Genomic DNA, 121896 nt, shown 5'->3' on the forward strand with positions numbered 1-121896 from the left:
CTCAAGGGATGCCTGAATCTAGGTGCCATATCAGATGCTAGCAGATATATATATATACTCTACATGCCCATGGCAAAGTTATTTGTACGTTAGAGACATAGACCAGCAGCATTAGCCCACTGATCATTGGAGCGGTCTTGACTATATGCTGCAATACAAGTCAGGTAAGTGCGGTCTCTCTCCTGCTTTTTCGAAGTATCTTCGGTATTTTCTGATCGTGGTTGACCACTGGTGACTGCTACTGGACAAGTTCCATAAGGAGATGACATGCTCCTGGCGCCGTGTGAGTCTGTGCCAACATGAACACTTCCTCTAGCAGATATTTGCGGCTCTTGTGGCGTGCTAGAGGCCAGTGAGGAAACCGGTTCTATGTGCAGTTTGCATGGTGGATTCCAGGGGACACAGGCTAGGCATCAAACCCTGATGCCTTGGTATCCTCAGGACTGCCCCCTGGCACCAAAGGGAGACATCCATCTAACCAGGCATCTCCCCCATCCTGTGAGTGCAGTCCGTGGCCCCTCTAGCTCAGATAATTGCTGCACACCGAAAGACCCTCTTGTGTGACACAAATTCAGGGCTATGTGAGCCTGTGCCCTGCTCACATGTAAGAGTCAGGTGTCAGGGAGGCTCAGGTACATACAGCCCGAGGCTCTAGAGTTGTGACTGAGATGCTGTGAGGATGCTCTCTCCACCTCTGCCTTTCAGGTCCCTAGGGATGGCTCAGGGGTAATGTCATTCCGGACTCATTTGGGAATAGCCTTTTCACCCTGAGATCTTGCAAAGGGCATGAGTCTTGTCTTCGTCAAGGTTACCATTGCTGCAATGCAACACCATGGCCGAAGCAACTTGGGGAGAACAGGCTTTACTTGGCTTACATTTCTATATCAGTGCTCATCACTGAAAGAAGTCAGGGCAGGAGGCTGGAGGCAGGAGCTAACCCAGGGCCATAGAGGGGTGCTGCTTACTAGCTTGCTCCCCATGCTTGCTCAAGCTGCTTGTTTATAGAACCCAGGGCCTTCAGCCCAGGGATGGGGCCACCACAATGAGCTGGGTCCTCCCCTGTCCATCACTAGTTAGGAAAATGCCTTAGGGACTTGCCTACAAGCTGATATTACGGATGCGTTCCCTCCTCTCAGATAGTTTTAGTGTGTGTCAAATTGACATTAAAACTATCCAACACCACTCCACAGACAGAACAGCAAACCTTCACATTAAGCCTCAGCACCTTGGGCGTGGTCCCTCTCTGCAATGCAACAATGCCTGTCTCTGCCTGACAGCACTGGATGAACCAAACCGCACCGTCAGTCACCCAGGATGTTGTGTGTGTGTGCCTTGGTGTGGAGTGAACTGTATCCAGTTAGGGGTCATGGCTATTTTATATTCATTGTCATGAAGTCTGGTCTCCAGAAACCTGCAGGTCGGTGAGGTCCCTCTCCACAGTGAAAGGCAGAGATGCAGAGACTAGTCGGGGAGCCCCTAGCTATGTGGTGGCCCTTGCTGGTGACCTGCTGGAGCCAGTACTTGTTTTTTCATGAGTAATCCTTGATTTGACCAGCCAGCATGGTGTTCCTGTTGACGGTCCACCTCTGCATGCTGCAATGGCCTAAACCTTTCTCCTTGCCCCAGGCACACACAGCAGCACTGAAAGCTCCCACCAAACATTTCTGAATGGAAGGAGGGGGGAGTCACACAGGCTCACTGGTCTCTGGGGTGTCACCAGCAGTACCACCCACTTTGATGCATCTGAAGACAGTGACAAATGCCTGTGGTTGCCCGTGGGCGCCCTCTAGTGGTCATTGGAGCTACACACTGTGTGGAGCAGATCTGTCCTAGAAGAGAACAGGGAGTGGATTAGGGTTAGGGTTAAGGAGGTGGGGTCACAAATTTAAAAGGCTGCAGCAGCTAGGCCAGTGGGGACAAGGACAGCTGCATGGAAAAGCGTCTAGCAATCTATGAGCCAGGAAGAAGGTTAGAAGTACAACAGGGTCATCCTGGAAAGGGGACACGCCATTTCAGAAGCAATGGACAGGACCAAGGTCTATGTCCCCGGCAACCTCAAATCTCAGACTCTGCCTTTGAGGGGAATTAACAGAGAGGTGGGGTAGGTGTGTGTGTGTGTGTGTGTGTGTGTGTGTGAGAGAGAGAGAGAGAGAGAGAGAGAGAGAGAGAGAGAGAGAGAGAGAGAGAGGACCCCCTCCTCCCTGCATCACACTATAGCCAAGTCTGCACACAAACTTTTGAAAAATGTATACATTCCTACTAAGTGTGATGGGATAAACTATCTAATGCAATGTGTTGGCATGTCCACACCCCAGAGGATGTAATGAGGGACCAGGTCTGTCACAATCACCAAAAACAGGCCACCTATAAGGAGGTCAGGAGCCCCAGCTGGCAAGCTGAGTGGGCAGCCGTATAGTGTGGGCATCACCCTGCCTTGCCATGAAGCTCCATGCTAGGAAAATGCAGGCAGGGTAGACCAGAAAACTAAAGCAACATGCCCTGGGCTGGGAAGAGTCAGGCTGACATAAGGTTGAATCGTCTGGGAAGAGGGGACCTCAATTGAAAATGTGCCTCCCGTGGATTGCCCTGTGGGCAAACCAGAAAAGTGCTTTATTGATTATTGATGGATGTGGCAGATGCCCAGCCCAGTGTGGTGGTGCCACCCCTAGGCAAGTGGCCCTGGGTTGTATAAGAAAGCAAGTTAAGCCTTGGGGAGCAAGCCAGTCAGTGGCGTTTCTCTGTGGCCTCTGTTTCTGTGTTCCCTCAGTGATACACTGTAACAAACCAAATCAACCATTCCTTGCCCCTGCAGTTTTAGTCATGGTGTTTATCACAGCCACAGAGAGACAAACCAGGACATAACCCAGGTCAGAATGAAACACGGGACAGGGCCTGGGTTCAAATCATGACAACAGATTTGAACCCCACCCCCACCCCGAGCAGACAGAACTCTGGACAGTCCCAGGCAGAGACAGGAGTCTATGGGTGGGTGACACTTGGCCCTTCACAGACTCTTTCCTCCTCTGACTTTGTATCTGCTCAAAGCCAGCCTTAGTCCCACATTCATATGACCCCGAGAGATGCACCCCAAGTTTCTGAACACCCACAGAGAAATCCAGCTAGACTATGTCCACCCCAAGCCTTAGACAGGGACCAGCACAAAAATGGACTTAGATGGGAGATGAGTCCCATGTCTCTCGATGGAGACTGTTGGATACTACAGGGTGATGGTGGCCTGTCACCGCTGGGAGGGTCTCATCACTCAGCCCTGACTCCAGTGACAGTGTCAGAAAGAAGGAACAACTGGAGGACACCACACAGGCCAGGCCCTGCTCCGAATTGGATGTTGTTGGGAGCCGGGAAACTGAAGTTAGGTAGTAGACTAGAATGTGAGGTGAGGAGTAGCCGCCGTTCCAGGCTGCCAGCAGAGGGTGGTGTGACGCCACCTGAGTTTGATTCCAGGTTCCGATTGCGTCCTGGTGGGCTCACAGCTGGCTTGCTTCTCTTAGGCCTGGAAGATGATCTCAGAAATTCTAGGGTGAGTTCCACGGCTCCTCTGGCATGTCCCCAGATTGCTTTCAGCTAAGTCCACCTCTCCACCCTACCCAAGACCCCTGAGGAAGAAGGGTAGCGTCCTGAGTTTTCACGGTCAAGGAAGGCCAGGCAGAGCTAGGCGGATGAATGGGTTCTGTGAGCAAAAAGAGATGAGGGCCAGGCCTGATGCACTGCCTCAGAGAGACGGTGACCCCGTGGCTTGACTAAGGACCAGAAAGTGGCAAGATCCAGTTTTCTTCTAGAAGCTTCAGATGGGGAGGTAGACAGTGCCGACGACCAGTGTGAGATTAACACAGCTGCGGTTATCAGAGCTGAGCTCTGATCAAGAAATCCAGATCCTACAGGCCTTTACAAAGAGCCCCTCTGGAATTGGGTTTGCATTTACTGTCCTGGTCCCCCACTCAGAGGCTCAGCCTCGGTCCCTCCTTTACCAAGCAGAGCAGGGACTAGGGCAAAGGAAGCCAGCCACTTACCCTACATGACAGTGTGGTGCGGGCACCAGAGAGCTCAGTAATCCAGCAAATACCTCCAGATCTCACTCACAATGGGCTAGGGGTAGGGCTTGGTAGTTAAGATGGAGGTAAACTCAAGTTTTCCTCCTGATATTAGCAGGTGGACAGGTTGAAGGACCCCTTTGTTTAAAAAATCAAGGACATTGTGACAGCTTCCCTCTAAGTCAGGGCTTTGGGAACACAGTGCTTAGAGCTACATAGGGAATCAGCCATGCAACATGAGAAGGCACCTCTACCCCCAAACCTTCCCATAGTAAATGCAGAAACAAGCCACACCAGGAAATGAGAAGGGAACCAATTGACCGAGAGAATGTATACATGGTAAGGATGTGATATATAGACCGATGTTCAGTATCCATCAAAAAAAAAAAAAAGCCACCTGCAGTATGGCCGATATTAAATAGGGCCATAGATAAATATAAACCAGGCCAGAATGTAAGATGGCTTGGTTTCTTTGTGAGAAAGACAAAGATTTCTAAATGTTGCAGGAGAGATGGTTTTGGGTCTTTGCTTGTTTGCTTGCTTGTTTTACATCTTATGGAGAAGTGTGCTGTGAACGGTTCTGTCTGCCTGTTGCCCTAGGAAGTTCTAACTCAGTTTGACACATCGTAAAATCACCTGAGAAGGCATCCTCAATTGAGGATCGGCCCAAATCAGATTGGCCTGTTGGAATGCCTGGGAGTGAGGGTGGTGATGGTGGTGGGATTGTCTTGATTGTTAATTGATATAGAAGGGTCCAGCCTACTGTGGGCGGCGCCATCCCTTTAAAAGCAAGTCCACTGAGCATGAACCCTAGACTGTGCCACCAAGGGTCACCCTCCACGGTTTCTGCTTTAAGCTCAGGCTCGAGTTCCCGCTGTGACTTCCCTCAACGATGGAACTGTGCCCAGGAAGTCTGAGCCCAATAAACCCGTCCTCCTCTTAGTTGGTTTTGGTTAGAGTGTTTCATTACAGCAAGAGAAGGGAACTAGAATATTTGCCTCAAGGGATCCTGGCTTGAAGCTGTTTTCAGTGTATTGCAGCAGCTCAGATTCAGTTTCTCACAGGCCTGGGACATCCTCTCCCTCTGGAAGTGTGACCCTTCACCCTCCACACCCTGAGAACGACACACACCGAAAGAAACACGAGAGTGGAGGTCTCCACAATCAGAGCAGCCCTGTGCTGACTGTGAAGTGTTTATTCTTCAGGATTCCCGGATCTTACATTGGCCAGCATCAGGAAGCAGATCAGGGATGAGTGCCCTCGGCCAGCACCATCAGCAAGAGTCCAGGGTGCAGAGCTCCCTTCTTGGAGCCTGGACAGCTTCAAAATGTACATTCTGGGAAGGAAGGCAAGGGTCAAGGTGAGAGGAGTCATTCCTAGGCAGCTTCCCAAGGTCAAGACAGGCTCTGAGGACAGCACCCGTCTGCCTTCTTCACCTGAGTCACAGTGGATATGCAAGCCCCCATACCCCAAAAGCCTGAGAGAGAAATTGTGCATCCTCCCTGATGTTACCAAGCCAGATAACTGGATCCTTCCCATTGATCCTGGCGTGTGTGTGTGTGTGTGTGTGTGTGTGTGTGTGTGTGTGTGTGAGAGAGAGAGAGAGAGAGAGAGAGAGAGAGAGAGAGAGAGAGAGAGAGATGGTATCCAGAAAGAAGCCAGAGGCAAGTGACCTGCCAATTGTGGGGCAGTGGCTAGCTCCTGTCGCTGTTCCTGACTATCCTTATTCCTCTTTCCTGGCTTGGCTGAAGGAGGGGGGCCTGCATGTGTAATGCCTCCATTCAGCTGAGACCCGGCCTTCTTAAAAGGTGAGCCAGCATTTGGACATGACAGATGGCTCACGGTGGGTGATTACCCTAAGATGTGATCGATTGGGGCCTGGGTAAAACAGGATCGAGAAGCTACCCATGTGCCTGGCCATCTGCTGTTTGCACAAGGCCCCACCCAGGGATTCTCAGAGTACCTGCCCTGAAACTCACTCCTCCCAGGTAAGGGGTAAGAGGTAGGAGGTGGGGGCGCAGAGGGGCACAAGCACAGTCATCTGGCTACAGGTCTGCTGTGAGCACTGCACAGTCACAGGTAACAAGGGAGTATGGATGGCTAGTTTGCTTAAAAAACAAAACAAACAGGCTCAAAATCAGCTACACAGCTGCACAGTCTCAGTCTCTCTGTCTGTCTCTGTCTCTCTGTGTCTCTGTCTCACTGTCTCTCTCTGTCTCTCTCTGTCTCTGTCTTTGTCTCTCTGTCTGTCTGTCTGTCTGTCTGTCTCTGTCTCTCTGTCTCTCTCTCTCTTTCTCTCTCTCTCTGTGTGTGTGTATTTCAGATCAGGTCCCACCATGTAGCACCTTATCACTGTGTCTGTCTGTCTGCCTGCCTGCCTGACCGTCTGTCTCTGTTTCTTTGTCTGTGTGCGTTCATGCATGTGCTGAGTTACTCTGAGTGCATATGTGAAGGGGACATGCCTATGGCAGTCAGAAGGCAACCTGGTGGAGTCAGTTCTCTTCTGCCACCCCGTGGGTTTCAGGAATGGAATTTCCATCATCAGGATGGGCAACAGGCGCCTTATCTGTTGAACTGTCTCACTGGCTTACTCAGTGAGGGTGTTGCTTACGCTGACAGGATTTCCCACCGGTCGGTCAGGAACTTGCCAATTAGGCTAGGCTAGCTGGTCAGCAAACCCCAGGGACCTACCTGTCCCTACCTCCCCAGCAATTAACGTCCAAACATGACCACCACTCCTGGCTTTTTGACCTGGTTTTGTGAACCAAACTCATGTCCCCAGGCTTATGTGGGACATTTCACTGGCCCTGTGTCATCTCCCTGGCCCTCGGAACACATTTATGTATTTTATAGAAAGGGCCAGCCACTGCCACCAGCTGCCCTGGGCATATGAGCTCTCACTAAGGAATACCGGTTGTTCTTCTGAGGCTCAGCCACATAGAAGGACAGGGTCACCCTGGGCACCACCTGCTGGCCTTACCTGTCTCTTGCAGAGGTTTGAAGCACCAGGGCACATTTGGGATGCTGGAGTCAAAGCAGCAACCACGGTTGTTACACTGCTGTGGTGTGACAGTGGGGTAGCCACAGTCCACCCTGACATCGGCTGGGACCAGACATTGGCTTGGAGCTGTCCAAACGAAACAAAGTCAGCTGCCAGACTACTAGTTTGGGGTGACTTTTTCGCTTCCTGTGGCACCCCCTTAACCATTCCCCCTGAGTTCAGAGAAAACGACACTCTTACCCTATGGGGCATGTCTAGAGGAAAGCAGTGTATTGGGGAATCTTCCTGGAGATCTCCCAGACAGTGGGAGGTGGGAATATGGAACCCAAATTATGCTGGACCGTCCTTAGCTCCCAGCATACCTGTCACTACATCTGACTAACACTCCTATCAGGTGAAACCTTTGGAACATGCTGCCTTAACAGACCCTTAGCTGTCACCATCTCCAAAGCTAAGAATGCCACTAGAGACATCCAACTCATGTAGCAGAACCCACCCTCTGCCCTGACACCCCCATCAGAGAACTTGGGAAATGCCTTAACTGATGACCATCTTTTATTGTGTCTAAAACCTTCTTGCAACCACTTCTATGGTGGAAGGGGCAGTTTCATAGACACTCAAACTTGGCTCAGGATATAAAAAAAATTTGAGACCTCGATGTTCATTCATCAATTTGGAAGGATAGCTGTGGTTTGTGTCCTTAGAGATTTGGTCTTTTACCATCAATTGTAATGCTAAATATAGAACCCTCAAGACCTGGTTGCCCCAGAGACGAGAGAGTCCACATGTACACCTTGGCCCCAAGTTAACTTTGGTAAATAAAGATGCTGACAGCCAATAGCTAGGCAGAAAGAGACATAGGCGGGGTTTAGGTTTCCTGGACTTGGGGGTCGGATTGGGGCCACAATGAAGAAGAATGTACAGGAGGAGAAAGAGAAGCTGTCCTGGGTTAGGTGAGTCATAAAAATGTGACCCAATTATAGTTAAGAGCAGTCTAGATGAAACACAGTAAGTAGTAAGTAATAATTTGGGGTTATCGATAGAAAAGTAGATTCTAATAGCATAGAGGGTGGGTATCTGCCAAGACCTTATGCTGTTCAAGGCTTACTGTAAATATAAAGGTTGAGTGTGTTTTTTATCCGGGAACTAAATGGTCAAGGTGGGATAGAAACTCCAGGTCGAGATTAAATAATTTCTACAACATGCATCCACTGATGAATGCTAACTCAAGGAATTTGGCCTCTAGCCTAGCATCCCTCACTTGGTCAGGAGGTTAAACAGGTCTAGCTATCCTATGGCTAGAGGATCCCTGAGAATCCAGGGCCTAGGAAAGCATTAAACAAAGTTCCCTTGCTTGTTTGATCTGTAAGAACCTCCTCCTTGGTGAAAAGTGTCCCGGGAGATACCAAGCCACGAGAAAAGTCGCCGCTATTCAGTGTCTATTGAACTATTTCAATGCCTCAGCTGCAGCACCCGGTGGTTAACTTGCCCGGTCCTAGCTGTGAGCTTCCTCCCCCACCCAAATTCCTGGTTCAGGAAGATTGCCTGCCTCTCCATATGCCTTCCTGGACCCATCGGAGAGGAATGGTGGGGAGTCAGGGAGCTAAGGGACCTTTTAAAACTTTAACCAGTTCCAGCTCCCAGATGCTCTTATGTAGCTGATGTACCCTGGGACAGCAGGGTTTCAAAGGACTCCAGTGGACCTACTGTCTCCACCCTGGTCAGAGGTCACCTGGTGAAGGTCATACTCAATGTCTCCGCCTACTTCTCTCTCTCTCTCTTTTTTTTTAAGATTTATTTATTTTACTTAAATGAGGACACTGTAGCTGTCTTTGTCTTCAGACACACCAAAAGAAGAAGACATCAGATCTCATTACAGATGGTTGTGAGCCACTATGTGGTTGCTGGGATTTGAACTCAGGACCTCTGGAAGGCCAGTCAGAGTTCTTAACCACTAAGCCATCTCTCCAGCTCCATCTACTTCTCATTTAACACTGTCACCCAGTGCTCAAGGGAAACAGGTTTCTATAAACTGTCTGGAGCTATTCCTTTCTCAACTGTTACTTCTGTCTTTGTTTTTCTGGTAACTTGCCAGGATGCTCAGTGTGTGTTCAGAAATCTCTGACATTCCTCCCACCCCAGCCTTGGTTCCAACCCCGCTGCAGATTCTGAGGAGAGCTGTCCTGAATCTGTTCACTTTCTCTGAGCATCCACTAACTTGTCACTGAACTAGGTCAGAAAGAGCCTGTCTGTAACACTGCAGCCAGAAACCGTGTACCTGTTAAGTGCTAATTAATTATTAAGTCAATGTAGAAGGCAGGCAGTTTCCCCTGCTTTCAAGCTCTCAGAACACTGTTAGCCTGGGTCTTCTGTGTCCCTCCTTGTTGAGGTCCCAGCCTACTACAGAGGGAACCAGATAGGTACTTACACAGGCCAATGTACTCCGCGGCTACCCCAGAGGACCCAGCAACCAGGACCAGCAGCAGTGTTAGCCAGAAGGCTCTGGTCTCCATGGCAGCAGGCAAGCTTCAGTATCACCACAGAGGATGTGCAGGGTCCCAGGAAAAGCTCTTTTATAGCTATGTGTTTGCTGGGTTCTGTGGACTCTGGACTTTCTCCTCTGAAATCCCAGAAGACTCCTCCCCAATTCTAAATCAGGGTGGGGGAGGGGAGCTCAGGAGGGGGGGTGTTAGGGAGAAAAACAGGGACCAGGAAGAGGTGGGGACAGCTATGGCTGATCAATCTGAAAGGGGAGTGAGTCTGTCAATCAATGTATGAACATAGTCTAGAAGAAGACTCTGAGGCTGTGAGGCAAGGTCACTGGCTGGACAGAGCCACAGGCTAGACAGGGACACTGAGTCTCAACCACCTCACCAAGAATAGTGAAGATGACCCTAGGCTACTTTGTCCACAGCATCACCAACCTTCTCTGTCACTTGTGGAGGTGGAAACTCTAGCTCTGAACTTTCCCCAGAAAAAGCCACTTTTTTATCATTAGCTATACTTTAATAGCTGAAATACTTATTCAATGTATTTTAATAAAATATATTTAATAAATATACCCATGTATTTATTAATATGTAAATATAGATATATATTAACATGATACATTATATTTTAATAAAATATATAACATAAATTATATATTTAAGTATACATAATTTAAATATATATTAAATATTAAATATATAAAAACACTAATATGTTTAGTTGTTTTTTTAATAAAGGTTTATTTACTTATTATGCATAAGTACATTGTAGCTGTCTTCAGACACACCAGAAGAGGACATCAGATCTCATTACAGATGGTTGTGAGCCACTATGTGGTTACTGGGATTTGAACTCAGGACCTCTGGAAGAGCAGTCAGTGCTCCTAACCGTTCTTCAGCCCACATTTAGTTTTTAAAATCAAGGAATACAAATTCCTCCTCCCATCCAGAGACATCTATTTTCAGTACCTCTGATTCCTAGACTTGAGCAGATTTTTTAAATTTACTTCCTTAATTGTGTGTGTGTGTGTGTGTGTGTGTGTGTGTGTGTGTGTGTCCCTTCATGTACATTTGTGTGCCACATGTATGCAGAAGCTTGCAGAGTCAGAAAATACATCTGATCCTCTAGAACTGGAGTTGTGGACGGTTGTGAGCCACTGTGTGGGTGCTGGGAATTGAACCCGGATCCTCTTGGAGAGTAGCCAATGCTTTTAACCCCCAAGATGCCTCTCTAGCCCCTCCCACGCAGATTTTAACCCAAGCAGATAAAGACTCTTCATCTTTACGGAGTCTGCCTTGCCTTACTCATGATAAATGCTCTACACTGGAGACCAGCCTTCAGCGGCTTGTGTGCATGAGGCTGGGGTGAACAGACCTGGCTTCTGAAGGAAGAAACTGTAGGCTGACTGCGTGCATGTTAGCTATGCTTCAGCAACAGGGACTATTAGCCATGAATTTAGTGTGCCCCGCTTCCCATAAGATGGCTGGTACGGAGCAGTGACTAGTCTGCCTTACCTGGTCCCTACTGCCCGGTATTGTGACACACACAGGCTTTTTACAGAGACCACCTGAGAACCCACTGGTGCATTTTGTATCTCAACCCACAAAATGGCTGCACCTCACTGCTCAAAGTTGGCTTCCACGTTGAGTAACCATGAGAGCAGGTACCCAAAGGGATGTCCAGGAACGGTCCTTCACTGATGGCCAGTGGAGGTCAGGTCTGTGTGCAGGGTCTGACAGATATGTCCAAGCCTGTAGGCTGGTCCTGGCATCAGAGATTCAGTCTGGGGAGGGCATTGCCAGAGTAAGCATAGCCTGAATCATAGACCAGTCAGCCTGCAGATACTGGGATCTCATGACACCCAGCGGACCCCTAAACTGCAGAGATCACAGTCTGGAGAGGAGTAAAGAGCCATGAGGCAGGAACTATGACATCTGCTGTAAGAGTTGTCAGCATGAAGTGGATTCTGAGTGGGTCGTGAGGCACGGCCATGAATGCTGTAGATGAGTGGGGGGGGGGGGGTCACAAAGACATGGGAGCTGCACTCACGAGCATCCCATAGAAACGGAGTCCTTGAGGCAGGTGAAGGCCAGACATGGTTTCCCTTTTCTCAAGTTACCACTCTCTGTTTGTCTGAGCCAGCAGTAAGGTGGAGGAAGAAGGCAAAAGCCAAGCTGTGTCGCAAGGAATTCCTGCTGGCCACCTGGCACCCGTTCTGCAGCTGTGCTAGGCGTGGTCCTTCCTCCCTGTGAATTCTTCTCTTGCCTTCCCAGGCCCTTCTGAGTCATCAGGACTTAGAGGTGGACGTTTGGAGGAAGCAGACACCATGGCTGGTTCAGGGATGCCTCTGCCTTTCGGGGACAAAAGTAAACGTGCCATATTATTAACCGCAGACGGTGATTCCTGAATAGGGCTGAGTCTCCGGTCTTGACTAGCCACCTGCCACAGTCAAGGGGATATAGGACAGGCCCTGGTGTTCTGGGGAAATAGTCTCAAGCTTAAAAGAGCTAAGGTTGCAGCTTTGGCTGCCCCAGAGGAATCACCAGAGCGTTCTCTAGCTCCAGACTGTCTGGAGGTGGGCGGTACCACGGCGAGGGATCGTCTCCCAGGAACGCCTCATGGGACAGAGATAAGCCCGAAACAGCAGGTGACAGCCGTGCAGCAGGGCACCCCACCACACATACAACCCCGCCTTTCCCCTGCAGGTTCATGGCTCTTATCACACAACGACAGCCACCAGCTCAGAAGAGCCAATCTGTCCCCCCGAAGTGACCTCGAATCTTCAAAGAAGCCAAGGGCCCATTCCAACCAGACCTGGAGGCCCATAACTTTTCTCAGATGTTCACAAAAGCAAAGCTGCAGCCGTAGGATTTAGGATCAGAGCCCTGGACAGATGGAATCGGAAACCCCTAGTGGCCAGGGCTGCCCACCAGCAACCCAGATGAAGGAACGACTGACTGTCTCTCTAGGACTCCAGGTTTCTCCTCCATGAACCAAGATGGTGTCATGGGGATTTCCAAACGTTCTGTATAGATCAATGTCTGCAGCATTTGACCTTGTATAGAAATAGGGTCCCTGTGGATGTAACTCAATAAGCAGGGATAGAAGCAAACAGGAGTAAGGGTGGCCCTATGTCCAACTGGTAGGCATCCTTAAGAGGAGGAAAAGGGACATCGAGACAGGAGAGAGGATACTGTGAGTGGAGCCATGGGGGAAGATGACCACATAAGAGTGTGACAGATCCAGAAGGGACAGGTTCACAAACCAAGTCACCACGAGTGAAGAGCTGCAAAACAGTCTCTTGCCCTTGAGCTGGGTATGGTGTCCTGTGCCTTTTATCCCAGCACTTGAGAGGCAGAGGCAGTCAGAGCTCCGTGAGTTCAAGGCCAGCTTAGTCTACAGAGTGAGTTCCAGGACAGCCAGAGCTGTATAGTTGAGACTCCATCTCAACAAAACAAAACCTGTTCTTATGCCCGGAGTCCATGCTGGGAGCTGTGTCCTGCCAATACTTTGATCTTGGACACATGGGCTTCCAAGATGGAGCGCCAAGGCTCTCTCAGGTGAGACACCTCTCATGGTCCTTCCTATAGTAGCCGGGAAGGAGTGACCACAGCCAGGAGCTCTGAGTCCACTCTGCGTTAGGCAGAAGGCCAAGAGCATCTGGTGCCTTCTGAAGCTCCTCTCTGGTGCGGAGGTTCACCCCGTCGAAGTCTATTTTTGTCTCTCATTCCTTGGTGACTGGGCTGACTTTTCAGAATGTTCTCTAATGATGTAAACAGAGCTGGGCTTCAGGAGCTGTCCCCTTCCAGGTAACTGACTTTTTACAGAAGATACCTGAAGGGTAGATCATTGATCAAGAATTCATAAAGAACCTACGTTTAAATGAGGGAATACAACATGAATTTTAAGAGACAAGGGCGGGGGATACACTAGAAATACAACTACACAAGAGGCCCAGCTTTGCTGTACAGTTCAGAATCACAGGGCTAGAGCTGGCACACCCTTGCCTGCATGCAGGCCCTGGTGCTCTGAGCGTGTGCTAGACTTAGACTGTGTCAGGCACCTTGACAACAATCTACACTGAGAAGAACCTGTGCTCCAACAGGAAGAAGTCAAAAACACACTGGTCAGTGGAGAATCAGTTCCATGGTCACATGAATGTGTCAGATCTACTTTTATTGATATAAGGGACCTTGAAAAATTGAAAAGACTGCACAGCATTTCTGGCCATTAGAAAACAAAAAACCAAATCAACTCAGCAAGCATTACCAACTGATGCTTATAAACATGGGTGGGAATAAGACCCAGTGTCTTCAGAGCAGCAGCTGCTGGGGAAGGAAGAGGATAGTTGTCATCATTAGCATCAGTTGTCAATCTGATAGGCCTGGGAGGAAGGAATCTCAACTGCAAAATTGCCTCCAGCTCATTCTGGTAAGCCTGTGAGGTATTCTCTTAACTGAAAGTTGATGTGGAATGGCCCAGCCCACTGTGGGTGGTACTATTCCCTAGGCAGGTGGGCCTGAACCATATGAATGCAGCAAGTCAGTAAGCCTCCATTCCTTTGTGCTCTCTCCTGCCTGCAAGTTCCTATCTTGAGTTCAACCTGCATAGGCCTGACAAGCTGAAAATTAGTATATAACACTGTCAATCAAGCCAACAGTAGAGAGGCTGCCAGAGATGCTCTTGTCCTTCCTGCCTGAATCAGAGGCTAAAGTGGACTCAGAGCCACTGCCTGTGGCCACTCCTTCCCGGCTAACGTAGGAGAGACGATGAGAGGTGGTTCAACTGATGGAGATTTGGCACTCCATCCTTGAGTCCCATGAGTCCAAGATCAAGGTGTTGGCAGAATGTGGAGGCTGTGGAGGCCTTGTGCTCACAGGTAAGTATCATGGAAACCAGGAAAGTTAAACACAAAGGCTTGTCTCTTCAAAGGAAAGAGACGTTTACCTGTTTTCAACCAAACTACCTGTGAAGGGTTGTAGTTTGACACCCAGTGACTGTGCCACCCGGAGGGCCGGGCTTCACTCGGTTCCTCTAACCTTTTATGTTTGTCTATCCCAAACTCTTTCCTCTAGATCTTGAGCAAAGCTTCTCAGTGAGTTCGTATGAGGGATGTCGCTTGTGCTCTGTGACAGCATAGGTACCTTCCGTATCCTGACTCCTCTATAAGTTTATACATTACCTCAGTCACTTTTCTTAGACCAGCATCTTTAGCATTGTTTCTCAGTCAACAGACACCATTTTTATAAATGATGCCATACATACTTGTAAAGACTTTTGGATCCTGTCCACAGGATTGAGTTCATTGTCAGGAAACATTTTTCCAAACTTGTGCTGTGCTTACATATGCTTATAAGAAACTGGTGTCAGACGATAGAAGTTTGAACCAGCACCAGCTAAGCAAGTCAGACTGGATGAGATTTTTCTCTTTTCAGCTTCTGTGAACCGTTTCTCTGTGGGTCATAAGCTCACGTGGAAGGGGCTCTCTCCACAGCAGGCACCCAACACAAAAGGCTCAAGGAGGAAAGACAAGTTTTATTTAAATAGAAGCCGTGTGCAGGAATCCGGGCCTTCTGCTCAAGGGGTAACAGCTGTGCATGAGCGAGTAAAATTAACACTGACCCTTTTCAGTCTTTTGAGACAAAGTGTTTTGTACATTTATCGAGCTATTTGTTAAAATCCAGAGGAACCAAACATTCAGAGCAACAGCTTCTGTAACTTTATACTCACAGGAGCTAACGTCAAGGGAGGCCAAGAGAGGGGAGAAAAAAATCTGCCAGTTATTGTTGCAAGATGGAGTACTGCAATGTCTTGCTTGGAAACCTTTAGGAGGAGGGACAGATAGACAGATGGACAGACAGACAAATGGACAGACGGACGGACAGGACGGATGGGTGGATGGGTGCTCAATTGACCTGGCCCCAAAATTTCTTGTAAGTAACTGAGAGCACATTGGAGACTTTTAAGTTGAGAGGATGAAGTCAAATTTGTACTTAGGTAAATAATGCCTATAACAGCTAAGGTCTCTGGTTCCAGTCTCGATGTTGCTTTCTGGAGACTCTCATTAAATCTGTAAGAAATGTATCAGAGCGGAGGCTGCTTCTGGGGAGGGAGAAGGAAATCGGCTGTCAGCCTGACAGACCTGGGAAGAGGGACCCTCAACTGAAGAATTGCTTCCTTGGGGCCTGTCTGTGAGGCATTCTTTTGCTAGTTGATGGAGGGCCCAGTCCACTGTGGGTGGTACTACTCCCTAGGCAGTTGAACCTGGACCGTATGAGTGCAGTGAGACAGTAAGCCTCCATTCCTTTGTGTTCTCTTCTGCCTTCAAGTTCCTGTCTTGAGTTCCTCCTGCCTTGGTTCCCCCCATAGTGGACAGTAATGTATACGATGACATAATTTCTTCCCCAAGTCTCTTTTAGCCAGTGTTTTATCCCAGCCACAGAGATGCAAAAGGCCACTCACTGTGTTTCACATTTGAGGAAACACATTTGAAAGACTTAAAGTGTACATCCCAACAACAGTGGGGGGGGGATGGGGAATCAGGGATTCCCATCCCTCCTCTCCCCTCCCCATGATCAGAGGAAGCCAGATTTAGGCTTGGGTTGGAAGCTGGGGCCCTGGTTTGGAGTTATTTTTACATTCCAGCCTGGAGAATTGGTCAACACCATAGTCCCCATGGTTGGGAGTGAGGGTCCCACACCGAATCCCACCCAGCACCAAGCTTCAAAGAGAACAGAGTCATCTCAGATTTGACTTTATCCCTTGATTCCTGGGCCTCCAGAGGGCAACACCACAGCAGCTTTCTCTCTCTCCATACATTGGGAAAGACACGTTCATCTACAGCAGAAGATAGTAACATGGCCACAAGAGATGCTGGTGGCATTGAAAATGTCCTGGTGTCATATGTCATCCATGTGTTTATGATAACCTCGGCAAGAAGAAGCCTAAACTTCTTTCCTTGGCCTCTGTGCACTGGATGTCTGACTTGGAGATTCAGCTAATTCCTGACCAAGAAATAGAAGAGTGTTCCATCTTTCCAATGGATTCTGATGGGGAAAAAGGGGGGGTAGGGTGGTAAAATGCAGGTACAACTCTAAGACCCTGGAGGAGACCCAAGCAGGGTCCGGAAGGATCACTCACCGTGGTATGGTGAATGTTTATGCTGAATCTCATGGTTATCCACCCATTCTACCAGATGAAGCTGGTTTAAGAAAAGAAACTCTACAGATTTACCTGGTTATGTTTAAATTGGGGATTGGATTTGCTTTCTATCTGCTCCGCGTGAGCAACTTAGTTGTGTCAGTAATAACATATATAGCAACACCCCCCGTCCCCCAAAATGCCAACTTGGCTCTCAGTCATTAGAGAACACAGCACTACAGGTATGTACTATAAATGGCATTTCTTCTTTGTAAAATTTCTTTAAGTTTAGTTGCTTAATGTGTGTTTGTGTTCACGTGTGGATATGTGTACACGGGACACACGGGTGGGCAGCACACAACTTGGGGGAGTTGGTTCTTTGGCCATATGGGCCCTGCACATTGACCATGGGCTTGGCAGCAAGCCCCACTTGCCACACCATAGCATCAAGGTCCAGCACAGATTAGCCACATGCCCAGAGCCCTTGTGGCCAACTTGTTTTTAAAACGTCTTGGGGAGTTTTACCGGAGAGTAAATATTTGCTGAGTTCCCTCCCACAGGCAGAAATACTGTTGAACAAAGAACAAACAGCCAATATTTATTAGCCATCACCATGTGCACAGCCTTCAACCAAGGTACCTCGGAAGATAGGAAGAGGACCTGGTGGCCACTGGTGATAAAAATGGTAGCTCTGGAGGGGCATGTTGAATTCCAATTCCAGGCAGCAATTACCCCAGCCCCACCCGTCAATGCCCTCTGGCAGCTCGATATATTGGGGAGGATTGAGCGGGTGACGTGTTTATTTCTCTCATGCACAGTAGGTTGTAAAGGGGATGAACAGCGCTCCACCGCCTTGGGACTAGCATATCACTTCATCTGGCAGAGACAGAGGTGGCTTTGAGCAGAGGTTTCGTGGTGGATGAGAAAAGAAAAGTGACAAGAAATGGCACTAAAGCCAGGGGGCATGGGACGATCCAGGGTGCTAAAACGCAGAGCTAGGTGCTAGAAGAGACCTAGGCTGGAGGAATCCAGCTCAAGGATCATCTGCAGACAGCAGTTAGGGCCTGGGTGTCTCACTGGTGTTTAGAGGGGAGGGGACCGTTCTTGTATGCCACCTTGTGCTGCCCCTGGGTTGATGAATGGAACTGGCCAAGCCGGCTTTCTTTTCCATTGACCACCAGTGTGAACAGGAATTAGATGTGACTAGTCGCCGAATGCATTTGCCATAATGCATTTAAAATATATATATATATATATATATATATATATATATATATATATATATATATAGTAGTTTTATAACCAGAAAAATTCCCTTTTTCCTTCTCTTTAAAAACCATACCAAGTTATTCTCTTACAATGTCACTTTATAGGTAAATTGTATTGCTATATATAAGGTATGTTTTGGGAGAAGGAAGAGGAAGAAGACGGAGGAAGATGATGATGACCATGATTGACAGGTGAAAGGCAGGACAGATCTCGCTGGATGCTAATATCTTAACTTCACGTTCACTAACAACACCATAGAGAAAACTCAGAGAGGGAAGAGGGAGGTTGGGTTTACATGAAGGGTTTCCTCCCAAGGGGAGACTTAAGTCCTGTTTGGAGAGAGGTGGAGAAACAAAATAACTCTACTTAGCTACTTGGTCATTGCTGAGGCAAAAATACTTGAAACAATGTGTAAGATGAAGGACTTACTGGGCTCCAAGTTTCAGAAAGTAACTAGATTCCATCTGCTCAGGCAAAACATTACGGTGACAGGGTGTGTGGTAGAACCAGGATGGACAGGAGGCTAGTGTGCCACTGCTTTCCTTAAGGTTATGTCTATCTTGTGCAGAAATTCCACAGGCTCTTAACACTGGGGCCAGATGGATTTGCCCCACTGTGCTGGTCAAAGCCCACACGGAGACATAGTGACTTCCTTCCCCGGGTAGAGCTTTGGCCCGGGGTTGTCCTTGAGTTTCTCTCTCCATTGAGCCTCTTCTCCTGGGGGAGATATAGGAGGGCGGAAGAAATAAGCTTCAGTAATAAACATTGACCCCCTGGTCCAAAGCACATGCATCAGAAGCGTGTGCCCCAGCTCTGTGCTGTAAGGGTAGACGTTAGTTATCGGTGATTGCCAGTCATGGGGCTCCTATGGGGATTAGAAAATTGTCTCCAAGGCCATGCAGTCACTGGCTAATCTGTCTGGACAGACCTGGGTAACACAGTAGGGAGGCAGTGTCCTGGGCCAGCCCCCTCTGTTACTATGAGAGCTATTTAGATTATGATCAATACTCTTGTGTGCCCATGTACAGGGCAAACAATGCAGCCATAAAGCAGAAGGGCTGCTAAGCAGTTCATGGGCCATTAGGAAGCTTCTGAGTGATAAGGACGGGAGAGCGTGAGGAGCCAGGGGTGCCCACCTTTTCTGACCTGGCACGCCTTCGCAGCAACCAACACAAAAGATCGTCAAGCCATTGTAGAAATTACCTAGAGTCACTGACAGGGACTCGCAGCATAGCATAAAGTGGAACCAGAAGGGTACTGAGGTGTCTCATCCAAAATATAACGTATAGCCAGGCAGTGGTGGTGTGTGTCTCTAATCCCAGCACTCAGGAGGCAGGGGCAGGTGGATCTCTGTGGGTTTGAGGCCAGCCTGGTCTACAGAGTGAGTTCCAGAGCATCCAGGACTGTTACACAGAGAAACCCTGTCTTGAAAAACATATATAAATGTATATATATATATACATACATATATATACATATATATACATATATATATATGTATTCATGTATATGTGTATGATGCATATGTGTATGGTCCAAAATATCCACTGGCATAGAAAACATCACTAAGATAAGAGAAGCTAAGTGAACAAAAATAATAAGGTAACAGATTTGCAGAGGCAGTCAGTAGGCCATATCTGTGCTAATGTGTATTAGACGCTAATCCTACAGCAACACAACTGCTTATGTTCCCAGAATTTCACAGTGTGTTTGCTCATGAGGAAAAGAGTAAACACCATAAAGTGGAAATGTTACAGTCATTATCAGGCTACACACACACACACACACACACCCCAAGAAATGATGACATTTCGGAAAAGCAATGGGTCAGCAGGATGGCTCAGGGGGTAAAGGAGCTTGACATGCTGTCGAGGCAATCTGAGTTCAATTCCCGGAATCTATGTTCAAGGTGGAAGGAGAGACCAGGCTCCACAGGTTTGCCTTCAGACCGCCACACGCATGCCACGGCACATACATGTTGAGCACATACATGTTCAACAGGAGTCAATAAATATGAGAAATAGATACGAAAAGACGGGCGAGACAGACAATTCCTCAGATGGTAACCGCACAACAGGATTGTCCCGGCAGCGGCGTAGGCTGGAGGACGGTGAAGTTCTGAAGAGCAGGTCCTTCGGGTCTTTATCCTCAGTCTCTTGGCATCCTGAAAGAGCTTCACACGGAAAGCGATCTTCACCCTGCACTGGCTGCTCTGGAGGAAATGACAGAAGAGCCCGCAGGTCTCCCTGAGAGGTTTAAATCCCCACAGGAGATTAAAGTCACGGCTCTCCTAGAAGAAAGTGTTTGTGTTTGTGCCTCGGGTTAAAGCAGATGGTTTCAGGCAGGACGCAGAGCGTTTTCAGACACACACACACACACACACACACACACACACACACACACACACACACACCAGTTAGGAGGATTTGCTCTTTGCCAGATGCTGCCAAAGTGTGCTAAAGGCTGAGTCATAGAGACCAGAAGGAAATATCCACACAGCACACATCCATAAAGGGCTTGTTTGTTTGTTGTGTGTAAGCCTGGCCTGGCCTGGAACTCACTCTGCAGCCAAGGCTAGCTTCAACCTCACAGACAGCTCCCTAGCTCAGCCTCTCAGGTACAGGAAACATAGCGTCGACCTGTAATAGGCCCTGAGACCTTAGCACGGCTGACTCTGTTCAGGCTGTAAAACTCAGCACAGAGACAGCACCACCTGCCAAAAACAAAACCAAAAAACCCCGAAAGCAAATACCTGATCCATCAAAGATATTTGTTCTGGGAAAGTCCCTAAATGCACTAAACTTACCTTTTTGGCCATTTTGGCTTCCGTATTTCTGCTTCTGGCTAACTGTTCTTGTTAACCAAGGAATGTCAACCCAGGATGTGGGTTTGTGTGTGTGTGTGTGTGTGTGTGTGTGTGTGTGTGTGTGTGTGTGTCTGTCTGTCTGTCTGTCTGTGTGCGCGCGCGCATGCACTTAAAAACTTATGCTGAGAAAGGCTCAGGGCTACACTGGGATCCTGAACACAGAGACTGGTTATTGGTTGGCTAATACTTTTTATTGGCTTAAACCCTGGTCAAAACAGTCTTCTCTGCTGACAGAGAATAGAACCACCCACAATAAACTACCACACTCAGCTCTCATACAGAAATTGAATTAGGGATGTAAGGATATGAACAGAAAAACAAATCAACCAGTCGACAAAAGAAACCCCATCTGATTTTTAAAAAATTACAATCTGGGGCTGGCAAGATGGCTCAGTGGAAAAAGGTGTCAAGCCTGAGGACCTGAGTTTAATCCCTGGGACTCACATGGTGGATGGTGTTGGGATTCTGTAAACCCCACCCCTCAGATACCTGGCAACAGCCAGGTGTGCTTCACCCCAGTGACCTGATACTATAATAGGGGCTGCTTGTCCCTCCTCTCTCTTGCCTCTCTTGCTCTTGGCTCTCTTGGCCTCTTTCAGCCTTGCTCCCCCCCCCCACTCCTTCTCTTCCCCTTCCCTTTTCCCCCTCTCCCTCCACATGCTCAAGGCCAGCCTCTTCTACTCCTCCTCCTCCTCCTCCTCCTCCTCCTCCTTCTTCTCTCTCTCTCTCTCTCTCTCTCTCTCTCTCTCTCTCTCTCTCTCTCTCTCTCCTACCCTCTTAACTCTCCCATGACCTGAATAAACTCTATTCTGTACTATACTGTCGTGTGGCTGGTCCCTCAGGGGGAAGGGATTCCCAACATGGGCCCCTCAGAGGCATCTCTCTTGCCCCCAGGCCCGCCGCACCTCCACGGGCCATATGCCCCCCCCCACTCTATTCATCCTTTTCCTAACGTTGGTGCTGAAACCCGGGACGTCATCTTTTAACAACATTGGTGCCCCATGACTTTTCCTTTCATTGGTGCCCTGTGTGAGGTTAGATTTCCTCGAGACAAGATATCTCTTTTTCCTTTCATTCCGTGCCTTTTAACAACAGACAGTAAGAACAAACACCCATAATTTGTCCCCTGAACTCCACGTACCTGCTCTGGTATGTGTGTGATCAAATAAAAATATTTTAAATGTTAAAAAAAGTATAAACAAACTAGCCAGAAGGCTTTGCCAGAGAATACTATTTAAACACACACATGCCCATGAGATGATCAATGCCGTTTGCTAATCGATAAAAGTAAGTTAAGATTAATAGGGGCTGGACTCAGGAAGCATCCGGGCACCTCGCCCGTTGCTGGCGGGCAGGAAAAATGGGGTGATTGCAATTATTTGGACTCTACAAAGTTCAATGCTGTCCGAGAAATTATAGGTGTTTATCCTAGAGATAGTCACCAGGATGTGTATGGATAGTGTGTCCGAAAACGTGTGCCTGAGGGCTCCTGGTAACTTCATTTGTAAGTAAACTCGGGAAACAATTCAAAAGTCCAAGCAAATACCCCACCACGGAACACTGCTCAGCAATGGTAAAGAACAAGGCTTCCTTCCTGGCAACAGCGTGGCAAGAAAAACAGTCATGTTGTACTGCAGGCTACACATACAGAAAGCTCTAAGCGAGTCGGAGCCAGGGGAAGAAAGTTGATCTTTGTGGTCTTGGAGGGGCAGGCGGTAGGGCAGTAGCCACAGAGAAGCTTGGAGGCAGGCTTCTCCCCACATCAGCCAGTAGAGGGCGCCAGAGAACAATGATGACCAGGTAGGACCAAGCAGGCAGGACTCCATGTGTATCAAATTACTGAATGTGGAGGCAAAAATAAATATGGGGGCTACAGGTCGTGGGCCGTTTGGTAAAAGCTGGCAGTTGTGGCTAAGGGCTGTGTCCTGTCTGAGCCTCCAGGAGACCCAGTAGGGTTGAGGTGGGTCCCTTCCAGCAGGGCTGTGGAGCAAAGTAAGTCTCTTCGCAATCCGTATGACTAACTTGGAAGCCGAGGATGTCCCGTGGACAGCCTGGGCTGCTTCCCGAGCTCTTTCCACAGGCACGGGGGTCTGGGGAAGCGGGAGAGGCTAGAAATGGCGACGACAGCATACATTACCGAAGGACAGAAGGTGGTGTGACCAGGGAGATATGGACAAGTCGGAGACCCACGGAGCCAGTGCAGGTGTATTGGGGTTTCCCCCAAACTCCCCTATTCATCTGCAAGACCCTCCCGCCAGGCCCTGCCTTTTTTACCTCTCAGAGTGTCCTCATACGGTGGTACCCACCATGGGTGCCTATGACAGCAGATGGCATTGAAGAACAGGGAGAGAAAGCAGAAGCCACCGAGGGGTCTTGGGGGTGGGGGGGACGAGATGAGAACACTTGAGGAAGTGGTTAAAGGAAAAAGAAAGCCCGTGTTTCTGGTTGGAATCAGAGACTGCTTGTGCCCCCCCCCCGCCCAGGGGGGTGCAGAGGGAGGCAGGGGATGGCACAATCTGAAGATGCCACTCGGTGGCTAAGTCAGTGTGGGGCAAGCAAGAGTTAAAGTATCTGAGAACCCAAGCAGGCTCCAAGCCTTTGACCGGCATTGCCCAGAGAGATAAAGACAGGCCAGGGCAATTTTGAGAATGGAACAGCAACAGGCAAGATGTCTCTATTCGATTAGCCTGCCGGCAAACCTCTGAAGCATTTTCTTGATGTGGGAGCTCAGTGTGGGTGCTGCCACCCCTGGCAGATGGTCATGGGTGTATAAGAAAGCAGGCCGGGAAAGCCAGGAGAAACAAGCCAGTAAGCAGCATCCCCTTATGACCTCTGCATCAGCTCCTGTCTCCGGGTTTCTGTTTGAGTTCCTGCCATGGCTTCCTGTCATGGGGACTTAGGATAGGGAAGTGTAAGCCAAAGAAACCTCTCCCTTCTGGGTTGTTTTTTGGTCGGTGTTTTCTCGTAGAAAAGCAAGCCGTGGCCCTGTTGTTGGATGACCCCACAGAAAATGAAGCAATCCCTTGCTGAAAACTTTCCCAAGAAGGAAGTGACACTGGTGTGGAGCAAACGTGGGGGGGAGCATACCCTAGTCCTGGAACTCGGGATTTCCCCCAGGCACCAGGAGTAGGCCAGTAGGTGATGCTAACCAGACAGCTTAGGCTGGAAAAGGGGAAAGGGATGGAAACTGTATTGGAAGCCAGCCTATGCCCTCACCACACCTTCCTGGCCTCTAACTGGAAGCCATTAATGTCTCTCAGATCAGTGGTTCTCAACCTTCTTAATGTCGGGACCCTTCAATACAGTTCCTCATGTTGTGGTGACCCCCCCCCAATCATAAAATTATCTTCCTTGCTGCTCTATAACTGTAATTTGGCTACTGTTATGAACCATAATGTAGATATTTTGGGACGTACAGGTTTGTCAACAGGGTCACCGCCCACGGGTGAACCGCCATCTCAGACAGTGCAGTGAAGAATGGTCCCTGCTGGAGCCTCCTTACCCACGACTGCCTCATTGAAACAAAACTTCCTCCTTCAGCAACTTCCCTTCAAATGTGTTATTAAGGAAGCTCTCAGGCCAAGAGACACAGCTCAGGGTGACCTCCCAAGGCCTAGACCCTCACCGCTCCTGTTCACGCCGAGAAGAGAGGGCAATCATTGGTCAGGGACCCGTGCCAAAAGTGGGTAGACTGCAGAGCAGTTGATAAAAAGGAGAGACCACAGGAAATGTAATCAGCGGTCATGTGTTACCTCTGACCTATAGAGTCTGAGGTCAGAGTTCATTGCGCTCTTTAAAGAGAACTGAGTGCGTGATCTCACGGAGATGGTAGATTCTGAAGTCCAAATAAGCAGGAGCACGGTTGTCACTGGAGTGACCTAGAAGTAACCAGTGGCTTGAGGCTCTCAGAGGGATGAAAGGGTGTTATATGCACTGTTGCTCACATATGTACAGGGGCACACAGGTGTGTTCACACATGCACACACATATTCACACACTTGTACTCACACACATGCACATGCATGCATTAACATACTTGTATATATACCTGTGTATGCTTCATGTATTTACACACACACACACACACACACACACACACACTCCTGCACATATGCACACATTCGTGTACACACCACCATGGTACGTCTGCCTCAGTGAAACCAAAAATAAAACCTGCCATGTTTTTCAAAGGTTTTCTTTACTTGGAAAAATGCTGCGTCTTGCCACTGCTGAGGCTCAAGATCGCTTAAGAAACCCCGGGGATCAGTGAAGTCTGGTTGAGGCTTCCTTCTTCCGGCTTGCAGCTCCCGGTAACCGGTGGCTCGGCAGCAATGTCCCTCAGTAGTGACAATCTGGAGATGCAAAAGCAGGGTGGTGGGTAAGCATGCCAAGGGGCCGTGAGTGTCCGCACTCAGAAGTGTGGCTGGCTCGTCACAGACAGGTTCTGAGCAAGGACAAAGTGGAACGGGAATGATGGGGCCTGTTCTCCCCAAACCGTTAGAAATTCCCCCAAAGGAGCCTGTTGACCGGTGTGGGTGGCCATAAAACAAACTGCTGGAGGCAGAGGGGAGTATGGGGGGTGACTCGGTCACCTGTCACACGAACCTGAGGGACCTAGCTTGGATGCCCAGAACCCATATAAAAAGACAGGTATTGTGGGCATGGCCGAAGTAGTGTTGGGAGCAGGTTGGAGCGGAGCTCACCAGCCAGCCAGCCTGTGAACTCTCCATTCAGTGAGAGACCCTGTCTCAAAAACTATGGTGGGGAAGGACTCAGAGAAACACCTGATGTCAAACTGGCCTCCACACACAGGTACACGCACATACATTCACACAGAGATACACACACACACAGAGTCTACATGCCCACACAAAGCACAGATACATACACATAGGTACACACACACACACACACGCACAGAATACACATACACAGATACATACAGGCAGACACACAAAGTTCACACACACATATACAGGCACACATACAGATGCCGACAACCCAGGTACACAACACACAAAGGAGAGACCCTGAGCAGGTGGGAGTGGGTGGGAATGGCTCCTGCCAGGCCCGGGGCACGTCCCACAGGCAACCATTACCTTCCACAGACTGTGGGAAGAAACACCAGGGCACTTCAAAGGTCAGGTCGGAAAAGCAGCACTGTCGTTGGGCACATTCTTTTGAGCTGATGCCCGGGTACCCACAATTCTTGCGGGCTGACACTTCCATGACACACTGTTCCGATTCTGGTTGTGGGGAAGAGCAACATACAACACTCTTGTCAGGCTGGACACTCACTAAGGGCCACCAGTTCTGCCTTCTTAGGGACATTGAATCTGCAGGCTCTGTGTGTCCCCGGGAGCTCCTCAAGATAGCCTGGGGACTGGTTGTCCTCCCCATAGGAGGGCACTAATGTAGAGAGGTGATCACAGGAGAGACTATATGCAGAACTGGGACCTCGGGAAAACCATGTCACCCTCTGGACTCAGTACTGAGCTCTGTGAAACATGGGCAGCCCCACTATACCGAGCCCAGAAGCTTGAAGACATCGATACCGAAAGGAACCATGGACACAGGTACCAGCCTACCTGGTTTTCCTTCAGAGCACGCTGAACGCTACAGAGGATATTCCCTACCATGAGTGTGCTCTGATGGCAAAGTCCATGCTTAGCTTTCATGTGCATACTGGATTTACAGTTTGCCCTGGCTTGAAATCCATTCCAATAAAAGCTACCAGTAGCCTCAGTGCCCTTCTGAATGTCTGAAGTCTGTTTGCAGGGGTAGCAATACCATCTTATCTAATGCTTTTCCTTCCTTTCCCAAGATGCTTTGGAAGTTACATTTTTAAGTACAGGCCAGTGTAGATCCAGGATGCGGGATGGGGTGTGGGGGGAATAGAAGAGGCGTTTAAGGCTTCCTTTTTGTTAACCTGGGCTAGCTCTAGACAACAGCCAGCTTGTAGTACCTGCTGTAGACCTTGCCTAAGCCGACAGCTGGCAGAGGAACCTGGCTCTTCCCAAAGTTTACCTTGGTTTGGAAGTGGGTAGAAACACCAGGGGACCCCACCGAAGTTAGAGTCAAAGCAGCATCCGAGGTCAAAGCACTGGTCGCTGGTGATGCCCGGGAAGCCACAGTTCTTTCTGTTGCTGGGTGTCATTCGGGAACACTGACAGGGGGCTGTGAACAGACCCATCACAGTCAACCCTACTCAAGGTGCCAGATGCTTGTCCCGACCTGCCCTAGGTGCATAGGGACCTTCCAAAATCTCATTGCCCAAGGAGTGACATGAGATCTTATTTTGCCCATGATAGAGATACCTGCCTTCCTCTTGGGGAAACCAGGGGGGGGGGAAGGGGGTATTGAAACCTTTTTATTTGTTAAAAGGGAAGGAAAGAAACAAAGAGACAAAGAGAAACAAATAAGAAACAAAGGGGAGAAAGAAGGCAACACAAACCTTCTGTAAAGAAGTCGAGGTCACATAATAGACCCAAAGGCAGCAGGCCCCCCCATCCTCCTAACCAGGGGGACACCTGGAGACACAGCCCTTCTAAATAAGAGATTCTGGGTGAGCTTTCACATAGCAGCACCCAGGCTGCCGGCTGCTGTCTAGCTCCTTGCAACTGTCACCCTGCCTTTGTCCTTTGAGAGATCAGAGGGGAAAAAAAAAAACCCACCTAGCACCAGCTCATAGGGACTCACATAGATCCTGCCTTCCACTGCAGGGTCTCCCATGGACTTTTACTTACAAGGTTTCTCGCCCTCCACCAGAGCATGCAGCCCCAAGACAAGGACCACTGCCAAGAGAGGGGCGCCTCGAGGTTCCATATCTGCTCCACCGGACCTAGGCAGCCTGCAGAATGCCCAGTTCCCACCGGCTGCTGTTTTATTGGCTCCTGTTTGTTTGCTCAATGGCCCTGATAACTAGCCCCTACCAGTGGCCCCAAGCCTCCTGGATTCTTTGTCCAGAAAAGCTGACATGGCTCCAAGTGGAGGCTCAGAGGAGTCCAGTCACGGGCTGGGTCAAGCTGAGTTCCCTAAACAGGAAGCAGGGTTGTGCCAGGTTACAGACTGAGGAATGGGCCACGTGTGCGGCTGGAGCTGGGAACCCACAGGGTCACACCCATGTGGTGTTACTCTGGATAAGGTTTATGGTTACTATGGAGACTTCTGGTTTTGGGGGTTTTGTTTTTAAATATTTGGGGTGAGGCTACAGGAGAACAAAGGTCACAGAGAAGGTCATTCCATCCTGGAGCCTCCCTGGGGTGAGGAGAAGCATCTCATTAGTGTATGTATCTTCTTCAGGGTTGAAGGAATCTGCCAAGCTGTTGGTGACGGGCTACAGAGTTTCATGATTCAGATACAGAATCTAAAAGCCTTGGCTACATCCCAGGTTCTAGAGAGCAGACCTAGACTGAAATGCCTCACCTGGATCCTTGCAAAACCAGCAGGAGTCTATTTCTCTATGTAACACATCCCTGTGGTTCTTCATCATTGTGATTATTAGGTATTTTCTTGCTGCTGGTGCTGTTTTGGTATCAGCTTGATACAAGCCAGGATCATCTGGCAAGAGATGGTTCTGGGTTGTATAAGAAAGCCGGCTGAGCAACACATAGCAGAAAAGCCACTAAGCAGCACCTCTCCATGGTCTCTGCTTCAGTTCCTGCCTCCAGGTTCCTGCTTGGTGGTCCTGTCTGACTTCCCTCCATGACTGACTGATAGGGATGTGCTGGATCCCTACTCTGTCCAAGTTCATAGCAAGGGGCCGCAAACTAGGATCTCCATCAAGAGGACAAGCTTGCCAATAACCCATTATTTTGAACATTCTCATTCCTCTCCCCTCTCTGGCCCATAACCTAACACAACTTTCCCTGCCCTGCCAGAGCCACCTGTCCCCTGAAGGGACATTTATCTTACTCTACTGTTCCCTTTGAGCATTACCCCCCTCCCCCTGTAGAATCCTGTGCCTTACGTATACCAGGTTTGACGAACAGGCTATCCATAGTATGAGTAGCCCCCTGCTTCATACGAAGCCCAGGGGACTACACAACAAGTGACAGCCGTCATCTGTGGCACCAGACCGTGGGCCCATCGTAGAGGCTCAGGGAGAACCTCAAAGCTCCTGTTTCCACGTTTTGCAAAACTCTGGGTGCTATAGAATGCAGGCTCTGTACTGGCCCACATCTATTGTGCCTGCCTCACTGGGGTCCACGGACCTGTCTCTGGTATCAAGGACTCAGTCCCAAAGTCATTGGCCCAAATTGTGGTACCATCATAAATGACTTCTGCACCCCTGGCATGTCACATCCAGACTCATGGCTGCCCAGTTCTGTATTTTCTGTATCTTCTCTTGAACTCTAGGAACTTCCCCTTTCTCCTCTGGCTTAGAACCTGAACTCTTCGAGGACAAAACACTGGCATCTTTTTGGTTCAGTATCCTCGTTCTTCCAGCACTTTCTCTGTGGCTACCACAGAGGCTGTTCCCTAAATCCTAACTCTCAAGTCCACAGCAGCTCAGCTCTCCCTTGTCTGTGCCTCTTCTCCCCCAACTCGACTTCCACGGGGCTCACATCACACCCATTACAACACCAGGAGCACGTGGCAGCATCCTACCTCAGGGCTCACAACAGCTCCAGGGTTTGCATGTACGAGGCTCACGCTGCTGCTTCTGCGCATGCTCTCAGACCAGTCGTAACTTCGTGATGTGACTTTTCTCATGTCTACTCCCCCACACCCCTTACACACCTTGGGGAGATGATGTTTATCTATTGAGGCAAACAGGAGTTCCTCAGGTACTAGCCAGACATCTTTTTCTGAGCACACAGAAAGGGGTCCAGACCACCCTCTCCTACAGGGGACTCTAAAGCCCTGTCAGATGACAGGAATCCAGAGGAGAGAAACAAGGCACCCCTCCTCACCACTGTTGGGTTTGTTTGTTTGTTTGATTGGTGGGTTGGTTGGTTGGTTGGTTGGTTTCGTTGGCACAGTTCTCCAGTTAAGCTGTAGAGATTTGTGAGAACGAGGAGCTACCACACTTAGAACCCGAGTAGCTGGGTGGGAGAAGGAAGAAAAGAAAGCCACAGATCATAAGCGTGAGTCCCCTGAGTTCTTAGTCAAATCCTTAACTGCCTTGACTGGAAGGCCATACAAATCTCATACTGAGAAAGGGATGGTTGCCATGGTTCTGAGTATGCGCAGAAGCAGCAGCATCAGGCTTATCGGGCCAAGCTCTGGAGACGGTGTGAATCCTGAGGTAGGAGGCAGCCAGCCGGGTGCTCCTGGTTTTATGCTGTTCCTTAGAGGCAGGAAATCTTGTGGATTCTACCCTGCCTGAGGAAGGAGGCTATGAGGGACCCAAGGACGGTTACAGACACAGAGTCACACTTTCGGAACAGGCTGACTGATCCCAGAGCGGAGGTGCCCCAGGCCCAATCTAGCAGAACTTCAGAGCAGGTCTTAAAAGAATTAAGTCGTTCTGCAAGTAAATTAGCTGTTCCGAGTTACCTTGCTGTGGTTGCCAGGACAAAGGACCACAGACCCCACTTCAATAGCAAGTGTGTCTTTTCCGGCTTCGGGAGGCTGAGAGTTTAGTCTGAGTAGAGACGGGTTTCTCCTAAGGCCCCTCATCAGCAGAAGAAGGCATCTTCTTCCTGTGACCTCACAGGGCTGTCCCTCTGGATTCCTAGCATCTCTTATAAGGGCACCATCAGACAGGATAACATAGCTTTAACTTAGTTACCTCCCCCCATAATATTCTATCTCTACACATAATCACGTTCTGCGATCTTACAGGTGAGGGGAACCGAGTTCGGCCCGACTGAGCAAAGCTCAAAGCTTTTCTCTAAGGCAGATAACAAAGATGCAGGTTTGTAACAGGGTGACTGGGTAATGTGTGTGTTGGTTGTTTTTCCATGACGGTGACAAAATGCCTGATAAAAGCAATAGAAGAGGGAGGGAAGGTTTATTCTTTTAGGTGCATCCTTGATGCATTTTTTTTTCAAATTAATATTTTTTAAGTGGGAAGTTTCTTTAGGCTCAGAGCTTCAGAAATATTTCACTCTATCACAAGGTGGGATCGGAAACCTGGTTCCGTCATGGTGGAAATGTGGGCGGAACTCCTCAGAAGGCGATCTGAGAACTTCAGACAGAATTAGAAATGGGCTTAATTGTCAAGGCCTGCTCTCTGAAAGCCCACTTCTGCCAGCTAGGTCACATGTCCCAAAAGATCTGGCACCTCCCCCTGCAAAGCAATGATATGAACTTGGGACCAAACGTTCAAACACATGAGCCCATGAAGGAATTCCAGACTTAAGCCATAGCATTCCACTTGTGGCCTTGAATACGCCCATGGTCACCACATGATGCAAAATGCATTCAGTCTAACTCCAAATGTCCCCAGACTCTTAGGGGCCCCAACACTGTCCAAACGTGCAAAGCATCCACTGAAACTCGAGGTCAGTCTGTAGTTTGAGCCTCTGAAGACTTAGAACGTTACGTACTTCCAATCTGCGAGGCTACGGTCAGCGTTTCTGTTCTACAGTACAGAAAGTGACATAGTAAAGAAACTGGTCCCCCCACCTCAAAAACCCCTTTAACACTAGCATGGCTAACACTAAATCCCACAACTCTGCACCTAGCACCAAGGGCACACGGTGTCATCAGTGGGGTCCCAACAGGCTTGGGCAGTCCTATTCAGTAGCCTTACCACTTACAGCACATCTCTCGGCCAGCTCCGCTCACTGCCTGCCATGCTCCTTGGCAGACATTCCATAGCACTAACATATCCACAGCAACATACGATTTTCTTTTACCAGTTCACTCATGAGCCCCTTGGGGGCCTCATTTCAAGGACTCTTGCCCAGTCTCACTGGCTTTTCTCTGGAAACGTGGCCCGAGCGTCCACGGTCCCGTGACTCTTACATACTGCCCTTTATAAAAGCAGACACCAACGGACTGATCTGCTGCCAGAGAGCATGTCCCTCGGACCACTGCTACCATGATCCCACCCACTACGCCCCAGTGCCTGCACAGCTAAACCCGATGACTATTTCCTACATGGCTCTGTTAGAGCAGCAAGCCCTGCTAAGTCTCTTCTGTCTTGTCTCCTCTCTTTACAATGACTCTTCTTTCTAATGAGAATCTTTCAAATGAGTTTGCAATTTTATACCTTGTAGCATTTGAAGGGTGGGATTCTGCCTGGGCTTCCTCAGCTTTTTTATTGCTCCGTTACTAAATGCCCCCAGCCTTACTTCAGGTACCACTTTAAATAATTGCCACATCCCTTTCCTTACCAAACTTCACATCGTTCTTTATGCTTTGCTTTTTGCTCTGGATTCTCACCAAAGATTTGGGTGATGTTTTGGGTAAAAGCATCAAGCAACAGCCATACCACAGCCTAGAATATTGTCCTGTCTTGAAATTTCCCCCACCAAAGGAAATTAGCTCACACTTTTGTATTCGTACTTGTGAGATTGTTTGGGATGTGGGTGGAATGTGTCCAAATTCTTTAGCAGAACTGAACACAAATGGCCTCTAGCTCGGCTCCAAATACAGTTTCTTTTCATCTCAACTCTTATTTATTTATTTATTTATTTATTTATTTATTTATTATAGATAAGTACGCTGTAGCTGTCTTCAGACACACCAGAAGAGGGCTCCAGTTTTATTACAGATGGTTGTGAGTCACCATGTGGTTGCTGGGAATTGAACTCAGGACCTCTGGAGGAGCAGTCAGTGCTCTTAACCACTGACCCATCTCTCCAGCCCCTCATCTCAACTCTTAGGAGCATGTCTTTGCTGCTGGCATTTCTATCTATACTCTAGAGTTCCTGAACTTCAGTCAGAACATCCTGTTAACTTCTGCCTATGGTATTCTAGGATTTGTCTATCTTCATCTATAAATTCCTCTACATTGTTGCCAGACCAAGGCTAGAACCCACAGGGTCAGGCTTAATCACAACACATCTCTCCATACTAAGCCTTTGCATTAGTTAATTTTCTTCTTGCATTGATAAAATATTGACAGAAGCAACTCTGAGAGAGTAAATAAATTCATTTTAGCTCACAATTTGAGGAAGACTTCACAGTCCATGATAACAAAGAAGGCAGGCATGGCAGAGTGGCTCCCTAGATGTGACTGTGTCACAGAATTCTTCATATGGCATCCAGACTAGGATTCAGAGGGATTGTAAGACTTGAAGTGAGTCTTAACTACTGGGAGACCCCTCCAAGTGAGATACGAGAACAGAGTTTGATGCAAACATAAGAGGTTTATTTTTTAGCACTTCAGGGTCTACCCTCAAACAGCCCCTCATGGTGAGTGACTGGAAGGTGACCCCGAATGGCTATAACAAGCAGTTTTTATGTTTTTAGGGGTACAGGTTATATAATCAAGGTTACAATTTTAAACTTACTGACCTTTGAATTCAAAATATTGACCTTTGAATATATTGGCTAGCAAGCATATGACATGCATTCAAACTCTATCTGGGACCAGAGGGTCAGGTGACTATCAGTCAGTACATTCTTCAGTTTTCAAGAATGTTTCTGCTTCTCCTGAGAACTGTAGGTAGGAGAGGAACTTGGCCTAGCCTTAACCTGAGGCTATGGGTATGAGGCTGGTGAAAGCCCCTAGGGTTTGGAATAAAGGTGGTATTGCCTCATAGCCTCCCCTAGTAGCCTACCACTATCATGTAGGCATTATTCCTTATAATATGTTCTACAACTTCCAAAACCAGATGTTGATTAAATGTCCCAAACATTTGAGCCTGGGCGGGAGTCTTGGAGGCATTTCAGATTCAAACCATGACAACGTGTAATGCAAAAATCACAATCTACTATACCTATCACAAAGCAAGGAAACACATCTAGCAACCATTAGAAAGGCTGGTAGGTAGAAACAAATTCAGAACTGGGAAAAACAGATGAGGGGATGGCAAGAAGTAAAAGGCCACCAGTGAAGAAAGGGTTGAAAAACATAAAAATGAAAACTTTAGAAAAAAATGCGTCTGAAATGGAATATTTGTGGTATAGTTTTTGATAGTAGATATGACAGAGGCGACTGGTTTACTCGAAGCTGATGTGCCGCTAACCATTTAAAAGGCCAAGAGTAAAGGGCTGGAGAAGTAGCAGGGTTTCCGTGGCTTCTGAGCTAATATCAGACGGTGTCACATAACCAGAGCACTGGGGGACGGGAAGAGAAAAAGTCTTGTTTATGAATATTTGGAGAAATATTGGTCAGTTTTTTAATCATCTTGATTGGAGGTATAAAGACACAAATAAAGAAACTCAAATAACTGTAAGAAAGATAAATTTAGAAAGATATATATATATGTATCTATCTATCTATCTCTCTATATATAGAGAGAGATAGATAGATAGAGAGAGAGAGAGAGAAGTACAAAAGAAAAAGAGAGAGGGAGAGAAAGAACAAAAGAGAGAGAAAGGAAGGACAAAAAAGAGAGAGAAAAAGAAAGAACAAAAGAAAGAGTAAGAAAGAGAAAAGAAGATAGAAAGAGAGAAAGAAAGAAAGAAAGAGAGAAAGAAAGAAAGAAAGAAAAAAAGAAAGAAAGAAAGAAAAAAATCATTGTACACCAAAACATCAAGAAAATTTCTGAAGTGGCTGAGAAGCCATCAGGTAAATGGCTGACATTTTTCTGAAGCAATGGAAACCTGTATCGATGGAACCATGTATTTAAAGAGCTGGACCAACTCAGAGCACTACACCCTGTGAAAACATCCCTCAAAATAGTCTTTACCTGTACAGAAGAAGTTGGTGTTTGAAAAACCTGTCCTCCGAGGAATGTCTCAGGGAAACCAGGCCAGGGTTTCCCATTATTGCTCCTCAGAGCCCCTCTCCCAACCCTCAGGCTGGGCTGGCTCAGCTATCTGCTTGACTCTCTCTGTTTGCCTTCAGCATACGGCTTAATCAAGTCTGTACCGTTTCTTATTTAGCTTGTATATTGTGGGGAGCCAGACTGGCCCAAGGCTCTCTCAGAGGCCCTAGTAGAAAGACAAAGGGGGTTTTAGTTCTGTGTCTGTGTCCTGAGTCCATGTGTAGGAGCAGACTTGGCAAGGCCGGTCTACAGCTGCTGACATCTCAGAGTCTTCAAGGTTGCAGCTTCTGGGCACCCGGCTCTTCCCCCCTGGGTTGTGGTTATCAGTCCCAAGGCAACTATGTCTGGAGTATCCTGAGTTGTCTTTGCTACATTATCTGATTTAGCTCTCTGCTGACCTGGGCCACCCTCTCCACCAATAATATATATGATTCTGTACTTACTAATTCACTTGCTTGGCAAAGGTCATCAGCTTATGCAAGGTCTCCTGGCCCCAGATACTGCTTTCGTCTTCTTTCCCTCTTATCTTTTTTCTGGTCCTCTCACTTGACACCTTGCTGTTCGGGACCCTTATCCTTGTGGGTTCAGGCTGGTAACTCCCTAGGTTGCTACAACAAAACACCTAGTAAAATCAGTTTAAAGAAGGCAGGGTTTGTTTGGCTCATGGTTCCAGGCCTTGTATGTAAAGAGTTGCCCACCCCCCACGGCTTAAGTCCTTAAACCAATGCTTGGTGTTGAAGGGTTCCATGAGTCTTTGTTGGACTTGGGAGCTTTGAATGACTTAAACACAAGTTCCACTTCCTCCTGCTCACAGGTAAGGCACTTCTCCTCAGAGGATCAGTCACCGGTCCCTGCTTCTCCAGGAGTACCCATCTGTGTGTCTCCAGCCCACTGCCCACCCACAGAACTGCTTAAAGACATTAATCCAGTTCTTCCGAAGAGTCACTGTTCATCACACCTTGCTACTGCAAAGCTGGGTCTCATTCACCCTAGGCTGAGCACCTCCCCATGTAGCCCAGTCATCCTCGTGTGAGTCACAAAGTCGTTGTTCTCAGCCGTACTTCTAGGTGAGAGGTGTTTGACCATCCCTGTAACTCTAGCAAGGGGTCCCTCCCTCTCCAGATAGCTGTACAGTCTTATCTTTGGACTATCTTTAAGGATGTTTGTGGAGTTGATAACCTTGGGAGGTAGATAAGATGTCTCTCCCAGAGCAAAGGATCCCTATGGGCAGGGTTCTTTCCCATAACACAATGAATTGTACATAGGGGGTAGGTGGGATAGAGATTGGGGTGGGTACCTTCTGAGCCTGTCCTGCCATCATAGAGATGTGGTCTCAGCAGCAAGGGAACATTCTAAGCACCATGCTATTTATTCTGCCTGCTCCACCATGAGTATCAAACCCGTTTCACTAGCTCATATACGGCCAGGCTTCCTCTAGTGCTCACAAGACTCAGGTAATGCAGACACCAGCTCACTGGCTTGTCAGCTTGCATGTAGCATAAAGTACTGGCCCTTCTCAGGCAGAATGGATTCACCTCCTGAGAGGGTTCAGGTGTGCCCTTGAAAGCTCTCTACTGACTCAGATGAGGTTCACACCCCTCCCGGCACATGCATAGAATGTTTTGCCTAACTGAATCTGTTTGCTGCTCAGAAAAGTCCAGCTTGGCACTAAGCGCTGAAAACAGAGGTTAAAACAAACCACGTCTCATTCCTTCCCTGGCCACAATCTGCCTGATGGCTCTCAAGACCTTCCAGGAAACTCCATGACTGGCACTGGCCAGGTTGATTTCTTCCTCTTTAGCTTATGTTTCCCACCAGGCTCCAAAGAAGTAAATAGTCCAACACGTGGCCCCTCTCCGCCTCCACAAAGTCAAGGATGTTTTCTTAAGTTAGCATTATCATTCTCCAATGTTATAAGTAACCCTGCAAACATGGTCCAAAGCCACAACTTGACTCAAGCACTAAGTTCCTGCTCTGGCCCTTGGTCTGACACTGAATAGAAGCCAGGGATTGTGTGGGGTGTTATCTGGATTCATTGCTCTGCACCAGAAGGGCTCCTAGACCTAGCAAAGGCACGAGCCACATGGTGTGATGTAGTACCAGGGGAAGAAGAGGTTAACAGCTCTCTTCGGGAGCCAAAGTGCCTGGAAGTGAACACCAGACCATTAGCTAGGAGATACTCAGGGTCCTTCCCTGGCCCAGGGTTGTGGTCTCAAGTGCCAGAGTGGAGACTTTAAGGTAGTGTGGGGGGCAAATTGAACCATGAGCCCCGCTCTTAACTCACCTCTGCTTGAAGGTAAGGATGTTTGGTCATCACCAGGACCCACAGAGCACTGGGTATCTACTCTGCATGTTGGGTGGAACACACATGGCCCTCCTCTCCTCTTTCCCTTCTCCTTTTCTCCCCTCCTCCCCTCCTTCTCTCCTCTGTCCTCCACTCCTCGGTGCTGGGGTTGAATCTAGGGCCATCTCATGTATTAGGCAAGCACGCTACTACTGATGTAGTACCCCTAGCCTACATTTATGTTTTATTCTGAGAAAAGTTCTCAACAAATTGCTTGGTCTGTCCTTGAACTCACTCTGTAGCCTGTGCAGGACTTGGGCTCATGACCCTCCTGCCTCATCTTCCAGAACAGCAGTGACTGATGACCTGGACCACTAGACCCATCCCTTTCCATCATTTCTGTCTTGGTGACTCCTTCCCTCTCCTTGTCATATGGCATAGCTTGAGATTACCACCTCCCTTGCCATTCGCAAGGAACATGTCTCAGGAGAGTCACTTGCCTCTGGGTGCCCAGTCTCTGCACCGGATGCACTGTCAGTTCTATAGACTCTGTTTATAGGAGATTTAACCAGTCAACTTTTGACGATCAGAGTTCCTTGAACAGGGCCCAAGGGCTGTAAGTCACTACATTTCCTAGGGTAACCTTGAACTCTCGACCCTCCTGTCTCAGCCTCCTGAACAGCTGTGATTGCAGGTTTGAACCACCAGGCTGGGTTGGTGTGGGTCGAGTTTGTCCTCCGTACCCCAGATCCACAAATGGAAAGCCATGCCCGGTGCCTTCAAGCTGCCTGCATTGGGGACAGTGTCTCCTCATTCGTGGTGTTGCTGTTTCCAACGCAACTGAATCACAAAACTGTTCTCCGTGCAATAAGCAGTTTCCCCCGTGTGATTGTGCTAACAAAGATGCCCACAAGACTTAACAAGTTCTTGGCCTTTGATTAAGATCAAGTGTCCGGGTCTGAGTTCATCCCACCACGGGGCTCGTTTGACCAGCACCTGATGATGGCGTTTTATTTTGAACAGATCTTGGTCTTTAGAGTCCCAGATGCTAAGATTTCTGCACACGCTGATAGATGGCAAGTCAACTCCCTAGTTCTGATTCCTAAGCCTTGAGTTTCTCCAGAAGTAGGAAACAGAAGTCAAAAAAAAAAAAAAAAAAAAAAGGCTGAGGGGCCACGAGTACAGGGCACAGCTCTGTCCACAAGGATGGGTGGGCCTCGGGATCGATCCAACTGCAGAGATTAATGACTGGGTGACGTGGCAATTGCACAACACACTATTAGCTTTCATCGTTAATAGCTTCAACAGCGCCCGTGGTACTAATTGCTGTTCAAAATCAGAACCCTGTCTCGGCATCCCTAAGGAGGTGGCCTGTGTACACAGCCATGCCTCTTTGCACGTAGGGGTGTGTTGCTGCATACGCCAGTGGAACTCTGCCTTCAGACACAAGTCTCCGGGCTGGAAAGAATGACTGGAATAGGGATTTCCTTTTAAATGTATGGGAGGTGGGACGGTGTGCTTTAATTAAACAGCACTGCAGTGGTCCTGGCAGGGCGGAAGTGACTCCTGATGTGAGGAGAGCTAATTCATACACCTTAGACAAGACTGTGAGCCCAAAGAGCAATTTCACTGAGATGAAGTTTTAAAATAACAACCATTCCCAGGGCTTAGCATCAATGTATGTATTTATGCCGGTAATATGCACAGGCACAGAGCAGCCCAGGGTTCTATATGTGTTAAAGAAAGACGAGCAGGGGCTGGAAATCTGGGTGGGCAGTAAAGAAAGCCTGATGCTCTCGAAGAAGATCCAAATCCAACTCCTGGGACCCATAGGAGAGAGCTCATAAGTGCCTGTTACTCTGACTACCTCCTCAGGCCCCTATGCATACGTCTCACACACACACAAGTCACATACACAAGTCTCACATACACACACACAATTTAGAAAAAGAAAAAAGAAGGTGTTTATATTGCACACATAATTTAGAAAAAAAAAGTGTGTTGCACACTTAATTTAGAAAAAAAGTGTTTATATTGTTCGTGGCTTGCACTAAATTTAAAAAGCTATCAAGCATGTGTTCCTCCCTTAGACAGGATGCCGGCCTGCAGTGAGGCTTTCACGGCATCAGTGAATGCTGCTTCGACATAGGATGGGAAATTCAAAAGCAAAATCCAAGCACTCTTTCTCGGGAGTGGAGAACCCCTCATCAGTAATGGAAGGAGGACGCCACTTACCACGGATCTCCAAGAGCAGGCAGATCAGGTAAGCAGGACACAGCCAGTGCACTGCAGCTCAGCAAATGAAGGTCTCCATCCAGCACATAGCATCCTAAGGAGCCAGTGCCCAAGGCCAGCGGCTGCTCGGCAGCTGTGTGATTGTGCCCTTTGGAGGTGTGATGGGTCTTAGGTCTGCTTCAGGTTTCTTTGCTGCACAAGCTCAACATTCTGGAATCAACCCCTGAAGGCTTCATTCCTGTTCACCGCACATCTACACCATCAAACCAGACCCTTTATGCTGGTTGAGCATAGCAGGGACACACTGATCTTGTGTCAATGACACTCGCCATTTCAATCCCAGCACTCAGGAGGCTCTGAGTTCAAGGCCAGCCTGGTCTATGGAGCCAGCCAGGGTTACCCAGAGAGAAACCCTGTCTCAAAAACCAAAACCAAATCAAAAAAACCAAAAATCCCATCTCTCTTTAGTCAGCTTGATCTGCTAGGTACACTGGCCACGTGACTGGCCAAATCTGCTCACCTCATTGGATGCCCTTGTCGCTAACCAGAACCAGACCACAGCTTCATCAAACTATGAAGGAATATGCAGTCCTTAGGAATGTGCTGAGTTCCAGTAGAAACCCCAACATGCAGTGGTTTGCACCCTAGAAACATTGACTTTACTTAACACAAAGTCTGGGAGTGGGCGGTGGGGAGGTTGAGTCAGCAGCTCAGAGGTATCTGGGCCCTGGCTCTGGAATCTTCATTATCAGAGAATGGTTGCCTACAACATATAACACCTTTGTACCGTCACAGCCAAAGGAGGGCTGTCCAGGAAGCCAGAGGGCACTCACACTTCCTTCAATGAGAAGAAAGATTCCTAAGTTCCTTCCCCATAGACTGCATGCAGATGCCCTGCTTGGATGAGGACCACCTCTAGCTGGAGGGATTTGGGAAGGGAGTACATTTCCTCATTCTCCATGAATGAAAGCTCTGTGAGAAAAAAAAAAAAGAGGGGGTGGGGCATGGAAGACGAGTACCCAGAAACAGGCCAGCTGCAAGATGTCATGGGACACTCCCCTCTTGCCACTGGGGAATTGCTAGGAGAAGATATCACAAGGCATACCTGCTAGCTGGATCCCAGAGGACACTGGGGCTGTCACTTCATGTGTGGCTCAGCAAAATGTGGGACATAAGGGCACGATGCAGACCCCTGGGGTCTTTGTCCCAAAACTGTGTGAGTTGTTATAGTATGTTGAAAGGGAATACACCCCGACCCTTTAAGGTATTTGAACACTTGGATTCTTGTTAGTGTCAGTCTTTGGGGAGGCTTAGGATGTGGGTGCAGCCTTGCTTGATGACGTATGTCACTTGAAATGAAAAGTCTTGTACCACTTCCAGTTTTCTCCCTGATTTGTCCTTGCACGGTGGGAACTCCAGCTTGAACCTATGTCCCCCTGCTATGACGGTGTCATCCCTCTTGAAGCATAAGCCCTGTAAGCTTTTCCTTCTATAAATTGCCTTATTCACACAGTAACAACAACAACAAAAGTAATTGTTAACTTGACCGAAGTTAGAATCATCATGGAAGCAAATCTCTGGGCAGGCTCACTGAAGAAGTTTCTAGATTAGGTTACCGGATGTGGGGAAGGCCTACTGTGATGGTTGGAATGTGCTTGGTGGCACTATTAGGAGGTTCGTCCTTGTTGTGATACATGTGGCTTTGTCGGAGGAAGTGTGCTGCTGTGTAGGTGGGCTCTGAGGGCTCCCGGGGCTCAAGCTCAACATGTGGAACTCTCGGCTCCTCCTCCAGCACCATGTCAGCCTGTGTGCAGCCATGCTTCCTGCCAGGATGATAATGGACTGAACACTTGAAGCTGTAAGCCCAGCCCTGATTAAATGCTGTGCCTTATAAGAGTTGTCTTGGTCACGGTGGTTCTTAGAAGCAGTAAAACCCTAACTAGCTCTCCAGGCTAGCCCTGGACTGTATAAAAAGAAGGTCGGGTGAGCATCGACACACCACTCTCTTTGCTTCCTGACTGTCGCCACAATGTGACGACCCCTCCCCCTCAGGTTTCCCACCACTGTGCTCTCCCCACAAGAATGAACCATGTTCCCTTGCAACTGTGAGCCAAAACAAGCATCTCCTTCCTTACGTGGCTTTTCCTTGGGTGTTTCCTTAAAGCAGTGAGATAAATAGCTAACGTAGACTGTGCAATTAGATAGTCGCCAGACATACAGGAGAGGTAAGGGGTAATCCTCTGACCCTTACAGCACACACATGGTGCAGAATACGAAATTACAGCGCGCAGGTGCCGTCAACTGCCAGGATCCGTGAGCTCTGCTTCTGAGTATGCACAGACTGATTCTCTTGCCATCGTTTCCCAAAAGATGTGGTTGCCACACCATTCCACCAAGGGTGCTGAGTTCACAGACTCCATTGTCCTTGGGAGTTTCTACAGCCTGTCCCCTGGGGGACACTGGGGGACAGATGTGTGCCCTTGTTATGAAGGACAGGCTTCTTCAGTCCCAAGCGCTTCACTTTATTATCTCCTGGCTGCTCTCATTTCTCTGAGACTCATTCTGAGATCTGAGTAACACAAAAAGAGAGGGACTCAAGGGTCCAAGCCTCCCTCTTCCTGCTGAGAACCACGCATATAAGCATCTAGGGGTCATATGGCAAGAGGGATCCAGACGCCCTGGCCTGCTTAGCTGAGCTCCCTGGTGCAAGGCTTTCCTGATCCCTTGAGGGCTCTTAGAGCAATGGCACCTGTAATTCCTGTCTGAATGAGACTCTCCATCTGCCATGGTTATACCACGCTGGTAGTGGTGGCAGCAGCTCCAGACAGCCCCGTGTCCCTTTATTTGGGTTGTGTTATAACTAAGGTGAAGAGGAGACTTTGAACCTCTTCCTTCTTTAATGCTACTCTTCCAGTTCATTTGTTTGCCACGGCCAGGTTTGATGCATAACCCCACATAGCACCTTTTTATTATTAACTCATCCAGACATGTGGCTATGGGCCTGAATCCTTAGCTGATTTCTGTTAGGGGTGGTAAAGGCATTCGTGGGGCTGTCCTGGAAGGAGTGTAGGTATCGCAAAGGGACAAGTGTCCTTTCATTTGGTTATCAGATGAGACATACACCCCAAGAAATTAAAAGCCCCCCCAGGGACTTCATATTGGGGAAATTAAGGCAGAAACATAGTCCCAGCAAAGGGAAGAACTTGTCTCCGTGAAAGAGATTTAAAACTTGTCAGACCACCCCTGAGGGACTGGAGCCGAGACAACGTAATGAATTGAACCATGCTTTGCCCAGATTGCTTAGCTGTGCAGACTTTTGCCCCATATTTAAAATTAAACTCCATGTCAGGACCCCAAATGTAGAGCAGGAATTGGAGTGCCACTGGACCTCCTTAATCCCTTCCCAGTGTGGCCACTTTAAATGAATCTCCTTTTTTTTTTTCTGCTTTTCACTGATGTGTTGTTAATGTTCCTCTGCTGACAATAACTCTAGCGCCGTTGGAAGATGGATCTCGGCACTTGGTCTGTCTGTCCTGCCCTAGGTGTCTGAGGAGCACTCAATGGTGATATTGTTGTCATGGCCTTAGCTTATGCCATAAGGCGCCTTGATGTGACTCTGAGACCTCTGTGCTTGCTCTCAACCAACAAAACAACATCCACTATAGAATATAGCTTACAGCTACCCACTCCTGCCTCCCCCACCCCCAGTTAAGGGTTGATCTAGGACAAGGAGTCAGTAACCAAAGCACTGCCCTTGAATTATCAGAGAAGAGAAAATGGCTTGTTTTGGGTTTTTTGTTTGTTTGTTTGTTTGTTTGTTTGTTTTTAAAGAAGGAAGAACACAGAATAGCATTCACATCTTTTAATTCTCAGGCCAAATTTGAGGATTAAGAGTCCGAGAGGTTGAACTGTGTCACCAGGCCAGATCCAGATGTGTGTACAGCAGGTGGGTCAGGTGGCTCTAGTGCCCAGGTGGGAGGGTGCCATCAGGTTACACCTGATGTAACCAGTTCTCTCAGGTGGACCTTAGAAGGGACATTCTTCTGAAGAGAGAAAAACAGACAAAGGGTGAGAGACCGGACAAACTCCATCTTGGGTTCAGGCTCCATCCTAGAGCACCTGACCTAAAGTTGAGCTCCAGTTAACTAACAAGCCTGCACCTAGCACTAACCTCCAGGTCACTCCCTAACAACCGCCTATCGGAAAGCAGAAGTTAAGTTTATGGTTTGGCTCCCAGCACCAGCTAACCATTTTAAAAGCCAACAAATTCTATAATAGCCGCCCCCAGATGTGTGCCAGGCTAGAAACCCCCTCGCTTGTCTGTTTGCCTCTATAAATACTTGCTTGAAACTGGGCTCGGGGCCTTCACCCTCCCATTCTACAGCATCCGTGATGGCAATGTGGTCCAAGCTGAGGCTCGAATAAAGACCCTAATGCGATTGCCTTGGAATTGGCCCCTTGGTGGTCTTTTGGGGTTTCGTACAGCAAGGGTACTGGTGAGAATAAGTGTCTTTCTCTTCGAACAATTGTCGGAAGCTTTGGCTCAAAGTGCCCATGGGAAGATTCTTTGCAAAGCACAAACTCCCAGGACTGGGAAAATGGCTCCATTGGCAAAGTACCTGCCTTGCAAGCTTAGAGGGCCTGAGTTCATTCCCTGGCTCCACACAAGGAGATGAAGACAGCAGGGCCACTGAGGCCTCAACCAGCCTCTCTACTCATCCCAGTGAATGACTCAGAAAGGAAGGCAGATGGTTCCTGAGCAACCAGACATGATGTTGACATCTGGCCTTCTCACACATGCATACAGGTGTGCTCATGCAACTACTTACACACATGCGCACAGAGAAGCCGCCTCTTAACTCCTCATGCCCTACTACGCTGAGAGATGACTGTACCTTCTTGCTGGATAGTCCCAGGGTAGAAACACCACGGGAATCCCCGGACACTGTTATCAAAACAGCAGCCTCTTTCCTTGCACTCCTCAGCGGTGACTCCAGGGAAGCCACAATTTTTCCTGTCCCTGGGGATCACGGTACATGTTTCTAAAGCGAGGACAGAAAGCACAGAGAAGTCATGGGCTACGTTCCTGACGTTGTGACACTGAGGACACAGGACACCGCCGGCCAGGAGCCAGGTTTGAATACGCAAGGGGATATACAGTCCTCATTTGCAGATGCAGAAAGACTGGCCCTCGGGGGCAGTTCCAGGGCCCGGGCTCCCACAGCTGAGTCCCATAGCTAGGTGATGTACTGTCTGCTCATGAACTTCAGCACTTGGGAGGTAAACTCTACTTCCTAAGCAGTATGTGTGCTGACTAGGTGTAGGTACTGACTTGGCAAAAGCCAAGGACACTGTGCCCAGTGACGAAATAAAGAGGCAAAAACAGGTCTTGCATCTCTTTCCTTTTCTTCCAGGAAGCTAATGAGCATTCCCAAGGATGTATCTTTGTTTCAGATGAGACAGGCAGCCAAGTAAAAGAGGACCCTGTGCCAGACTTTCATGCTTGGCTCACCACCCCTGCACCTGAATTCAGAGGCTCACAGATCCATGAAGGACATGAGCCACACAGTACAATCATCCCAGTGTGTGGAACTCATGCTTGGGGCTGGCCGGATCCCCAGAGACCAGCTAAGGACTTCAATACTGAAGAGAGGATGGATCTTCCTATAAAGGAGGCTGAACCTTTACAATAGGTGTCCTAAGAGCATATCAGGGTCCAGAAGCCTGGGGGGGGGGGTAGTCCCCAGGGATCTTTCCTTGAGTAAGGATCTCCTGAAGCATTCTTGAAAAAATGACACTTCTCTTTCAAGATAAGATCAGGCCCTTTCAGGCTGGAGAGATGGCTCAGCAGTTAAGAGCACCAGCTGCTCTTCCAGAGGCCCCGAGTTCAAATCCCAGCAGCCACATGGTGGCTCACCCTGAGGAAATTATTGAAAGCAAGTTCCCTTCAGGGGAGGTGCAGACAGCCACCATCAAGGACAAGGACACCATGTGACTCAGAAACAATTGTTGAGCCCCTCCCTGGGGCAGAGGAAAGCAGGGGGGACTACATGGTGGCTGGGACTGGGGGCTGGAGGTGGGGCTGGAGAGAGCACACAGAGCAGCTGGTGGATTCACCCCCCTCCCTTCCCTGTCTACTCCAAAGCCATTTATTTCTCTGTCAGCCCCCCCCCACCCCACCCTTAGCTGGCTCCTTGTCCTCTGTCATAGGCTAGTGCAGAGGGGCCTAGGCAGATACATGGTACCTCAGTTCTCAATCTCCCAACCACCTCCTCCCACTCAAGGGGCCTCGAAGATACTGGAAGGCAAACAGGGCATTCTTAACTCTTCTCTAATGCTCCTTAGCTTGGAAACTTCCCTGTTCCCTCTTCCTTAACACTGTATCCGAGCACTGAGCTCTTCACAGCCAGGAAAAGTCCAGCTTTTCACACAACCACTGCCACAAGACATGAGGCAGAAGCTGTTCCCACTCCACAGACAAAGCGGCTGAGACAAGGTCATAGGTCACAAGGCCCCCCAACCCCATGGAGGGATGGTGGCTAGGTAGATAACACAGGGCTCTAGGAGGGGTTTGGCTCCCAGAACCGGGTGCATTCTAAGGGTCTAAGGCCCCGAGATCTGGAGAAATCTCTTGAAGGCCTAGTTCGAGAACAAATACTTGGGCAGGGCTGCCTGCCAGAAAGAGGCTGGCTGGATGTCACATCTGGAGATGAGACCCTAAGATCAATATAATATTCCCATCAGCAAGGGAAGATAGAGCCCGGCTACAGAAGCTTCATCCTCCCTGTCCCTTCATAGGTCCTGGGGCCCCGCCCGCTGCTCCATCTGTTCCAGTTCTTGTGTTGTAAACAGGGCAATGGCCTGCCTACAGAAAGGCTGGAACTAAGCACCAGGTCACATTAGCCTCTGCGGCCTAGTGTCTGTCAGCTACGGTGAGTAGGAAACAAGAGGGTTTGTCTTACCTTCCTGGTCCTGGGCAAGGCTGCTGAGGGCCAACATGAGGACCATAGCAAGGACACAGGTCACCTTGTGCTCCATGGCAGCTTCGCAGGAAGACCACGAGCGATGGATGAGTTCCTGCCTGAGCTCTTGACTTTATACCACTGGGCTGTTTGCTTAGAGTGAGAGAACATTTGCCGAGGGAGGGTCCAGGCTGAGTAAGATCGCAAGGTGTTTCTGAGATGCAGTCACGGGCTGAGAGTGTGCTGATAGGGAAGGCTGGTCCCTCTCGTGAGATACACTGGGTAAGATGGGTATCTCCCCTCACATGACCTTGATCCAGTGCCGAGTGGGATTAGTAAAACCCTCTAGCTGGGTTAATGTTGCTTGCTCAGAGCTGATTCATAGCGAGAGACCACAGAAAGGGCCTGTTGCATCAACAGTGTTTAACGAGTGATCTGAAGCTGGTGAGCCCCCATCTACTGGCCCTGTCCTTGCAGGGTGGGCATGTGTGTAATGTCATCTACTTGGAGGATCCGAGTCACGGGGTGGCAGGAAGTGTGAGGCTTGACAAGATGATGGGAAAATAATGCACCCCCCCCCGTGGCGTGTTCCTTTCCTCTCCTGGGATGAACCCATAGGATGCACCTTTCCAGCATTTGCTTCATCCTTACACGTGCCCATGTGGCCAAGGCGCTCTTTGGTCCCTTACTGAGGAAACATACTCAATGGGAGCCTGCCTCATTGACAACTTAGGGCCCTGGAAACCTGCAAGAGCTCAGAGTCCTCATCGAGGTCTGTGCGTGCAACTTGACCAGCTCACCTAAGTGGTTCCTTCCTTATTTTCTATTCGGGATGAGACCAGGCACATTCTGGGTGCTGTGGCCCATAGACTATGACTCTATTTGCAGCAGGGTCCTTTCAGAAAAGAAAAAAGGAAGGAAAACCAATCATGTGCAAGAGCTAAGTGGAAAACAGACAGTGGGCTCACTCTGCCTGGCACCTGCTCCTTCCTGTCCTCCAGACCCTGCCTCAATGTCCCCAAAAAGCATTCTGCCTCCTGAGTCATAGTCTCTGAGAGGATGCCCCGCACCGAGGGCTCTGACTCACCCCCCACCTCTGCCCTCAGTATTGATCTCGAGATCTAGCACATTCGGTCACTCTGAGTATCTGCTCCTTGTTTAGAACCCTCACCTAGACTGGAAGGTGCGTGAGAACAGAGACTTTGTTTTGTTCTGGGAATGGCTCAGCTTCAATGGGCATCGCAGTAGCTGTGAACACCTGAATGAATGAATGAATGAATGAGGCATAGCAGAAGTGCTTTTTCTTTGGTGATAGATTAAGGGTCCTACATGCCAGTCTAGAAGAGAACCTTACTAAATAAACCCCAGAGACCCTCGAGGAGAGAACATGGATCAGAATACAAGCATCACCCTCTTTTCCCCCTCAACTCCTGTTTAAGCAGGATCATAGGAGACGGCCTGGAGGGCAGAACTGGGGGCCTTCTGAGAAAGGGCCGAGTCCATTGCACACAAGGGATGCAAGGCTTCCTTGGTTCACAGGGAGAGCTCAGAAAGCAGAATGGAAACTGTAACCGTTGGGGGAAGTAAGAGACGAGGCTTGCGGAGCCTGAGAGTCAAGGAGCACAGCCCACTGGTTCCACTGGCTTGCAACTTACATCAGCCCCAGATAAACATTCACACACAGGGAGACCCAAGAAGATAGGAAGAGGAAGAGGAGGAGATGGGGAAGGGGAGGGGGAAGGGGAGAGGAGGCTCCTGGGTGCTCATTAACAAAAGAAAAGGGGGAAAGCATGAAGTGTATAGAACAGTCACTTCTCTGTACAGTACCCGCCTACTCTGCATACAGAATGCACTGAGTTCCTTGAATAGATGGAAAGAAACGGACCACAAAAAGATGTATTTGGAACACAGTTAAATGAAAAGAGTGGACCTAAGACTGGATGCTCAAACATGTCAAATACTGGCCCACGCTAGAACAGCCCCCAGAACAAATGCATGCAAACACAGATGGAAGGGAAGGTCTCCGGTCTCAGCGCATTGCCTCACAGAGGCAGGAGAAATGGAAACGTGGGAGGGACATAAAAGCCCTCCGTGCTCCTTCCAGGCTGTGATTTGCTGAAGGAAATAAAAAATAAATTCATCAGAGGCCAGCGAGAGCCAGCGCCATTCGCTGGGGTGGATCTGGAGGATGCCCAATGAACCACCCGCTGCATAGACACCTGGCTCCTTTCTTTCAAGTCTGACTTCTTTGGAGAAAAGCTGGGGAGGGGCATCCCTAAGCATCTGGATTTGTCCTTGAGGTAGACAGTGGAGTGGCTGGAGCTGATCTTGCAGGAACAGCAAGTGAGGGCTCCATTTCTCCAGAGGAATTTCACCTCTGTGATGCCCAATGGAAGATGATAGTGGACCTACTAAATAAAAACCAAGCTTTCAACATGTTGGTGGGACCCAGGGGAGAATGCCGGCTGACTGACAGACCACCCATGGTCAGGGAACCTGTGCAGTGTCTCACCAGCTCTGGGGTTGAGTTTTCCTACTTGAAAAATAGAGATGAGGCTGAAGAGACAGCTCAGTGGTTAAGAGCACTGGCTGCTCTTCCAAAGGTCCTGAGTTCAATTCCCAGCAACCACATGGTGGCTCACAGCCATCTGTCATGGGATCTGATGCCCTCTTTTGGTATGTCTGAAGACAGCTACAGTGTACTCATATAAATTAAAAAAATAGAAAAAGAAGCTCTTTCAGCACTGGGGAGATGGCTCAGTGCTTAAGAACTTAAAAAAAAAAAAGTAAAAGAAAAGGAAAACTAGAGAGTAGTCAGGTGCAAACCACTGTCACCACTATATAAACATCACGGAGACTCGAGACCCCAGAAGTACAACTACCTTTGTGACCCAGCTGCCCACTCTGGGGTCTGTGTCCAAAGGAAAGGGAGCCAGTATGCGAAGGGGCATTGCACGCTGTGCTCCAGAGTGAGAAGATGAGACTCAGAGCCACAGGCCGGAGTGTCAGAGTGCGTGCGAGCTGAGATTCGCACCCCCAGAAACCTTGCCACCCCTGCGGGACGTGGAGCAAGCCTTCCTCTAGGAAGGTCTCCAGATAACCACACCCTGAAACGATCTTGTCAACGTGCTCTGTGAAAGGACTGCGCAGGCGCAGATGCACAGATCATGCACCATCTTGCTTCTGTATCTGTATCTGTATCTGTACCTGTACCTGTACCTGTACCTGTACCTGTCCCTGTCCCTGTCCCTGTACCTGTACCTGTACCTGTACCTGTACCTGTATCTGTATCTGTATCTGTATCTGTATCTGTATCTGTAAGACGGTAAAAGACTAAACTCTGGAAGCAGAGTGTAGGATGGTTGTTTTGATGGCCAGGAGAGCCTATGAAATCGAGGTGATGTTGCTCAAAGCAAGAGGAGATTAAGTTTAAGAGCTCTTTGGAGCAGTTCCATGACTGGTATTCAAAAAAAAGTCAATGTGATTCGTGTGTTTGGTAACTCAGCTTGGGCCAGCGAGATGGTCTCAGTGGGTAAAGGTACCTGCCACCAAGCCTGAAGACCAAAGTTCCAGCTCCAGGACCTACATGGTAAGGAAGAGAACTGACTCCTGCAAGCCGTCCTCTGAGCTACACAGGCACCATGACACATGTGTATTCACCCCCCCAACACACACATACACACACACACACACACACACACAAATAAAAGTAGATAATGTAGGGATGGGAAGTTTGGCTTATCTGGCTCCTGAGGCACACACATTTTGTTTATTTTAAATTTTTTTTTGAGGCAGCAGTGTAGAGGGCACAGGTCTCTGTGCCCACAGATAAATGCTAGGAAAACCAAGAATGCCAGGCCCTCAGACTTGTCCCCTTAACTAGAGGGATTATATACCCATTTCCACCCGGAAAGCAGAGAGCAGGTGTAGTTAATAAGCTGGTGATCTGTGTTATCTATAGGGTCAGGCCTCCCCTGAATCCCTCCCCCGCCAGCTATAGTGTTTATCCAAGACTGTCCTCCCTAGAATTTTATCCTGAACATTGATTGTCTCCCAATCAGTAGAACCTACTCTTATGGAAGAGGTCAAAGGTCATTTGCAGAAGACATGTTCTTTGCAAAGAGTTTGGATGTGGTCACCTTGTAAGCATTCTTGTGACAATTGTCACTGGGAAACCTTTTTTCCCCAAAATTGTGCTGTGTTAAAAGATGTCAAAAATAAACTTCCTGGGGTCAGACTTTAATTTGAAACAATGCCAGCTAACTACCCTTGTTGAACTGGATTTCCTTCTTCCCCCACACTGACCAATCATTACTCCGCTGGCCCTGGTGTTTGCAGAGACCCCCCACCCGGCAGGGTCTGCACTTGTAGCAGGTTGAGGCCTTGAACTTGAGATCCTTCTGACTCACTCTAGCCGTGCACGCATATTTTAAAGTATTGTTTTATATATCATAAGTGTATATAGTTTTTACTTCTGAACTTTAAAATTAATTAATCAACTAAGATCTATAGATAAAAAGGAGATGTCTTACTCAGGGGCCTATAGCAGCTTTCAGAAGTCTTGAGGCTCCGGTTGGAGCTGATGTGGGATCCAGAGTTCCCCGTGTATAATAAAGGACCCTGGAGTGAGGCCGTGAAGCCATTTTCAGGTGTCTCCCCTGCACTCTCCTGAAGCCCTGACCTCCAGCAGCTGACGCTGTGCCCTTGTTTGGAAATGGGTCTTTTGCAGATGATGGTGTTCAGGTGGAGACAGGATAGGTGTGAATGTTTCCATATAGAACAAGAAACCCCCGGGCACAGACACGTCCTCGAACTTCACTGGGACAGCCATAGAAACCAGTGCAGTCTGGAGGCTGAAGAAAAGCCACGAGGTCCAGCTTAGGTCTAAGCTGACCCAGACCCTCAGAAGCAAAGACTCCATCCAGGCCTCCCAAGAGCAGCCATGTACTACAGGTGATGCTGGCCTCACCGTGTGGGCAGCGAGGGTTCACATCCTCTCGTACTGGAGCCATTGCTTGCAGAAGGATTAGAATCATACACGAAGAATTATACTACACTGTGACATCCAAAGGAACTGGGCCCTGACATTTAAAACAACCCGGGAGAAGAATGAAAGACTGCTGGTGTTAGAGCTGACCGGTGTGAGAAGGTGAGGTCTGTGGGACCGCTCTGGGTTCTGCTTCCTAATTCACCCCTGTGAGAGATGAATTAACTTCCATTATTGAACAGGCAGTATTTAACAAGCGCAAGTCAATAATTTTGCTCTCCCAGACCAAAGTGGGAGAAGCTGCCCTCCTCTCCTGGCAGGTGAGTCAGAGGGTAAGATATGGGGCTAGTGTTTGACTTTGTGGGGGTTCCTTGGGGCTCACACCCTACTGATGTCCTTGCACGGAAACCATTTCCCCACACCTTCCCTGAAGTCAAACACAGACCCGAGGTGGGCTCCTGTAATCATGCAGATATCGGCCGCTGTGGAGGGGAGCCACCCATTCCTGCCCAGTGAGTCCTCTTTGCTCCACCCCATAAATCATAGAGCCTCGCTCCTCATGGGCCAATGAGGGGACAGAGGTATCCAGGCCTATGAGTGGTGACATGGACACCTCTAAATCCCAAGCCTTGTCCTCTTCCCCCTCCTCCTCTGCCTCCCACATCACCAGCCATCATCCAGACAAGCAAGACATGCATTAAAACCTCCAAACGGATGTAAGTCCTGACCATGAGCTTTTAAGAAGAAAGTGCTGTTTCTAAGGCTTCAGTGCTGGACCAGCATGGCCATGACTGAGTGTGTCCCAAAGGGGACGCCATGATTGTTAGGCGTTCTAATGGGAGGTTCGCAGAGCTCCTCTGCAGCTTTCTATAACAGGTTTGGTCTTTTCTATTTTTCTATGAAATGAGACTGTGGAAAGGGATTTCCAAAATTGTGAGAGGGAGATTTACCCTCTGAGGCCAGACCTCCAGAGACTTGGCCATTCCTTCTACCGTCTACACTAAAGCTGGTGTTATGAGAGGCTTGATTACACCAAATGGAGCAGGGGAAATGGGAGTATATTCCACTGAGGGCTCCCAACCAGCAACGGATAACAGCAAAATGACTGGGTCGGGGGATCAACAGAAAAATAGAAGGTCTGACTGCCCAGTGGAATCTAACTGGTATGCAACAGACACTCCAGCCAACAGCAGCTGAAATCAGCTCTCCAAGATAGACCCTACAGAGATGAGAACACAAAACACACGCCAACAAAATAAAAATAAGTCTAATATCCCAGACTGTAGAGGGATCAAACCAGGACTTAGCATCAAAGAATGGGGAAGTGGGGCTAAACATGTGGAAACTAAGCAGTCCACTTCTAAACATGAAGTAGAAAGGGAGTTTCAAAAGGAACTTTGAAAAACATGGAACTAGATGAAAATGAAAACACATTTCATTTCAGAACTTATAGGGCTCAGCTGAGGCAGGAGTGAGAACGTATAACAGCATTAATGTACACTAGATATGAGGACAGTATCAACCCAATAACAAACTTATTTGCTGATAAAGGATCAACAGGACCAGGCATTGTAGTGCACACCTCTAATCCCAGCACTCAGGAGGCAGAGGCAGGCAGATCTACAGTGAGTTCCAGGACAGCCAGGGATACAAAATGTGGCTCTATTCAAAAACAACAGCAACAACAGATCAATGATACTGACAAGCCTATATTAAAACTGACAAAATTTAAAGATAAGACATGAACAACTAATACCACAAATATAGTGGCAGACATTACTACAGACCCAACAGCCGGATAAAGCCTTTAAAGGATCAGGGAAAAAAAAGACTATATCATGTTTTGCTCATGATATAGTCATCAAAAAATTACAAACTGCCAAACTCAATTAAGGTGAAAAGTTTTTTCTCTATGATCCTCAGAAAAATTGAATTCATAGTTGGATTTCTAGGTCTAGTTTTTTTTAAATAACACTAATTTCATATGATTTCTCTGGGAAACAGAGAATGGTGAATACTTGTTAACTCATTTATGAGAGCATTATAATTCAATTACCTACTGAGGCCAGACAAAGCCAACACACATAAGTAAGGCAACAGAGCATCGCTAGTCATAAACTTAATGAACTTAGACACGAGCTTCTTCAATAAAACACTGGAGCTTAAGTTAACCGTATATCTAGATTATATGTATGTATATGTGTATGTTTATGTGTATGTGTATATGTATACGTATATGTCAGGCCAGTTAGAATTTCTTCTAATTATGCAAGGTTGCTATATCTAAAAAATGGCCATATCAACTTAATTAGGAAAACCAACTAACAAGATTTAGCACCCAACCCATTTATGACTTTAAAAATCTCCTAGCATCATGACTATGGAAGCAAATGATCTCACCTTGAGAAGGAGCATCTACAAAATGCCTGCACCAATACCATGTTTGTAGTGAAAGACTGGATGCTTTTATCCTAAGATTGAGAATAAAGAGTTGCTTATGCTTATCCAGTATAGAGATGGTAGTTACATGATTTAAAAAGTAGACACATGAGAATAAATAAGATCATTTGTAGATGTCATAAACACACCTACGTAAGGTCTACAGGAGGTAGGAGTGTAGCTCCAGTGTAGTGTACCACATAATTAAGTGTGTGCCCTCGAGGTCCTGGGTTTGATCTCTAAAACCAAATATAAAGTCAAATCCAAGAAATCTAAAAAGAGCTAAAGACGAAAGAATTTAGCCAGGCCATGAAAGCCAACTGCTCTTCTACACAGGGCCAGAAAATGGGCAGAAACATTCAAAACACTTTTTTTTAACAGTCACTCAAGAAAAAATCATGAAATACAGATAAGACCTGTGTGCAAATCAAAGAACAATAGCAAACAAAACAAACAAGCAAAAAAAAAAAAAAAAAAAAAAAAACAACAAAAAAAAAAAACAAGGCTCTGGACAGGAGAGACATCAGCTCTCTCCCCAGGCAGTTCCTGTGGAAATCCCAGCAAGGTTTTGGTACCCATGAATGAGCTTATTTGGGGATTTATTTAGAGAGTTGCTGGCCACAGAAGAGCCAAAACAATCCTAAAAACAGAATGCATGGAAAGAGGCCCTGACATTTATGGTTTGCTGCTAGTGGTAAGGTCTATACTTGAGAAAGCGCAGTAGCAGCAGCAGAGCAGACATGTGGGTCAATAAGGAACAGCTGAGGACTCAGAACAGACCTCACTCATATGCTCACGACAAAGGAGTAGATATCTACTGGAGGAGACCAAGGAGGTCTGGGCTATGGCCTCTGGGAGTGGGGAGTTGGGTGGGGCAGGTGCTTCAGTTACACCTCACACCTCAAACAAAACACAGTATACATCATAGAACTAAATATATAAAAAAAAAAAAACAGTTTTAAGATAAACGCAAGCAAAGTCTTCCAGGACTAAAATCATCCAGGACCTAAAATTAAGTGAAATGTTCTCCAACTTTTCACTGTGGACCTGAGATGAGAAACTCCAGCAACTGGACCTCACCACTTACCTTAGCATTGTCAACCTGACACAGTCTGGAATCATCTGGAAAAAGAGTCTCAGTGGGGGGGGTGGGGGTGGGAGGATGTCTAGATTATACATATGTTTGTTTTGACTATGTTGAGGTAGGAAGACCTGCCCACTATGGGTGGCACCATTCCCTAGGAAGCTGATCCTGCACTGTGTTAAGCACAGAGATGACGACTGAGCATAGGTAAGCAATGCATGAATCTCTGCCCTTGGTCATGTGTTGTGACTAGCTGCTTCCAGTTTCTGTTCTCTGACCTTCCCAACAATAATGGACTGTAACCTAGAATTGTCAGATGGAATAAACCCTTTTTTTCCTGGCTTCAGATCTTTCTGCTGGGACATTTTATCATTGAAAACAACAGTGAAACGAAGAAATCAACCTTAAAATTTTAAGACGGATTTTATTAATGAATGCATATCTGTGTGTCTGTCCACACAAGTGCAGGTGTCCATGGAGGCCAGGACCACCCTGGAGCTGGGGTTAGATGGTTGTGAGCATCCCAGCATGGGTACTGAGAACTAGATGCAGGCCCACCAAAAAAGTGGCTCCTACACACCAGCCATGCCTTTTAGGACACTCCCAGTGCTCATGTGAGCAAGAAGAGAGATGATAGTAGGTGTAAGGGCTGCATCCTTCACCCGTGACTCTTGGTAGAAAGGGAAATGACAAATGTCCAAATGCACCTAAAAAAGACAACACGTTCAGCTCTCAAGAGCGGAGCCTCCATTAGCACCAAGGTGCAAACAAAGGAGAGGAAGGAAAAAGACAAGAAACCACAGTGGGAAAAGACAAGAATCCAGGTCCCATCCCTGAGACATGATTCCTGTGCTTAAAGAATAACTGTGTGTGAAACAGAACCACTAGGCTTTCCTGTAATTCTAGTAGAGGAGGAGGGAGAGGGAGGGACTGGGTTGGGTGAGATGGGGGGAACCTACCCAGTCCTGTACCTTCTTTTCTGTGATTACTGAGTTGTGAATAACCCCTCCCCACCGTGATCACACTCTGACCATTTCTCTGTGAACTATACCTTTAATCACTACTTCCACATGACTCACACCACTTAGGCAGCCCACGATATGGTCCAGGTCTACATGGTGATACCCTGGAGACGGGTTTTCCGATACCTGCTGATAATGTTTGTACTTTTGAGTGGAGCCTTTTAAGCAAATAGTGATGTTAACGTCTGTCTCTGTGTTTCTTCTCATTATGTCTAAGCCAGCGTGCTTATGCATGAAGTGATAGCCTTTGGGTGGTGGCTTGTTCTTCCAGCCCTCATTCGTTCACCCTGCCAGAATGTGTGAGCGCTGTGCAGATCCTAGACTCAGTGCCAGGGACACAGGCATCAATGGACCAGCTTCACTCCCACCAAGCCTTCAGCTTTGAGTGACAAACAGGCTCTCACACAGTGACATTGCCAAGAAGGATCGCTGTCCGTGTGTACACTCACATGCAAACAAGCACATACATGCCAATTTACACACCTGCTCGCATATCTTACGAAGGCCGTAAAGAAAGAAGGGATGTAGTGGTTTGAATGAGATGTCCATCATAGTCTCGAGCACTTGAACACTTGGTCCCCAGTTGGTGACATTATTCAGGGAGGTCTGGATGGCACAACCTTGCTGGGAGACATATGTCTTTGAGGGCAGGCTTCGAGTTTAAAAGCCTCACGTCCTTTGCTGTCTTCTCTCTCTGCTTGTACTTGCATTCAAAGATGTAAGTCCCCAGTTTCTGCTCCAGCCACCATGCCTTTCTCCCATGACAGACTCTTCTCTCCCCAGAACCATAATCCAAAGCAAACTCTTACTTGGTCGTGGTGTTTTGTCACAGCAACAGAGAAGTAACTAACACAGATGAGGTCCGTGAACTTTGGGGAAAATCTAGTCTCTATAAGCACGAAGAGTGGGTAACTAAACTAGGAACCAGCCCCTCCAAGGAAGGTACTGCAAGATAGGCAGACCATGACTCTGCATGCTGAGCTCTCCAAAGGCCCTGCTTGGACACAGGGTGTGGTCTGTGCCTGTGGCGAGCCTACTAAAACTTTGTTTTACAGGATGTGGGTAAGGTTGGTGCCCAGTGAGACATCCTTGAGATGGTGCCACTTAAGGTTTAAGCAACAGAGGGGCTTGGCAGATGGCTCAGTGGGTCAGGATGCCTACCATGCAAGCATGAGGGCCTAAGTTCAAATCCCCGAAACCTGTCTCTAAAACAAACAAACAAAACAAACAACCCCGAACATGAACACACATATCTGTAACTCCAGCACTGGGGAGAGACATTGTCTTAGGGGAATAGGGAAGAGAGAAACAGAGAACAACACCTAACGTCAATGGGCTGGAAAGAGAACATGGCTACCCTGCTGACCTCTGCCTTGAGCCTGCAGCTATCTCTGGAAAGACCTACCATGGCCCTAGAGAAGAAATCAGCCAGGCCCTCAGACCATGGGTATCTCTGAATGAATAACAAAATGCTAAAATGTCTGGTCCCACCTTGCTTTCGTTCCCATTGGTACAGACTAAGATGAGACATTCTTAGTCAGTACAGTGCTAGGCCAATGTTCGGTCTTGAGAAAATGCATCCTTTCTCACACCCTAGACTCCTCCTCACAGAAGAGGGATCACACACCAGTCCTATTTCTCTGTGTTACTGCCAAAAACATCTAGTTTTTTCCACTTGAAAGCCAACATCTGGGAGATGAGAATTTATGGGATGCAATCAAGTTTTTTTTGAGGACCAGCACCTTGGCAGATGGATAAGGCTGTCTGTCCCTAGAGATCTGCTTTGGAGGATCTGGGGATGTAACTGATGTATTCAGGAAGGAGAGGAGCAGAAAGGCTGTATCCTGGATGCTGTCTAGACTTCTAGTACCCTTTCTCTCTGGCCTGAGCACTGCAGTGAAGTCCAAGCTCCTGAGAGGAACTCCTGTGCTCCCTTCTGAAGGGCATGGCACTTTGTTGCAAGCCAAACCTCACAGAAATGCCCATGCCTCTTGGTAAAGACTATGGAAAGGCAGTGCATGCTTTATATTGTATCAAGACCACATAGATGTCCTGGATTCTGTAAACCTAAAGAAATACAATTTAGCAGTTAGCACATTGGTCCTTTAGGTGGGTCTCTTCTTTGGAATTTTGAATACCAGGCCAAAGGGACGGGACCCAAGGCTTGCAGAGGAGTAGGAAGATGAAGCCAGCCTTGTGGCAGGGTGGTCTGGAGTGTACGGGGAGGTTTAGGGAAGGGAAGCAGGAATGGAGAGGGGAAACAGGCCTGACGAGGGGAATCAGGCCTTGGGGAAGAAGGCCTGGGGAGGGGCAAAAGAAGGCTCTGCCAAGAATGGCTCTCAAGGAACAGCCGAACTGTGATAGCATAGGAGAATGACAGAGGTAAATCTATTGCAATGTGCTGGGGCTGGACCAGGCACCCAGTCTGTGCTGATTAGCAGGACTGCTGTGTGTATTACCCAAGACAGTCTGTAAGCATCATCACTACAGTGAGCAGGGAAAGGTGAGGCTGGAGCCTTCCTTCTCCAACCTCAGTCTAGCTCTCTCGATGGTTACTTAGGAAAACTCACGTCACAGACTGCCTCTACCACACGGGAACAAGCAGTATCGTCAAAGAGCATTTGGCAAAGCCAACCAGAAAGGAAAACAACCTCAACAATCCAAGTTTTCTCCTTTCAAAGTTCCAGTTACAAGAAGTTAACTGTATATGGCCCAAAGATATTAAATGGAACATTCCAAAAGCAAACTACTGGTGAGCCTTCGGTCACTGTTTTGAATACTATGGAGGAAATCTCACGTCTTTCCACTCTCTCCCCCTGGGACATTAAGTTTGTCCAGAGTGTCCACACTGAATATGATACCCACCCACCAATCAGCTGATAGCAACTTCAATTTTCGGGTGGAATCTTGGTAGAACAATGCTTATGTTCAAATAACCCTCATTTTACTTTGTAATGGTTACAGATGTGAAGAAAGACATAACGGGTTTGTAGGTAGGAGCCTTATAAAGGGTAGCTGTGGCTACAGGCAGGGTTCCGAAAAGAGAGCATCTTCATTGTTAGGATTTGGAGTTTCTGACTTAGAGGTTTCGGTAGTTGGGGCATGGACCACACCACACCAGTGACCTAATCTGAGTGATAGGAATGGAGCAAAGACAGATCTAGATTAGGAGGGTGAAGTTGTGGTTTAACATTGCCTTGGTCCGGGTATGGGGGGCCCTTGACTGCCTCCGGCTGCAAGGAGAGGTGAGACAAAGTAGGAGGCCACAGTTGGTCCCACCTGACTGCTCTCTGCCTGAAGTGGGAGGAGCTGCCAATGACATGGCTTGACTTCTCTGAGCGTGCGACATCTGCTCTTTTACTGCGCTGGCTGGCTGGTTTTTGCCAACTTGACACAAACTACAGTCATCAGAGAGGAGAGAGCCTCCGTTGAAGAAATGCCTTCGTAAGATCCAGCTGTAGAACATTTTCTTAATTAGTGATTGACAGGAGAGGACCCAGCCCACTGTGGGTGGAGCTGCTCCTGGGCTGGTGGTCCTGGGTTCTATAAGAAGGCAGGCTGAGCAAGCCATGAAAGGAAGCCATTAAGCCGCATCCCTCCGAGTCCTCTGCGCCAGCTCCTGCCTCCAGGATCCTGCCCCGCTTGAGTTCCAGCCCTCACTGCTTTTGATGATGACCTGTGATTTGTGTGTGTGGCCATGTGGTTTTATAACTGCTGTGCTTTATTTTCAGCTGTGATTGTCCCCTCTTCCTGTGACTAATAGATAAATTACATCCATAGGGAGGGTTGCAAATGGACAAGAACCGTCCATCTAGGGCTCAGAGTTACCCATAGTTTCAGGTACCCACTGTGGGTTTGGGGACATTTATTCTATTCACAGAAATCTGGATAGGGGCTCTAATCTGGATATGGTTGAATTCAAAGAACAATGACTTTGTGGCAGTTTGTCTTGATGATGTGCACAATGCACCCACACTACCCACATACCACACACACACCATTTTTTTGTCACAGCCACAAAGCAACTGATTCCTACTCTGACAACATCATCTGTGAAAAGCTTGAATGACTAATGCCTATGTCTCCCTTAACCATCCTCTGTTATTGGGTGACATGGGGACCATAGGACTGGGAACCATGGAAGAGGGGCCCAGACACCATCGGCTGTGGTCCATTAGCAGAGAGCATGGAGGAGGAGTGGGGCAGACCCCATAACTTAGGACCCCTCTATTCAACTTGCTTTGAGTGTCCAGTCTTGTCTTTGCCCAGCCTGTGTCCCTTATGAGTCCCACAATGCAATGTGGGATACTTCTGATATGCTGGGAAACCTGTTCTAACAAGGAAAACGCAAGCTCCTAACATGTGTAGAATGATGGGCTTTGATGTGTGAGCCTATGATTTCAGTGTCCACGACCCATCTCCATGCATCCACTCAAGCCCGAGGACAAGCCGGGCTAAGTGAAGGGACGCCTTTCAGAAGCAAGAAATTCGTCAAGCACCAAATCCTGTGAGAAAACAGTGGAGCGAGGCCTCAGGCTGAATCCGTCCCAGACTAAGTTTCCCCACTCCCAAAACCAACTCTGAGAAGTAGACAGTTGGGTTGAGATCTGGAGCCTGGGGCTAGAACGGCTAGGTGACTGCGTCTTCAACAATCCACACCAGCAGTTCCTGCACCAACTGATGTTCAGTGGGTTTGCACGAGAACTCGCCTGGGTTGGCAGCGACTCTGAGGAGAAAATCTGGGGGGGGGGGTGACAGGGAAGGGTGTCGCTTGTGTGCGTGAGTCCAAGGTCAGTTCAGCCCCAAAGCCTGGGGCCTAGGGGCTTCAGCAGCAAACAACTTCGGGTGTAAGGATTGGGAGGACGCTCTTCCCATCAGATGGCTCTGTTTCAGTGCAATGGGTAGAGCGGTTAAAGCTGGTACTCGAATCCAACATGTCCACACAGGAGTCCAGGGAAGGCTCGGTCGGTGTCCACCCTCAGGGGCTCAGGGGTTGGCTTGTTCCCTCTTCTTCAAGTCTTCAGATCTCTCTAGAAGTAAAAACATGTTATCAATGCTTTTCCCCTGCAAAGCATGCCTTGTACATGGTGACAGGTTTTCTACCAGGTGTTATTAATGGTTACTGGGGAAGGCTTCGTTTCTGAGGGAAGAGTCGGCCAGCTCTGGATGGCTCCCACTCAGAAAGCCCTCTGCACTTTTTGTCTCTGCCCAGGATTGTCCCACAGACTTCTACATGAAGGTGCTAGGTCTCAGCTGCATGCTCCTGAGGACTAAGTTGAGACAGAATAATTTTTTTTGTTTGTTTTAAGCCCTAACTGGCTAGGGAGACTTGGTTGGTAGAATGAGGATGATGGGGTGGGGACCCCTGGAGGCCTGACATGGGAAAGTGTCACAAAGTGAGTGGACTCTTGGAAGGACCTCCCACGGGACAAGTCAAACTTGGCTCCATTCCTACAAAATGGAGCGGGCTTCTGGGGCTTCCTTGAGCCACTTGGAAAGCAATTTAGAAGCAGGTGTGTCTGGTAGGTGGCTTCTCTTGCTGGTGCTACGTGCTCAGAGGCAGAGGATGATAAAGATGGCCCTGAGAAATTGTCCAAAGCCCAGCTGGCCACCAAAGTGAAGCCACCTCAGACAACAAGACACTTCTGAAAATAGCCTGGTCTTTTCCTCTACTTGCCGGAGAGTCTTGACACACCAGCCTTTCTAAAATGATGTTCAAGACATTAAGATCACCTGGTCCTTACACCAGATTCCCCAATTGAGTCTAACTGGACAAAAGGCCTGGGGCTCTTCAGTTTTAGCAAATGGCCAAGGAAGGATTTGTCTGCCCCAACTTTTCAGTCTGTTTATCCTTCAGGGTGGAGCCACGCTGAGGTTCTGATCTGGGCATGGCTGTATTCATACATGACTTTACTAGCTTGGAAGCCCTCGTTTATCCAAGATCCCAGCTATCATAAGGAGTGTTGTAGGACCCATCATGGAACACAATATGGAGAGCACACTGGCTAGGACATGGCTGCCCAGCCTGAGCCCCTGACTGGCCCATATTCTTGGACAGCGTGAGGCATCCAAGGAACAGTTTCTTGGCTTTATAGTGGTTTAGAGCTCCAGAACAGTCATGTGGGACCTGTGTCCCAAGAGATACCACAGGAGGGCACACTTGCTCTCTGAGGTCCCTCTTTCCTTTGCCACACCTCCCAGGTACACATGGCCCCATCTACATTCTAGTTTGCCTGCACAGTGCCTTCAGTGGCCTCTGTGTGAGGGCATCACCTGCTCGAACGCAAGAGGAAGACAGGTGTTAGCTAAATCCTGTTCTGAAGAAGAGCCCGCCGTACTAAATGCACAACGGTACCAACAGACTGCTCCAGCTGGTGGCTTCCTGCCAGCCTCTGCCTAGCAGCCAGGCCTGCACTGGGGCAACCCAACGGGCTCCATCATGCACCAAAGATGGAAGCAAGGCTGTGGAAAGTCACGGTTGTGACTAGTGTTGCAGAGATCTGAACATGCCCCGGCCTCATTTGCGGCCACCTCGTCCCCACCCTACCCCAACACCGGAGCCATGTTTAGTGTTTAGATAAAAAATCAGAGGGCTTGGGTGTAGCTCAGTGGGGGAGCCCTACCTAGTTCACACAAGACCTTGCATTCAGTCCTCAGTACTAAAAATGAAGGAGAGGGAAAAAGAAAACCTTGAGTTAAACCAATAATGAGAAAACAGTATGATTTACTATATTTAGTAATAGTGATCTATGAAACATTGATGATCTTCTTAGAAGGCAATAATCCCATTACATTTGACACACAGACCCATGCAAGCACCCCCTCTGTAGGTTGGAGAGACAGCTCAGAGGTTAAGAGCACTGGCTGCTCTTGTCGAGGACCTGGGTTTGGTTTGCAGCACCCACTTCGCAGCTCACAACTCTGTAACTCCAGTCTCAAGAGATCTGACGCCCTCTTCTGACCTCCCCAGGCATCAGGCACACACAGGGAGCACAAACATACAGACCAAACACTCATACGCCTAAAATATAACTATCATTTAAAAAAGAAACAGAAATTAACCCCCAAGGAATCCTGAGGGAGTTCTTGGTGGTTTCTCTTTTTTTATTTAGTCAATTGTTTCAAACAACAAGAACCCTTTAAAAAGGTCCTTGAGGTGGCCTGGTGCTTAAAACTCTATATTGCAGAGGACCTGGGTTTGATTCCCAGAGCCCACACTAGATAGTTTACAATACTGTAACCCCAGTTCCAAATCTTACATCTTTTTCTAACCTTTGAAGGGCTGGTGCTCATATGTGCGCACGCACACACACACACATAGACACACATAGACACACAAATGCACATAGACACACATATATGCACAGATGCACATATAACACACCCATACATACACACATGCACACACACATGTACACATACCACATACACACAAACAGACACACTGCTCCCTCATATACACATACACAAACACATATACACACACATATGCCACAGACACACACATACAGACACACTGCCCCCGAATATACACATAAACAGACACACACACATACACACACATGCACACACTCACCACATACACACAGACACACACGCATGAACACATACACACAACTGATAAAGGTTTTGGACCCCCACAGTGGATCGATGAAGACTGAAGGGGCAGGAAGGGACACAGCTTTCCCTTGGGATGTTAGGAGGATTTTTAGAACTGATAAAAGGGCACGGCTGCACATGTAAGTGTGTCAAATGCCATGGGATTGTTGTCTTTTAAATGTTTGTCCATATTACATAAATTTTACTCCTGTTCTGTCAGAAGAAAATATCTTTGAAACTGAACTAGGAGATGATGTAAAACCCGTCTGAGATAAAGCTAGTAAATATTTGCCTAGTGCCTGCTGTGTGACCAGGCCTTACTTCTCTACTGCCCTTCCCCTCTCAGGAGAGACAGGGGTTGTAGACACCTGACTCTCACTGCAAGACCTCTGTCTATCAAACCATCTCTTTGCCTGATGCCCGGTGACTCTCAGTTCTCCGGTGGCTCAGGGTTCCCCTGACTTCCTCTCTCTGACCAGGAGCCTCGGTAGGCCTGTCCTGAGGTAAAGCAGACCTGGCTCTCAGCAAGGGATCAACATCCCAGCTAATTCACTGGTCACCTTTTCCCCTGATGAGTCAAGCAGAACCATTGCTCCAGTCCCTTCCCTGGATGCCTGGATCACACCCGTGGGATTAGCTGTGTTCTGGGGCTGATAACCAGAACCTCCAAATCACTGCAGAGTCAACATCTTTTCCATCTCCTCCTGGCTCCCTGTGGTGGAGCTGTGGTCATGCTGGGTGCAGGGAACACATGAGCTGGAGAGTCACACCCACCTCCAACTGTTCATGAATCCAGTCCAGGAAGGAGGTGATGCGTGTGTAGACTCCGGGCTTGTTCACCTCAGCACAGCCAATTCCAAAGCTTGTGGCGCCCACTAACTTCCACAGTCTCCTCTCCTGGCACACCAGGGGTCCCCCGCTGTCTCCCTGCAGAGCAGAAGGAGGCAAAGTTCAAGAGGCTGGAGCAGCTACACTGTCCTGGTGGCACAGATGCTCTCAAGAAGTGGCTCCTTAACTGTGTGGGAAAGTTTCCCTCTGGCTGTGTCTCCCTTCAGATCCCAAACACTAAACTGTGAAGGTCAGGTTGGCCTATGTAGCTGGAAGGGGGGGAAAATCTAACTCACTGTGCCCACAGTGATGGCTGAGCCTCATTCACAGTTGCTTTTGCAAGCTCAGACTAGTGGGCTCACAGCCTGCTTTCCTTACTCAGAATCAGGCTGGGGAGGATGAGAGGCCACACCCCATTTGCGCCATGAAAGACTGGGAACCTGGGTAAACACAGGCTGGGCCACCAAGAAAGCTAGGGGATATCTCAAGCAAATCGCTTCCTTATGCCATGTAAATTTGCTTTTTGCTCCGTCACGGGGAAGCTGGCAGGGGGCAGTCCCATGGGCTGGGTCACTAAGTTGGACCCTTGCCTGTTGCCGTGGCCCCAAGGGATCCTGGGAGGTCTTTACCTGGCAGCTGTCCACACCGCCCTTCAGGTATCCTGCGCACAGCATGGAGGGAGAGATGATGCCGCCGTACACATCCCTGTGGTTGCAGATCTTGTTTGAAATCAAAGGGACGGCCGCATGGTTCAGGACAGGGGAGGCGTCACCTGCCTCGAGGTAATGTGAGAAATGCGTGGTGAGAGGGAGTCCAGCTTAGAGATAGACAGGAGAACCAGGGGACATAGGACATGCCACCTGACGGGAAGCAGTCACAGCAAAGACCACATCTACCATAGCTGGGACGGCAGACTGTCACGAAGCCTGTGTCACCCAGAGTGTCCCCTGCCCAGTGTGCTGACCCATACCAGTCAGTCCACATTACTAAAGGGAAACTGAGGCCCTGAAGGCCATGCACATCTGGACAGGGCTGAATGTGGTCACCAGTAATGTGTCCCTCCAAATATAGGTGTGGGCCCTGGACCTGTGGCTGTGCCATTAGCTAGGGGACCTTGAAGATGGAAACCCTGAGCTTCCCTCGAGGGTTGAATTATAACCCCCTTCTTATTTGCCTGCCTGTAACCAAGACAGGTGACCTTGTCTGGAGCAGAAGCTGAAGTATGCATCAGGTGCAATCTGGAGGCTGAGTCAGCTTGCATTTAGGGCAGGCTCCACATCTGACAACTGATATCATGGGGTCAGGGGTCAAGGGACTGAGGACGAATCAACCTGTAATGTGGCAGGTTCAATACCCAGGACTCACATTAAGGGAAAACTAACAAGCAAATTAAAAAAAATCGAACAACTACCTAGACATCGGGGCTGGAGTGACACATCAGTCAGCCAAGGAACACGGAGAATAGCTAGAGCCACCAGACACTGCAGAGATGCTGGGACAGACCCCACCTGAGGCCTGCAGACATCTTGACCTCAGACTTCAGACATAGGAGAGGACTCAAGTCTGTCCTCTTTTTGAGTTTTTGAGCCATCCAGAGACCACAGTAGTTAGCTACAGTTTCTAGTGACAGCAGAAAGCGCACAAAGAAACAGCCATTGCTGGAGACACTGTGTCAGCACTGTTCCTTGATGCAAGGGACACGGATGTCCCTGGAAGGTGTGTGATGTGACCATCACTGACAGTATTACCATTACCAAAGCAGTGGAGGTTCCTGGCTAATGCCTTCTATTGCAAGCTCGGAGGAGAAAATAACGCACTGTGCCAGTGAGGCCAGAGTTCTTCCTCTTGCACCTGCCTGCTGGCCCATCATGGTATGCTTCAGACACTTGCTTCAGTAGAATGAGCAAGAGCAGGAAGGAAGGATGGGGGGAGGCCTCCCCATGGAGAAGTCCCCACACTTGTCCCCATAGTAATTTCTCCCTGAATCCTCAAAACTGCACACTGTCCAAAGAGGGGTGACATCATGGTGACCCATGGCTATTGTGAACAGTCGGCCTGCCCTAACCCTGATCTGGGACCTCTAAGCAACCCAAAGGACCATCCCAGCCTCTGGTTTTAGACCACTGACCTCCATCCTCTGTGGCTCCCCATCCTGAGGTCCAGCACAGTTTCCCGTCGGGAAAGTTCTCCTCGGAGTTGGGCAGACAGATGGGCTGGATGGTCTCTGTTAGAAGGAGCACAATGAGGTGACGTCCGTGAAGCCACTGTCCCAGAAATCAATTGACTTTGTGCTCAGGTCTCTGAACCTACCCTCTAGGGAGCAGTTCGGCCTTGGTCATTGAGCTAGCTCTGAGCAAAAGCTATGCCCACGCATCTCCCAAATATAGCCCTTGACTGTGGCGTGAATTCAGAACCCAGCAGCAAAACATGGCTGTAAAAGGCTGGACAGTTGGACAGTAGACAGTTCAGTCTTGGACCTTACCACAGTTGCTAGAATGACAGGAGACATACACAGAGGGGGCCGATGAATTTATGACTAGATTTTATTTGCTCAAATGTCCATCAAGTCACCCGTGGCCCTTGGGCCACACAGTTGGTCACTCCTGGGCCAGACCTTAAGTGTTTACTGGTCTTCACAGAACATCACACCTGTCTCTGGTGTTTGTGGTGACAGCCAGTGTGTATCCAGGCTGTGCCGCTAATGCCCCAGCAAAGCCAAGCTGCTGCATATGCCCAGAGCTTCCACGTGAGCAGCACTTGAGATGCACCCCCCCCCTTCCCCATCCTGCATGCTGATCATGGGGAACTGGAGAAGGGTAGAGACGTGTTCAACTCTTTAACTCTTTAGCCAAGTATACTGCAGACACCTCCTTTTCTAGAATCAAATATCACCAACAGTAACTAGCAAGTAGCAGCCCCCCACTCCCAAGCAGCTTTTCTCTCTGTTGTTCTTGAAATCACACAGGTTTGCTTCGGAGAATGGGAGTCTACCTTGGAACCAGTCCTGCCTGCCCTCCAGAATGCTTATCCTTGGGATGGTCGGAACTTTTACTTAAGCCGACATTCCTCCTGCTTTGTGCTTTGTGCTTTGTGAATTTTGAGAGCTTTAGGAGGGCTGATTGTGTGTGTGTGTGTGTGTGTGTGTGTGTGTGTGTGTGTGGTGTGTGTGTGGGGGGGGTCTATTAACAGCCAGAGGGCTGAGCTTGGAACTCATAGATAAGGAGAAGAGGCTCCAAGCAGCAAAACCCAAGACAGCAAAATAAATGCTAGTGGCTCTGGGTCCCTGAGGACAGGCGACTCTCTTCCACCACCTAGAGGCACCAGGTGGCCTAGCCTAGAGAAGCTCTTCCTGTCTGCAGCTGGCACCAGATGGAGAGACCACAGCAGACTGTGAGATTAAACTGGCACTTGAGGGGACAGCCAAGATCAACAAACCAAAGGTAACAGGCTGAAGTCTTGAGCGAGGGCTCCGTCTCCCAACATGCTCATTGAAAACACCTAATTTGGGCTGGGAACGTGGCTCCGCTGGCAAAGTGATGAACACCTGCACAAGCATGAACACCTGAGTTTGATCTGCAACACCCATGTAAAAAGCTGTAGTTGGCATTGAGCCTGTTACCCAAGTACTGAGGAGGTAGAAACAGAAGGGTCCCTGAGGATTCTTGGCCAGTCAGCCTATTAGGCAACTCGAGATAAATAACAGACCCTGCACCTTCCAAAAAACATGGTGGATAGTCCCTAAGGAATGACATTTGAGATTGACCTCTGGCCTCTAGGTGCATACATACTTATGCGCGCTCATGTGCACTGCGCATGTGCGCGCATGCGCACGCGCACATTTAAATGAGCAAATGCAATGCACCTATGTGGACACCCAGCTGAATCAGATTTTTGAAAATTTCCAAGCAATTTCCAAGCAAGCAGCCATTATAACAATGCTTCAACTGACAAGCTCTTGAAACAAGCTAAAAGTAAATGCCGGGTGCCGAGGCCTAAACGTACCGTCAAAGGTGAGCGGCTCAGACAGCTTCATGAGAGCGATGTCGTTGCCCAGCCGCTTTGGCTTGTACTTGCTGTGGTAGATGATTTTTTCCACCAGATGGGAGGGTACAGGACTGTCCATCAGGGACACAAGACCCACCTGGACAGTCCAGGACTTTGGGTGGTACAGGCTGAAACGCACAGACTGGGAGGTGAATCTCAGGAGAGACCCAGCCCTGTTGAACTCTGATGTCCCAAAGGGCCCAGGGAAACAGTGAGAGATGTCACTAGCTGGGAGATGACCCGATGGCCTAGTGCCCCACACATCTGTGCCCCACATAGACCACTCTCCTGTTCCGCCCAGAGAGGCCATTCTCTTTTCGACACAGAGACGGGTCCGCTGTAGGGAAGGTGTGCACACTGGCAACATAGCTTTCTGATTGGCCCTCACCTCCAAATCACCCCATCTCTATCTGACCCAGGACTAGACAAGGCTCCGGGGGGAGCAGAAGGCCCAGGCACTCACTCGTAAACACAGTGCGCAGCAGTGACGATCCACAGAGGGGTGATGACGGAGCCCCCGCAAAGGTGGTACCCCTGGAACTGGAGGCTGACCTGCCAGGGCCACTGAGTGAGCGAAGACATGTTTCCACCCACAATTCGGGGACTGTAGCCGGTTCTCATTCCACAGGCTACAGAAGAACAAGGGTTTATGGGTAAACTCTGTGACCTTTTTCTAGAGGAAATGTTATCAGCACTCCAAACCTCCAGCCCAGCAAAATACCTGTTCCCTACCCAGTGCTCACAGTGCTGCCAAAGCTGGAGCTGGGGTGATGAGGGTAAGAGGGACAGGAGCCTCGGGTGGGTGGGGCTTATGGGAGGCAGTGGGAAGAGCTCTCAGTGCAGGGAGCTGCCCATCAACAGTGTCTCTGCTGACAACGACCTCCTGGGGCCTAGTCCCACACTAGCATCTAGGAGAAGGGGTCTCGAGCCATCCCCAGAGGGGCTATGACTCCACAGTGCAGTCTTCCGTAGGGCTCCTTCTTATCCAGACATTTACCTGAGCATTTCAAGGTGACCACATGGCCTGAGGCGCAGCCTTCCCTGCAGCAGAAAGAAACAATTCATGGACAGGCCAACAAGCTGCTGTTTTCAGAGCAGAGGTTACACACAACCTGGGGCCTGGGTGTCGAGGAAAGCCCGGCTTCAGAGCACCTGTGGTGTTTGCTCCCTGCATTAGCCTGAGCCCCAATGGGAGCTCGCTCAGAGCCGGGGAACTGATTGTTGCTAAGGAAACCTGAGGGGTTTTTTCCCCAGAGTTTTAGGGTTTGGGGAGCAACTGGTAAATGGGAAAGCACTTTGCAAAGGATGCTGTCTTAACTTCTCCCCTTCCCTGCTTCTTTGCTTATGTCACACACACTCACACACGTACACACACATACACACTCCCACACATATGTACATACATGCATATACACACACACATACAAATATACACATACAAACATGCATACATACATATATTCACACACATGCATACATATATAGACACGCATACATATATAGACACAAATACATGCTTATACATACGCACATGTATATACATATACACATACAAACATACATGCATACATATATACCCCCACTCATGTATATACACATACAGATACATGCACATACATGCACACATATATTACTCACACATACACACATATACATACATGCACATACACAACACCACATTACACATACATGTGTATATATATACATACACACTCAGACACACACATACACACCACCACACATACACATTACACACCCACACACATACACCCACACACTCCCACCACACATACACACACCCACTTACACACACTCCCACCATACTCAGACACACACACACACATCTAAACATACACACATGCATGCACACACATGCACATACACACTCCCAACATGTGTATGTGCGCACACATGTACATGCATGCACATACACATGCATGTGCACACACACACGTATGTGCACACACACATATGCACACTCACACATATCAGGCCCTGCTGTGAGGCAGGCACAGCAATGACATGTCACTGAGCTCCTTTGTGGCACTTCCTTTCCTGCCTCCACTGAACCAGACTCTCCAGGGTTGGGATTCACCCCTGCACCCCACCACTCTAACCACAGCAGGGAGCTCCACCCTTGTTTGTGGAGTGCACCTCAGCTTCACAAACCCAGCCTGTGGCCTGGCCCCAGTGTAGACAGCAGTACCGTCTGTCCAACCGCTTACCTCATGTACACAGAGTGGTGTAACGCGGTCACCTTGTCATCCGGCAAGAGATGATTGATGGACACAAAGTCGCCCTGTAACTGCTCCTCAAGGGCATCCACTCTGAGGTGGTCTGAGCTCACATAGCTGCAGGCACATTGGAAACCCAGACCCAACAGTCACGGTGACAGATACCAGCCACCCACCTCCACTCGCCAGGTTACAAGCTTTGGGGACCTCATTTGGTCCTCCCCAAGTCACCAGAGGCTTCATTTTTCCTGGTAAATGCACACACCTTAGCCGGGCCTTCCAGCTTAGTTGTAGCCTGGGGACCCACTTGCCAACCCATAGTCCACAGCCTGGCCTGCCCACCCACCCAGTTCCAGCCACAAAGGAAGACCACTTCCTGCCACGGTTAGGTGGTCTCCACCCACCGCCCTCTGATGCTCTTGATTTGTCTGCCTCAGGGGAAGCAGCTAGATGTCCAGCTCCTGAGGGTATGGGGTAAGGGGACGGTTGAGAGCCTGTCCCACTTTGTCTAGCACTGTCATAGGACAGCGGCTTATGGATTCTGGGACCAAGCAAATGAGTTCAATGCCAGGAACAGTCATGGTGCAGAAGAGAGATCTAAAGAATTAGAATGGGGTGGGATGGCTGAGCACAAACCCAGCAATAGAGAAGGGGGGATGAAGTTTAAGGAATCTCCAAAGAAGGTGGGGAGCAGAGTGGTCACCTTCTCACTAACCCAGGATGGCACCCAAATGCTGTTAACGCCACCGGGACTCCTGTAAGTGTGGGGCAGTGTTCAGCCAAGCACAGGTTTGAAGGCAATGGCCTCAGGATCTTAGCCAGGCATTTCCTCCCGGGGAAGGCTGCAGTCAGCTGCCTTGGTGTGAAGGAGCCTGCTTTTGCTCCGATGCTGGGTCTTGGGGAGATGGGCAGAGCAGTGAGCTGGGGCAGAGGGAACGGAGCCCACAGGTCACCTCAGAGCTGCAGCGACCGAGACCACAGTCATGGTCAAGCCTACACCCTAAAGACCACAGAGCTCCCACAGCCTTTTAAGGTAGATGCTTATTATCCACTCTAAGGGAGGAAATGCAGCAAGCCTCACAAGACTGGCCTGAATCTACACCAAGATTTGAGCCAAGTGGCTTGTTCGTGCATGCATGCTTATGTACCTGTATACATATGTATTGCATACATACATGCATGTGTGCATGCATGTATGTGCATGTGCATGTGTGTGTGCTTGCATGTATGTGTGTGTGTGTGTGCTTGCAGGCATGTATGGGTTTTGTGTTTTTGAGTCTCCTCCTTTTCTTTAAGGAGTAAAGCTACATAATTCTCAACAGTGTCTGTTAGTAACCTTTGCAGCTGTCACTGAATTTCAGTTGCAGCTGGTTTCAGAATCCAGGCAGGCTTGGCGTACAGAGGAGGCAGGCCTGGGGGACCTCAACTGTGAGACATCTAGGATCCCACTGGCTTAGATTCCAGGCAGAGGTATGTGTAACCATGTAGTTTTGAGGGCCCTGCTTCCTGGGTTACAAAACAAACTAGGAAAGTCTATCCATACTTCTGAGTTTGTGACCGTCGATCTTGCTCAGTTCCTAAGGTGAGTGTAGGAATTTGGGAACCTGCCTGTGGTACACCTACAATATCCATGGCCTTCGGGGAAGCAAGGCAGGAGTCAGGACTCAGTAGCGATGGATGGCCCCGGAGAGGGGGCTCTCGGTTGGGCAAAGCATGCTGCTGCAGCGTAGAAAGCCAGCAGCAGCTGACTCCCAACACTGAGGTTGGGAAGACTCGGTCTTAGATGGTCTTTTGGGGCTAAGGGTATTTTGAATACCTCTGGGACTGTTGAGGATGTGTGTGCGGACATAGATGTACATACAGCATGACCCGGTACAGGTCTCCCAATGTCTGCTCTTTAAGCTGCAAAGCACTGAACCGGAGTGTTTACCTTTCCACTTGGAAGCTCTGGGCGCATGAACTGTTTGCTTTCTGTTACTGTTTTTCTTTCTTTCTTTCTTTCTTTCTTTCTTTCTTTCTTTCTTTCTTTTTTCTTTTTCTTCTTCTTTTCTTTTTTTTTTTTTTTTTTTTTTTTTTTTTTTTGACTTACTTTTCAGCTCAAGCTGGAACTCCCCAGTAAGGGAATTACATATGTGTCACCATGCCTGCTTGTTATAGGGCTGAAACAGAACCCACCGCTTTGGGCCATGCCAGATTCGAGTTCTACCATCCGAGCCCCAGCCCCAGCTCCAAATGTCTAAACAGCTTTCCCATCTAAGGTCCTGGCCTAGCCCTGAGAACTCCCTTCAGATATGACATTCTCTTCTGTGTGACCTGGAGTCACCTAGCTGGTTGGGCCTTGTCTGGCTCCCTGTGAGGTGGCTCCCTGTGAGGTGGCTCCCTGGACCGTGAGGTTGCTCTAAGAATGGAGTGGGGCTCGTCAAAGCGACTGCACTGTCCAGGAGCATGCTCTTTGCTCTGACATCCCTCACTCACCTGGGAAACCCCAGCTGGGCACAGGCAATCTTGGCATAGTGGCTTTTCCAGTCATCTGAACACATGGTTCTCCATGCAGCAGCTGTGAACACTTGGAGTGCTGCTCTTTGGCCGCTCACCCGAACTGGCCGGGCATGGGGTCCGGGAGGGGTTGGGGGAGAGAGGTAATGATTATCAATATAGGCTCCACAACCCTCTCTTCTAACCTGACCTGTTTCCACCCACAGCCCCTCCCCCACAAGATGCTGCTTGTACCCTGGGACCCACCCATCCCCCCAACTCCAAGCTGTAAACGGGTAAATGTGCATAACAGTTCTCCCAGAACCCAGCTAGGCATATCCCAGCTGAGGACAGGGCATGGCGCTGGCTATGCCTGGGGTCCATCTGCTTGTGTTCATGCTCCGAGACTTCCTTCCGTGAGTGGGGCGCGACTTACCGCAACGGTACTCATCCTCCCCGTCCTTGCAGTTGGGGACCCCGTCACATCGAGCTGTCAGTTCGATACACTTGAAGGATGAATGACACCTGTACTTCCCAGAGCAGTCGAAGTGGACTGGCGAAAGGGGGGGGAGGGGAGAAGGCTAGCAAGTGGCCCCTTCCCTGCACAGCGCTGACAGCTGTGGACCTGCTGTGTGGCCTTTGTACTTGCTCATCAATAATGAAACCTGCATTGAAACTACATCCCCGAAGGCAGCCTGTTTCCTTCAGCCTAGCATCTATCCTGAACTCCCAAGAGGCCGGGCTGCCACAACTGTTATCTCTACCTCCGGGAATCACAGGACGGGGGGGCGGGGGGGCATTCAGACCCTGCATGGCTGGGGTCAACGCGCACTTAGCTGGCCCAGCAGGAGCCCCAGCTGAGACCAACCGCTCAACCACCCTGCTTCCTTTCACTGTGGGCCTGGGGCCAATGAACTGTGGAACACACATGAGGGGGAGGCAAGACACGCTGCCCCATGCTGCAGGTACTGGAAGGAGAAAATGAGAAACTACGGGCTCTAGGAAAGCCCCTACCTCCTCATGACCCACTTTCTTAAAAGCCCTACATACCTCCCTATAAAAATAGCCGATGCCCGTGGTATGACTTGAATGAGAGGCTTTGTCTGCTCCACCCCAGCCTCCCCCTTCCCGTGCCAGAGTCCTGTTTCACCTCCTACCTCTGAGTAATTCTAACCAGCCAGGTACCCTGGTGGCAGAACCTGGAACAGAGCCAGCGCCCCTGCCTGTCCCCACACTGGTCTGACATTCAGGCGGGATGATAAAACCCATAGCCATCAAACCAAGAGGACACCAGCCACCAGTAATTAAGACCAGGCAGCAACAAGTATGGACGAGGGGGTGGGGGCAGGGGGTCTCATGCAAGTTTAAATGCCAGGACAGGTAATCGAGTGCCTACTAAATAATAGACGGTACTCACTGCCCAGGCCGATGGCTAGCGCCAGTATCAAGGCAATGATCCCGATGACGATGATCGGAAAAAACTTCAAGGGCAGAAGGGACAAGATCTGCGCGGCCACTGCATCTCCATCTGAGGGCGAAAGGGAAGAGGGTGTAGGGGAGGCGAGGAGCATCGGTTCTGAGTGGCGTGAAACTTAAAGGTTAGCTGTATGTGCTGTGTCGGCTCTGTGCAGAGAGAGCACTGGCCCAAAGACAGCCGCCTTCATCAGGAGAATGACCACATTGTCTAGGTCAGTCTCTCTCACCCAGTTTAGGGGACATTGCTGTGAGATGAAAAGTATCCTCACTGGGAGCCCTTGACACCCTAACCCTCCACAGCCAAAAATGGGGGCTTACTCAGAGGCCACAGAGAAGTTAGGAAGAGGTCCATAGGGCAGCCGCTAATCCTGTATGACCGATGCCCTTGGGAAAGGGGGAGTTTTAACACAGACATGCATAGAAGAAAAGAGTGATATGTCCCCAGTTCGAGGGACCCCAAAGACTATTGGCCAAAGGCCGTAACTGCACAGGCACGGAGCATCCCGTGTGTGTCCATGGTAATGGGACCTTACTGACATCAGGGCTCTCAGACTTCTGCCTCCCAAAAAGGAAGACAAGAAGCTGATGGCATGTTGTCCCGGCAGCCCCGGGAGAACAGGTGAAGGACGTCCCCAGGGGACTAGAACATGGAAATGTCATACCATGTACATGAAGCAGGAGCACTGGGTGCTCTCATCCCAAGGTGGCTCTTCCCTACAGAGCCACCTTCAGCCTTTGTTCCAGGCCATTTGCCACATGTGGGCAGAGGCCACCATATAGGCTGCTTGTCCCCCAATAGGGGTCCAGTAGCAGAATGCTCAGTTTTGTAAATGTCATGTCTGCATCCAAATCAGAGCTACTGGCCACTCTCAAGGACTGGGCTTCCCAGACTCTGGATTCTTCAACTCTAGTGGAAATCACCTACTAGGTACAGTACCCGCTGGGACTGGCAGTAACAAGAGTGATGAGGTCACCTGCTGTTCAGAGAGTGACAAAGTTCTGTCTCTGATGGGCATGGGAGAGTCCATCTCATTGTGGGTGGTGTCACTCTGGTTCTGAATGGTATAAGAACGTGGGCTGAACATGCCAGGAAGCCACACTCCTCCATGGCCTCTGCTTTAGTTCCTGCCTCCAGCTTCCTGCCCTGAATTCCTGCCCTGACTTCCCCGGATGAGAGACTGTAAGCTATGAAGCTGATATCACCCTTTCTTCTCCAGGTTGCTTCTGGCCATGGTGTTGACCACAGCAATAGAAGCTGAGCTAGGACACTTGGGATGTTGTATAAAATGTATCTTTCTAGAGAGGCCCCATAAAGGACTGACAAGCAAGAAAACCTCCCCCCCCTCCCTGGAAATGAACAAAGGAACAAACAAACAAATGGACCTAAATTCATCCTAACATCACCATGACTTTGCTATTACCACACCCACTGGTGCTCAGGTGGAAGGGCTGGCCTGCTTCTTAAGCAGCACTGGGTTGGGAGCAGGTCATGTTTGCTTCCCATTTTGTGAGATGTATCTACACAGCTTAAAAGCAGATACAATTTTTGACCCAGTGATGTCACTTCCAGAAATGTATCCTAAAGGTTGTCACAGGTGCACACAGATTCCTGTCTCCACACACCCTGTGGAAGATGACATTCGTGAACGTGGCAAACAGGAAGCAGTCTGAACAGACAACCAAAGGGTGTCAGTAAAGTCTTCCCATTCCAGCAGCACACGTGGGATCCAGCCCGAACTCTCCAAGTTCCTGCTCTCACCCAGCCCCCAGCGGTCCTTATTCCCATTGCTCCTGGGTCCTGGTCTCCGGACCAGCGAGCTACAGACAGCTCTCAGCACAAAGACCGAACAGCAATGGACATCAGACGGGGAATGCTGGCTGCATAGGTATGTGATTCATAGAACCAGCTTTTCTTCTTGGGGCTGCTGGACCATTCACTCTAACAGGGTACATAACCTTTGGTGACATGTAGCTTGCCTGTGTTTTCTACAAGGGCTGCAGCCATTGTTTCTAAGGACTTCCTGAAGGGCTCAGAGTTTTCCTGGCCAGGATTTGACCTCCTTCCGAGTGAACTAGAGGTACTGTGGAGTTTGGGTCTCTGAAGACTCCCCAACCCCAGAGCCCAGAAGAGAGCTTAAACACAAACACAAGCGCACACATCCACACTGCCTGAAGAGACTTAGCAAGTGCCTGAGCCAAAGGGGCTCCTCCTTCGCACCCTCCTCCACCTCTGTGGTTCTGAGACCGGAAAAGAGAGGTGTCCAGACAGTGATGGAAGGATACCCAGGAAGGGTGGGAGTCTTAGCAAAGTCCTAGGGGCACCTATCTAGTATGTGCAAGACCCAGTTCGATCCCCAGTATTGTAGAAAAGGAAGTGGGAGAGGGAGAAAGACAGAGGGAGGCGGGAGAGACAAAGACAGTGTAGGCGAGTGAGAGGCTGTACGAGGGGCTTCCCCCAAGTCCCAAACACTTGACCATATTCACCCTTTCTGTAAAAGGCCCGAATCCCAAAGGCCCACCTACCTGGTACCACAGGACTTATTTTCAAATCATCCAAGCCGAAGAGTGACCGGAAGGAGAAGGGGGCTTCGGCTGCCGGAGGGTCGTTTTCCCCCATGGTGACTATCTCAGGGCCTCTGATGATGGGTTCCGGCTCCACCTCCACCTGCTGAGCCAGGGGTGAGCAGGGTTGGTCCCTGTGGAAGGTGTGGGCACCAGGGGTGCCTCTGTCCCATTTTAAATCCTTTCTGTCAGACACGAAGCCCACGCCCCTGTGGGTTTGTTGCAAATATCTGTCTACTGAGAGCACAACTTTCTCTATGCGGTAACTAGCAGAGTGGCTTCTAGAGCTGACAGAAATCAGAATATTAATTCCTTCTAAGTAACAGTGACGGCATCCTCTGGGTAGCCAACCAAGTGGCACCTTTAGAGATAAGCCCCTTTGTCACACAGAAGTCACTGTGTGTTGTTCCTTAGAAAACCATCAGAATGAGATGGTTGTCCTCTGTCCAACATTTTGGTTTTCCTTCCTAGCCATAGGATTTACCTGTCATAGACATAGAATCTTCTGATAATCTGTGTGTCCCAAAACGTAGGCAGCACCCCGAAATGGGTGCCGTCACGCTGCTAGTAGCGGCCCACAAACACAACCCTTCCCTGGCTCACCAAGCATGACCTAATTGAAAATGAAAGTGTCCAAGCTCCGGTGACCCAGGCCACCCAGCCAAGTGAGGAGTGGCTGGGAGCCTCCAGCTAGGGCCAAACCCTCCACTTTGGGCCAAACCCATGCAGGGTTCCATTTCATACAATAGAGGCCTTCTGGAGAGGGCCGGGAGAGCTCTGAGATGGAGGGTGCTCCCAGGTGAGCCCCAGGTCATCCTCCCAAGTATGAAACCAAGGTGCTCTAGAAACCTGCTTTCCCTCCCTGCCCTCCCCCAGGCTGAGGTCCACAGAGCCCTCCCCACAAAGGCTGGTGAGGGCCAGTAATGAACCTCTGTATGCCTCCTGCCTGGATACCTGTTGTTTATTCACATTCCAAACGGAGCTACTCACCATTAAAAATTAATCTTGGGGTTTTTTGGGGGGGGTTGTTTTTTTTTTTTGTTTTTTACAATATTATTAAACTCAAATATTCTTTGGGGGAGTAGCCCCTCCCAAGCAGGCTATGGTTGGCAGGTCCCACATGGGGAAGCTGGGAAGTTCCTTAGAGTGCATCCTGGAAGCAACCCCTCCCGTGGGTCCCTTACTTACCATTTCTGGAGCCGCCATCCTTCGAAGCAGTAATAATTTCCCTTTTCATTATAGTAATGAACGGGAGGGTAAACAGCTGGCAAAGAGGAGTCCAGAAGGGAAATATTCCTACCAAGTCACTCAGCCGTGCCGACTCCGTCACTGAGGCCAGCGGCATCACCGTGGCGCCTCTGTAACTCAATCTGAATGTGACTATCAGGTAGCCCCGGTGGTATGGGCACAGAGATAGAGAGAGCAGCTTGGAAACGAGCAAAGCCAGAATTTATAGGAGCGTCTCGGAAGAATGCAAGGCCCAAGGACACTCCTTTTGTTCAAATGTGAACAACAAGGCCATACCCAGTGCCAAGCAGACGGCCCCACAAAAGGGCAGGTCAGCTCTTTTTGTTAGGCAGTGCCATCCACCCAGGTGACTAAGCCTTGGTTGAGGTGACAGCTGCCCTGAGGACAAAAGATGGAGACTGGAAGATGGCACGTACTGAGCAGAGACTCGGCAGTCTATGGCGTGGGGTCTCTACGTGCTCTGCACATCTGTGTTTGACTATGTGGCCTTGGGCCATACAAAGTGCTGAAGATATGAAGATGCTGGTGTAGAGACAGGACAGCATTAGTCCTGTGAAATAAGGGTTAGGTTATTCATAGTAGGCGACCACGACTTCAAAACCAGGAGAGAGGGTGCTTCCTAGCCCATGCCTGGAGCCAGAGGAGGCAAGGACGTCTGATGTGTAGCTCAGAGAACCGGCAGTATTGGGAAGCATTCCAGTTTGCTTCCTGTCTGATAGACAGAGGACAGAGCGAGCTCAGCAGAACAGATGTGTCAGGTTCTGGGTGAGGGCTGGATGGACACACAGGGTCTGAGCAGGCTACAGCAGGCATGAGCCCCAATGGCCACACTCTGCGCTGATTGCAATGGCTGAAGAGGTATTTGGCAGCAGTGTGCTTTCTCCAGATGCTGAGGCAGGAGGATCATGGGTTTGAGGCCAATGGGCTGCAGAATAGGTTCTAGACCAGTCCAGGAGTAGTGAGACCTGAGGTGGGGAGGGGCTGTCCAGTCCCCCCTCCCACCAAAGTCACTCTATTTTTCTGCCTGCCTCCACCTAGCCCACCCTTTAATGTCTGGATTTGCTCAAAAATCCCCCATGCTCGCTAGTCCCTTCTTATCTCTCATTCTACTCCCAATCCCAAGACGAACATTCTTGAGACAATGGTGGGATACTTAGCTCTTGAAGCTCTCTTTTCTTCCTGTGGACTAGAGCATCTTAGATGATTATCTAGAATGTTCTGTCATTCCCCCCCCCCAAAGTAACCGGGACCAGGAAGAGCTGATTGTGAACATAAGTGTTCAAACGGTACTGAATAAACACACCCCTAACTGAGAGCCAAACAGGATGCAAGTGGAATGCAAGTCAGATGTGTCTCGGGCCCTCTCAGCATCAGCATCATCAGATGTGTCTCGGGCCCCCTCAGCATCAGCATCATCAGATGTGTCTCGGGCCCCCTCAGCATCAGCATCATCAGATGTGTCTCGGGCCCTCTCAGCATCAGCATCATTTGCATGTAAGTCTGTTCTCTCCTGTGAGTTTTGTAGATGAACCATCGGGATGTTTCTGTCTGTGATTGACAGGAAAGACGACTTTTTTAAGGTATGAGGAAGGGAATAACTCAGCTAGAAGATTTCCAGGCTGATATGAATGAGCTTTCTCGTCCCTCTTCCTTCCGTTTTATGCTAGTCAACATCACATTGTGTAGCCCAGGCTAGCCGCTAACTCACCATTCTGCTGCCCTGGCTTCAAATTCCGGGAGAACAGAGAAATGAGTCAAAGCATACCAAACTTAATATGTTGTGGATATAAATGTACCTGCTCAAAATAATTATTTGGGAGAGAAAAACCACATTTGAATGGAGCTATTTATCAGACCTCATATTTACTTTTTTCTCCTAAAGATAATGTAGACACACACACACACACACACACACACACCTCACAAAACCTCTCCTGTGTTGAAGATTTTTTTTTATAGACTAACTACAGCTTATGAAGTAAGCACATGCTGGAATGTTGCAGATCAATATCCAAGTCATCTTGGGCTATCTTTAACCCTTCATGGTCGTCTGTCACCCACCACTTTATCTGTCCTAACATCCCTTCATCTAACAAAAAGCCCATTGAGATGCATTATTCAACGGATCAGTAGCTCTACCAACCCTAAAGCTAAGCATGGCATCAGATGGCATCTGAGACTTACAGAAAAGTTATCCCAGCTTTCCTGTAACCCATCTATCTGATGTCCTTGGCAATGTGTTTGAAAATGCCTTCGTTTTAGACTGCCTTTTGTCCTGTGACTATCAAAAGTTCATGTAACCTTTCCACAGTGAAGCCTTGTCATCGGGGTAACTTGAAGCCATGTGACTCTCAGCTGAATCACAATGAAACCGGGCTCTTAATTCCCTTTGGAGCAAGAGATGAGTTCTGCCTTGATGGTAGCAAACTTTGTCTACTTCTAACGTTCAAATTCAAGATAAATACGTTGACTGGGAAATTCCTCTTGGATCCCTGAGAGGAAAGGGAGAATGGGTGTTGGTTAGCAAAGGAAACAGGCCAGGCAGAGAAAGAGACTGCCGGCTAAACCTTAGGTGTGGAATATGCAAAAGAAAAAAAAAATGTGGCAAAGAACATAATGGTTGTGGTGGGGTTAGGGTGGTGTGAGAGGAAGTGGAGGAACATGACTCAAAACCGTGTCGATTGTAGATCTCTAGAATGGGCAAATCCAAAGTTAGCTGTGAGCTCACAGCCACAGTGCTGCACTGCATGCTGGGAAATGTGGAAAGCCACTTTCAAAGGGCATTTGCTACTCCTGCAGAACATGAGTTCTCAAGACCCATATTAGAAGGCTCGCAACGTCTCCTGCTCCAGGGGATCCCCAACAGCTTCTCCTGGTACCCTCCCGTGTGTGTTTGTATGTGTGTGTGGAGAGAAAGAGATTTAATCTTAGGAAACCAGGTTGACATAGCATCAAGAAACCCATCTTGCCTGTGCACTCAAATAATATGGCAAACCATGGTATGATAAAATCCCATATAGCCCTAATGTTATACCCACACCGTGAAAGGAAGAGGAAATCTGCTGTTCCTATGAGAACAGATCATTTTAAGTCCGTGCAAAATTGCAGAAGAACTTCTGCAGCTCCAAGAATAGTAAGTAAACTTAGCAAGATCTTTGAATGTGGGGTCCTTGTACAAAAATCAAATGTATTCCTCTACCACTGCCAACAACTAGAAACAGCTATTGTTTTAAAGTGTCACTTCCGGGGACGTGGACGTGGGGTGGCATCACTTCCGGGGACGTGGGGTAACGTCACTTCCGGAGGCGTGGGGTTGGAGAGAAAGCTCCATGGTTAAGAGTTATAACTGTTCTTGCAGAGGAGCCGGGTTCTGTTCCCAAAATCCACACGGCAGTTCACATTATCATGGTAGCCTACAACTATTGTTACTCCAGTTTCAGGGAATCTGATGTCCTCTTCTGGCCTCCATGAGCACAAAACATGCACGCGGTACACATGCACACACGCAGGCAAAATACCCATACACATAAAGTAAAGATTAAACATAGATGTCTATTAAATAATACTTAAAACTAGGCATGGTGTTACTCGACTAGAATGCACAGATTTGGAAGGTAGAGACAGAAGGACCGGGAGTTCAAGGCCACACTTAACTACCTAATGAGTTCAAAGCCAACCTAGCTATATGATGAAAGCCTATATCACACACACATATATGTATATATATTAATTAAATTAATTTATGTATATTCATGAGTTTACCATTTCCTTTTAATTAACTTATGCATGATTTATTTTGATTTATTATTTAGTTTAGTTTATTTATGACTTAAGTTATATATGCATATGATTTATTATATATACATATATATAATTTATAATAGCATCAAAGACGTAAATGAAGGGGCCAGCAAGATAGCTCTGTGGGTAAGACGCTTGTCATTACAAGCCTGGTAACCTGAATTTTATTCCTAGAACCTACTCAGAGATGGAGAAGGGAGAAGCAAGTCTACCAAGTTGCCCTCTGATCTCCACATATAGGCATCGCATGCATGTATTTACAGGTACACGAAAGACACATGTGTGCACGTGTGCACACGTGTGCACACACATAAATAAAATATTTTCTTAATTAAGAAAAGAAACTGAAAACTACCAACCAATATTAGGAGAAATTAAGTAAAGTCCCTCAGCCCACAGTCCCTTCCCACCCTGTCTCAGGCAACTACTGATCTGCTCTTTGAAGCTATATGTCTAAATGTCATCTAAATAAATCCATACAAAAGTGTGATGGGGCCTGGCCCCTGGCACTCAGCACAGTGAGCTCTTCTGTTCCTTCCTGATGCAGGAAGCAGGGCTGCGGTGCTTCCTGTGGACCGGCACAGCTACCCTGAGCACACAACTGCTGTGTGTCTGTTCACAGTTGGACTCTTCGGATCATTTCTAGTTTGGGTCACTGATGAGTAAATCCACTGTGGGTTCACCCATTTTCACTTTTCCCTGGTAAAATCTAAAATCAGAAGCAGCAGTCATGTTGTAAACACATGTTGGCCTTTATAAGACATTGGGTCAATGCATTTCCCAAAGTAGTTGGACGAATTACAATCCCACCAAAAGCACGGGTGTTTCAGGAGGTCCCTTTCCTTGTTGAAGCCTGACCTTACTGGTCCTTTTGACTTTAGGTCCACGGTGGGAGCTGTGGAACTGTGCTGTGATCTGCATCCCTCAGTGACATCCTTCCCAACTGCTCTCATCTCTTCTCCACCAGGTATCAGACACTTTACCGATTTTAAATATGGTTTTAGGTTCTCTCGGTAGCTGTAAAAATACCTACATACACCGTACATTCCGGGTATCAGACCAAGTATGGAGGCGGGGGACATTTTTCTCCCACTTCTGTGGCTTATCTTTCCTTTCGTTTCCTTTATACTACTTTTCAAAGAGTAGACGTTTACAACTTTGACAAAGCTCGGTGTAAAGAATCAAAGAAGCTGGGGGTGGGAGGGCGAGGCTGCGACCAGTCTCCCTAGGTGGGAGGTAATGGGCCTGTGACTGTGACCTTCCTGGCTGACTGCACCCCCAGACATGAACTGGTTTGGCACCCGGTTGTTGGGAGCCAGCGCCGCCGAAAGCACGGAGCAATCAGAACCTTGACAAAACCAATACTGGCTGAAATTATCAAACTGAATAGAAAGGAAGGGAAGAAGCAAAATTCTCCAACCCTAAATAGAAGACTCCAGCAAAGTGGTATCTGGCAATTCAGGGTGAGAGTACGGTGGGGAATCCAGCAGAATTCTGGTTTTGGTAAAACTAGTATAAGCCGTAAAGGAACAGTATCTATTATCTGGAAAGAGACGTCCCTGGGAAGTCATCACTGGCCTTGCAGCCAGGAAGCAACTGGTATTCAAAAAGGAATAAGTTCTATGAATGGTCCACCTCTAAGTGACAAGAATATAGGATGATATTTTCCAGCATTAGAAAGGAAGACAAGCCTTCTGGGACAAAATGACGTGCAAAGGGTGATAACCAGTTGTGGTTCTCAAGAGACCTAATCAGTTAAACAGAAAAAAAAAATTTTCAGCTAACTTTACCAAGAGCGGAAATAAATTAAGTCACCAGAAAGACACTCCTCAGGCCACATTTCTCTTCAGAAGAGGCCTGAAGGTTCAAACCCAGTTGAACACAGAACAGCTGACAGATGATGTGGTAGCAAAGAGAACGCATCAATGGTGGACTCCACCACAAATGGAGGAATTTGGACTTGTATCCATTGACAATCCTGGAGCTGTACAGTGTCCGGTAACTCAGAAACCACGAGTAACTCGAACCACTGTGCCCTCATTCTTGAGAGAGAGAGAGAGAGAGAGAGAGAGAGAGAGAGAGAGAGAGAGAGAGAGAGAGAGAGAGCACATTCTGATGTTAAGAGAGTTTCTAAAGGCATCCCTCTACAGTTTGGCATACATAGTGTGGGAAAACACTTTGGGATACGGAAAGGGCAAAGAGCCGCCCTCACATTCAGCAAAGGAGGAAGCTACTTTGGAACTGTGGGATAGATCCGTGTCCAAGGAACTTTTAAGTGTTGACGGTTTGAAAAGTTGATTGGCTTGAACAGTTCATTGGAGAAGTTCAGGATACTTGAGTTCAGAATATTCACAACTGTAAATAACTTTATTTTTGAAGGTTATTTAGGTGGTGGTTGTTGTTTTTGGCCCAAACAAAGCAGTTCTCTGTTGACTTCTTTGATTCCTCATGAAGCAGTGGGAAGACAGAAAGATAGAAATTGGTTATTTTTATGAGCACGGTATTTAGAATCTCATCACTTTTATCCAGCTATTAGGCTTTGCCATGGTAAATCTTAAACCCGAGACAGAGTACGCCTCTGTGTTGTTACTTCCTGTCCGTGTGCTGGTGTCGCGGACAGCCACCTCCCTGTCTTTACTGGTGCGTGTGTTTAAACTGGAGGAGAGTTTCGGTTCTGACTTTCAAGGCTTATGAAAATATGTGGAACTTGGTTCATTTTTCAGTTATTGTTGGGTTAAACTCCCTGAGTTCTAAGCACTTAGTATTAAACTTTTAATAAAAAAAAAAAATGTGGCTCTCAGGATTAGTCTTGAATCAAGTGTGTCAGGAGTGCAAACGCTTATTTAGAAAGTTATCAACCAGCCAAGGCACTGAGGTGGAGAGGGTGGTTGGGAGAGGGAGCACCTTCATGGAAGCAAGTTGAGGGGGAGGAGGGAAGGGAGTGGAGGGGAAAAGGTATAACGTAAATACAGAGAATATTCAATAAAATTGAAAAAAAAAAAAGAAAGTTATCTGATAGGTCCTTGGAGGAGATGCCTAATACAAAACCCTGATAGTCTGTGTTTAGTAGAAATGGAGAAAACATGGAAGGCATTAGCAAGCTAAAGGATTGGAAACAGAAAAAACAAAAACCTGAGCCACTGTTACACTATCTGGATTTACTTCTGTCTTGTCCACAGATTCTTCTGTAAATGATGCATACAAGAATTACAGTTTTTAAAATGAATCGAACCCTCAGATATTTTTACAGTACACTTACTGGGTATAAAGTCCTGTTTTGTGTTCAAAGGTTTTTTCATAAAGCTTTTAGATGTGATGAGTTCGATCATTTATAACTCCCCAAACAAAACTCTACTTGTATATGTTACAAAGGGGAAAAAATTACAATGGAGTTACAGTTAACTGTACACATACAGTCTGTTCCTTCTGTCATTCAAAGTTCAGGCATTATGGGGAGGAAAGTTATTTTCTTCCTCTGGAGGACTGCTGTGCCCAGGTAGTGCTGACAGTGCTCCCATGGTCAGAGGTCATAAATTACAGTGAAATGCCAAACTGCAGTGACAAATTCCAGCTACAGGTTATCAAGTGTGGCCAGTTTGAAGCCTGACCTTTTGTTTCCCTATGATTTCAAGTTTGAGTGGGTGTTTAAGTCTCTGCTGTTGGTTTCTCCTGTAAAGACAGAGCACAGTACTTCCTGCCCGCCTTCATTGTGTCCCAGACTTCATTGTCTTTGACATTCTTCAAGTTTCTTACTGGCTTGTGCCAGTCATGGGAAAATCAGCAACAATGTAATGCTTATACCAAAGATGTCAATCTTTCCTCAGCTCAGCATCTGTTTTCTGCCAGTACGTGTACCTGAGAAGCAGAAGGGGTTTGGAGGCTCATCACAGAATCTGAAAGTAAACCCCAGTTTCTCCTTAGCTGCAATGCTTTTCACTGAGGCCAAGGACTCAATCAGTATAAAACATTTTTGCCAATATGAATATTTATATTTGGTTCAGAAACAAAGCATCTTAGAGTGGTTTTCTGGTAGCTTATTTTAAGGCAAAGGAAAAACAACTGAGCAAGAACACTATCTTTGGAACAGTTTTAAAAACTACGATACAAAAGTCTTTGTTTCTTGTTGCTTTAAATATCATTTTGCAGAGGTATTAGTAATTCCATTTGGAAAAATCTTAAAAATCACCCAAATGTTGACACTAAGTACATTAGAAAAACAGCGTCTTTGATATAGAAATGTTTGCTCTTCGTGCATCCGTAATTTAATTTTGTTCAAATTTGCCTTTGATACAACTAAGTTAAACTCCTGAGTGTTGACATGTTGTATATAAACAAAACAATGCGCTTTGTTGGAGGGAAATTTCCTTTCTTGGAATGTGATCCTTGCTCATCCTTGTTCAGTTCTTGAGGACTTTTTTTTTTAAATTTATTGAAACAGGGTGCACCTTTAAATTTTCTTTGCATCCAGGTGTATGGAAAACATCGGTGCGGCGCATCACAAAGGGAGCGTTCGTATTGAGTGAGCAGGTGCTTCACACTGTACTTTTTTATTTCTTTTGGAAAAGTTACATTAGATTTGTTTTGAAGCTGTTCATTTTTGACAAATAAAATGTAACAGGTCTCAATGAAAAAAAAAAAAAAAAAAAGAATCAAAGATCATGGGTTATTCCTGTCATGCCCCAAGAAAGTTTGATAAGTTAAAACACAACATGTATTTTTCTCCTAGGCTTCCTTTGACGGGTTTGATAGTTTCAGATTTTTACACTCAAGCCTGTCATTCGGTCATTCATTTTGAATTAACTCCATACATGCTGTGCAGTTCCCCAGCATCGTTACTGAAACAGCGCCCTGTCTGGGGAGTAGAGTGGCCGATTATTGACAGTTGACTGATGTGTATGTGAGTCACCTGTACCCTCCACAGTACAGATTCGGGCCGCTCTTTGATTTTACATAAAAGAGCTAAGAGCGGAGAACATCTCACAGACAGCAAAATCAGCACACTCTCGCACCATAGTGGTAAAAAAAAAAAAAAAAAGAAGGGCACAAAAATGAACAAGTCAGATAAGAGAACCCAACAGGGCAAAGAACATCTCTGTCGTACAGCTGACGACCCACTGTGCATGTGCTGATCTCCTCAATGAAGAACAAGGAACCTTTAGCACCGCCTCGAACCATTCCCAAAGTGATTGTCTATCCGAGATACACAACTGTGACAGTGTGTGGTGATGAACCACACACTAACCCACACTGGGCTCAACAGGAATGACAACCACAGACAAACTTCTAGAACAAAGTGGAGACCGTGTTCACTGACGCACACAAACATCGATTTCTCAAACAGGATGCAGAAGATGCCAAGCAGAGCTTCCACAGAGTGATTTTTTTTTTTTTCAAAAAGACTAACAAGCCAAAGGGTGGGGGACAGGAGAGAGAAATGAGCAGAGAGATCCAAGAAGACACTTCCCCAGGGAGGCTGTTCTGTGACCAGTAAGCCTGTGGTCAAACAGCACTGGTATTTTGGTCCTTCATTGGGAAATGCAAATTATAACCACATCGAGATGCTTCTGTAAACCAACCAGAGGGCTGGAAAACAAAAAACAAAAAAAAAAAAAAAAACAAAAACAAACAAACAAAACCAAAAAAGCTCAAGCCTCTCATTCTCTGCTGGCCAGAGGGCAGACTGTTACTTCTGCCCACGGGCACTTCAGCAAAGAAGCAGCTGGAGGAACCAGGCACTGCTTAGTGGGACGTTACTCAGGATGGCAATGAACTGCAAGCAGGCAAAGGTGTGGCTGAATCCCATAGACATCATTTGGAGCCAAGAATCAAGACAGGAAGGGTGAAGGGGTTAAAGCAGTTGCCTGGCATGGATGGGGGTCTGGATTCAATCCCTGGTATCACAAATAGAAGACAAGAGAGAAGAGGAGAGGATGGGAGAGGGGGGAGGAGGGGAAAGGGAGGGGGAGGAAAGAGGGAGGTGGGGAGGGGAGGGGAGGGAAGAGGAGGGGAGGGGAGGAGAGAGGAGGGAGAGTGGAGGGGGAAGGAGGGGGGGGGGAGGGGAGAGGAGGGGAGGAGAGGGAGGGGACGGGAGGGGAGGGGAGAGGAGTGGAGGGGAAGGGAAAGGAGGGGAGGGGAGGGGAGGAGAGGGAGGGGACGGGAGGGGAGGGGAGAGGAGAAGAGAGGAGAGGAGGAGAAACAACAGCCATGATAGAGCATGTGTTCCAATGTTCTAGTTACCTGAGACTTGAAATTAACACACAAAAGAGATTCATAGGGGAGGGGGATATCCACAGGAAGAGAGAGGCAGGGTGAGGTGGGGATGCTTCTAAGGGTCTAGAAAGTTCTGGAGCACCGTTTCCCAACCTGCATTGCTGACACTGGACAAGATCGCCCTTTGCCGTACAGTCCTGGACTCCTGTGGCATCTGTGGCTGACAGCCACTAGCTGCCACCCCTCCCAGAGCTTTGACAACCACAAATGATTCCAGACACCGCCAACTGTCCCCTTGGGGGGGGGGGTGTGAAACTTAAATGCTGCAGGTTTTACATGACTCTTTCCTTAGTCCTGGGGAAGAGAAGGGTCTACTCAGTTTATGGAAGTTCCTCTTGCTACACCCATATCACTGAATGTTATAAGTTCTTACCTCAAAAACAAAACAAACAAGCAGGTCAACTAAATCTTTTTTAAAACAGTTTTATAAGCAAGCAGGGACAGCGTATAGAGTGAATTCCAGTGTTTTGTCTGCAGACAGGGAGGCTAAGGTCCAAGGTGGCAAGGGTGGGTGCCCAGCAGAACCCAGGAGAGAAGCCTGTTCCAGACTTCTGCAGCCCCCTGCTCCTCCTTCCCCGACACTCTCAGGTCTTCCTCCTCCCAAATGCTTCCCAAGCACACAGCAGATCCCAATGCTGAACTTCGAGAACTTCGGGCCAGACCCACGGTGGAAGTCGGTGGGTTTGGAAGACGCTGCTATGGACCGGCGGGGATAATTCAAGCCCCGAACATTGTGCAAACAGGATATTCGCTTGTGTCAGAGAGATCAAAAAAAAAAAGGCTTGAGGTTTTTCTTCACAGCCTCAGCCTGCCTCCTTCTCCCCTCTCACTTTATCTAGTCCTTGCAGTGAGCAGGCGCCTCTTGTGCAGCGAGCAGGAAGACATGGCTGCGGGGGAGACGCAGCTCTATGCCAAGGTCTCCAACAAGCTCAAGGGCCGCAGTACCCCCTCACTCCTGGACCCCCTCCTGGCCATGGGCTTCCCGATACATACCGCGTGAGTACTGCAGCTGCCTGGCTTCCCCGCCCGGGTGGTTCCCTCCGCTCCACCAGCCCCGCAACTGGAGAACCGAGTGTTCTGACTTCCTGCTAAAGTGGACGCCTAGCTGTGTAAGATGGGTGTCTCAAAAGAAGTCCCCTTCCTCTGGCTTATGCATGGGATGGTCTTGAGCTCAGAAAGATGAGCTCTTCCTACTGACCGATGGAGACATGCGCACATTAGAAGCCACGTGGACCTCTGGCTGCCCACTTGAGGGATTTGGAGGGGTGGTAGGGCAAATGTTACTCTCCTGAAGATTAGTGAATCCAAAGTGGCCTTTCAAAGTATCTGACTCTGATGGGAAGCTCTAAAACTAGGATCCCCTGAGAGAAGTATTGTTCGAGATTCTAGGCAGCCCGGGCAAAGCCTATTTAGGGAAAATATCTGGACTATCCGGTGACAACATAGAATGTGTGAGAGATTCCAGAGACAGCTCTGCTCAGCACCACTGGGCTCATCCAAGTCCTCTTGGGCTCAGACAGGAAAGAGATGCTGCTGACCGTGGTCAGAACATCCATCATAAACCTGCTTCTTAGCGGTGGTCCTCTCAGATCCTTACTCCCAAGGAGACACAGGTGTGCTTCAAGAAACCCAGGTCTCAGGGAGTGAACCAAATAGTCCTTCCATAAGATAACAAGACCCTGGCCACCCTGGAGGACATGATATTGAAGCTAGTCTCTCCTCCCAATACCAGGGCTTCGTGCTCTCTAAATGGGGAACAAAACCCACAAGGAACTCGATGGTCACATGTTCACCATCCAGCTGAAGATGAGAATACCAAGTCCTAAAGAGTGGCCTGTGGCAAGCCTAGGTAGGACAGGAGCTGGCCCCTAATGCCTCCAAGACCTGCTCTATTTTACTGCTCAAGCCGTATGGTGAGATCTTCAAAATCCCTGCTAGGTTAAACCGATAAATACCTGTGTGCCTTCAGGTGCTTAGGCAGGGCTCAGAAGGGGCTCATGACCTCTCTGTCACGGTCTCTCCAGGTGGCTGCATCTCCATTACTCTTTGTCCAAATAGCGGCAGAACTGGGAGGCATTACATTAGATTCCAGTGGGGACCCGCCGTCTCAGCCAGTGATGGTTGGATCCATGGCCTACTCTGGTCTCTTGGACCCAACTCAGCCAAATTCAAGTATATTTACATCCCAGGTCCCAGAATAGATAAGACACATGGGAGCCATGAGGAAAGCACCAGTGAGCATTTGGGAGGCAGGGACACAGGAGAGGGATGTGGATAAGCCTGCCCAGTGGTTGGGTAAGGGATGCTTCCCGCTGAGCAACTGGGGCGGGGCTGCATCTGTCAGGGCAGTACAGAGCTCGAGCCAGGAACATAGCCTGTCCCAGCCAAGTTGAGCATCCACGAGTAGATCGGGTTGGCTCCATTGCAGGGTAGCAGGGTGCGGAGAGAGGAAAGTAAGAGCAGAGGCTGGGTCTTGAGAGCTGGGGCGCCGGGACCCAGGATCAAGAAACCAAGCCCTGGGATTTGGGGATGTGGCATGTCACTGTGTGGAAGATGGGGGTCTTGGCATAAGGGCATTTATGGGAAGCCCAGCAGCTTGGCCCTGGTAGGGCACAGTGTTCGTGAGCAGCCATTTCACCACCAGCACTCACCCCTTCCAAAGAAGAGACGAGCAGGCCTCGACTGTCCTGTGTTCATGCTTCACAGGCTCAAAGCACTGGCAGCCACAGGGAGGAAGACGGCAGAGGAGGCTGCGGACTGGTGAGTGGAATGGAAGCTGCAGGGTCACGGGTGGGTCACAGTGGGGGGTTGGGTGACTCCACCAAGACTCTATACCCCAGGTGGCTCTTCTGAGTGGGTTGGGGGGCCCACGGAAGTGACTCAAAATGACATCCATCTGTACCAGTTCTGAGCCCTGAGAAATGGTGAAGCCCACCTTCAAGACGTTAAGAGAGAATCTAGAGATTTTTCTCACTCAAAAGCCAGATTTAGGGCTCTGCACAGATCCTGCCAAACATGCTGGGTTTCACCCCTTACACATAAGCATACATGTATGCAGGAGTGCACGTGTGTGCACACACACACACACACATACACACGCACTTGATTTAATCCAAATTTGACTCAAGAAAGATTCCTATTTGTGATATATGTTGAATAAGTGAGAAGGTGACTGTCTTAGTCGGGGTCTCTATTCCTGCACAAACATCATGACCAAGAAGCAAGTTGGGGAGGAAAGGGTTTATTCAGATTACACTTCCACATTGCTGTTCATCACCAAAGGAAGTCAGGGCTGGAACTCAAGCAGGTCAGGAAACAGGAGCTGAGGCAGAGGCCATGGAGGGATGTTACTGACTTGACTCCCCTGGCTTGCTCAGCCTGCTTTCTTATAGAACCCAGGTCTACCAGCCCAGGGATGGCACCACCCACAATAGGCTGGACCCTCCCCCACTTGATCACTAATTGAGAAAATGCCTTACAACTGGGTCTTGTGAAGGTATGTCCTCAACTGAGGCTCCTTTCTCTGCAATAACTCTAGCTTGTGTCAAGTTGACACAAAACCAGCCAATACAATCCCATTTTTAAAGTTGTGTTTATATATTATACAATATAGTTATATTTATTATATATTATTATATTTATATATAATATAGAAATGTATATATAATATAGAAATATATTATAATATATAATATATAAAATATATATAATATAGAAAAATGACCCTCCTGAGGTTGGAAGATCCTTGCTTTAGGAGCTCCTCCCCAGCCTTGTTGTCACTTGAAGGCATCCTTCTACCCTGCTGGGAAGTCCCTCCTGCTCTTATCTGAAGATCCTGGGCTCTGCCAAGGCTCAGCAGGTGAGGGCTCACCTAGGTATGGGGACCTGAGCTCTCTATTAGTTCCCTTTTCTGTTGCTCTGAGAGCAAATGCTCGACAAAGGCAACTTAAGGAAGGAGGGGCTTGTCTGGGAGTGTTTGAGGGTCGTGGGAAAGCCATGAGATGTGAGACAGCTGGTCTCATATCCACAGTGAGGAATCTGGGATACAAGCTCAGAGAGGTGCAGACCCTCCCATACCCAGTGCTCAGCTCCCTCCCCACCCCCATCCCCATTTGTGGGATGACGTCACTCAGTCATTCATTCAGGTTGAGCCTTCCTCAGTTGACCCCGCCTAGACTTTACCTCATGGTGGAGCCTGGCAGCTTGTCTTCTAGGATTGATTCTAGAAACTAGCAAATAAACGGTAGATATTTGCCACTCCAGGTTCCATGCCCAACTATACCTAAACAAAACCAAAACTCTTCCAGCGCTGGATAGAAGCCTGTGAATGGGCCCAGGGTTCTGTATTCTAGTAGAACCTCTGCCTATAAGACCACGGGTCCAGGATGTACAGGCAGAGGGAACACAGGCAGAGGACACACAGGCAGAAGGGGCACAGGCAGAGGACACACAGGCAGCACTTCCACTGGATAGGGGAATGCCCAGAGTCCTGGCAGCCTGACAAGACTGAGGGTACACAGGCAGTGCCTCTACAAGACATGGGGAATGCCCAGAGCTCCTGCCATCTGAGTTCAAAGCCAGCCTCCAGATTCAAACTATACACCACAGGCTAAACTCAGTGGCTGAGGGCTGGGGGTATGCCTGGATGGTACTTGTCAGTAGCAGCCTAGCCAGTGAGACTCACCAAGGAAGAGGGGTGATGCCGGGTTCCCTACACTTTCCTTTGATGTTGCTGAGGGGGATGCAATGTGCGGTGTCAGTCAATGCTGGGAACATGGGAAGCTGACCCCCTAATGCCACACAGTTCCATCTCTATTCAGAGACCTTAAAAAAAATCAGACATACTCAGCTCTTTTTTTTTGAAAGATTTATTTATTTATTATATATGAGTACACTGTAACTGTCTTCAGACACACCAGAAGAGGGCATCAGATCCCATTACAGATGGTTGTGAGCCACCATGTGGTTGCTGGGAATTGAACTCAGGACCTCTGGAAGAGGAGTCAGTACTCTTAACCACTGAGCCATCTCTCTAACCTCATACTCAGAGCTCTTAATCACTGTGCCGGAAGCGCTGGAAATTTGAAAATAGTTGAGAGGTATGGTGGTTTGAATAGGAATGGCCCCCACAGACTCATATATGTAAATGTTTGGCCTATAGGGTGTGGCATTATCAGGAGGTATGGCCTTGTTGGAGGAAGTGTGTCACTAGGGGTGGGCTTTGAGATGCTCACTGGACCAGTGGCTCAGGATCTCTTCTTGCTGGCTGTGGATCCAGATGTAGAACTCTCAGCTCCTTCTCCAGCACCTTGTCTGCCTGCATACTGCCATGACAATAATGGATTAAACCTCTGAAACTGTAAGCCAGCCCCAATGAAATGTTGTCCTTTATAAGAGTTGCTGTGGTCATGGTGTCTCTTTGCAGCAATGGAAAAAAAATGTCCCTGGATTTGAAAATAGGTAGAGGCAATGTTCCATGTGTGTAAAGTGGGTTGTGAAGTAGCCTTAGCAATCCTCATCCTAGTAATGTATCTAGATGCCTATTCTCCATGTGAGAGAGCCCAAAATGTGGGCCATGGAATGGTTTAAACTAACTCGTGATTTATACAAACACATGCTCACTGGGTCTGACAGGACCCCACTTCCTAGTTGTTAGGTGACATCACAGGCCAGTGTCCACCACCAGGAGTTCTCCACTGAGGGTGTGTGTGCTAAGCAAGCTAATTGCTGCTTAGCTATTACCTTACAGAGATGTTTTTCCATGTGAAATTTTTGCCTATGCTTCTTGTTCTTCTTGTCTTGACATTGAATTATTAATTTAAGACATTGGGTGTTTTCCTCCGCACGTGCTGGCAGATTGCACTAAGCAATGGTTTCATGGCTGCAGCCTGTGGCCTCGCTGTACTTTTGACACGACAGAAAACAGCATTGGACCTTTGAAATAAATGCCTATCTTAACTTGACCAATACGAGAAATTGTGTTTTTTCCCATTTTTATTTATTTTGTGATGACCTTGTATTTGGCACCATACATCAGTCGTTCTTGTAATTAGAGTGGTTTTCTTAGTGAAGCTCACACCTGAAATCCCAGAAGTGAGGAGGTTGAGACAAACAGAATCACCGCCAGGCCCACCTGGTGATAGAAAGATCTGTCTCAATAGACAAATAAATGGGTTTTTTTTTCTCATCAAAATAAGTAAATAGTTTTTGAGTCAAAAAAAAAATCCACTAGTATTCAGTTAAGTGTTGTCTGATCTTTTGTGGTTTCAAATTTTCCATTTAATTTGACATTGCTGGTGAAGTTAAAATGTGAAGAAAAAAAAAAAAACCCTTCTTTGTATGTTTCAATACTACAAAGGTACCTAGACCCGCACTCTTCTGAAAGTTGAGGTCTGGGTCTCTCTGTCTTTGGCTGCAATGTCAGACTATAATGGGACAGAAAGAAGGTGGGCATTGGTCTAGCCTAGGGTCACACAGCCCCACCACTTGGTGCCATCTTGCAGGGATGGTCACAGCACTGAGATATTTGTGTCGGATCAACATACTCCTAACTTTGGGCTGGTGTTGCTGCTATTGTGTGTCCTCAGTGACAGCTCCAACTGATACAACAGTGTTTTCTGTTGCAGGCTGCAGGGCCACTGCAGTGACCCTTCTCTGGATGATCCCATCCCTCAGGAGTATGCTCTCTTCCTCTGCCCCACGGGACCCTTGCTAGAAAAACTCCAAGAGTTCTGGAGAGAGAGCAGACGCCAATGTGCAAAGAACAGAGCTCATGAGGTCTTCCCTCATGTGACACTCTGTGACTTTTTCACGGTGAGTCTACCCCGGAGGCCTTAAGTGCTCACCACTGCAGTTCACTTGATGGCAGTGTTTTCTGGTCATTGGGCAACAATAGAACACAACTGATTTATTTTAATCAAGGCATTAGCATGAGCTGTCTGATTTGTGAGATCTTCTTCTTCCCCTGGTCAACTTCAGATCATCCTTCAGAACCCAATTCACTTTAGAGTCTCCAGCTCCTCAGGCAGAAGAAGGTGTGAGCCCAGCTTCTCTGAATCTTTTTGTCAATATCTCTAGGAGCACGTTTGTGTGCTATGAAGGTGATATGCTTCTCGAGGAAGGCAGATGTTACCCTGGTCCTTATCCACCCAGAGATTAGCAAAGTCCTGATGAGAGCAAACACCCGTGTGTAATGAAATACTGAAGGGTGCTGATTTGGTTGGACATAAACTGGGGTTGGGCCTGACCCTCTGAGGAAAAAAAAAATGTGCCTCCACACTCCACCCCACTCCTGTCAACCACCTCTCCAGGGAACATTGTCAAGGAAAGAGGATATACAGTTTCTGGACAAAGAGAAGAAGGCATGAGGCTAAGGAGGAAGGCCTACAGTCATTTTCTCTATACTTGATGAGCTAGAGAAAGACCCACCTACTGCTGGGACATCAAGGCAGAGCCTGCTACTCTACAGTACTAGAGGAACACAAAGCTTGATGCATAAGAAAGAAGCTTCCAGAAACTGTCACCTGGAAAATAGCACCTCACAAACATCCACAAAGCACCCTGTGTGCCTGTGACTGGGAGCTCTCCAGGGTCAGAACTAAACCTGTTGTTTTCTGAAGGTCTAAGCTGGGATCCCTTGGGGCACTGTGAGCTTCCTCAGAGTTGACTAGAGAATTCCAGAAGTTGACAGATGCAGACTGAGAAGGAAAGAGGACTGACTCAGGAGGCGATGGGGTAGCTGAAGAGGGGCAGTGACAGGGAACTTTTAACCTAGGTGTCTTTGTCAGGGTTTCCATTCCTGCACAAAACATCATGACCAAGAAGCAAGTTGGGGAGGAAAGGGTTTATTCAGCTTACACTTCCACATTGCTGTTTATCACCAGAGGAAGTCAGGACTGGAGCTCAAGCAGGTCAGGAAGCAGGAGCTGATGCAGAGGCCATGGAGGGATGTTACTTACTGGCTTGCTTACGCTGGCTTGCTCAGCCTGCTTTCTTATAGAACCCAGGTCTACCAGCCCAGGGATGGCTCCACCCACAATGGGCTCGGCCCTCCCCTCCTTGATCACTAGCTGAGAAAATGCCTTACAGCTGGATCTCATGGAGGTATTTCCTCAACTGAGGCTCCTTTCTCTGTGATAACTCCAGCTTGTGTCAAGTGGACACAAAACTAGCCAGTACACTAGACATGTAAAAGTGATCATATTCCAGAAAGACTCTTATCCAAGATGCCTCTATCAACTGAGCAGAAGACTTGGAGGTGGGGATGGTAGTGACCTCACTCCATAACTGCAGGGGCTGGATATGGAGAATCCCAGTGTTTTAGACAGAGACTAATCCATAGTGATTAAGCCTTAATTTTCAACAGGTGAATTAATTCAACAAGCCCCGAAGACCCAGGTTCTTTGCTTCTCTTCCCTTAGTGTGAAGATCAGAAGGTGGAGTGTTTGTATGAGGCTCTGAGACGTGCAGGGGACAGGATCCTGGGCTCCTTCCCTGCTCTGGTTCCTCTTGTTCTCCATTCTTCCATCAGCTACCTCGGCTTCTTCATCAATGACAGCCCTGCTGACGTCATCCGAGATTTCGCCATGGCATTTGCCACAGAGGCATCAGTCCTGGCAGGTAAGGGATCCCAGCTGTAGGCAGACACACTGAACCTTTTGGTCCCAGCAGAGCCATATCTAGGGCCTTGATGGATTAGCTCCTGTGAATGGTGATGGTCCTTTAATGACCATCCTCCAAGGGATAGTTGGACTCTTTTCTTAAGGCAGCACATCAACCACTGCCCTCAGACAGGCACTGTGTCTATGCCTCTAAATGGGTCTTATATAGGCCTCACCTTAAAAGGGGGGAGGAAGATGTAGGGATATATCTCGGTTGGTAGAGTGCTTGCCAGGGCATGAGATTCGATTCTCAGTGGTGCATACTCCAGACATGAAGTCCACACACCTGTAATCCAGAAAGGGGAGGCGGAGGATCAGAAGTTCAAGAACATCCTTCACTACAGAGCTAGTTTGAGCCCTTGTCTGAGTCCTTACATAAGACCCTGTCTCAAGAAACAGGAAGAAACAAAAGGAAGGGAGGGAGAGAGGGAGGGAGGAAGGAAGGAAAAAACAGAAAAAAAAAAGGAAGGAAGGAAAGAAGGAAGGGGAAAACTTGAGTCTGCCAGGCAGAAATCCCTGCCCAGAGTCCCTGTCCTAGGTTACACAGGGTCCCCTCCCACCAGGAACCTCAGAATGGGACCTTAGTTAGCAATGGGCTCTTTAAAGATTCAATTAATTAAGATGAGGTCACACTGAAGTAAAGTAACCAGAAATCAATAACTGGTGATTGAAACCTAAATCAATAACCCTAGATCAATAACATGGTCCTAAAAAAGACACATGGGGATAACAAAGAGGCCACTTGACCACAGAGGCAGAGATGGGCAGGATGGAGCCACAGCCAAGGGATACCTGGGGCCACCAGGGAAGGAAGTGGAAGACACCAGAGGACCCAACCCCAAAGCCTTTGGAAGGAATGTGGCCCTGCCCACACCTTGATTTTGAACTTCTGGCCTCCAGATCTCTAAGACAATAAATGGCTGGTTTTATGCCACCCAGTTTGGGTATCCTGTCACATCAGGAAGCAAACAACATGCTCATTCATCCTGATGGCCTGAAACGTTGCATTATGCCTCTTTGAATACTGCCAGGGTTTCACGTCCTGGGAGAGCTGGCCCTGAGCTCATCTCCGTCTCCTGACCCTGAGCTCTTCCTGCCTTCCCAGGTTAAACCTCAGTCTGACCTGAGAGGCTAGGACTCTCCTGAGATGAGAACTCAGGAGTATCCCAAAGTCCCTCCCTGTCCACACTGCCCCTCTCAATGAGACTGAACCCAGCTACACAGAGCAACAGAGGAAAAACAAAAGCCTATTCAGAAGTCAACATGACTCACTCACCCCTGGGCCCCTGGGGAAGCCCAACCAGGTCTTTTCCAGACTGCGCTCACTCAAATAGGGAGCCCACTCTCCCAAACTACTAAAAAGTGTCACAAAAAGAATTTTCCATCACCTACACAGACCTTTGTGCCACCTGAACTGGCTGCTTTCCAGAAGCCCAGGGCTCAGGGGCCTGGCCAGGGTCCAGTTAGCTGCTAAAGGTCCCCTATGTGAAGGATACTGTAGTAAACCTAGCATCATGGTGCCTGAACCTTCCAGAACTTTCATTAGGGGAATAACACATCCTATTTGCTTCCTGATCTGGACGAAGTAGCAGGTGGCTCTTGGTCACAGGGGACTCCAGAGTCCTGGAATGAACCATCTTTATCCTCAAGTACTTACTATCTGTCACAAAGGAAACTAAATCAAAGCATGACTCTCAGCCAAGGCCCCTGTGGTGACAAAGACATGAGCCTTGGAGTAGGTCCTTCCAAAGCAGAGTCTGTCATTTCTACGAAGACACCGGACTGCCTCCTCAGAGCCTGTAGTGCCTGTGGTCCACCTGACACCAGATCTGACTGTCCCTGAGATACGATCCTCTCTAGCTTACCGACCTGAAAGACTCAAAAGCCAACCTGGAGCCGAGGCATTCTCAAGGGCAGAGGCCATCAGAAAGCACTGAGCCTCAGCACCACCGGGCCTCCAGTGAGGAAAGGCTAATGACCAATAGTCATGCTGTAGGTTTAATGTCCATGGGTCAAGGAGACTCTTTGTTTAAGCAAGAGGCGTTAACCTAGGCTGGAGACGTAGTGGTAGAGTACTCTCTTAGCAACAGTGAGACCCTAGGTTCAATGGCTAACAACACATAAACCAGGAATGTGGATGCACTCGGGAGTTAGACAGAAGGATCAGAAGTTCAACGTCATCCTCAGCTACAGAACAAATTCAAAGCAGTCTAAGACACATGAGATCCTGTCTCAAACCAAAACCAAACAGCACTAACTGAGAGTCTAGGCCCCAGTCATGTGTGCACCAGAGAATGAAGGGGCTATTCACTGCGTTTTGAGCTAGCTTGCAGCCTGAGAGCTCTGAAGACCTGGTGCTACATCTCTGTGCCTGTCTTTTGTTTTGTTTGATTTTGTTCTCAAAAAACTGCAAGGAACCAACCACATCCTTTCTCATAGGGAGAACCCAGTCCTTGCTTTGTCAAGAAAGGGCCAACACTAAGGAGCAGATGCAATAAAATAGGGGCATGACTAGGCAAGGAGAGGTTTCTGCCTGTTCCAGGGACAGGTTCTTGACATTCAAAATGGGTACCCCACATGCTATGTTCACTTGATGTTCAAGATGAGATACTGAGCATCCTGCATTCTCTTGGCTCCACAGACTGTACCATCAAGCCCTGCACCAAGCAGCTGCACCTGACCCTGGCCCATAAGTTCTACCCTCACCATCAAAGGACTCTGGAGCAGCTGGCCAAAGCCATCGATCCCAGCCACACCTGCCAATGGACAGCTGCTCTATATTCCCGAGACATGCGTTTTGTGCACTACCAGGTGAGAGGACCTGACCTGACTGGTGGGCTGGCCCAGCCTTTCTTACTGATTGGAGGTAAATAAATGCTTCCCTAACAGCACTCACTCCTACAATCTTCCCTGATGAAAAGAGGGGGCGCTCCTCTGCTGGAGCCCTCTCTTCATGTGCAGTTTAGAAGTAGCATCCCATTATAGATGGGTTGGGCATATACAATCATTTCAAAAGACATTGAAAGAGCTCCCATGGTATTCTGAAATTCCATTGCCAAGGTGTGTTGATACGTGGTTTGCTTGTTAATTTATTTTCTATGAAGCTTTTGGTGTTCTTTGTGGCAAGGTTTCCTTTCCTAAGAGCGGATTGGTTGAGGAAAAAAGTATGTCACACAGGGAATAAGTATGAAGGAGTCACAACATTCCCTGTCATAAGGGAAAATGTAAATAGCTTTACACCAAAGAAAGTAGATATACATATTTGGTCATACTGTAAGGTCTTTCCTATAAGAGAAACAGGTCTTTCCTATAAGAGAAATGATGGGCGAATAGATAGTGGTGGGTGGGTAAGTGAATGGGTGAAAACTGAATGGGTGGATGGTGGATGGATAAAGTGGGTAGATTGATGGTAGACAGATAGATGAATGGATGGTAGTAGACAGGTGGATGGGTAAGTGAATAGATAGATGGATAAATAAGTGGAGGGATGCATTGGTGGGTAGATGTCTCAGTGGATGGGTATATTGGCATATGAATGAAGGAATGGGTAGATGAGTGGATGGACAGATGAATGAGTAGATAGGTGGATGGGGTGGTGGATATATATGATGGATAAATAGATGGATGATAACTAGATAGGTAAATGAATTAGCAAATGGGTAGGTAAATGGATGAATAGATACATAGATACATAGATGGATACATATAGATACATAGATGATACATAGATACATAGATGGATACATATAGATACATAGATGATACACAGATACATAGATGGATACATATAGATACATAGATGATACATAGATACATAGATGGATACATATAGATACATAGATGATACATAGATACATAGATGGATACATTGATGGGAAAATGAGTGTTTGAGTGGATGGAAAGATGCATGCCTGGGTGGATGGGTGGTGGGCAGAAGAATAGACAAACATGTGAGTAGGCAAAGAAATGAATGTAGACATGGGTTGGTGAGTGAGTGTGTTGGTCAGTGAATAGGTAGAAGGAAGATAGACATCAAACTTTCTTTCTAAGTCCGCCCTAAGATTTCTACGCTGTGGTATTTGCCTATGTTCCACACTGTTTATCATTAGGAAAAGGCATGAAGGGACCTCAGAGACATTAGACACATCAGAGGAGACAGAAGGCAAGACAGACTGGTATCTGGCCTCCTGCTGCTGTTGCTTCCCAGCCAAATCCCCACTAAGACATGGGTCTCCTGCCACCTTTCCAGACCCTGAAGGCACTGTTCCAGTACAAACCCCAGAATGCAGATGAACTAATGCTCAGTCCCGGCGACTACATTTTTGTGGACCCCACTCAGCAAGAAGAGGCCAGCGAGGGTTGGGCCATTGGGATCTCACATCGGACCGGCTGCCGGGGCTTCTTGCCGGAGAACTACACCGAGCGAGCCAGTGAGGCTGACACCTGGGTTAAGCACAGGTGAGAACCACTCGCTCTCTGCCGATTACCCCCTGAAACAGGGGGCACCATGGCTATGAGCTTCTCAGTTCTGTCATTAGAAAGACTTGCAGTCCCTACACTGGTCACATTACCTTCCTGTGCCCTCCCAAATGCAGACAGCAAAGATCTGATCTATTAGTGGTTTCTGCTGGTCACCCTCAGGAAATCAGATTGCTTCAAATTACTCTTCTGAGATGATAATGCTCAAATACTGTGAAGTCCTTCCATCTTATGAACATCACAGAGTGCACTCAGAGGTCAGAACGGCCCCTTGTAGCCTTCTAAGGAGGGTTAGCGATCTCTTATTGTTCTATAACAAGATGACACAAATGTAACTTGGTGCTCCAAAGCTGTGATCCTGGTACAGCTTGCACTGGGTTCCCATCTGATGTTCACGGTCCTCCCCTAAGCTTGTGTGGTTGTTGGTAAAATGTGTTTCCTGGAAGTTGGCCTACTCCTGGTGGTTTGTTTCTTCCAGCCCAATTGCCAGATCTCTTTATTTTAGTACCTAACACCATCTGTCAAGGCCAAAGGGTTTCAAGCTTTTCCAAGCGTTGTTTCTTAAATGTATCGGTTCCCCGCCTCAATGTATGTGTCCCCTCTCCCATTTTACTGTAAGCAAAAGGGAGAAACATGGATAGGTTTGACATTGAACATAGAGATATCCACAGCTACTTAACCAACCCTATTCTTTATCTGGTCTGTTTCTCATGAACAATGTTGCTAAGCATTTTACTGTGACGTGGGCACCTTTCCTAGCATCTATTCCTGCGTCTTGAGCCTGTGGGCATCCTCCAGCCCACAGTCTAAGTGTACTCTGCCAGGGGATAACCACAACTTTTTTTTTCTTTTTCCATGTGGTATATGCCTGTGTGTGTGTGTGTTTACACTTGCATAAGCACACTGTGTGTGTGTTATGCATATATGCTGGCAGATCCTCTAGCCCCTGTGTATTCAAGGAAGGTTTTCCCCACTGTATCTCTTTGTATCACAAGGCAAAGCTGTGGAAACCACACTGTTTTATTTATGCGCCTACTGGAAGCCAGCTAGAGAGTGTGGTAAAAGTTCCGGTAGCTGAGACTTCTGTTTCAAATAAATTAAGAAGCAATGTATTTTGAATATTTAAAGCAAATGATTGATCTTGGTCATTTAGTGGCTGACCTTTTTCATGGGGAAAAAGAACTTTGCAAGCAATAATTATTTTTGTTGAATGGAGGGGTTTCTGAAAATATTTATGAAGGGAGATCAGGTGGACCTCTAGGCTAACGGTTCTTCCTGTTAAAATCAAGCTTACATGTGGGTGTGTGTGACAGGCCAAGGACAGCATTTGTGTCCTTGGACTGTACCACCAAATGCAGCTGACAACAAAATAGACCCCCCCCCATAACCTTACACAAGCTGCCCTGGGACTCACTATGTTGCTATATGGCCAAGAATGACCTTTTGAACTTCAGATTCTCCTGCCTCCGTCTCCAGAGTACTGGTACTACAGACATGCGCCGTCATGTGGGTGTCATGTATGCTATGCAGCTAAGCTAACTATGACTATTTTATATGTGTTCATGAATCCGTCATGTATGTATACTAACTTAAAATGACTGAAAATACATAGGTCCAGCTGACTCTGCAGTGGGGCCATTCCATGTCATTTTAGCTTTACATGCTAATTCATACAAGCTGTGGAGCATACCTACTAACTCAGGAAACAGAACTCAGCCCTAGGGCTTTTCTATCAGGTGTCACCTCATGATCCACTAGCTCACAAGGGCCTGTAGGGAGAGCTGAACACAGCCTCCCATGAGCCCCCAGCTTGGGAGGTGAAGGATTGAACAACACAGCATCACAAAATCAGGGAAGCTTTGGTTTCCTGCAGAGTCCACATGGTCAGTTAGCTGCCCTTAAAAAAAAAAACCAAAAAGAACATAGAACAGGACAGGCTGGGGAAGAGGGGGCCTAATAGCCCCCTCCTCCTTCTCTCCCCACCGAGGGCAGAAGACCTCACTGTGGTAGAGAAGCCATCGGCCAAAGGGCAAGCCTGGACTCTGCAGTGGTCTCTGGGTAGCAACAGTTCTACTTCCTGTCAGTATGTCACCTACACCTGCAATAGTGCCCCACCTTGTACCCTGACCTTCCTGGGAGACCGGTTCCTCTTAGGAACCAGTGTATATTCATTAAACTTGCACAGAAAAGGGAAACTCTGGCTGAATGCCAGGGCATATCTGACAGGCTCCCACTCCCCCCCCCCCGCCCCACCCCCATAACAGAATCACTCCCTCCTTACAGGGTAGCTATAGTCCCTGCCCCCCAAGGCTGACTGGTGTGACTATAGGTTGGGAGTTGGCAGTGGGCTGTCTATGGCTTCTGAAGCGGCCAAACATCCTTCTAAATATTTAAAGAGGTGTTAAATTGGGGCGTAGGGGTGTCCAGCCTTAATTCTAGTACTTAGGAGGCAGAGGCAGGCAGACCTCTGTAAGGTCCAGGGCGGCAAGAGCTACAAAGTGCCACCCTGTCTTGAGAAAGGCCCTGGCAAATCTGAATGCATCATGAAAGTGTTAAGCAATGGGGGATGTAGACACCTGTGTGCACATAGTTGGCCTGTGGCCAGACTACTAGTTGTACACACACCTTCCTGCCTCCCAAGGGCGCAGGACTCACACAGGGTGTGCCTGATATGAACAGAACAGCAAGGTTGCTACGCCAGCACCCAGGGAGATATTGGCAAACCACATGGGAAGAGGTCCCTTCCTGCTCAGAGGACACCTCCCCAGCCCCGAAGATGGCTGCCACCGAAACCCATTCCACTTCACAGACAACCCGCCAGCACCCGAGTAAGCTCTCCAGCAGGTGGCTACAGGATTCTGAGAACCCATTGGGTCCTGATCCAACACCCACTTGTTACTTGGAAACCACATATCACTGCTGATAGCTGCAGGGGGCGGGGGAGGGACCACCCCTGCCTCAGTTTCCAGGCATCTTTACAGCACACATATACAGCCTGGCTGCAGGTCAGAGAGGCAAAGGCTGAGAACCAGAGCCCAACAGGAGCTGAAGCTGTCTTCCAACCACGTGAGGACATCCTGCCACAGAGCTGAGCAAATCCCACAAAGCCAGCTGATGGGAGGAAGCTTCCACACAGCAGGGGAACACCTTGCTGGGTGAGCTGTCTCCCTTTCAATAAGGTGCCTCTTATCCAATCTTACTTTGATCAAAGGACATTGAGGATGGGGGCCAGGGGAGGGAAGGGGGGAACAGGACAACACTAACTTCTCACCAGGCCCAGGACAGAATCCCCAAGATGAATTACAAGTTCCTGTATCACCTCAATCTTGGACTTCCAACTCTCCAGGGGCAGAAAGACAATGAAACCTGTTCTGTTACTGAAGCCCCATTCTGTGTGACAGTAACTCCAGGATGGACACTAACGCAGTGATTTGGTCTTTGAAAAGCCATACACGGAGGTGACACCCATCTAGAAACAAAGGCAAATGGAAACTTAATCTATTTCTATGGCAACAGTTAACTACTAAGTGACACTCCCAAGTCAGAACAAAACAAAAAAAACTGACAAAATGCCACACGGTCTGTCCCTTCACCACCAGTGTGATGTCAACCCCTTGACTTGCATTTAATTGAAAGACTAGCAGACAAACTCAACTTCCTCTCTAACTGTAAAGTCCACAGATGTCACTCAGAGATAACAATGTCTACTGTCTGAGCGTTGCACAGGTGCCCCTGCCTTGCCCTCAGGAAGAAGAGACAGGCTGTACTTCCTGTGTGGGGATGCTTCAGCTCTACCTGCTCTGTGTGACAGTCACTGAAAGGGGTTGTCAGTGGCTCCAGTGTGTGTCACAGTTCAGCTATGGGATCTAGTGACACCCACACTCCATCCTGTATCCCTGATGTCAGCACCATGAGAATACATGAAATCTACATCTTCTTGGCTGGGTACCTTTAATAGCCAAGCCATCTTCCAGCCCAGGTCCTTATGGAGGGGCCCATAGAGGTTACTAATCAAGACAAGACAGGACACAATGACAGGGACAGGGGACCATAACTTATGGATAATTAAAAAAAAAAAAAACAAAACTTGAAACCAGAGAAATGGCTCCACAGTTAAAAGCACTGAACGCTCTTTCAGAGGACCCGGGTTCCTTGTCCATAAAGGAACTGGAGCATAACCTTGCTGTGTAATGAGAGCAAAGGTTCTCAGACACAGAGGGTGGCAGGCAGAACTTCTCAGAGAACACAATGTAGAAGAGCCAGGCATGTCTGTCTGGGAAACGTCACTGGGGCTGGCCATTACTTTTTAAACAGTTTCCTGAAACTTTTTGAATGAAATGGCTTCTGCCCTGGGAAAATCACTCATTTTTTTGCTCCAAGGAGGAGTCACGTGCTCTGTGTTGGCCATTCAGCCTCCTCTCTCTCGACACCCACCGGGTCCTTCCATAGAGAAAGGAACTGTGAGCACAAACCCTTTCCTGTTTCATATTTTGGGGTTCGCTTTCCAGTTTGCTTCAGCTCTTCCTCCATCCATGTGTCCCCAGAGTTCTTGATCGCCTGTTCACCTCCTGGCACTTGAAGTAATTTAGTTTCCTGGTTACCTGCGTATGCTCAGGCATGTCAGTGCCCACTACCCACAGAACGCATCTCTAGCTCTTGAGGGTGTCTGGACACTATTTCAGGGTCCTAACTACTTCCAGCTGAACACCTCTGACTACGATACATGGTAAGTCAGTGGCTGATGACTTGTGAAAGAAACAGATTTGATATTCATTAAAGGTACAGAGCCAGTAAGATAGAGGGATGGGAGGGGGGTACAGTGTGGAAGTTTGTGATTGACAGATCCAAAGAAGGTCAGCCCAGCAGGAGGGGCCCAGGAAAGATCTGGGGCTATAGCTCGAGTCTGAAGGTAACCTGGAGACAGAATCCACTCTTCCCCCATGGAGATCTCCATCTATCCTGCCTTATGACTGTCACCTGACCCTGCAGGCCTAGGATCATCTATTTTATCGCCACTAATCTCATCGAAAAGGTACCTTCTTATCGATGCTGAAAACATCAGAGGTTGGCACACTGGTACACATCTGCAGCCCCAGCTACTTGGAAGGCTGAGGTGGGAAGCCATCTTAAGGCTTGAGTTCATGGCCAATCTGAGCAACAGGGAAAAGCTGCCATCTCTAGCATTAAGTAACATTTGAACAATGCCCAGCCACAGTGTTGAGGTGGTTCCGGCATCTCTGTGGTGCTACAGCCGTGGTCCAACCACGAGTTTCAGGAAGCATGCTCTGAGTGCTCTGCAACTTGGTACCATTTTGTGACCTTGATCCTCGCTGAAAAGGTTGAGGCAGGTATTCTAGGAACATCCATGACCAGAAACCATGGGAAGGACATGGAATTGAGGTAAATATTAGAAGGATGGCTATCTTTTCATCAGTCCCTGTGGTCTTACTCTGCGAACGCCGCTCTAGTGAGGAGCCGAGCTCACGCTTTCGGTCCCCACACTGCCCTCTCTCAGCTGTCTCTCTTTTAGTTTAGAACTCTGGATACCAGTTCCCATGCAGTCATCTAGCACTACAGAGATCTCTGACTTGGTGACCTTAAGCTGCCTCTATGAACTCTGGTGCGGTTCACTCCACCAGCCCTGTGTTGTTTCTGTCCCAGGTGGATTCGACCGCCCCAACATGTTGTTTTCACTCACCTCCCCTTGGTGTGTTGTTGCCAAGCCTTAGACACACACACATCCCAACTCTATGACGGGCTTTATGCATTCCGCCACTACACCCTCCGAACTCAATTAAGTAGTCACATCAAAGAACACACCAAACTACTCTGATCCAATAGGTATAATATAATTTGCTAACCTTTATAAGTCAAATGATCCTGTACAATCCCATCCCTTATAAACCATCCATTACAACCTTACCAATGAAGAGATGCACAGAGAGAAACATACACATCTGCCTCCATCCACGTTCCTTCCGAAATCTCCCTTTCTCCACTACCTGCCTCCACTTCTGCTCCTAGACCTTTCCCCACCTATCTCTCTCATGTCCAATCATGTGTCACCTTAACATAAATCTACACATGGAACGCCTCTGTTCACAGCCTCCTCTTCTTCCCCCCCACAGGACATACACGTTCAGTCTAGCCATGGACCTGAACTCTAGGAAGGACTTCGAAGCCAGTAGCAAAAGAAATGGGGAATCATCACACATTCCCACTCCATCCATGTCAAGGAGCATCAGCAGCATACAGGCTTTGCAGGTAACAGGATCCTGGTGGTGGTGTTGTGTTGTTGTTGTTTTGCTTTTCCTTGTTTTTTGTTGTTTTGTTAGTAAACTATGCTTGCTGGTATGACACCACAGTAGACTCGGCTGCTAGAGTATGGCTTTTCTCCCACATGAAGATATTGTAGTAACTATTTAATCTCGAATGGGAGTTTATACCCTGTAGGTTGATGTCAAGGCAATACATGATTTGGACAGTAGAGAGTAGGGCGGAGACAACATTTTGGTAAGGCAGGAGAGAGGGAGAAAGTGGGAAATTCAAGATGGAAGCAGCAGAGGAGGATGGTTTAGATCAAGGTGAATTAGATCAGTTTTATCTTGCCTAGGTGGGCGGTTTATATCTTTATTAATTGGCAGTGAATTTATTGTTTGGATGTATTGTGGATTGAGAATTTAACATATAAGTCTGTTTGATAAGTCATTGATTGTTGAGTCGTGATTTTACTGGACTGTGGAGGACACTGTATGAAAACAATGGCTGAGAGGCAGCTGGAGCACAGTTCCAGCTCTGTTAACTGCGAGAGGTGAGGACACAGGGCCTGTGGAACAAAAGGAGTGGGTACCAAGCTTGGTAACTAACCGCCTAGAAGACCATGTGGGACCGGGTGCCCGGCTCCACACTGGAGCAGCTCCCTGAGAGTGAAACCTCAGGACCGGTAGCAACAGAACTCGTTTTTAATAATTACTGCAACACTACCCCATCTTTGAACATTCAGTTCCCAGATAAAAGACATAAAACTCTTCTACTTATACTAAGCCTTAATCAGCACCAGAACTGGGCAGGTATCTACCCTCTATGCTGTTATGTCTACTTTCCTGTCAACCACCCAGAATTATGACCTGCCACATTCCATCTGGACTGCTCTCAACTCCAACTGGCCAGACCTCATGGCCATGTTTTCATGACTTATCTACCTCATGGCATCTTCTCCACTCTTCAACTCCTTCTCCCTCCTCATGGTCTCCTCAGAACCCAAACCCAGGAATTGAAACCTTGCTTGTCTCTCTTCTGTCCAGCTATAGGGAGCCAGCATCTTTATTCAACTAATAGTTTTAAATTAAGAAGCAAGGTCACATAATCATTACTTGAAGTACATGAGGATTGTCTCTGAGAGCAATCAGACCTTGGGGGCCAGTGTTTAGCATTACAGTACAAACCACACCTCATCATGAGGGTGAACTCACACATAGAGGAGCCCCTCCTGAAGGTTGCTGCACATTACTGCTAAGGACCCTGGGGCTATTCCCCAAACACAAGCCTCCCAAGAACACTGTGGGCATGTGCCTTGTGACTGTGAAGTGCTAATGACAGCCTAGAAAGGAAGAAATATTCCAGAGTTGCTGCCCCCACCACACACACACACACACACACACACACACACACACACACACACACACACACACACATACACAGTGACCCAGGTTGCTGGACACTATCAGGTATAGCCTCTGTACCTCTAAACCATGAGGGTTTTCCCCCATTGATTCAATCAACCAGGGGTGAAAAATGTTATAGAGACTACATCTTGTCTTAATCAGCTTCCCACTGATTGCAACAAATACCTAAAATGACCAGCCTTCCAAAACAGTGAAGGGCTTGTTTTGTGTTGTTCATTGCTTTAGGCCTGTTGGATGCAGTTTACAATGATGCAGGCAGATAGTAGAGGAGAGCCCGTTACCTGATAGAAACCAGAAAGCAGAAAGAGAAGGTGCTGGGCCCCAAGAGCCCTTCAAAGTCACAAGTCCAGTGACCTAACTTCTTCTCACCAGGCTCTCCTCTGAAAGGTCCCACCCTTACCTTAGCAGTACCATGGGTGACAACCAAGCCTTCTACACCCAAGCCTCTGAATAGCATTCAAGATCTGAACTGGCTTTGATAACACATAAAAGCAGAAGATAGCCTGGGCTACATAGAAAGTTCCGGAGCAGCCTGGGCTATAGTGTCAGACCATGTTTCAAATGAAAACAAGAAAGAAAGAGAGACAGACAGACAGAGAGACAGACAGACAAAGAAGGAGGAAGAGAAGGCAGAAGGAGGAAGGAGGAAGGCAATAGTTGTGCCAGTATTAAATGCATACAGACTTTTCCGCCATTGTTGCCTAAACAATAGGACATAATGACTGTCACGTAGCATTAAATGGAATTAGGTGAGCTGTAAAAATGGCTCAGTGGTTAAAAGCACTGACTGCTTTTCCTGAGGTCCTGAGTTCAAATCCCAGTAACCACATGGTGGCTCACAACCATTTGTAATAGGATCCGATGCTCCCTTCTGGTGTGTCTGAAGGCAGCAACATTGTACTCACATACATAAAATAAATCTTTTTTTTAAATAGCATTAGGTGTTTCAGCAGCCTGGAGATGAGTTAGAGCACACAGGAGGTGTATCTGCATTCAATAAAAACATCATATTGTTTTACAGAAGGGACTTGGGCATCTGTGAACTTTAGTGCCTGCAGAGGTCCTGGGCCCACCTCATGTGCACTGGGAGGTGACTGTGCTACTTGCTAAGAGCACTTGGGCAAGCAGAGATTGACCATAGGAAGGCAGTGAGGAAAAAGAGGGAGACTTCTTACCTGAGTGTTCAGAGGCAAGACACATACCTGGGCACCATGAGGAAGCTGCCTTGGGATAGACTCAAGAATGGATAATCCTAGAGTAGGAGTAAATGAATAAGCTATAAATAGATCGATGGGGGGGGAGGAAGGAAGGAGGAGGATGGAGGGAGGAAGAAAGTAATGGATAGAAGGATGGATGGATGGATGGATGAATGGATGGATGGACGGACGGACGGACAGATGGACAGACAGGGGACCAAGTATTCAAATAACTAAGCCTATAGGGAACACTTCTCATTACAGCCACCATAGATTGACAGATGATTGATGATAGATAGATAGACACACAGATAGAGACAGATAGACAGACACTTAGGAAAGACAAAAAAGTTGAAAAAGTACATGTCTGTGATGAGCTTAGTCCTCTTTTCATCTCTTTTATGAAGTCACAGAGCCCAGGGAATTAAACATAGGGAGAAATGAAAGCAATCCCCCAGCCTCACACTGTGAAGGCTGGCAGCCTGACCAACCACAGTTGCCAAGGAGCTTGCGAGGGTCTTAGTCCCCGGGCAATGTCTGGTGGATACAGCAGAGTCTGCTTAATGACTTCACATCTCATTGCTCCCATCCCAGGCTACTATCACAAGGAGAGGTGTTCTGGTCGTACGCCATGGCGAGAGAGTGGACCAGGTCTTTGGGAAGTCTTGGCTACAGCAGTGCACTACCGCCGATGGTAGGTTGGGTCCAGATGACCCTATAGATAGATTAGCTCTGCATCCTTGAGGGACCCTAGACCATGGCATAGCACCTGCTGATGCCAGTGCCCTCAGGCTTTGGGGCCACTAATGTGGGCAAGGAAATCCACCTACATACACATTGACCACACATCTAAGCCAGGTCTTTGGCTCAGTGACTTGTCAGTGACTGGTGACAATTCTGGTTTCCCCTTTTCTCTAATGAGAGAGGTTAAACCACCCATTTCTGGTCACACAGCCAAAGGTCAGGATCTCTAACAGATTGACAGATCTTAGAGACCAATGTCAAACTCAAAGGGACAAGGGTGTCAGGCAGCCCCTGTTTTCTGGTCCTGTGTTCAAGCTCCTGACTGAGCAGTTCTCATGGTGGGGTACCTCCAGCCAAGGGTGTACTGCCCCACCGTCGGCAACACACAAGGGAGGCTTCACACTGACCGGTTAACTGATACCAACTCAGAAGCTAATCCTGGGGATGCAGCTTTCTCTCCCGTGTGAAAAAAAAAAAAGGATAAAGTGGGCCCCTAAGGCTCAAATCTAAGTGTTCTGCATTTTTTAACATGATACTGGCCAGCGATACTTGAGTCTACATCATAAGAACCCTTCACAAATAACAACATTGGCAAGCACTCAGACAATAACCTTCCCTACAGTGTGGATCTCTGTCTTGGAGTCTTGGGTGACAACTGGGATCTGCCTCAGTGACCTCAGATGTCTGCTACTTGTTTCTACTTTAGGAAAATACTACAGGCCAGACCTGAACTTCCCCCGCAGCCTGCCGAGGAGGAGCAACGGCATCAAAGACTTTGAAAATGATCCACCACTATCATCCTGTGGAATTTTCCAGGCCAGGCTCACTGGTATGTTTAAGAGTGTGCCCACAGGAGAGTAACAGTAGCAATAATGACAATATTGTATCCACTGAGCCCCTCACATACATTCTTTGACAGTACAGACATCTTTCCTACTCTGCCTATACCTGGGCATGGAGATTGTCTTAGTTACTGTTCTATTGCTGTGAAGAAATGCCATGACCAAGGCAACTTATAAAAGGAAGCATTTAATTGGGGGTTTGCTTGCAGTTTCAGAGGGTGAGTCTATGATTATCATGGCAGGGAGCATGGTGCTGGAACAGCAGCTGATCGCTTAGCTCCTGATCCATAGGCAGGAAGAAGGCTGAGGGATATTGAGCCTGACATGAGCTTTTAAAACCTCAAAGCCTATCCCCAGTGATACACCTACTCCAACCAGGCCACACCTACTCCAACAAGGCCACACCTTCTCCAGTAAGGCCACGCCTCCTAATCCTTCCCAAACAGTTTCACTAACTGGGGACTGAATATTTAAATATATGAGCCTGGGAGTGGGGGGGAGGGGCGTTCTCTTCAAACCACCAAAGAAATGTTCAATCGTTTACCCAAGGTCACACAGCTAGTGACCAAAAATGAAACAGTCTGATCCAGAAGTGGATGATTAGTGTTAAAAGCAAGAAAACATAAAGAGGAGACACTGCAGGGAGAAAAAATTAGCAATAAACACTGAATGCATCAAGATTGTCACTTAAAAAATTAAAACCAAACTAGAGCAATAACTCAGTCAGTCAAGTATTTTTCCGGTGAGCACATGGGCCTGGGTTTGATCCTCAGAACCTATGTGGAAAAGCTGGGTGAGATGGTACACATTGTTTTCCCGGTGCTAAGGAAGCAGAGGCAGGTTGCTCCCTAGGGCTCCCTGGCCAGAAAGGCTCACCTACAAGGTAAGCTCCAGGCTCGTGAGAAATGCCATTTTAAATGAAAGGGTGAATGGCATTCCTGAAGATGAGTTTTGAGGCTGACCTCTGACCTCCACACACATCTATACACAAGCATACATGCACACCTGTATGTGTGCACACATACATGCACACACACACATGCACAGATATAGTCATAGGCACAGATGCAGACACACATGTATAGACACACACACAGAAACACACAGTCACATACACACACAGACACGCAGACACAGTCACAGGCACAGATGCAGACACACACAGATACAGATACACACATACACTAACAAACACACAGTCACAGACACATATGCAGACACAGATACAGACACAAACACAGTCACAGACACATACACACAGACACAGTCACAGACACATATACACACAGACACACAGACACACAGTCACAGACACAGATGCAGACACACACACACAGACACAGGCACAGATGCAGACATACACACACAGATACAGACACACACACACAGTCACAGACACATACCTACACACAGACACACAGTCACAGACACAGATGAAGACATATACACACAGATACAGATACAGGCACAGATACAGTCACACACACACAGTCACAGACACATACATACACAGACATACAGACACAGTCACAGGCACAGATGCAGACACACACACAGATACAGGCACACACACATGAACACACACATGCACAGACACACACACTTTAAAGGCACACCCCCTCACAGGTAAGATTGCACTACAACTCATACCTTTGAGTCTAGACTGGAGAGTCTCCTTCTATGAGATATAATTTGGGGAAGAGATGAGATGGTTGTGCTTCTCTGGTTTACATTTTACAAGTTCAGAACGCTGAGCCTAAGGAGACAAGTGGACATCCCCATCCCTGGCTGGTTAGCTAGGAACCCACTAGGACCAGCTTTCCTGCTTCTCACCCCATGCGAGCCACAGGGTTTCACTGTCAGCTCCCTGGGTGGGAGGCTGTGTTCACACTGTGTCTGTTTCAGGCTCCCATCAAACAACAGTTAGTTCTGCAGTTAGGATACACTACCTACATGCAGCCCATTTGGGCTCCTCCTTCCTTAGGGGCTATGCCCACACGGGCATGCATATGTTATATGAGCCTGTATGTGTGTCTCATACCTAAATACTTATAGAGATATTTGAACAGCTCTCAGTGTGTATACATGGGAGCATCCACATATGGATTGCATAGATAACAAGTATCCTGAGCTGCTATATCCCTGCCACTATCTGGATGGCTGAAGCATCATTTGTTACCTATCCATGCTAGAAGTTGAAGCCCCAAGGTCACAGGTCAAGCAGATGGTTCCTTCTGAGGCTGTGAGGAAGACTTACCTCTCCGTATTGCTCCTTGGGGTCTTGTCCTGGTGTCTTTCCATCACCCCTTTCTGTCTGTATCTCTACTCAGTCTTCTGCTTTTCAGAAGACATGTTGGTACAGAGCCCAGCCTTACATTAACTTGTTCTCAGTTGCCCCATGGGACGCTAATCATGGGTACTCAAATCCTATGTGTGAGTGAGTGAGTGTGTGTGTGTGTGTGTGTGTGTGTGTGTATTAAATTTTGCATGAAATCTGTGTGTTTGATGCACAATTTTCTAAAAATTTTTTTATTCCTATTGGTCAAAGCCTTAGATACAGATCTATTGGTTAAGGTCCCATTCTGAGGGGGTCAGTATTCCAACTTGCCCTTAACTGACAACCCCAAGCCTCCTGGCTTTCATGTCAGGCAACTCTTGTGCCATGGGCTTACCTTTGCTACCAGCTAGGCTTCTAGTATCACAGGGAAGACATGGGTGAATTATAGCTTGTCCTCCCACAAGCCATGGTTGGCCTTAAGGTGACCAACTAAATAACTATAAAGGTATAGAGTTATGTGCATGTTAAGTTTACAGTGCAGATCTGGCTTGAGTGGGGCATGGTGGGTTCTCAGTCCGTGCGTGGAGTCACTTGTATCTGGTGCCCAGACCTCCTTCCAGACTCACCCAGGCTATGACCAGAACTCAGGTCCTCGGGGATGAAGGATTGAGGTCTTCCCTGGCTGCTGTTTCCTTTCTGCTTCTGGGGCTACAGCCATGCCTTGTAACATAGATCCTTCCATCTTTCAACACAGCTAAAAAATATGGCTCACATGGCAAGTATGACCCCCTTCAGTCCTGCTCTGTGGCCAGTTGGCCACTGCTTACAGGCTCATTGACCTCTGGGCCACCAACTCCAACATTTGATATAACGTAGTTACAAGACTTGGGGATCCCGCAGATGGGTACAGCAGTGAACAGGAGTCTCATCCATCCCTGCCTGCTACCAAGGCAAGCCCCCATCCCGGGCTGATGCATAAAGGGAGTTTCCTGCCTGTCGTTTTCCAGGAGAAGCCCTGCTGGACAGTGGCGTCAGAGTCACAGCGGCCTTTGCATCTCCGGCCCTGCGCTGCGTGCAGACAGCCAAGCACATCCTAGAAGGTGAGAAACACAACGGGCCTTACTATTCGTCTTGATCTTAAGACTGTCCTCCATGGGGAGGAAAGAGGGTGTGGAGATAAATGGGATGTTGAGCAAGGAGTGGCCACCACTAAGCCAAAGGGCAGTTAGAAGCCAGCCTCCTAGGAGCTGCTGGCAGAAATGGGCCGCTAACATCCCAGAATGCTAGGGTTGTATGACCCCGTGGGAGCTGGTGTCACGGGGTCAACATCTGTCATCACACTTTGCCATGCGGCTCAGTTCCGCCTAGTGCCTCGGTACTTGGGGATGAACATTCACAAGCCTAGAGAGCTGGGGCTACTGAGGATCCTTCGAGACCCATACCTGACTTCCCAGGGCAGGATCAGTGCAGGAGGGGAACTGTCCAGCATCTCCCGACTTTTAGGAAAGCCATACGCGGATCCTCTTAGCCATGCAAGAGACAACCTAGCCATGTGGGTGGCTGGTGGTCACCCAGGTTCTGCCCACACTTAGCAAGTCATGGAAGCCTTCATAGCAGGGGATAGAAACCCTCACTCTGCCTGTCACCAGGGGCACACTGCCCCTAGTCTGAACCCCTCTTGCTTACACCTTTATCCCATTCACAGATAGCCTTACTCGACGGGTCTTTTGGTCCAGATATAAAATTCTTGGGAAGGGTGATCTGTGAGAAATCAGAATGTTCAAGATGTTTCCTTCCCTACTCTTCATGTCTTGCCCCATCAGAACTCCCCGTCTCTATCACTGTATCCATCAAGGATAAAACTGTGGCCTGACTTAAGTGAGCTATATATGGGGTTATAACAAGAAGCCAGGGTGAGCCCGCTGCCTACGGTGTCCCCCTAGCCACGCAGCATGGTCCCTCTTAATGGACAGCATGCTGTCAGTCCTTAGATTCCTCCAAATGCCTGGTGGTTTGGGTCACAGAGAAGGCAATGCTGTGCTTAGATCCCAGGATGATGTTTGCCAGGAAAGTGTCACATATAGGAAGGGTTTCCTAGGACTCCGTTGTAGGTTGGTGTCCTTGTTTGCTTTTGTGATTAAATGCTAACCAAAATCAACTGGGGGAGGGAGAGGCATACTTGATTTATACACCCAGGCCATGTGCGTCAGTCAGATTGGTTGTAGTAGGAACTCAAAGCGGGAACCTGGAAGCAGGAGCAGAGACCATGGAGGGGTGCTACTTACAAGCTTGTTCCCCATGGCTTGCTCATCCTGCTTTCTTATAGCACTTAGGATTGCATGCCTAGGTGGGGCACCACCCATGGTGGTTTTGATCTCCCCACATGAGTAATCTATCAAGGAAATGGATGTAAGAGGGTATGCCTTTAATCTTGGGGCTTGGGATGCAGAGGTGGGCAGATCTCCATCAGTTCAAGGACTCTAGAGTAAGTCCTGGGACAGCTAGAGATGTGCCTGCAGACCAGTCTTACAGAGGCATCTTTGCAGCTGAGATTCCTTCTTCCCATCACAATTCCAGCTTGTGTCAAGTTGACAAAAACGCTAACCACCGTGGCAGATCTAGCTATGACAAAGCTTCTCTATGCAACACAGACAATAACTCACACTTGTTTCCCATTGACCCAAGAACTAAAACTGGAGAGGAAGCTGAAGATAAGAGTTGAGCCGGGAATCTTCGAGTGGATGAAGTGGGAGGCCAGCAAGGCCACTCTGACCTTCTTGACCTTGGAGGAGCTGAAAGAAGCAAATTTCAATGTTGACCTTGATTATAGGTATGTACCTTGCAAATCTCTACCACTGAGGCTCCTCTGATCCTTGTTAAAGAAAATCTACCTACTGAAGTAGAGCCTAGCAGTGGAGAGTAAGGTAGATTGAGCTGCGTATATAGTATCAGCAGGATCCGGGGAATGGGAAATACCCTGAGGGTTATAGTCTTGCTCAGCCAAACCAAGACTCCTGGTGAAGACAGCTACGGTGAATGCACATCACCAAGAGGCTGGGGAACCTGACCACATATGGATGGGGTATTCCTGTTAGAACTGGCCCTGCAAGGATAGACACAGAGGGGCCTCACCCAGAAAAGGATCCCGACTCTGGTTTGTGAAGGGGAGTGTCTTTGTCCTTCCCTGTGGTGACTATCTCCAGGTGGACTGAGATGTACAGATTTTCCGTTGTTCATCCAGCCTCTACCCTGGTGGTTCCACAGCCCTTTGCCAGCATGGAACACATCCCGGAGCCCCTGCTGTCCGTGAACCCATGAGCCGTGCCTGGAGGACCACGATCCCACTCAGCTGCTCCCAGTACACTCTGTTCAACAGAAGGCTCTAGAACAGCAGCCCATATCTCTTTCCATCCTCTTCCAGGCCAGCATTCCCTCGCTGCTCCCTCATGCCAGCCGAGAGCTACGACCAGTATGTGGAAAGATGTGCTGTGAGCATGGGGCAGATCATCAACATATGCCCACAGGACAGTGAGTGTCCCACAATCTTGAGGGGGCAGCCTCAGGCTTTCCTGGGATGGGATTGGATGATTCTGGGCTGTTAGTGTCCCCACCGCCCTACCCCCATACTCTGGTCAAGACAGGACGTCATTTCCACCATGACAGGGAGCAGATGCATACACACATACCCCATGTAGTCCAGGTGTCTTAGTCAGGGTTTTACTGCTGTGAATAGACACCATGACCAAGGCAACTCTTATAAAGGACAACATTTAATTTGAGCTGGCTTGTAGGTTCAGAGGTTCAGGCAGGAACATGGCAGCATCCAGGTAGGCATGGTGCAGAAGGAGCTGAGAGTTCTACATCTTCATCTGAAGACCACTAGGAGAAGACTGGTTTCCAGGCAGTTAGGATGAGGCTCTTAAAGCCCATGCCCCCAGTGACACACCTAATCCAACAAGGCCACACCCACTCTAACAAGCCACACCTACTCCAACAAGGCCACACCTCCTAATAGTGCCACTCCCTGGGCCAAGCATATACAAACCATCACAACAGGCTTGTATGCTCTGGTGCTGAGCATGGATGGACCTAGAACATCAGGGTCTTCACAAACTATGAGGATAAGAGAAGCCCAGAATGACGGAAGGGCAGGGTGCCAATGCCTAAGGAAAAGGAGGCAGAGCCACAGCCTACCTGCCCTAACCACCAGCCGCACTCCCAGCTCTCCCAGCTCTCCGAGCTCACACCATCAACCTGTCTCTCCCAGCTTCGTCCAGCATGAGGCGCACACAGAGGCACTGGGTTTCATACCACTCTCAGGTTGTCTGGAGCCCATCATGTTGGCTGAGATGGCTCCCCAAGTCCTGCTAACCCTTATCTAAAGCAGGCAGCATCTCAAGCTCACAGTGATAAGCCAGATAAAGTGATTAGCTCAGGTCTTGGCGTCAGCCATCCCACACCCCGCCCGTGGCTGACAGGACCTAGGCGGCCAGCCACAAGTGACTCCTTACACCATCCTTGAAACTGTCACACAATCACCACAGCCCCAGACCCCTTGTGATAAGGTGGTGGGCTCTAAGTCATGACAAATGACTGGCTTTTCCTACCCACACTACTTCCCACCCCACCACCTCGCAGGGGCACAGTAGCTGGACCCGCAAGACTTTGAAGAGGCTTTTATGTTGCAAAGGGCTCTCTGGGCGGGCTCTGACCTTGAGGTGTTTTGTCTACAGTGGGCATCACCCTCGTTGTGAGCCACAGCTCGGCACTCGACTCCTGCACGAGACCACTCCTTGGGCTCCCACCCAGAGAATGTGGGGATTTTGCCCAACTGGTAAGAAAGGTATGTGTCCCTCTATGACGCCTCTTGAACCTCCAAGGAAAGCAGGCGCAGGGTCATGGCACACGTCATAGAATGACAAGTGTCCATCAAACACAGGGCTGGCCGGACTATGTGAGTGTGCCCACCTGCAGGAGCTGTGGATAAGCCTGTCACCCTAACACCCAGGTGGAAAGAGGTTGGGTTTGTTCAGAGCCAGCCCGTAGCCCATCTCCTGCAGCATTCACAGCACAATCAAAGTCCTGTGAGGAGTCTGGAGTCACTGAGTAAGAGGAGAAGGCTAACCCTGTGTGGTCCTGCCTTCCTTTGGGGGTGGGGGCAAGGAGGGTACTGGCGGATTGAAGGAACTTCCACCCACTCGTCTCTGAGTTACCTCTCAAGGGACAAATGGGAACTCACTGTAGCTATTTGTAGCACGACCAGGTGCTGGGCCAGTATTGTGAAAGCCTCTAACGGCAAGTTGGTGGCAAGCACGCTTTTGGTGGCACTTTGGGTGACCTGTTGAATATAGGCCAGACAGAAGAACAGAGAGGGAGGTGGCCAGGCCATGAATTATTCATCTTATTCAGAAATATTCAGCCTTATGAATATTTCTCCCCTGGTGACCTGTTCAGAGCTAGGCTCACATATTCTCTCTGTCTCTCTGTCTCTGTGTGTGTGTTTCTGTCTCTCTGTCTCTCTGTCTCTGTCTCTGTCTCTCTCTCTCTCTCACTCACTCTCATGCGAGCGCACACACACACACACACACACACACACACACACACACCAAGTTAATTAACCAGTGATACTGTTCCCTGACGCTATTGTATAGAAAATTATAGAGCCAGGCACGGTGGAGCACAGCTGCATTATAGAGCCAGGCATGGTGGAGCACAGCTGCATTATAGAGCCGGGCACGGGGAGCACTCCTGCTGTAACTTCAGCTACTCGACAAACTGAGGCAGGATGAGCACATGAGCTTATGAGTTATGGCTTTCCTAAGCAACATAGGGAAGCCCAGCACAATAGAAGGAGGAAGGAGGGAAGAGAGGGGAGAAGGAAGAGGAGAACAAGGACAAGAGAAAAAAATGCTTCCTATAAATTCTAAACTCCAGAACTTTCTTATGCTGGCCACTTAGAGTCTACCTCCATCCCAGCCCAAATTAAACGGCCTGCAGTTCAGAAGTTTATCCAAGGGCTCTGCTGATGGAAGGTGGATTCTCCTCCCATCAGGACCAGCATGCAGGACCCTGAATATTCAGGGTTTTCCGCTGACCAGCCCATGACACCCTCCTGGCAGTCCCTGTCTACACATAGAATGACTTGTCCCTGAGTCAGCGGTAACATCTGCTCGGATTCCTCCCTGCATCTTGGGATGCTTGCAAATTTTGTCTGACCAAAGAATCCCTAGACGTTAGAAGGAGAATGAGGTACGGCTGGTAAAAAAAAAAAAAAAAAGAAAAAAAAAAAAGACATGTGGACAGAAAAGCCTCAACACAAAGATCCACCGGGCTGGCCCATTTTACAGATGAAGGCATAGAGGCCCAACATTTCAACCTTGCGCTTTGTTCTGTAGTCTAAAACCTCAATCCTGAGCCTTTCTGTGCAGCTGAGGCAGGAATAAGATAATTTGTAGCTAGTGGTAAGGGTCTCCCACCCACCCATCGGTTGTGGGCCTGGTAATTCTGTGGGAGAGAAGGACTGACCCATGGCTCCCACTCCAAGTTGTAACCAATCTCACTCTAGATGACAATGTAACCCAATGTTAGGAGGGCTGAGCATCCCCAGGCAAATTAAATGGTAGGTGCTAGCATTGGTTCTATGACTCCCGGGCAGCTTGGGACCACCTGGTCCCCTCCATGACACAGAGGCCCATTTTCGATTTTGGGTTGATTGACTTGTAACAGAACATTATGAACATTCTGAATCTTCCAGATCCCGTCTCTGGGAATGTGCTTCTGTGAAGAAAACAAAGAGGACGGAAAGTGGAGCCTGGTGGATCCGCCAGTAAAGACTCTGACACACGGGGCCAACGCAGTCTTTAACTGGAGAAACTGGATCTCCAGCCACTGAGCCAGCCCAAGCTTTCCAGGAGGTACTGCCCTGTCCCAAGGCATGGAGGCCTATGACTATGATTACCTAACCTTGCCTGGTGTGACTGAGGAAAAGAACAAGACACACTTGATACTCAGGGGGGGGGCACTGCCATGGCTCTTGCCTTTGTCACTTCCAGCTGGGGATCCGCTGCAGAGGCCAGAGCAGAGGTCTAGATTAAGATACCACATTGCAACGTGTGGGCTGGTTTGGAGAGACCGGAGGAACCGCCTCACTTCCAGGAACTAAAGACTCCCCACACTTGACGATGCCACCCATCTATTGTGTACGGCCTTAGGAAGCCTCCTTCTTGCTATAAGCAGCCACTGTTTAGCCAAAGGAACAGTGGTCCATAAAGGAAACAGCCTGCCCGCCAGGTCAGCACCACCAGGACAGCAGCTGGCACCAGCACTTGTGTAGGGGCTCTGTGCTGTTGCCCGGACACAGAGCTGGAGACAGCGATGCTCAAAAGCGGCACCAAAACCCTAATGCGCATAGACTAAGTGTGTGGTCAGCGTTGGCTGTGTTCCTCGGCGGATTCTAGAGGACTCTTCCCCAGCCATTTCCCGGATCCAGAGGCATTGTATCCTTCCTGACATTATATTTATTATCGTATATTCATGACATCTATTATGATTCTACTCAAATCAGGCAGTTTGGGGAAGCTCTAAGGTACCTCGGCCTCACAAAGACGCTGTGACAAACTGTGCTTGGTAATCTAGAATCTTCTCCCACCTTGAGATCCTTGACAACTGAGCCTGCAAAGTCCCTTAGCCCCAGGGGTCACCTGTTCATGGTCCCAGAAGTTAGGATGTGTCTCTGAAGGCCATCCTCCAGCCTACCTCAGCCTCTGTTCTTCCAAGCACATCATGGCTACTGTCCAAGGGTCTAGACATAAAGAT

General features: G+C 48.3%; 4 protein-coding genes and 1 pseudogene across 5 annotated transcripts; 2 read left to right on the plus strand and 3 right to left on the minus strand.

Moving 5' to 3' along the window:
- Nucleotides 1–5371: 5371 nt before the first annotated feature.
- LOC308436773 (trefoil factor 3) lies at nucleotides 5372–9563 on the minus strand (the record flags this gene model as incomplete). Its single annotated transcript, XM_080937742.1, has 3 exons — nucleotides 5372–5385; nucleotides 7030–7176; nucleotides 9479–9563. 3 exons carry the CDS (start codon nucleotides 9561–9563, stop codon nucleotides 5372–5374), a joined length of 246 nt encoding a protein of 81 aa, XP_080793868.1.
- Nucleotides 9564–12047: 2484 nt separating this feature from the next.
- On the minus strand, nucleotides 12048–27640 carry TFF2 (trefoil factor 2; the record flags this gene model as incomplete). Its single annotated transcript, XM_080937743.1, has 5 exons — nucleotides 12048–12155; nucleotides 20022–20161; nucleotides 25915–26061; nucleotides 26843–26992; nucleotides 27562–27640. 5 exons carry the CDS (start codon nucleotides 27638–27640, stop codon nucleotides 12048–12050), a joined length of 624 nt encoding a protein of 207 aa, XP_080793869.1.
- Nucleotides 27641–60571: 32931 nt separating this feature from the next.
- Nucleotides 60572–76948, minus strand: TMPRSS3 (transmembrane serine protease 3). Its single transcript, XM_080937888.1, has 12 exons — nucleotides 76840–76948; nucleotides 74258–74368; nucleotides 73277–73393; nucleotides 72841–72964; nucleotides 70357–70482; nucleotides 69129–69172; nucleotides 68595–68760; nucleotides 68090–68259; nucleotides 66216–66311; nucleotides 64717–64859; nucleotides 64034–64186; nucleotides 60572–60690 (listed from the first exon to the last, which is right to left on the minus strand). The coding sequence occupies exons 1-12, from the start codon at nucleotides 76931–76933 to the stop codon at nucleotides 60673–60675; spliced, it is 1362 nt and encodes a 453-aa protein (XP_080794014.1). The 5' UTR covers nucleotides 76934–76948; the 3' UTR covers nucleotides 60572–60672.
- Nucleotides 76949–83211: 6263 nt separating this feature from the next.
- LOC308436775 (UAP56-interacting factor-like) lies at nucleotides 83212–84179 on the plus strand (annotated as a pseudogene). Its single transcript has 2 exons — nucleotides 83212–83984; nucleotides 84045–84179. The product of its transcript is annotated as a UAP56-interacting factor-like (transcript).
- A 4901-nt stretch (nucleotides 84180–89080) lies between these two features.
- On the plus strand, nucleotides 89081–120973 carry UBASH3A (ubiquitin associated and SH3 domain containing A; the record flags this gene model as incomplete). Its single annotated transcript, XM_080937744.1, has 14 exons — nucleotides 89081–89193; nucleotides 90904–90957; nucleotides 94824–95010; nucleotides 96618–96816; nucleotides 99499–99668; nucleotides 101107–101315; nucleotides 107465–107600; nucleotides 110812–110911; nucleotides 111668–111790; nucleotides 115089–115181; nucleotides 116767–116911; nucleotides 117503–117609; nucleotides 118815–118924; nucleotides 120836–120973. 14 exons carry the CDS (start codon nucleotides 89081–89083, stop codon nucleotides 120971–120973), a joined length of 1884 nt encoding a protein of 627 aa, XP_080793870.1.
- Nucleotides 120974–121896: the final 923 nt, after the last annotated feature.

Source organism: Micromys minutus (genome assembly GCF_963924665.1).
Source record: "Micromys minutus genome assembly, chromosome: 25".
In the NCBI taxonomy this organism is placed as follows: domain Eukaryota; kingdom Metazoa; phylum Chordata; class Mammalia; order Rodentia; family Muridae; genus Micromys; species Micromys minutus.

Bases quoted from the DNA above. Each gene is read 5' to 3' on its own strand.
- TMPRSS3 (XM_080937888.1), bottom strand. From the start codon at position 76,933: ATGGGGGAAAACGACCCTCCGGCAGCCGAAGCCCCCTTCTCCTTCCGG. The intron at 72,965-73,276 runs GTAAGTCGCGCC...ATGCCCGGCCAG, and splicing joins GGAGGATGAGTACCGTTGCG to TTCGGGTGAGCGGCCAAAGA. The intron at 70,483-72,840 runs GTGAGTGAGGGA...ATGTGCCTGCAG, and splicing joins GCCCAGCTGGGGTTTCCCAG to CTATGTGAGCTCAGACCACC.